The sequence below is a fragment of the Hyperoodon ampullatus genome (genome assembly GCF_949752795.1).
Source record: "Hyperoodon ampullatus genome assembly, chromosome: 9".
Lineage (NCBI taxonomy): Eukaryota > Metazoa > Chordata > Mammalia > Artiodactyla > Ziphiidae > Hyperoodon > Hyperoodon ampullatus.
The window spans coordinates 91727565-91871743 of NC_136922.1; the positions used below are offsets into that span (position 1 = coordinate 91727565).

Sequence of the window (144179 nt, forward strand, 5' to 3'; positions counted from 1 at the left end):
ATTTTATTTTCTGTTTCCTCTCTCATCTGTAGAGCTTCTATTTGCTCAGATGCTACCTCTCCTCTTTAGGGTTTCTATTTTTATTCTCTTTCCCCCCTATTTTCATCTCTTTGTCTTTCTATTTTCTGGGTGATTTCCTCAACTTTTAAAATGTTTATTCATTGAGCATTTTATTTCTGCCCTTATACATTTATTTCCTAAGAACTACTTTTTTGTTCTCTCTGAAAGTTCCATTTTTAGAGCATACTATTCATATTTTATAGATGCAGTGTCTTCTTATTATCTTTCTTAGGATATTCACAATTTTTTTGCTTTGTTCTCTCTGGATAGTCTTTGTTTCCTCCAAGTTTCTTTTTTTTTCTGTTTGTGTTTTGTCCTTCATTATAAATGCTTTCCTCAAATGTCTGGTGATCCTTGGTTGTCACTTCATGACTATGAAGAATTAAAAATTGATTGGAATACCCAAAAGAATTGAAAAGAGGGACTCAGAGGCTTGTATACCAGTGTTCACTGCAGCATTATTCATAAGAGCCAAAAAGTGGAAACAGCCTAAGTGTCCATCAACAGATTAATGGATAAACAAAATGGGGTATGTACATACAATGGAATATTATTCAGCCATAAAAGGAATGAAATTCTGATACATGCTACAACATGGATGAAACTTGAAAACATTATACTAAGGGAAATAAGCCAGAAACAAAAGGACAAATATTGTATGATTCTACTTATATGAAATATTGAGAATAGGTAAATTCATAGAGACAGAAAGTAGAATAGAGGTTACTAGGGGCTGAGGGGGAGTGGGGAGTGGGAATTATTGCTTAATGAGTACAGTGTTTCTGTCTGGGGTGATGAAAATTGTGGAAATAGATAGTGGTGGTGATTGCATAACATTGTGAATGTACATAATGCCTGTAACCTTAAAGTTTACTGAACTGTAAACTTAAAACTGGTTAAAATGGCATATTTTATGTAATATATAATTTACCACGATAAGAAAAAAAGGGGTGATTGGCAGCCGTGAGCCCATTAGTAGGGCTTATTGACTGTCAGGGTCACTGTAACGGGTTCTGGCTGGGTCAGTTCCTGGGGGAGCCTGAATTTCAGAATCCTTAGGTTGAGATTTGCCAGTGAATCCTCTTTCAAGGTCTTGCCTGAAGCACACAAACCTGGCTACTGGCATTTTGAGAGTCCAGGAAGACCGCTAGGGCTGAGAGGAGAGAGTGTCAATATTCAGTATCAGTTTGACTGAATCCACTGTTTTCAGTATTAAAACCTTCAGCCATGCCTAGTGTTCCCTGGGCCAGAGACCCACTGCCTTACTGTCTCTAGCAAATGCACATCCTTCCGGGCTGTTGGACAGGAGGAGATGGGAGGACCAGTCACTGGCTGAGCAGAGGGAAGGTACCCTGAGGGCTACATGCTCCCTAAACCCACCTTCAGTCAGTCCTCCTATTTGCAGACCTTTCTCCATCCTTGCTTCCTGGTTCCCATAATGTCTAGATCTCTGGGGAGTCCTGAAGTCAAAAATAGGCTGTTTCTCACTTTTTCCCCACTGCAGCTTAGGAATTAGATTTTGCGGATAAGTATATAATCAGTTTGTTGTTTAAATGAGACTTAACTTTCTTTAACCCATGACTTATTTATGAGCACATTAGTTTAAAATAAGTTTCAACTATCTTTTTATGCTTTTTGGACTGATTTTGGATTTAATTGCGTTATGGTCAACGATGTGGTCTCTTTATAGAGTCCCTGAAATTTTAGGGAATTTCTTTGTGATCTACCATGTGTTCACCTTTTATAAATGTTCTCTTAGGTAATAGACCCTTTGATGTAGGCAAGATGGAATTATTATCCCCTTCTTATAAGCAGGTCATCAGGGCCCAGAGAATTTTTTTTTTTTTTTTTTGCGGTACGCAGGCCTCTCACTGTTGTGGCCTCTCCCGTTGCAGAGCACAGGCCCCGGACGCGCAGGCTCAGCGGCCATGGCTCACAGGCCCAGTCGCTCCGCGGCGTGTGGGATCTTCCCGGACCAGGGCACGAACCCATGTCCCCTGCATCGGCAGGCGGACTCTCAACCACTGCGCCACCAGGGAAGCCCCCAAGGGCCCAGAGAATTTTAAAGACTTGCCCAAAGTTCCTCAGTCAGGTTGGACCAGAACTGGGGATTGTGAAGGAAGGGGAGCTTAATTGTTAAGCACATGGACTCCATTCCATTTACCTGGGTTGCATCCAGGCTCTGCTAGTCACTAGCCATCTGCCAACCGGGGATTATAATTGTTCTCGCTTCATAGGGTTCTTGGGAGGTTTACATGCATGGCACGTGGTAAACACTCAATAAAAGCTATTATTATTATTACTATTTTTACTTTTTATCTAGGGTTCATGGCGCATCTTGTACAGAAGAGTCATTCCATTAAGGATCGCATCTTTAGAAATGTTTACAGCTATTCCTCAGCGCAGCAATTTATTTTATAGTCTGGCCACTGTGCCTTAGAGATTATGGCCAGAAATACCACAATGTCAGTAGAAAAGCTTCCTGGACATTATGCACTAAGGGCACGCAAGTCCTTTTTTGAGAGCCTACTATGTGTTGGTGCTCCATTCCTAGCCGAGAGGTATTTTCTATCTTCTGGGACTTCTTTATGCCTTAATCAAGGCAGGTACTCAAAAAAGGCTTTGTAAAATGAACACCACCAACGACAGAAATGCTTAGAAGCACAGAGTTGAAAGATGGCGGGGAGAGTTGGGTGTGGGAGAGGGGCTTGGCCACCCACTTTACGGCAGATTGTCCTAAATAAGCAGAATTATCTGGGCCTCCCAGACCGTCAGGTGCTAATCCCCACGGTAATCAGGCTCGAAGCCCTCAGAGCCACAGAACCAACCAGCTGGGAGGGAGAGCGACCACAGGGCTGTTCACGTGGAAGCAGCGTCCCCTCTTTCTCTTTTGTGGACACAAACAGCTGACAGTCTTAAAATGAAGGGCGACTGGCCCGCCTCTGAGCTGGACACCTGGAAATAGGCCAGCGCTCAGCTCCCTTATTGCGGATTCTGTGTTCCACATCAGTCTCCATGAAATTAGCTTTTAAATCTGTCTTTCGCTTTGAGTCTTTCCGTTTCCTGGCTCCCTCTCTCCTCCTGTTGGGTGGAAGAACTGTGCAGTTACTCCCTTCTGCACCATCGCCCCACCCCGCCCCCCAGAGGAAACATGGTCGATGATTTAGTTCTCTATTCCCACCACTATTGCAAGGTATGGGATGTGAAGGGACATTTAGAGAAACTTTTTATTTTGAAATTGTATTAGACTTAGAGAAAAGTTGCAAAAAGAGCACAGAGCATTTCAGATATGCTTTACCCAGCTGCCCTAATGTTGACATCTTATCCAACCATAGGACAATGATCCAAACCAAGAAATTAACATTGATACAACACAAATAACATAACTATAGACTTTATTTAGATTTAACCCGTTTCTCCGTTACTGTCTTTTTCCTGTTACAGGATTCAATCCCAGATCCCATGTTGCACTGAAAGGTCCTCGAATCCTTCAACCTATGACAGTTCCTCAGTCTTTCTTTGTCTTTCATGACCTTGATGTGTTTGAAGAGTACTGGTCAGTTGTTTCACAGACAATGTGCGTTTGTCTAATGTATTTTCATGGATAGATTGTGGTTATATATTTCTGGAAAATGCTGTGGGTGGAATTGTCTCCCCACCAAATTCATATGTTGAAGCCATACCCACTGTGACTGTGTTTGGAGATAGGGCTTTTAGGAGGTAATTAAGGTTAAATGAGGTCAGAAGTGTGGGGCCCTGATCTGATGCCAGGGTGACACGACCTCAATAAATTTTATGACTAGTGCTTTTTCCTCAATCCCTGATTTAAGGTATGTCTGTCTGGTGTTTCCACTGTAAAGTTACTGTATTTCCTTTTGTAATTAATTAATGTCTTGGGGGGATACTTTTAGACTATGCAAATATTGTTTATCTTAAACTTTTGCCCAATAATTTTAGCATCCATTGGTGATTTTTTGCCTGCAGTAATTATTACTAATGGTGATTTTATATTTCCTTCTATGTTTATTAATTGGAATTTCTTTTTGTAAGAGCTATACCTTATTGCCAATTTACTTATTTGTTCAATTATTTTAAAATATGAGAATAGACTCATGTATGTTACTTTAGTCTATGGATTACAATTAACTATTGTTATTTATTTTATTGTTCAGAATGTGCCGGCTTTGGCCATTGGGAACACTTTCATGTTGGTTTCTATGCTCTTTCATCTTTTCTGAGCACATTCTTACCTTCTGGCACCACAGGAGGCTCCAGGATCATCTCGTGATTTTCTTGCCTAGACCTGGAATCAACTACTTCTTCAAGGAGCCCTGGTTCCTTTTGTTGGAGAATCGTATTTAGAAACCAAGATCTGGGTGCTGGGTATGCTTGCTGCTACTGGGGTGCCAATGATAAAGAGACATTTTTTTCTTCTAAAAATGTTTGTCTTTGTTCCCATTTGCCATAGTGCCTAGAATTCTGAGTCTTCTAGAAACCTGTGTGATTGAAAATAAGGTATCCTGCTATATTCCAGCTACCTTAGGGATGAACTGTTGAGTCTGGAAGGTTCTTCAGTCCCCAGTTAAAATGCAGACATCCCTGGATTACAGGATGGTATGATGATGTAACACTAGGTGAAAGCAGATTCCTTGTGAAGGAGGCCCAGGAGTAGCCCATGGCTGAGGGCACCTGTGACACCAGGAGCAGGAGATGGATGTTGAAGAGGAAGTATGTGTTCACCTTGGGCCATTACAGTTTATGCACTTCCGGAAGGCCAAATCTACTCTTCATCCCAGCTTTTCACATTCCCAAAACAGAGAGTAGGTCTCCTTCACTCTTTCTTGGGAACGTGCAAAGTATTTTGAGTATCTGTGGTCAGAAAGTTGCTGAGAACTAGCAAAAATATCTAGGGAACCCTTCGATAACGCTTTGAACTTATCTTTGTTCCTCTATAGATAAGGTATTTTTTTCCTCTGGCTTCTTTCAGAATTTTTTCTTTATCTTTGATTTTCTGCAATTTGAAAATGATATGCCTAGGTGCAGTTTTTTCTTTTTTCTTTTTTTTTTTTTTTTTTGCATTTATCCTGCTTGGTGTTCGTCCTCTGTGCTTCCTAAATTAGTGGTTTGATGTCTGATATTTGGGGAAATTCTCAGTCATTATTGTTTCAAATATGTCTTCTGTTCCTTTCTCTTTCTTCTTCTTCTGATATTCCCATTATGTGTGTATTACGCCTTCTGTGGTTGTCCCCTAGTCCTTGGATATTCTGTTTTTGTTTTTTTTTTTCTTTCAGTCTTTGTTTTTTTCCTTTCTGGTTTGAAGATTCTATTGATATAGGCGCTAGCGCCAAGATTATTTTCTCAGCTGTGTCCAATCTACTAACGAGCCTATCAAAGGCATTCTTCATTTCTGTTACAGTGGTTTTTTACCTCTTGCATTTCTTGTCTGGTTCTTCCTTAGGATTTCCATCTCTCTGCTTATATTGACCACCTGTTCTTTCATGCTGTCTGCTTGAACCATTAGGGCCCTTAGTGTAATAATTAGAGCTGTTTTAATTGCTAATTAAAACACTGCCTGATAATTCCAGCACTCCTGCCATATCTGGTTCTGTCACTTCAAATTGTGTTTTGTGCCTTTTGGTACGCCTTGTAATTTTTTCTTGATAGCTGGACATGATATACCAGGTAAAAGGAAGTACTGGAAATAGGCCTTCAGTAATGTGGTGGTGAGGTGTGAGGGGAGGGCAAGCATTCTCTAGTCCTATAAGTAGGTCTCCGTGTTTTAGGGAGCCTGTGCCTCTGAATTGCGAACTTCACAAGTGTTTCTCAGTTTTACCCTCTCTTCTTAGGGGGGTCATGAAGGCTAGAGTGGGCCGGAGCTGGGCATTTCTGTTCTTCCCCGTGGAAGCTAGAGCCAGCTGGAGCTGGGTATTTCCCTTCCCCAGGTCAGTTAAGCTGTGATAATAATACCCCAGCGGGTCAGGCTCTGGTTAACTGGCTTCACCTGAGGGCAGGCCTTGTTGAGACGAACAGCAGCTCTGGTCAATTTAAAAATGATTCCTTTGCCCCTCCCTCTGCAGGAAGCTCGCGGGAATTTTTCTCGTATATTTGCTGCGCGAACCTGGTTGAGGTCCTGGCGGGAAGTCTCCCCGTATGTTGTGGGCCCACCGTGACTTGGTCACCCTGAAGCTTTTAACTGTCAGAGTCGTCCACACTGAGCCTCCAGCAACTCGCTCATGACACGCTTCCTACCTGGGCACTAGTTCCTGCTGTTTCTTCTCCTGAGTCTCGCTCTGGTAAGTTGTGACTCCTGTATTCACCCGTCTGTCTCTCTAATCTTGGTTTGCCCTGTGTTCCCCGCTCTTGTACCGATTCAAGAAGTATTGTTGATTTTTTTTCAGTCTGTTCAGCGTTTTACTTGCTGTTAGGATTGCCGACTTGCAAAATATTCACAACCTAAATGTTGAGAGTTACGTTTTATTCAGCGGGAATTTTTCGGACTTCAAGCCTGGGAGGCAGCATCTCAGTAACCCTGAGAAAACTGCTCCGGGGAGGCGCCAGGTTATAGAGAAGTTTTGCAACAAAGGGCAGGTAGTCTGACCTCAAAAGATGATTGTTAATTAAGGAAAACCGGATATCTCAAGATAAGGAATTTAATGCTTTTCTGTGTATGGGAAGATGCAAGAGTCTGGGCTCACTGAAATCATACCTTTGATATGCACCTCGGCTACCTGGGGCCAGTGTCCCTGTGTTTTCACATCCTGAGTTTCCTCAGGGCTCACTGGCTCACGTTGGAGGGCAGCAATCACTGATGACCATGACATCCTTTGTTTACTGATATGGCAGGTCATATTCCGTTTCTCAGAGTGGAGTGGCGACTTCTAAGCTCCTTACATATGGACCTGGAAACTGGAAGTTCCCCTCTTTCTTCTTTGGCTTCTAATTACTTTCCAAGGTTGGATTCCCCACACTGCACCTCTCTTCCCCCCGTCCTAACCCTCTAAACATCCAGTGGATGATCAGAGGATTTGTAACCTGAGGGTACGGCCCAGGAAATAGCTATCTCGCTGTCAGAGGGGCTCATTCACATGCTTTGGAGAATGTGGGTAGAAGAGGTGGTGGAAGAGGGGCAATGGGAGGCTGACAGTTGGAACAGCAGTGATGTTCCTCTGGGCGCCTTCCCTTGCTCTGACCCTCAGAGTCACATGGTGGTCCCTGCAGGCTCTCTGGGTGTAGCATCTTGGAGGTCTGGACAACTTCCTTGCTGAGGAAAGGTCTCCCACCTGCAAAGGCTTGGGCTGTTTGAAAAGCCCACGGCACAGCTCTATCACCTGAAGATTTGTGACAGCACGTTAGTCTGCCTGACTCTGTTGGAAGGAGTTGGCACTTTGAATTATCAAGCACCACTATGAATAGGAGAGGACAGGAACTCCCCCACTTGGCATTTGTAGTGGCAAATCACGTCTTGGAAAGCTTTCAAGATTCTCAGCACTGGCAAAATCCTGGGGAAAGGGGCTCAGTCAACTCTCATTTATTTATGCTTTCAAAGGGCTCTGGAGACACAGGTGACAATGGGGTGGAAGGACAGGCCCTATCATGTATTATTAAACACGAAGTCTGGTAACAGGGAGGAAGACTCCCCTCTTGGATGGGTCATGGGGGACTAATAAGGCTCCCTGAGGCTCCAGGGTGGGGCCCTTCTAATGACTTCTTAGGCTACTGGAGAAAGAGAATAGCATTTCCCCCTCTTCAACCACTTTTGTCTGAAGAACTTTAAGGTATTTCATTAGTAATTTCTTTAAAAGGAGGCAGACACTGCTTTACTTAGGATGAACCCAGAACAGATATACCTGGAGGCTGGATTTTTAAAATGAATTAAGTAAAATATTTGTTGAAAGTTTATGAAATGCTAGACATGGTGTGAGGCATTGATTAACACAGTGGTCCCCGGCATGTTGTTCACAGCCTACCTGGGTATCCCAGGTCAAGGGCAAAGCATGTGTAAAGGCTACTAGATCAATTAATCTATGAGTACTTTTAGAGTATCTGTATGCTCAGGGGAGGTAAAGAAAATTTCATAGCCCATTTCCCCAGGTGCTTCTGAATTGCTAGGGAAAACAGAATGAAATCTACTTGGTAGAGTAAAAGGATACTTTAGTGGAATCACGGGCAGCAGGACTTTGAAGAAGGGAGAAGTCAGTGTAGATTGGAGTTTAGAAAAGGTGAGGAAGAAATAGTGGGAGATACATTTGTAAAGGGAGGATGATGTGGGAAAGGGCCTCAGGAGCCAGGCCAAAGCATCGCCCTTGATATAATGAAGCAATAGGAAGCCACTGAAGGTTTTAGAGGGAAGGGAGTTGTATTAGTCTCCTAGGGCTGCTGTCACAAAGTAGAACAAACTGGTTCACTTAACAACAGAAATTTATTGTCTCATAGCTCTGGCGGCTAGGAATCAAGGTGTCAGCAGGGCCATGCTCCCTCCGAGACTATGGGTAGAATCATTCCTCGTCCCTTCCTAGCTCCAGGTGGCGGCCATCCATCCTGGGCTTGTGGCTGCCTCACTCCAATCTCTGCCTCCATCTTCAAGTGATGTCCTCCTCTCATAGCTAAGCATCTTGTAAGGGCACCAGTCATATTGGATTAAGGTACCATCCTACTCCAGTATGACCTCATCTTAATTAATTACATCTGCAACGCTTTTGCCCAAGAAAGTCATATTTTGAGGTACTGGGGCTTAGGGCTTCAGCATTTACCTTTTTGGAGAACACAATTCAACCCATAAGAGGGATGAATTGGTAGAAGTGGGATAATGATAAAGTTAGTCTAAATGTAGTGTGTTAATTGATTGGAGAGGGAGGGCCTTTCTGCTGGGGGTTGTGACATTATCCTTCAAGGGGAGGGGGCAGGGGCACTAATGTGAATGGAGAGTTAAGCTTGGCCGTGGAGGATTTTTAGGGAAGAAATGACTACAAGAGAAGCTGAAACTAAGGGTGTGTAATCAAGCAGTTTTGATGAGGTTTTGAATCTATATGATTAAAAAATGATATTGTGATATATATTCAATTAATTGATTTTCATAAACGTATTTATCAGGAATGAAATGTTTTCTTTTTGTGGGTGGGTGGGCAGTGAGGATCATAGGTTTAGTTGTGGATGTAGGAGGTAGTTGGAGGTCAGGGCCCAGAGCCTGGGTGAGATTTCAAGAAAGATGTGGATTTGGGAGTCATTCTCCTGGTGAGGGCACTCCTGGAGCTCTTGAGTTATTGTCTGTACGCCTGAGCTGGCTTTGGGGTTGCTGTTTCTTGTTTTGATATTAAACATCTGTGTAAGGAACTCTTCTAGTTGTGTACAGCTTCTCTCTGCAACAGGGTGGAGAGTCCTGGCATAACAAATGAACGCTAGGTACCTGGGTTGATGGTGTGCCGGGCTTTTTGTGGAGGTGTCTCCTTGAGAATGAGATGAGATGTTAGGAGTTAGGATGCAGAAGGGCTCTATCAGGTTGGCCTGAAACTTATTTCCAGGGTATTCTTGTTCATGCCTCCATGCTCCTGGAACCCTCCCTGTTGGGATTGGAACCAGGATGTTTTCAGATCTCCTAAAACCTCACACAACTGCTTTCTCAGAATACATTGTCTGTCTTTAAACATCTTGAATCATTTCATAACCATCTTGTACTGCTCTCAGGGCTCTCAGTGCCGCCTTCTTGCTTGATCATCCACACGTTTGACTTCATTAGTCAATCCAGTTTAAATCTGGCGGTACTGCTCATCAGCTGTTTATGTTAGTCCTTGGAGGCCTGGGGGGTCTTTTTTTTTCTTTTTTAAATTTTTTTAAGAATTTATTTTATTTTTGGCTGCGTTGGGTCTTTGTTGCTGCCCATGGGCTTTCTCTAGTTGCGGCGAGCGGGGGCTACACTTCGTTGTGGTGCATGGGCTTCTCATTGCGGTGGCTTCTCTTGTTGCGGAGCATGGGCTCTAGGCGCATGGGCTTCAATAGTTGTGGCTCGCGGGCTCTAGAGCACAGGCTCAGTAGTTGTGGTGCATGGACTTAGTTGCTCCGCGGCATGTGGGATCTTCCCGGACCAGGGCTTGAACCCGTGTCCCCTGCATTGGCAGGAGGATTCTTAACCACTGTGCCACCAGGGAAGCCCCAGCCTGGGTGGTCTTAATGGATCCTTGTTAGACCCATTAAGCATCATCAAGGGAGGAAGCAGGACTGGGCAATGAGGACCTCTTAATTCAATTTTGGTTCGATGGATTTACTTATGGACACAAGGAACTTGGTTTGTCATTGGTGTGAGAACTGTGTCTGAGTTCCTGGTAACCACATTTCAGCTCAGCTGGGTGTGAGCTCCTGGTCAAGTTTATCTAGGATGCAAGTCATCTGTATGTTAAGTCTCAACCTGTGCAGGAAAGGACAAATCACAGTGTGAGCAAAGGAAGTGTTTCTCCACGGGGGTCTGCTTGAGTTCATCCTCAGGCAGCCCCTTATCCTATACCTGGAATCTGCTTCTCTTTGACATGTTAGCCAATAGGCTTGTGAAAGCACATTGCTTCCTTCTTAACAAGAAGGCAACAACATCAAAGCGAAAGACTGGGGCCAAAAGTATGGATGTGATTTTTGTCAAAAAAAGATTGTCAAGTTAATTCATGACATGGCAAAGCTCCAAACATAATTCTCTCCTAAAATGTCAGGAAGCACAAGGTAGTATAACTCAAATAACTGTGGCAGGAGAAAAATCATAATAAAGATATTTTCCCTTTGTTCAACACTCCACAATTTAGGAGGCATGTGAAGTCACTCTTAACAGTGAATATCTCAGAAAAAAGGAAATTTAATCAAATGAAAATGTTCTGGGCAGCAGTTTTAGATTTTTAAAAAATCCCTAATATTTAATCAGTAAGACCTTTTTATTTATATATATATATTTTATTGAAGTATAGTTAAATACTATAGTTAATTTTTAATGTTTTAGTCTCTGCTGTATAGCAAAGTGATTCAGTTATACCTACATTCTTTTTTTATATTCTTTTCCATTATGGTTGATCGTAGGATACTGAATATAGTTCTCTGTGCTATACGGTAGGACCTTGTTGTTTATTCCGTATGTAATAGCTTACAACTGCTAATGCCAACCTCCCACGCCACCCCTCCCCCAACCCCCTCCCCCTTGGCAACTACAAGTCTGTTCTCTATAAGACCTCCTTTTAAAACACACACCTTTAATCTTAAATGAGGGAGTTTAAATTTTTAAAATAGAATCCACTGGGTCACACAACCAAAATATACGCAGTTGGTTTGCTTATCCTCAGGAAGAATTCCCTTTTTTGTTCCACGTCGTCAAACCTCAGCCATACCTCCTGGGTGAGTGGTTCGGTTGTCTGTGGCAACTGGGTGGCAGATGTCCAGGTTTTAACTGGGGTTTGTGTTGATTCTTATCATCATGAAAAGAATTGCTGATAATGACATGAAACAAGATTTAAGCTCACAGCTACCGAAATGAGATGAACACAGGATTTATGAAATGGTTCATTCAAAATGAAAAGGGGGTACGAAAAAGAGGACAAGCAACTCTCTAGCGTTTTGTGCTTAGTGTGAGGAGTAGATATTAGAAAGCACATCCTCCTTGAGGTAACAAAGCCTGGGGACCTCGTTCCTCTTTTGTAAAGCAAGCCAAGCGCTGGTCGACCTCTCCCTGGACTTGGAAGCATTAGTAGCTCCCTACAGAGAGCGCTGAGCTTCCGTCTCCCGCGTGGTCCCGTTAGGGCAATCTAGTTAGAGAGCTTGGGCAGGGCCCTGCTGCTGATGCTGCTTGATCAGTGAGCACACACAGCGCAGAGAGATGGCCTTGGAGAACTGCCCTGCCTGCCCTGCAGGCAGGGTCATTAGTGGGGTGCCAGGCGATCCCCCCCCGGAGGGCCTGCTCAACATCTTGTCTGGTCTCAGTGCTGCTGCCATTCGCCACCTCCCTCCCATGTCTTAGCCTGCATCAATGTTACCCGACACAATAAACCGAAATGCGGAAAAAATCTAACCACGTGGAGCTTTACTTACCTGAGGCCAAAACATTTCCCTCGAAGGTATAAACACCTTGAATGTCAGAAACCAGTAAGACGTAGGTGAGCCAGGAGGTCCTCCAGCACCCTACGGTGTGTACCCTAGCCCATCTCGTCCATTTCCTTCCAGCACATGTCAGCATCTGTACTGGTTTTATTTAGGGAGTAGCCGTTGTCTTTTCTCTCCTCCTAGGATGTAAGCCCTATCTGGGTAGGAGTCATGTCCGTAGTGTTGACGGTTATGGCTACAGTGCCCACAACGGGGCCTGACATATATAGATCCGCAATAAGTATTTGTTGAATGAACCAATGAACTCACAATTTAGAGAACTGACTATCCTCACTACCTCCCTATTTGCCCCTGTAACCCAAGGCATTTTTAGCTTCTGGAGCCACTGTGGCTGGTTTGGGTCTTAGGAAGGCTGCTTTGAAACGATTCCACAGGTCTTGACTGAGAGAGAGAGTGCTGGGAAGTGATAAACAATTAAGGGTGAGGGACCTTTTGCTGCTGCTGCCGTTCTGGATGCAGCTCTCGTGCCCACACGCTGCTGGCCATGGTTGAGGGCCCCTTTCCCTCATGTCTGGCAGGAAGGCCAGCACTGGCTCACCTGGCAGTTAGCGTGGGAATCACAGACGAGAGTCTTAGCCCCTGTTTCATGCCTTTATTTCATGCCGTGCTGCCCCCTTTTTCCACCCCCTCCCCATACTATTTAAGCTGTTACTTTGCCATAAAGCCACTAGCTTGGCACGGGTGTTTGGCTCATACCAGCAAATCCCCATTAGCCTTTGACTCCTCCAAGAGGCAAAAGGAAAAACCTACCAGGATGCGAGAGACACTTTCTCTGTCTGGGCAGATAGAAAGGGATAAAAAGGATTCTGTAGAAACACAAGAGTTTGTTATTTATAGCACTTAACCTTTCCTAGACAGAAAGCCAAAGGTTTTTGCTTTTAACCTATTTTTCTTTTTTTCAAGAGTCTGAAAGAAAAGGAAATCCTGGGCCCTTAATTGTATTTGTTTGTATATCGCAGGTGTGTATGTTTTAAAAATTCACTTTTTAAATTAGACATGTCTTCTTGCCCCCAGGTAGTGCTCCTGATCCCTCATCAGTAGATCTCCTTCATGTACGGTGTTGTATCAGTTGTCTCTTGCTGCATAACCCCAAAACCTAGTGGCTTAAAACAACCACTGTATATTTGTCCATGATTCTGCAATTTGAGCTGGGTTCAGCTGGTGGTTCTTCGGATCTCACCTGGGGTCACTTGTGGCTGCAGTTATCTGGGGGCTCAGCTGGTGTTGGATAGTCCAAGATGGCTTCACGCACCTGTCTGGCGGGTAGCTGGGACTGTGGACTGGGACACCTCGGTTCTTCATGTGGTCTCTCCTGAGGTATAACTCCAGACTTCTTTCCATGCTGAGACCTAAGGGGGCATGCCCCAACAAGGAAGCACCTGTTCATGCTTCTGCTGGCTTCATGTTTGCTGTCCCATTTGGCCCTGGTAGGTCACATGGCCAAGCCCAAGAGTCAGTTTGGGAAGGGGTTGCACAAGGGCCTGGCTACCCAGGCATGATTCACTGGGGATCATGACTGTAACAATCTACCCTAGGTACGAAGAGAGGTGCATTATTTATAGGCTTGGCTTTTAATTTGCTTCAGTTAACAGGTTACATTCTCCCATGACTTGCTAATTGCTCTCTAATTAGGTCCTGGCCAATCCTACAGAGTTTTCCTCAACCTATCCCAACTAAACGTCTACATCAGGAGTTGGCAAGCTTTTTCTGTGAAGGGCCAGAGAGTAAATATTTTAGGCTTTGTGAGCCATGAAGTCTCTGTTGCAACTACTCACCTCTGCTAATGAAGTGTAGAAGTAGCCATAGATCATATGTAAGAGAATGGGTATAAGCTGTGTTCCAATAAAACTTTATTTATAAAAAACAGGTGGTAGGGGCTTCCCTGGTGGTGCAGTGGTTGAGAGTCTGCCTGCCGCTGCAGGGGACACGGGTTCGTGCCCCGGTCCGGGAGGATCCCACATGCCACAGAGTGGTTGGGCCCGTGAGCCATGGCCGCTGGGCCTGCGCATCTGGAGCCTGTGCTCCGCAACGGGAAAGGCCACAACAGTAAGAGGCCTGCGTACCGCAAAAAACAAAAAACAAAAAACAAAAAACAAGTGGTAGGGCAGGTTAGAGCTGTGGGCCATAGTTTGCTGATTCTTGATCTATATCATAATAATTCTAGACTGCCAAAAAAGTATATTACATTCAAGTATTTCTATTTCTCAAACTGAAAACTAAATTTCATCTCTGCAGAATTTGATTTCATCATAAGAAGTAATTGATCAAGGCATGTTACATGATATTTTTCATCTAATTGCTTAAAATCATAAACTCATAAAATTTTTGCTAAGGATCTTTTTAAGAACTTAGAAAACACTGTGTTTACTGAATAAAATGTCATAGATTGGTTCAGTGAGAGTTGGAGAGGCAATATAAGGTGCAGAAAGCACAAACTTTAGAGTCAGACTGAGTTTAAATCCAGACTACCACTAACTGGCTGTGTGACGATATGCAAGTTACCTGACTTCTCTGAGCTTTAGTTTTCTCATTTGAAAATAGATAACAATAGTCCTACCTCATAGGGTTTTTATGAAGCTTAAATGAGTCAGTTCACATGAAATACTTAGCATGATGCCCAGACCACAATAGATGATCAGTTAAAATGGTGATCTAACTCCCTTAAATAATAATTTTTGATAAGCCTGGGTATATGATAGGGTTTCCAGGTTCATAGTGTTACAGTTTAATTTCAAGAACTTAATTTGTTAGAACTAATAGGCAATTTCAGTAAAGTCAAAGGACACGAAAATCAACCTACAAAAACTAGCTGCATTTCTATACACAAACAACTATCCAAAAAAGGAAATTAAGGGGAATTCCATGGCGGTCCGGGGGTTAGGAATCTGCACTCTCACTGCTGAAGGCCCAGGTTCAATCCCAAGGCAGGGAACTAGGATCCAACAAACCACATGGGCGGCCACAAACAAACAAACCAAAAGGAAATTAAGAAAATTCCATTTACAATAGTGTAAAAAAAGAATATAATACTTAGGAATAAAATTAACCAAAATGGTGATAGACTTGTACACTAAAACCTACAAAACACTGACAAAAGAAATAAAGACAGATGGAATGATGTCCCGTGTTCATGGATAGGAAGAATTAATATTGTTAAAATGTCTGTATTTACCAAAGTGATCTATAGATTCAGTGTAATCCTTACCAAAATCCCAACGACATTTTTACAGGAATAGAAAAACAATCTTAAAAATTCATTTGGAACCATAAAAGACCCTGAATAGCCAAAACAATTCTGAGCAAGAAGAACAAAGCTGAAATGCTCCCTCATTTTAAAATGTATTACAAAGCTACTGTAATCAAAAACAGTATAGTACTAGCATAAAAACAGACTATGAAACAGAATAAAAGAGACCAGAAATAAACCCTGGCATATACGTATGGTCACCTAACATTTGACAAGGGAGCCAAGAAGACTCAATGGGGAAAAGATAGTCTCTTCAATAAATGGTGTTGGGAAAACTGGATATCCACATGTAAAAGAATAAAATTGGATTCTTATCTCACACCATATACAAAAATCAACTCAAAATGGATTAAAGACTTAAACACAAACCCTGAAACAATAAGACTCTTAGAAAACTTAGGGAAAAAGCTTCTGACATTGAACTGTCCAATGATTTCTTTGATATGGCATCAAAAGCACAGGCAACAAAAGCAAAACAAGGCAAGTGGGACTACACCAAACTAAAAAGCTTCTGCACAGCAAAAGAAACCATCAACAAAATGAAAAGGCAACCTACGCAATAGGAGAAAATATTTGCAGACCATATATCTGACAAGGGGTTAATATTCAAATATATAAGGAACACCTATAACTCAATAGCAAAAAAAGTCCCCAAATAACTTGATTAAAAGATGGGCAAAGGACCTGAATAGATGTTTCTCCAAATAAGACATACAAATGGCCAACAGATGTATGAAAAGGAGCTCAATGTCACTAATCATCAAGGAAATGCAAATCAAAAGCATGAGATACCACCTCATGCCTGTTAGGATGGCTATTATCAAAACAAAAATTCACAAAGGACAAATGTTGGCAAGGATGTGGAGAAAAGGGAACACTTGTACTTTGTGGGAATGTAAATTGGTGCAGCTACTATGGAAAACAATATAGAGGTTCCTCAAAATATTAAAAATAGAATTACCATTTGATCCAGTGATCCCTTTTCTGGGTATATAGCCAACAGAAGTGAAATCTAGATCTCAGAGATAGTTGATAGTTGAACGCACTCCCATGTTCCTTGCAGCATTATTCATGATCACCAAGGCATGGAAACAAATGTCCGTTGATATACAAATGGATAAAGAAAATGTGGTATGTACATAAGGTGTAATATTATTTAGTCTTGGAAAAAGAAGGGAATTCTGCCATTTGCAACAACATAGATGGACCTTGAGGGCATTATGCTAAGTGAAATAAGCCAGAAAAAGAAGTTATGTGTGGAACCTAGAATAGTCAAACTCATAGAAGCAGAGACAGAATGGGGATTGCCAAGGGCTGGGGGAGGGGAACAGGGAGGTGTTGGTTAAAGGTTACTGAGTTTCAGTTATGCAAAATAAGTTCTGGAGATCTATTACTAAGAGGAAAAAAAAAAGGGGGCACCAGGGCTGCAGAGCCTCTCTGAGCTTTCTGCAAGGGAGTAGGTATGAGCATTGGTTTTGGATATATAGGTGAGAACAGCTTTTACTCTTCATTTAATTTGTAGGAATGTGGGCTCTAAAATCGGACAGAACTAAATTGTACCGTTCATGAGCTGTTTACTGCAAGTTTTTTTTTTTTTTGCGGTACGCGGGCCTCTCACTGTTATGGCCTCTCCCGTTGCGGAGCACAGGCTCCGGACGCGCAGGCTCAGCGGCCATAGTTCACGGGCCCAGCCACTTCACAGCATGTGGGATCTTCCCGGACCGGGGCACGAACCCGTGTCCCCTGCATCGGCAGGCGGCCTCTCAACCACTGTGCCACCAGGGAAGCCCTACAGCAAGTTTTTTAACCTTAGTCTGTTTTTTTTTTTTTTTTTTAACATACGATTATTGTGAAAATTGAATAATGTAATGTGGTAAAAAGTTCTGAGCACAACTAGCTGTAATACAATAGCTAAAAAAATTTTAGTAGTAAAATTAATATAAATTAACTTAGATCTGAGTACTTTCAAGCCTACTGAAATTTGACTAGCAAATCACCAGCCGTGGCACATAGCTAGACTTGGTGGCCTGCCATAGGGGATGTGCATAAACACATGGGACATTACTAGATATCCGGAGAAGGATATACAGATACATTCTCAGATTTGTTAGTAAAACTTCAGTAAAACAATTTCTTAAAAAAAAAAAAAATTATCTAGTAGTATCTTCAATATCAGCATCCAGTTGCTAGGAATTGTCTATGCATTATTTTCCTTTGTGTGATAAGATGCTGTGGCTTGTCAATGTTGCCAGACATGTGACCCATCCTTCTATCCAAATGGTGTGAATAAGACTACCCTTGCTGCTGCAGCTGCTGAATGCATAGAAGTTGCTGGGGTGACCAGACAGTCCTTTGTGTTGCTACTCTATTTACAGCTGTGCTTTAGTATATGCCACAAATAGCTCAGTGACCTGCATTTGACCCCATGGTCAGCGTTTCCTCAGTGAATCTTTGTGACTGTGATATTTGTCTCTACTTCATTGATTTGGGTTTGCAATTTCAGTAGTACTTTTGAGGCTGCTTGGCCAATATTTAAGTACAGTGACACTTAGGTGTAGCCCCATGGTCCCAAAAGCCAGTAATCCTTTAGCCAGGATTTACTAAAACAAAGCTTACCTCGCAGTTGACTGTATAATGGTTTGACATTAGTTCAGGACAAATACAGTGAATGTCTGCCATGTATCAGGTGCCATTAAAGCTGCTGATAAATTTTATTTCAATGAAGTAAAATTATATTTTAATAATTATATTTCAATGAAGTAAAAGCCTTGAAGAAAGATATCCTATGGCTGATGTGTGATGACCCGGTTAGTGTCTGGGGAAGATGGTACATTTAAAACAGGAAATGGTTCGCTGGCACAAAGGTGGCTGTTTCTGAGCCCGTGGTGCACCCACTGCAGTGGAGAATCCATGGTCAAGGCACTAATGCCAGCCCAGGGAAGCAGAGGTGAAAGCAGCCACTGGTCTCCCAAAGGGCTTTCCTGCTGTAGCACTAGCTAGGCAGAAGCCGACAGGGGCACAGCTAAGTGATTAGAGCCCTGCCAGTGACCCACAATGTGCTCAGCATGAACTAAGGAGATTCATGACATTATCTCCCCAGCGTCCTTGCATGCTCCCCTCACTCCACTTTGGAACTCCAAGGACTTGGGCAAGGCTCAAGCCTCAGCCATTCAGCTATGGGGACTGTAACCCCATAGCTGGGGACTATGGAAATACTGTCCATGGCAATTGATGGGACATCCTTCAGGGAAAAATCCCTAATAATGAAGGGTCATTCTTACCAGTGTTACATTTTTGGAGCCACTGTTATATCTTAACCCGACTTCTTTTGCCCAGAACGTAGATTTGAAGCTCATCTTAAGATTTTCTTGGGTGTCCAGAGTTTTGCTGTCTCATGTGTTACAGCTTCCATTTACTCTCTAGAAAGCCACCCTTGATGACATCCTGTTTAGAAGCTTTTTGACTATTTCTTTTTCTCTTAATTGTCTCGTACAAATTTGTGTGCATCAGAATCACCTGGAGGCCTTATTACACCAAGGATTGCTGGGCCTGGCCCAGGCTGGGCATTTCTATCAAGTTCCCTGGTCATGGTTGCTCGTCTAGAGACCACATTTTGAGAATCACTGGTCTTAACAGGAAGAGGAAAAAAAAATCTTAACAGTCTGATATACCATGCTATATGAAAGTTCTGCGTTAGCTTAAATGAGCATATGAAAGGATTAAAGAGGTTTACTGTGACCCTGTTTTCTTTAACACCTATTAAGATCCTGACACTCTAGCATTTCCTAGCTACAGCTTGCTCCTAGTAACTACTCAACATTTATTACAGGCAAACAATTTGTATCAGGGAACTGCGAGAAGAGCAAAACTTCTAGATGAGATAAGTAATATCGTTTATTTCTATTGAATCTTTCCTATGTCCTATTTTCTTTCCACTTATTTTTTTCCAGAAGTGGGATAGAGGGGGAAAATTCAGATTAATTAAAAGTTTGAGTCAAAGCACCGATACAGTGGTAGAGAAGACTGGAGGAGGAAGGCAAAAGTAACGGAGTGAGGGAAACGCTGACACGTTGGCTGTAGCACAATTCAAGTTTATTCCATTTGTTCTTGCAACACAAAACTTCAACACAATATTATTTAGCATTCTGATGTACATGAACTAGGATAATATGAGAAACCCAATTGTGTCAAACGCATTACATTGTGGAAAAAATGAACTCAAATATATCAAAATGCACAAAGCACTAGTCTTCCTCCATTGCTGCTTAGAAAGATATGATTGTTTCTCCATTTACAAAATAGAATCAGGACAATTTAAATTTTTTAAAATTTGCATGCAAAACACTGCAGTTACTTATGCAGGAGGGCACTCTCACCAGCTTCTATACACAATCGAGTATACAGTATTGCATGGAAGAAAACAGCAGCTCAGTTGAAGATTTAGGAAAAAAAAATCAAATAAGTACATATAGATTTGAAATCCATTATTTGGGGGAAAGAAATCAATGAATGAAGGGCCTACTTGCTGGCAGCTTCCACTCACTGCACCCACCTACCTCTCCTTCATGCCCCACTGGGTTTAGAAGGTGAGCTGTGAACTACTGCATCGATTCTGGTGCCATAGCTCAACTGTAAGTCTACAGATACCAGTCTGAAGCTGCAAGGGGGAATCTGTTAGTATACTAATGTAGACAGGTAAACCACCTGTTTTCACTTGATACAGTGCATACAATATGACTGACTTAATACAAAACTACAGAACATGCAAGGTTTTTTCTGAGATGTTAAATATTACTTCAGTGGAGAACAAAACTTACTTAACCTTTTACTAATGCATGTAGTACCAAAAAGCAGACAAGGTTTTAGCTTCCTTTAGTCAAAATATGAACATTGTGTTGTGAATTTCTCTGCCAAGTGGTTCAGAAGTACATTATAAATAACCTAGTTAAAAAAAAGAAACTAAACCATCTTGGTCAGTCTATTCTGTTTATCTGTTATTTTCTCAAGCAACTGCTTCATAATTATGGGGTTTACAAAATGGCTGAGAAAGAAGAGGGAAGGCAAAGTAGCCTCTACTGCATTACAAGGAACATGAGGATAAACTGTACAAAGAATCACATGGTCTCTAGACCAGGTGACTGTGAAAGCAGACCAGGTTTAGGAATGACAGGACAATGCACTCTCTGCAGCAGCCAACTACAAAAAACACTTGGAGAGTAAAGGTAAAACTGCGTAGAGAGTAAAATCCAAGCCTTTTAAACAGCAGTATGCCAAGAAGTGGAAACAGAGATATCAAAACAGCTTGTCACTACGCTGACAGTTACAGTCTGATAGAGTGCCCTCCATCTTCAGTGAGGATAGCTCTGTGTTTCAGTTCAGTGATGTTATGAAGTACTGATTACTGACTTTTAATCCAACTCTAATAGGCTGCATTAAGACAGCAGAATTAGCCAAATGTATCAAAGTATTTAAACCAGCATTTTGTGATTGTTTTCTTGGATGCAGGAAAATTACAGGGTTAGGCTAGTTTTAAGTGAAAAAGCCACAGGATTAAAAAAAGGGTTCATGGGGAAAAATACACACACAAACCCACACACCAACCAACCAATCAGCAAGTGGTCAATAAGACTTGTTGGCCAGGCTGACTGTTCTTGGTACTAGTTTAACCCTGCTGCAGAATGCTACATTGCCTTTAAAAACATCATTAATTCTTTGTTATCCACAATCTGAATACAAGTCCCTCACCCACCCTCCCCCCTTTTAAAAATTTGAGGTACATTCAATTATTGCATGACATGGCTAAGGAAAAACCCTTATATTTTTAGTAAGCTTATATGGATGGCAAGTCAAAGGAATCTTAATATTTTATATGCAGGACAGCAAATTTAAGGGTATATGTTTTAATTAGCTGTACTGCTCATGAAATAAACATTAGAAAATGTATCTAAATATTTTCTGCAGATCCTAAGAACACCATTTTAGGGCACTGTATTTTAAGAACACAATACAATTTGAAGTTCTCACATTTTATGCAATGCATAATATAGAAAGAAAAAAATATATATTATGCAGGTGGGTTGGCATACATTCAGCAGAAGCCTATCAACACCTCAGGGAAACTTGGTAACACGCGTATTTTTAAGGGATGGGGTTAAATTTGTCCAAACAGTAAATCTCACCCCAGTGATAGCTTTGGTGCAATAAGTAATCAGCATCCAAGATGGGTCTGAGAGAGGCATTCCAAAGAATGTTCCTTGATTCTCCAAACATAACTGAGGCCAATCCATTCAAATAGCAAATGAAGAAAATCCATAGGTACTAAGACAACTGTTCTCTCTTTATGATACTAACAGGCTTATGGCTATGATTCTATTTTTAAATCCCCTTTTACTACCAGCAGGAGTTTGAAAGTGTTTTCAATGTTCTATAAATGTCTGAATCTAGAGGAAAAAAAAATATGCATACTGGAATGATTTCTCCTTTAGACTTCCAAAATTTTGAGATTTTATAAATAAAACTAGTCAGTTTTATCTAAAGATACATGAAATCCATGAGAAGGGGGAGAGGAAATCCAAAGCTCAGCCGCCAGCAGCTTAGGAGTGTGTCCCTCCTCGCCTTAACTGAGCTTTCACAAAAAGCTGGAAGTCACCGAGGGAAGATTTGGTCACCAACCACAGGCAGCGCTCTTAACTATGCCGGGAGATCCCCACTAGAGTGAATCTTAAGGCAGAAGGCTAGAGCTAATTGCTTATCTCAGCACCCTAAGTTACGTCACAGCAGCCAGTACTGCTCGCACAGATGGGGCTACCAAATGTATAGTTGGCCTTGGTATAGTCAGACCCTCAACGCAATCTAATTAATAAATTAGCTAGGGAGCTGAAAAGGTCAAACGTTAATGGTATATTTTGTCTTTGCTCTCCCATGGGTATAAGCTGTGTTGTTTTTTTTTTTTTTACTGGAAATGGAAAAGAGGCTGACCTGATCAGGAATCCTAGTAAAAGCCTGATCTTGTTTTTCTCCTCTCCTCCCAATCATTGTTTTTTTCTGGTAGTCTGATTTGTTACGAATTTCTCTCTCCCCTCACCCCTCTAGAAGTATTTTAGCTGAAGAAGCTGGCAGATAGAGAGTGACAGACAGACAGGCAGCAGTGTGAGGCCACAGGAGAGTCATTCTTCCAGAGCTGTTAGCCCATCCGTCCATCACTGAAGAAGGGCTTTGATTGCCTGGTTGTCAGTGGCTTCAAAGGCAGTCAGTCCATCTGGACCTTTCACAGTCTTATCAGCACCCTGGAAAAGAGGAAAGAGCCTTTATCATTAAACGAGGCCCACAACCAGGAGAAGAGAATGAAAGCCAGGTCGCTTGGCAAAGGCAAAACTCCTTTACTACCGGAGTCCATTCTATTGAAGGAAAAGCCCCGAACAGCTGGCAAGGTTAGAGATTAAGCTGTAAAAACACCAGATTATTTTTCAGGCACTAGAAATGTAAACTAGAAACACAACTTGCCAATAACGTAGGCAATGACTGACTTCTATTTATACTATCATATATTTACTCAATTAGGCTTTAAAAAAAGATCCCTATGTAGTATAAAACAGGGAGGGTTGGGAAGGAAATCACTTTTGCTAAAGAAGAAAGTATTACTGTGACAAAATTATCTTTTTTTCTTCTTTGCAACACGTTTTGGAGAGTGCATAAGTAATACACACATATTTGTAAAATCTAGAACTTACAAACCTTTTATTTTAGACAAATTCCTAAAGAACACGTACAGTATTGGTCATTATACTTACAAAAACGTAGCAGTAAATGGCTAGGATGTGGGCTAGGAAAGGAGGCTCCCTGCTGTACTCTAGGGAAATTCTCTCCAGCTTGCTCTCAATGCTTCATGCAGAGAGTGCTGTCATGGAACATTTTACTTGCAACATGGCACTTTAGTTTTTGAGAATGTGTACACATATCTTTGTGTCTATTGTTTTTATCTGTTTTCCCTTATTAGAGTAAAAACTCAATGGGAGTAGAAATCTTGTTCATATTATCTACTATTGTGTCCCAAGTATCTAAAAAAGTACCTAGTGCATGGTGGGTGAATTTGCTCCCAAACCAAGTCTGGACCTCTCTAACTTCCACTCCACCCTGGAAGGGTTCTCTGCGAGCTCCAGCCCAACCTGTATTTATTCACCAAATAACCTCTTGTGTCCTGTCCTCCTCCCACTGCCAAGTCTCACTCATTCGTCTGTTCCTGAGGCCAACGGAATTGTCTAAGCTTGGCATACATGGTCCTGTAGAGACAAACTCTAGTCAAATTCACCAGTCTCTTTTCCCATTAATCTTTCAATACTCTAATCCTCTGTAATGTCACCATTCTTCAATGTACCAGGTGCCATGACTTTACACTTGCTGGACTATGGAATGCCTTACCTCCTTTCTGCTGGCAAATCCATTCACTCATTCAACAAATATTTACTGAATGTTTGATGCATAGACACTGTGTGTAAGGGGCTGGAGAATCAAAGTAAAACAAGATAGAGCCTGCCAGTTTGGCTGGTGTGAGAGACAGACAAATCAACCAGTATGACACAGTGGGATGAGAACAATAGCATAATGCACAGTGATGAGTGGTCTGTAAACCATAATGGGATGTGGTTAGGAGAGTGTAAGCAAGTCCTTCTGGATGAGGTAATGCTTGAGCTGAGCCTTGAGTAAGTACAAGTTGATTAGGTAAACCAGGAAGGAGATGACAGACATTCTAGCAAGTGTTGAATTATCACAAAGTTCTCCTCAATATGACTACAAAAGTCTGTTTTCTCTTTTTCTAATTGAATTTACCTGCATTATGGAACACATGGAACTTGCAGTTAAGTGAGAGAGAAATCTGTGAGTGAGAACTTCAGTGTGGTGAGTACTCCAACATAGGTTAAGTGACAATAATTGGGACCATTGTATCCAAAACAAATTTTAAAATTTATTTTTTATTGAATTACAATGTTGTGTTAATTACTGCTGTACAGCAAAAGTGACTCAGCTATATATATATATACAGTATATATTCTTTTCCATATTCTTTTCCATTACGGTTTATCACAGGATATTGAATATAGTTCCCTGTGCTATACAGTAGGACCTTGTTGTTTACCCATTCTATACATAGTAGTTTACATCTGCTAATCCCACATTCCCACTCCTACCCTGTCCCACTGCCCCTCCCCCCACCCCTGCCCCAGGGCAACCACCAGTCTATTCTCTATGTCCCTGATTCTGTTTCATAGATAGGTTCATTTGTATATTTTAGATTCCACATATAAATCATATGCTACTTGTCCTTCTCTATCATACTAAGTGAAGTAAGTCAGAAAATCTCTAGGTCCATCCATGTTGCTGCAAATGGCATTATTTCGTTCTTTTTTATGGCCAAGTAGTATTTCATTGTACATAGGTACATCTTTATTCATTCATCTGTTGATGGACATTTAGGTTGTTTCCATGTCTTGGCTCTTGTGAACAGGGCTGCTATGAGCATAGGGGTGCATGTAGTTTTTGAATTATAGTTTTGTCTGGATATATGCCCAGGAGTGGGACTGCTGGATCATATGGTAATTCTATTTTTAGCAAAACAAATTATTTCTTATTCAATATTGATAACTGTTTTTATGACTAGCATTGTAAACTGTAATTCTGCATTAACAAAAAGTTAAATATCATAGTGAATATCTGTTGCTTTTTAGCTGCCAGACTTCCCTTCTTTTGATAACAGCACCCTAATCTCCTTCTGGGGAATCATTTGTCCCCATTGTGTGGACTCCTAGAACTGTAACTTAAGGTGCCATGTACTTTCCTTGCCAGGCATCAAAGCAGGACACTCACTTCTGGATTTTGAATCTTGATTAGCGAGAACAAAAGAAAGACAACAAGAAGTCAGAGCTCATTTATTTGTGTTCTCACCCAGAAGAGACAGTTGAGAAGTTCCTGCTATCTAGAGTCTTACAGCTACCATAGCTCTGGCCTCTTCTGAGCCTGGTCCCCCAGCTTTCCTATTGATTCTATGACTAGTCCAACATCTTCAAAAACTCCTTTTCTACTTGTTAGAGTCAACTTCTGCTATTTGCACCGCCCCAAATCTGATAAAAGTATTAAAAATTTTATATAAATCATTTTTTTCTAATTGTAATACAAACTAATCACAGAACTCAGAATACACACCAAAAAACTCCCTGTAAAACTCATAATTCTATAAGCCAAATACAACTAATGTTAACATTTTAGTGTTTCTATCTATATTCTCTTGTTCTAGATACGTATGTGTATGTATCTCTTTTAAAAATAAATGAGTAACCATAAGAGAAATAGAGTGTATCAGATAAAATAAACTTTAAGATAAAGAAATATTACTAGAGACAAAGAGGGACATTTCATAATAATAAAAGGCTTAATATTCAAAATTTAAAAATAAAGCCAAGAAAAGAATTCCATTGATAACAGCATCAAAAAGAATAAAATGTTAGGAATAAATTTAATGAACTCAAACCAGTTCTTCTAAAAAAGATAAACCAATTTTGTCAACATGGAAAAGGATATTAAAAGGAAATGATTTTTTGATACTTGATGCAGTTATTGGAGAACTTAAGTATATCTGGCCTCACCCCTTTCCTGAGGAAACCATTTTCAGTAGTTATTAGTTCTAGTGATTATTTCCATGGCTCTAAGTATTATACTCATGCCACTATTTGAGTTATTAACTTCAGAGATTACCTTCTGACTCCCTGCTGCATGGATGCTGCTCTAGCAGGGAGCACGTCCCTTCCCCACATCCTCCCAATGTCTTATACTTCAAATAGCAGTTTGTTTCTTTGTAAATTTTTTTGTATTTAAAACCTGTTTCTTGTTCCATCAATTTTGACAGTATCTTATTCCTCTACTTTATAAGATACTTTCTCTACCTTCCCATTACTCCCTCTACCTCTTAAATTGCCAGCTTTTCTATTTTGTCAAGATTAACTTTTATATTCGGTTCTGTAAAAACTGTTGTTTATTAGTTGACTTTTTTCCCCCTCTAGTCACCATACTGTACATTATATCCCCAGGACTTACTTATCTGATAAATGGAAGTTTCTACCTTTTGACCACCTTTACCCATTCCTCGCCCCCCTGTTTTCTGTTACCTGTGAATTTTGAGACTCTTCATATAAGTGAGATAATACAGTATTTGTCTTTCTCTGCTTTATCTCACTTAACATAATGCCCTCAAGGTCATCCATGTTGTGGCAAATGGCAGGGTTTCCTTTTTTTATTGGCTGAATAATAATCCATTGTGTGCATATATGTGTGTGTATATACACACCCACACCCCATTTTCTTTATCCATACATCTGTTGATAGACACTTAGGTTATTTTCCTGTCTTGGCTACAGTAAATAATGCTGCAATGAACACAAGGTGTAGATATCTTCTTGAGTTAGGATTTTTGTTTCCTTCAGATAAACCCCCAGAAGTAAAATTGCTGGATCACATGGCAGTCCTATTTTTAATTTCTTGAGGAACTCCATACTGTCTTCCACAGAGACTGCACCAATTTACATCCCCGCCAACAGTGCACAAGGGTTCCCTTTATTCCACATCCTTGCCAACACTTACTATTTCTTACATCTTTGATAGCAGCCATTCTAATAGGTAAGAGGTGACAATTCATTGTGGTTTTGATTTGTATTTGCCTGATGATTAGTGATGTTGAGGAACCTTTTTATGTATCTGTTGGCCATCTGTATATCTTCTTTGTATAAATAAATGTCTATTCAGATCCTCTGCCCATTTTAAAATCAGATTTTTTGTTTCTACTGAGTTTTTTATTTTCTATTGAGTTATATGAATTCATTTTATATTTTGGGTATTATCCCCTTATCAGATACATGATTTGCAAATATTTTTCTCCCACTCTATAGGTGGCCTTTTCATTTTGTTGATGGTTCCTTTGCCTTTAGTGTCAAATTCAAAAACTCATCACCAAGACGAATGTCAAAGAGCTTACTATCTATGTTTTTTTCTAGGAGTTCCATGGTTTCAGGTCTTATTTTAAAGTCTTTAATTCATTTTGAGTTGATTTTTGTGTATGGTGTAACATAGTGGTCCAGTTTCATTCTTTTGCATGTGCCTGTCCACTTTTCTCAACACTATTTCCCTATTATATATTCTTGGCTGCTTTGTGGTAAATTAATTGACTCTGTGTGTGTGTGTGTGTGTGTGTGTGTGTGTGTGTGTGTGTGTATGGGTTTATTTCTGGATTCCCTATTCTGTTCCATTGATCTATGTACCTGTTTTCATGTCAATACTATACTGTTTTGATTCCTACATATTTGTAATATCATTTGGAATCAGGAAATGTGATGCTGCTAGCTTTGTTCTCTTTTCTCAGGATTCCTTTGGCTATTCAGGATCTGCTGTGGTTCCAAAAAAATTTTAGCATTGTTTAATCTAGTTCTGTGAAAAATGCCATTGGAATTTTGACGGAAACTGCATTAAAGCTTGCTTTGGGCAGTATGGACATTTTAGCAATATTAATGTTGCCAATCCATGAGCACAGAATATCTTTCCATTTATTAGTGTCTTTAATATATTTCATCAATGTTGTACAGTTGTCAGCATAAGAGTCTTTTGCCTTCTTGGTTAAATTTCTTTCTAGGTATTTTATTCTTTTTGATGCAATTTTAAGCAGAATTAAAAAAAATTCTCTTCTAATTTGTTATTAGTATATAGAAACACAACTGATTTTTGTATATTGATTTTGTATCCTGCAAGTTTACTGAATTAGTTGAACAGTTGTAACAGTTTTTTAGTGGAGTCTTGAGGGTTTTCTATATGGAGTATCCTGTCATCTGCAAATAGAGAACACTTTACTTCTTCCCTTCCAACTTGGATGCCTTTTATTTCTTTTCTTGCCTAACTGCTCTGGCTAGGGACTTCCAGTACTATGTTAAATAAGTGGTGAAAGTGGGCAGCCTCATCTTGTTCATTATGTTAGAGGAAAAAATTTCAGTTTTTCACTGTTGATTATGATGTACAGCTTGTGGGCATAATATGGCCTTCATGATGCTGAGGCATGTTACCTCTACATCCACTTTGTTGAGTGTTCTTATTATGAATGAACATTAAATGATGTCAGATGCTTTTTCTGCATCTACTGAGATGATCATATGATTTTTATCCTTCATTTTGTTATTGTGGTGTTCACACTGATTGATCTGCAGATGCTGAATCATCCTTGTGTCCCCAGAATAAATCCCAGTTGATCATGGAGTATGATCCTTTTAATGTATTGCTGAACTTGATTTGCTAACATTTTGTTGAGGACTTTTGCATCTATATTCATCAGGGATATTGGTCTGCAATTTTCTTGTGGCATCCTTGTCTGGTTTTGGTATAGGGGTAATGCTGGCCTTGTAAAATGAGTTTGGAAGTGGTCCCATCTGTACTGATGTTTTGGGGAAGACTTTGAGAAGGAATGGTATTAATTCTTCATTAAATGTTTGGTAGAACTCACCAGTAAAGCGATCTGGTCCTGGATATTGATAGACTTTTACAGTTAAAATATATAAACAATGCTTAAATTACTTCTGGGTAAACACTGCTCACTGTGGCACCTAGCAGACAACTATGATCAGTTTTATTTCTATTGTTCCAATATCAAAACCCTGTGCAACTCTCCCAAGTGACAGAATCGGGAGATCCACACCCAAGTTTTCCCCAGTCCTGTTCATTCATTTACAAACAACAACTTTTGACCCTATTTGTTATGGTTTGACTAAACTGCTATAACAAAGAGAGGCTAAGACACAATGTATTAAACTAAGTTAATTTATTTCTCTCTCAGAAAACAGTCTACTGCTAAATGTGCTCACCTTCACATGTGCTTCCAGCCTGCTGGATGTGGGGGTGAAAGTCCCCAGCAAGTGGCTTCACATTTTAGGTGATGATCTAGAAGTGGCACACATCATTTGCGCACATCCCATCAGCCCAAACTTAGACACAAAGTCATATCCACTGCAAGGCAAACTGAGATACAAGGACTAGCTAGGCTGCGATGTATGCACCCAGTTAAAACCTGGGGTTCCCCTTCTAAAAGAAAGAGTAAAAAATGGACACGGAAGGCAATTTATAGCCTAATCTATGCTGTCAGGAAAATGCTTTAGAATATTATCTCCAAGTTCTGTCTGTCTAGCCTGCCTCTCCTTCCTGCACCCACTACTTCCACTCCACCCTCCTCCCCTTTACTTTCTCTCTGCTTTGTTTAAATGCTGGATTCTCCATGGTTCTGGTCCTTGGCACTCTTCACCACTTGCTCAATATGCTTTTTGCCTGATCTCATCCATGTTACGATTTAAGTTCCAACCTTTATACTCATTTTGAACATCTACCCTGATCTTTAAACCCATATATATATAAACATATATACACGCCACTGAGACTTATCTACTTTCAGTCCCAGAAATACCGCAAACTCTATGATTCCTAAAGTGAACCCATGATCTTTTCCTACAAACTTGTTTCTTTTTCTGGAGTATTCACTATCATGGTAAGAACCACCTTCCAGGAACTGTGGAGACACTATGTAGTTCTTCTTGTTTACTTCACATGTTATCAGTCACCAAATCTTTAGACCATAATATTCCTAACATTTTCCACCTGTCCTTGCTACCACTACTTTCTTAGTTCAAGATTTTCATATGAAAATTCTACTGCAAGCTAGCCTCATCCACTAGAGGGCAGAGAGCAGAAGCAAGAACTACAATTCTGCAGCCTGCAGAACGAAAACCACATTAACAGGAAGACAGACAAAATGAAAAGGCAGAGGACTATGTACCAGATGAAGGAACAAGATAAAACCCCAGAAAAGCAACTAAAAGAAGTGGAGATAGATAGGCAACCTTCCAGAAAAAGAATTCAGAATAATGGCAGTGACTATGCTCCAGAACCTTGGAAAAAGAATGGAGGCAAAGACTGAGAAGATGCAAGAAATGTTTAAAAAAGACCTAGAAGAATTAAAGAACAAACACCTAGAAGAATTAAAGAACAAACACCTAGAAGAACTAAAGAACAAACAGATGAACAATACAATAACTGAAATGAAAAATACACTAGAAGGAATCAATAGCAGAATAACTGAGGCAGAAGAACGGATAAGTGACCTGGAAGACAGAATGGTGGAATTCACTGCCACGGAACAGAATAAAGAAAAAAGAGTGAAAAGAAATGAAGACAGCCTAAGAGACCTCTGGGACAACATTAAATGCACCAACATTTGCATTATAGGGGTCCCAGAAGGAGAAGAAAGAGAGAAAGGACCAGAGAAGATAGCTGAAGAGATTATAGTTGAGAACTTCCCTAACATGGGAAAGGAAATAGCCACCCAAGTCCAGAAAGCACAGAGTCCCAGTCAGGATAAACCCAAGGAGAAACACACTGAGACACAGAGTAATCAAATTGACGAAAATTAAAGACAAAGAAAAATTATTAAAAGCAACAAGGGAAAAACGACAAATCACATACAAGGGAACTCCCATAAGGTTAACAGATGATTTCTCAGCAGAAACTCTACAAGCCAGAAGGGAGTGGCATGATACACTTAAAGTGATGAAAGGGAAGAACCTACAACCAAGATTACTCTACCCAGCAAGGATCTCATTCAGATCCGATGGAGAAATCAAAACCTTTACAGACAAGCAAAAGCTAAGAGAATTCGGCACCACCAAACCAGCTCTAAAACAAATGCTAAAGGAACTTCTCTAAGTGGGAAACACAAGAGAAGAGAAGGACCTACAAAAACAAACCCAAAACAATTAAGAAAATGGTAATAGCAACATACATATCAATAATTATTTTAAATGTGAATGGATTAAATGCTCCAACCAAAAGACAGGCTCACTGAATGGATACAAAATCAAGACCCATATATATGCTGTCTACAAGAGACCCACTTCAGACCTAGGGACACATACAGACTGAAAGTGAGGGGATGGAAAAAGATAGTCCATGCAAATGGAAAGCGAAAGAAAGCTGTAGTAGCAATACTCATATCAGATAAAATAGACTTTAAAATAATGTTACAAGAAACAAGGAAGGACACTACATAATGATCAAGGGATCAATCCAAGAAGAAGATATAACAACTATAAATATATATGCACCCAACATAGGAGCACCTCAATACGTAAGGCAAATGCTAACAGCTATAAAAGAGGAAATTGACAGTAACACAATAATAGTGGGGGACTTTAACACCTCACTTACACCAATGGACAGATCATCCAAACAGAAAATTAATAAGGAAACACAAGCTTTAAATAACACAATAGACCAGATTTAATTGATATTTATAGGACATTCCATTAGAAAACAGCAGAATACACTTTCTTCTCAAGTGCACATGGAACATTCTCTAGGATAGATCACATCTTGGGTCACAAATCAAGCCTCGGAAAATTTTAAAAATTGCAATCGTATCAAGCATCTTTTCTGACCACAATGCTATGAGACTGGAAAGCAATTACAGGAAAAAAAAACTGTAAAAAACACAAATACATGGATGCTAAACAGTGCGCTACTAAATAACCAAGAGATCACTGAAGAAATCAAAGAAGAAATAAAAAAATACATAGAAACAAATGACAACAAAAACACAACGACCCAAAACCTCTGGGGCGTAGCAAAAGCAGTTCTAAGAAGGAAGTTTATAGCAATACAACCTCACCTCAAGAAACAAGAAAAATCTCAAACAATCTAACGCTACACCTAAAGCAACTAGAGAAAGAAGAACAAAGAAAACCCAGTCAGTACAAGGAAAGAAATCATAAATATCAGAGCAGAAATAAATGAAATAGAAATGAAGAAAACAATAGCAAAAATCAGTAAAACTAAAAGCTGGTTCTTTGAAAGCTGGTTCTTTCTTGCCTCTGCAACCTTCTCACATTGCTGCTTCTGCTTGGAAAGGTACTCCAGTTCTCTATTAGATTCTTGGACACTAAGTTGCTAAGATTCAACTCAAGTGTCAACTGCTTTTTGAAGTTATATTTGTGGTACCTAAAGTTGTAATGACATCCTTATTTATAACACACTATGCCCTTGACTCCCAGGACCACACGTGAACTCTTCTTCCTTTAGATCTCTGCTGGTACATATAAACTCCTGTCACAGCAATCACAACACTTTGTGCACTTGTTTTACGTTTTACTAAATATGGTGTCAGCAGTAACCATGTTTATCGGTCTCTCAAATCACAAGGCCTTGCACAGTGTCAATAACAGGCTATCAAATGATATTACAAAAATTAAATGTTTTTTAAAATTGATATAGACAGGGACTGTACACATACAATAAAGGACTAGATCAGGACTAGGCTCACCTGCTTATAGTTACAGCATGATTCAGGTTGTGATAGTTTCCTGGAGGAGGAAAAGGTTGCTACAGCCAAGTTAAGTGGCCCAAGTAGAGAGACAGGCCATTTGTCATTCTAGGGAGTAAAAAGCTTTAAAGCCTCACCAGTAATTTCTTCATTTTCAAAAGTTACCGTTTTAGACAATCAAGTATTATTTGATAGTAAGTTGTAGAATATGGGGAATGTTTAAAAAAATTCATCATACTATCTCTGCCCTTGAATAGACTAGTTTACAATGTAGCTAGAAAGATAAGATATACTGGCATGAAACAAGAGTGCATCTTTATATACTTCTTACTTCAGATAGCCCAATTCTGCTTTATACCACCAGTTTTTTTGTGTGTGTGTGTGTGTGTGTTTTTAATTACCACCAATTCTTAATCTGGACAAATAGGCCAGAAAACTGGATTAGTAACATTTTAAGAATGCAACTCTTAAACTTGTACTCAGGTTATCTGACATTATCTCGACAGAAGGCTTTTGTGGCAAAGATGATGATAATTATACTAATCAATTGTTAGAACCCTATGCAACTTTGTTTCAATGCAAAATTTATCAATTAAAAAATTAGCATTTAGATACACACATGACATCTTGGTGGACATTTCTGTATATGTTGCTAGATACTGTTTCACAACCTTAGAATATAACCACTATCTCAGAAATAAAAATTTAGCAAACATGGTTTGGTATATTCAACTCACTTTTGGAAAGAAAGTGGGTTAGAATCAAGTACAAAAGGAATGCCTGAATAAATATATCTGATATTAAATGTCCCACAAGGACTCTTAAAATGTAAAGGAACAAAGCAATTCTTTGTGTTCTCCCTTTAAGTATTTGATTAACTCTTATTCAGTTGTTTCCGTGAAGCCCTTCTGGAATTTCCAGGACAGCTGGCTCCCTCTCTTCCTGTATGCCCCCTGGCACGTTGCTGATCATACTTCAAGGTGTATATTGGGTTGGTCAAAAAGTTCGTTCGGTTTTAAGTAAAAATAAAAGACACATTTTTCATTTTCACCAAGAACTTTATTGAATGGATTCATTAACCAAGTGAACTTTTTGGCCAACCCAATACTACAGCTTGGCTCATCCAAAGTCTAGCGCAACCCCCTTTTTTCTGAGCTTTCCTCTCCTATAGAGGCTGAAAAGGCACTGAATCCCCAGACTCCCTTAAAGCTACAGGTGGCCATCTGACACAAAGTTGGCGTCTCATGGATAGCTTTCCTTTTCCAATAAAGCCTCAGGGAGGAGAGTGTCCTTAACTCTTTCCCTTCTCCCTGCCCAAAACAGACACAATGCCTGGAGGTTCAGCAGTCATCTTTGCAACTGTAAGGAGTGGGGAAGACAGGGGAGAAGAGAGTGTGGGGTACTGAGGACAAGTGGAGCCAGCTACTCAGCCCTGGACTGCTTACCTTCAGGCATTTCATTAAGAGCCACTTGTTTTTTTTCTAAGCTTAGATATAATTGACATAGACCATTATATTAGTTTTAGTTGTACAACATGATGATTTGATATATGTATATATTGCAAAATTTACCACAATAAGGTTAGTTAACATCCATCACTGTAGAGTTACGAAGTTTTTTTCCTTATGATGAGAGCTTTTAAGCCTTACTGTCTTCACAGCTTTCAGATATATAATACAGTACTAAGGATAGCTACGGTGCTGTTGTTGCATCCCCAGGACTGACTTACCTGATAATTCTAAGTCTCTACCTTTTGACCCCACACACCCTCCACCCAGCCACCTGCCTCTGGCAACCATCAATCTAATCTGTTCTCTGTATCTGAGTTTGTTTTGTTTTTGTTGTAGATTCCATATATAAGTGAGATCATACGGTATTTTTCTCTGTCTGACTTATTTCATTTAGCATAATGCCTTCAAGGTCCATCCATGTTGTCACCTAGAGATTATCATACTAACTGAAGTCAAAGACAAATTTATGGTTTCACTTTTATGTGGAATCTAAAAAACAGTACAAATGAACTTATTTACAAAGCAGAAACAGACTCACAGACATAGAAAACAAAGTTATGGTTACCAAACGGGAAGGGTGAGGAGGGATAAATTGGGAGTATGGGATTAACAGATGCACCTACCATATATAAAATAGATAAATAACAAGGATGTATGTATACAACAGGGAACTATATTCAATATCTTGTAAGGGAAAAGAATTTTTTAAAGTATATAGATACACACACACATATATATGTATAACCAGATCACTTTGCTGTACACCTGAAACTAACACAATATTGTAAATCAACTATACTTCAATTTTAAAAAATTGTGAATCACTATATTGTACACCTGTAACTTATATAATATTGTACACATCAACTACACTTCAAAAAAAAGAAAAAGCAGGTGGTGTGGTTCAAGGACATACTGACCCTGGCCACCCAATTTTACCACAAATTAGCTGTGTAACTTTAGGCAAGTTCCTTAACCTCTCTGTGCTACTTTCTGCAAATAAAATGGTAAAACCTAACATGATTTCGGCAGAAACTCCTAGATCAAAAATTCTCTTAATCTTTCTTAAAAATAAGAACTAGTTATACAATGGACTATTATTCAGCCATGAAAAAGAAGAGCCACTTTCTTGTTTAAATCTCTGTAGTAGGAGTTTTTGTTAAGTTGAACCCTACTTCTCTTACAGCACTTGTCATAGTCCTTTATTATCTGTTAACCGTGCTTCACTGGCTATGAAACCATAGGACCAGGTGTTAGATCTTGCTTTTCTAACTTCAGTGCCATGCTCCTCATCTGGCACCCACCCTGCCTCTCTAAACAACGTGCTAAAACCATGCAACAGGGAATGACATGTATTCTACATTTCTCTTCATTTTACTTCTCATTTGGAGACAGTGACTACAGTTCATTTTCAGTTGCATATATAATGGTCTTAGATTTGTTCTTATGTTACCCCTTGTGAAAATATGATTTTTAACATCTCCACTGCAGTCATATCTAGCAAAAATAGAAAGATCATTTCAAGGTTTCAGAGAGAAATTCATCATGGAAATATAGGGACGGGAGAAAGTATAAATGAGCCTTCAAATTACTTCTCTCCAAAGACATTCAGATAGTGAGCCAATATATTACCTATGATGTAGTACATTGTAAGTTTTGGATGAAAAGTTTGTTTATATTTGAAACAGTCATTTTCATAAAACTTGCTTTTCAGGGAACCCTCATCCTTGCAGCAAGTCTTCCCTTTTCTGAGAAATACATCAAAGTCATCTGCATGAATCCTAACTGGTCTTAGTATTTACTGAGAATTTATGATGAGCTCAGTATTGCCGCCAATGACTTGCATACAGTATCTCTTCTAACTACTTGGCTACACTGAGAGGCAGTGTAATGTAGTGGTTACAGACACAAACTCTGGAGCCAAAGTGATGGGGTTTGAATCCTAACTCTCCTCCTGTCGAGCTGTGTGATCCTGGGAAAGCTTCCTAATGCCCTGGGCCTCAGTTTCCCCAATGGTAAAATGGGGGATAAAAATCGTACCTACTTCATAGGATTACTGTGATGATTAAGTGAACTAATATATGTAAAGCACTTAAATGACATTTCCTACGTATAAGTACTATTTTAACTATGAGCTAATTTACCTGCTCATCAACTCTATGTGATGAGTACTGGCCCCATGTTGCAGAAGAGGATGCTTAGACTGAGCTGATAAGGAATTTATTCAAAGCCCCAAAGCTATTAGGAAGGAGAATTCAGAACCAAACTTGGGGGTGTGTGATGTCACAACACACAGCTTATGTCACTAACAGAAACTATCTAAAATATTGATGCACTCCAGTCTAAAAGAGCTAAAGAGGTAAAAAAACAATGAGCTTACAATGGGCATACTTGTGGATGAGATTTGTGAGATATATCAAAACAGCATAACAACTGATTTCTTCAGTTATTTAGGGGGGTAAGTTTTCTAGCTGTATCAATTCTGCTAGTCCTTTTCTAACACAGTTTCTTAAACTAAGGCAATTCAGAAAGGCATTGCTCAGTTCTTTGCAGGTCATCTGTCCTAAAATTTTTTTGAAACCAAACCTGCCCATGTTATATGGAACAGAACCCTGGGGATTCCAAGTAATCATAAAATGTGTGCTTGAGAATGTGTGAAACTGTTTAGATTTTACTGGGAGTGGAATAGTGAGTAATTTGAGTTAAAAAATGTTTCTACCTACCAGCACACTTACTTATTTAGGCTGAAAAGGGTTGACTTCTAAGCCCTTATATCTTACGCACTTGATTCTCAATTCAAGCAGCAAAATCTGTACCATAGATACTTCTTGAGGATTTAACAATGCTGGTATTTGAGAGGGGTATTCAAATTTTATTATTAACTGGCCGCTTGATTTTTTAAAATACAGCACAGAAAATACATTGGGCAAAATCATCAATGTTATCAGATAAGGTGGTTTTCTGTATTTTCTCAACAGACTGATTTTTAGTACTTTTTATTCTCTACAGCAATTGTACGTAAGACGTTAATCATTTTGACCTTCTTTTTATAAAAGGAAGGTTGTTGAGTAAATCTTTGTTTCTCACTCATTTGTCCCACACAACGAATGTACAGAGTGGTCTGAAACAGCTGTGCGCCACTAACATCAGAGTTGCACAAGCATCAGTGGTTACATATTTCCGTTGTAAGGTTACAGCAGATATCCTAAGGAGGTAAATTCTTTGACACAGTATGAAGCAGAGAAGTGATGGAAAACAAAAAAGCAAAGTTTCTTTTGGACTTTTCTCTCCCAGATATAGCTTCGTATATCACAACAAATGAGTTTATAATAAGTATATTGTCAGTTTGTTTCTGTAATCTAAGAATAAAACAGTAATTATAATGTTTTAAAAACTTTCATTAAATTTTCAGTTTGTGAGATTTGTGATTCTCTCATACTGGGGTAATTTTTCTATTTATTTGTTTAAAAGAATTCTTGTTTTAATAGGGGGTTGATTGGTCATTTTTAATAGCAATATATAGTATATAAGGGACAGAGTATAAACCACACTAGAGTAAATGACTGAAAGCTTACCTGTCTAAATTCTAAATGATAGCAAACTTAAAGGTCAACTTGTATTATCTTTTAAAGATGTTAAGTATTTCCCTTTTCCCCACAATATCCTTTAGTGGATTATTTAGAAAGTTTTCCTTAGAAAATAAGGATACTTGACTTCTTAAAATCCTTTATTATCAAAGGGATTACATAGATTATAAAGAATTTTAATAAGTATAAATATTATAGAAATTTGGTATATATTAAATACTATATACTATACTGTTAAAGGAAATGTCTAACATGATAGTGTATTAATGCTACAGGTAAACTATTATTTCTCTTAGAGAATTGTTTAACTACACAGAAACTAGATGATGTCAAATTATATGTAACTGTGAAAAATAAATGAATTTTGGACTTATGAACATCCATTGGCTATAATATTATAGTTCAAGAGTACCACTTCAAGATTAACTCTCCTAAATAATGTGTTCATGCAACACTGCTATTATTCAGGTATTTGAGATTCTAATCAGGAAGATGAGTTCAGTAATATTTTTATACATCTTTTAAATATCTCTTTTATTCCAAAAATTTCCTGTTAAGATTTTTTTAGGGCAAAGAAGGAGGAACCTTATTCAACTGTGAATTAATTATGATTCAAAATGACAGGTGCTTACACGGTCTGTTTTTGCTTTCATAACATCAGGCTGCAGTCCGTTAGGCCTGGCCTTTTTAATGACTGCTGTGCAGCTGCCACTTCTTCTGTTTCATACTCTCACTTGGGCTTCTTACTCCCTGGGACCACTCAGTTACCCAGGATGCTTCTCGAGCCTGCATTTTTTACCTGCTTCATCAGTTTCCTTTCACCAGTTTTACTAATGTTTCTCATGTACTCTGGATTTGGTGAGAATACCAGGAGTTTTGTTCATTTCCCTTGCTTCTTTTTAAGTTATTATTTAACAGTTCTATAGTTTTAGCTTAATTAATTAATTAATTAATCTATCTATTTATTGGCTGCATTGGGTCTTCATTGCTGCACGTGGGCTTTTCTCTAGTTGCGGCGAGCGGGTGCTACTCTTTGTTGCAGTGCAAAGGCTTCTCGTTGTGGTGGTTTCTCTTGTTGCAGAGCATGGGCTTCAGTAGTTATGGCTCGCGGGCTTTAGAGCGCAGGCTCAGTAGTTGTGGCACGCGGGCTTAGTTGCTCTGTGGCATGTGGGATCCTCCCGGACCAGGGCTCGAACCCGTGTCCCTTGCATTGGCAGGCGGATTCTTAACTACTGCACCACCAGGGGAGCCTGTTTAGCTTATTTTAAATGTTCATGTTTGTTTTGTATTTCAATATTTGTTTAGATTTATTCACATACTGACTTCTTGCATACCTCCTTCAGTCTTCACCTCTGGGTCTCACTTGTTTCTTCCTGAAAGCTCATCCAACTCTTCACTCGTCTGTTCCTCAAGGGTACTGACCACTTCTGGGCTTCAAGCTGCCTTGGATCAACTCCTACCTTTCGCAACAGTCCTCTCTTGCTTGTGTTTGGGAATGTTTTCTTCTTCAGCTTCATCCCGCCTGCTTTCTGTCTCTCAAGGCTTCATTATAATTTCTTGTCTAATGAACCCTGCTGTCTTATGGTCTAAAACAGATGTTCATTCATTCATTTTAAAAACATCTTTTCTGTCGTCAGAGGGCAAAAAGGGGATACCATGGCATGTGCTCAGACCTCAGTCTTCAAGTGGAAGTCCCACAAGTGTTGATCGCTACATTTTTTTTCATTCATGAATGTATCAATTAAAAATCAGGCCAAATATCTTTTACCTGCAGAAATATACATAATCATTTCTCATAGCTATCCCTGACAGTAAGTCTGAAAGCCACTCTCAAGTAGTAGAAAGAACATGGGTTTTTGAGTCATATAACTTGGAGCAAATCTTGATTTCATTATATTCTGTTAGACTTCAGGTAGCTATTTAACCTCCTCAAGACAGATGGTCACCTCATCCATAAAATGGAGATGATTATACTTATGTATTTGGAGATTACATAAACAAAGATTATATTGAGTTTTAAAATTTATTATTTTGGCTTTTTTCCTATGCTAATGGTATACCAGTGGAATAATGTAGTCGACCCTTGAACAGTGTGGGCACGGGGGGCGGTTAAGGGCGCTGATCCTCTGCGCAGTTGAAAATTCACTTGTAACTTACAGTCGGCCTTTCATATCTGCAGTTCCTCCACATTTGTGGATTCAACCAAGCATGCATCGTGCAGTATATGCAGCATTTACTACTGAATAAAATCTGTGTGTTAAGTGGACTGGTTCAATACAAACCTTTGTTGTTCATGGATCAGTTGTATATTAGAGATGTCAACGAATCTGGAAAACTTCTAAACTACATACTTTTAAAATGAATTAATAGTAACTGATAAAGATTCTACTTTTGATAAAAGACAGAATAAACCAGATTTCATAATACAAACATTGACTGCACTTTAAAAAAAGTGCACTGGAATAGCCTTATTTTAGCAATTAAGGATTTTTTAAAGAGCACACTTTCCCCCTCAAAAATTTGGTTAACAGAACTATAGGGTACACATTAAAGGAGCTTATGCAAAAATAAAATCGAAGTAATTAATTTTGAAAAAAGAACTAAATTTTATGTTGCTTTCAAAAAGGTAAAAAAAAAAACAAAACACCTTTCATCTAAAATCAATAACAGCTCTACATGGTTACAAATGATCTGCCATCAATACAGCCATCTCTGAATGTCACTTGTTTAGCTACAAAAATTAAGGATCAGACACAAATGAAAGAATGTTATGGGTACAAGTAAAATTAAAAAACTACTTAAAAGTCAGGAAACTCAACTTATAACCAGTAATTCATCAACACAGCACATATTTATAAAGACCCTTCTGGGATAACGTATCAGGGGCCTAATGTACATTCAAATCAAGCCAGCTTTTCAGGAACTTATTTAATGAAGAAGATTCTTTAACAGTGGAATCTTATAGCCACAAGGTCTCGGTCACCTAGAACATCATGTTTTGGGAATAAGAAATATGGAACAATGGTTTTGGCTCTCTCTATCGTAAGAATAATTACATCTGGTTCTGTTTGTCCTAGGAGGAAAGAGAGGCTTATCAGAAAGAAATACAGTTCTGATCTACAGTTTGAGATCTGGCTAGGAGGGAGGAGCTTGCTTAGGGGCATTTCACTTAGTAAATGACCAGAGCCCTAAGCTAAAAAGGATCCCATGGAGTTTTTTATTTTCAGAGAAGAAAACCCTTGGCTAGATAGAAAAGGTCAGGGAAAGAGGGAGAAAGAAGGGGAAGGAAGGAACCATTCATTTCTTGTTTGTTTTTATTCTGACTTATGAATTTATTAATTTGTAATTGAGATATAGCTGACATATAATACTATTAGTTTAAGGTATACAACATAATGATTTGATATGTTTATATACTGTGAAATGATTACCACAATAAGTTTAATTAATATCACCTCACATAGTTTAAAAAATTTTTTCCTTTGATGAGAACTTTAAAGATCTACCCTATTAGCAACTTTCAAATATATCAATAATACAGTATTAACTGTTTCTTTTGCTCTACACTTAGCAGATAGATTGAGGCCAGGGGAATTAAATCAACACTGAGGAAGAGAGCTGAGAAATATCCAAAAAGCAGTCAGATGCTGGTCACTTGGCTTATGCCCATGGACAAGCTGTGCCTCGACCGTAGACCTATGTGAGTCAACACGATCTCTGTAATGCTTAAGCCTGTCTAAGCTGGGTTTAGTTACTTGCAATACAGAGTCCTAACCAATAAAATACTGAAATTATAAAAATCTTTCATGAAATGTAAATTAATATCTGTAGCCTGCGACAACCAGTTTTTAACATAATATGCAAAAATATTCCCCCAGGGATGAAATTATCCAGTAGTTTTCAAAGGTACTTTTTAATCTTTTCATGGGTGTTGTGGACGAATAGACAGTAAGGAGAAAGACAGTGGCTGGAAATCTTTGTGAGTACATCCTACCACAGATTCGGATCCATTACAGTGGCAAAGAATAATATCCCCCTTTATTTTGGCTTTTCATATCAGTACGGTGTATAATATGGAAAAACTCTTGTTGCCATATGCCAAAACCTCCCAACCCCTCCCCCGCCCCAAACTTTCAAAAACCACCACCACCACACATTTAAAGGAATCCAGTAGTTGTGTTTAACATGAAGGTATGGGTAAACCCCCTAGTTTTAGAGGACCTGAATTAACTGCTTTCAGACAGTATCTTTGAAAAGTTGTCAATAAAGTGTTGAGACAAATGTGCTACTTCCTCAATGTTCTCCAAATCTTACTGACGTTCAATCTATGAAGCATAAAATCCTCTTTAGTTTTAGAGGTAATAAAAGCTACTATTTATTGAGTACTTATTATGTGTCAGATACTGTGGCAAAACGCTTCATATACATTTACTCATTTAATTTCTAATTCTTTCTTGCTTCTTTTAGCAGGGCTTATTTTAAAATTCCAAATGAAATGTTATGAACAGCACTTTCCAGAGTATGGCCATGAAATGATAACCTTGGGATTGATACTGGTGCCTTATTTTATGAAGATTTCTTATCTTCCAAGATTTGCAGGTCCCATCTCATACACCTAGAATGGTTGCAACTGACTGGTTAATTTCTGAGGCTGGACACTGAACTTCATCTAACAGCTTGTAATAGCAAAGGTAAAACACTGGAAAACTCCAAATTTACCATGATCTCAATCACATCAAGAAACCAGATGACTTGGAAAGCCCTTCCTCTAATAATCTTGCTCAGTACGTACTACAGAAAATGAAGTTTATACAAATTTCAAACCAGCGTTACTCAAAGCACGGTATGTGAACATGGTACCAGTCTGCAAACTGTTACTAGCATGGGACAACATTTTCTATATTACTAATTATTAACTACAATGCCTAGTTTGGCTAACTTTTTTAAAATAGCAAGATATTCTTTTTTTTTTTTTTTTTTTTTTTTTGCTGTACGCGGGCCTCTCACTGCTGTGGCCTCTCCCATTGCAGAGCACAGGCTCCGGATGCGCAGGCTCAGCGGCCATGGCTCACGGGCCCAGCTGCTCCGCGGCATGTGGGACCTTCCCGAACCGGAGCACGAACCCGTGTCCCCTGCATCGGCAGACGGACTCTCAACCACTGCACCACCAGGGAAGCCCACAAGATATTCTTGATGAAGGAGACTGTTGACTTATTTTCTAGCCCAACCTCTTTACCCACCATGAACTGGTAACAAACAGCTTGTGGACCAGCTGTTCTGAGCAACATTGCTCTAGACCTCAATTTTGGATATTACCTCTAATTGTTCTGTCCCTGATGCCACACAAAATTTAAGTAAATTAACAACCAAATACTTAGCTTAAACAGTTACACAGTAATGGAAAAAGCAATAAAAATCAGCAATTGACCTCACCTTTGACAGAAGCAATTTCACACAGGAAACATGACCTTCATAGACGGCAGACAGAAGAGGTGTAATATGATGTTTATCTGGAGCCTATGAAATAATAGAGATATACATCACCTCATCCATTTTTCATTTATTCCTTCTTTCTAGATCTAATTAGGGAATGCTCATAAATATTTCAAAATCAATGTTTACCCATTTTTAGCCTCTTAGGAGCTGCTAGAGGCCCAAGCCCACAAGCGGTTTCTCCTTGGGAGTCAGCCTAGTGAAACAGATGGCGCAGGGCTCTGACCCCACCTCAAATCTGGGCTCTGCCACTTACTGCATGACTAATTACTTAACCTCTCTGAGCCTCAACTCCACATTACTGTAGATGTGCCAATGAGGTGCAGGAAGGGAATCTCGAGAGGGGGGGAACATAGCCAATGAAGAGGTAAAGGAGTGCCACCGTTGGGCCACGGGACATGGTAACCCCTGAGATGTGAAAAGTTCATCTCACTTGCTGTCATGGTTACTTAAACATTTTTCTAAAACTCTGAAATGCAGTAGCTACAAAAGGGAAGAGTTAAGAGATGACTGCTGTCTGACTTTTGTCCAAAAATCCAGTTTAGATTTCTCATATGACTGCAGAGTCCTATGCTCCATTGGGTGATAGCTATTTGCCACCTACAGATAGTGCTAACTCTCACATTGCTTTAGAACTTGAAAAGGAAACATCTACCCCCCAGTTTTATCAGTTTAAAAAAAAAATCAATTTGTTCTGCTTATTTAAAAAAAAAATCACAACTATGTATTTCTAAGTTACAGAAATTTGGTATAATTTCAGACTATATTCTTACTTCATATGAGGTTTCCACCAGTAACTATTTTATAAATCTACAGAAAACAATTACCCAAAAGCATACAACAAGAATTTTTTCTAGAATGACAATGTTCTTTACATACATTAATATCTGCTCCTTTCAGCAGCAGAAATTCCAGGATTTCAAGCTGCCCACAATCTGCTGCATAATGAAGAGGCTTCCTTCCACCTTCTAGTGTCCGGTTGACGTCTTCTCCCTTATAAAAGAAGCCAAATGAAAACAATATTCATAAGGATGGTAGACTAAGAAGGGAAATGAGGCACCTGCTATTTTTACTTTCTTAAAGCTGCAAGGGTTTCATGAAAGAATTACATTTCTTGCAAAGTGAAATAAGTAGCCAAGAACTTTAATTTCTGTACAAATAGAACACAGTATGACAGCAATTGAAATCATGATTAGTCAAGCTGAAAACAATAAAAAAAATGCTAAATGTAATGAAATCTATTATTGTGCTCTATTTCTAAGGAGTTCAATCAGCACGATGTCAAGATGTGGCCACCAAAGACTGATGAGTTCAAATACTTAGATTTTACACAGGTCATATGACATGTATTTTAATACTCCAGAGAAAGCATCACTACTTTGATGGAGGCAGACATCATCATCACAAGGTAATGAGTATGAGCTATTAAGAATTCATTTCATTCATTCAGCATTTAAGTGCTATTGTATGGCCGGCTCTGTGCACAGAGGGGACAAGAGTGAGCAAAATCAGAAATGGCTGCTGACTGCATGGAGCTTACCATCCAGTGTGGGAGGCAGATTTTAATCAAATAATCACATGACTAAACATAATGGAGATAACAATACCTACATCTAATGGAGTTGTGGTGAGGGTTAAACTAGATGATCCATGTAGAGCACTTAAGATATTATAGCTAATATTAATAGAAATATGATTAGCTATTAGTATTAAGTTATCTATGTACATATGAGATATACTCAAATTCTGAATGAAATCCATTACTCAGTCTTTTCTTTTTAATGTTAAGGGTCACTATAAAGATAATGCATCAGCTTTTCAAACAACGAAGTTATTAAATTCAAACAATTTGAAATCTTTAAATATTTAGAGGGTTTTTTTTTTTTTTCCATTAAGGAAAAAGTTTAACTCCAGGGTTTTACATCCTCTAGTAAGTATCAGAATGAGCTATATCATCTTACTTATTATTCAAGGGCTGGTACTTAAAAAAAAAAAAAGCATTCCAAGAGGTGAGATCCCGTGCCTGTTACAACAATCAGTGGAGGCATCAGAGCTTTAAGTCAGGAAATGAAATTACACAGTGTTCCCGAGTTCCAGGCCAGATGTATATTTCAAATATATTGTCTCTGTGGAGGAGCAAGAATTTCATCAAAAATAATTGTCCTCTTTTGAATTACTCAATGATAAAACAACCCTTTTCTGTTCAGAGTACTTGAGTGATTCACAGCAGTAACTTCTAATGGGTTGTTTATTCAAGTCAACATGTGATATTTACAGTAAAATAGGGCCTCTTATAAAGTATATGAATATAGAAGGAAGGTGTATAACATGCTTAAGATCAACGAAGGCTGGGTTAGAGCTCCAATTCTACCAGTCAGTTGTAGGACCTTAGACTAGTTACTTTCTAAATCTTTGTTTTCTTATCTGTAAAATGGGACTAAAAATAAACCTCACTGGGTTTTAGTGTATCGTCAAATGAGATAATCCATGTAAAGTATCTAACACACTACCTCACAGGGTAATATGTTTAATAGAGGTTAAGTATTATTGCTGTGGATTCCTAATGTTGGTTTATATTGGTTCTAAAAGATTATCCAAAATTAGGTTAATGCAGGTTTCTGCATAATGGTTGAAATACAAAGATATGATTTATTATAATATACTTTATATTCAGAAACAAATTTAAACGTAAGGGCGACTTGGTGTACCACCTTAGTCTTTATTCACAACTGCAGAAATGTGAGGCTTTGAGGCAAAGAGATACTCCTTCAAATGATTTGGATGAAACTCGTTTTCCTTTCATTATTATTTCCTTTCCATTATTTACATTAACTGGAGAGGATTAACTGGATAGGTCTTTTCAGTGAAACAAAGTAAAGAAATAACTGCAGTAAGTATTCAATAAGATAGCTCTGTCAAGAAGATATTTTCCTGAGTCAAAATATGCAATATCTTCCTTCCTTACTTAGTACAAGCATGCAAAATGCATATGAAAAGGAACTGTTGTGAGTTTAAACTTTCTCCTTTATCCCTGCAGACGCTGCCTAACAATTCTTGTTTTAGCAGACAAAAACGACAATACTGGAAAGGCTTTGTGTGAATGACAGGAAAGAAAGGATTTTCTTCTGCAGGCCTTTGCAAAAGCAGTACTTACTGAGAAATTTATAGTACTAAATGCCTGTATTGGAAAAGTAGAAAGGCCTCAAATCAGCGATCTTTGTACTTCTACCTTAAGAAACTAGGGGGAGAAATGACATATGGAAATCTCTGTACCTTGCTCAGTTTGCTGTGAGCCTAAAAAATGCTCTAAAAAATAAAGTCTATTAAAAAATTCAAAATAAGCAGAAATCAATGAAATGAAAACAGGAAAATAATAGAAATCAAAAGCTGATTCTCTGAGATCAATACAACTGATAAATCTCTAGCCAGAATGATCAGGGGAAAAAAAAAAAAATGAAGACAGGAAGTGCTAATATCAGACTTTACAGACTATCTTCCCACAAAGAAACTCCCATGCCCCAGATGGCTACACTGGTAAATTTTTACCAAACATTTAAGGAAAAAAGAGTAATACCAATTCTACATACTCTTCCAGAAAATAGAAAGCACCCAAACTTATTCTATGGGGTGAGCATTACTCTGATTCTAAAACGAGACAAAGACTTACAAGAAAAGAACACCACAGGCTAATGTCCCTCACGAACACAAATTCTAAACAAAATTTGAGCAAACTGAATCCAACAATATATAGAAAGTATAATAGACCGTGACCAAGTAGTGTTTACCCCAGGAATACAAGGTTGGTTGAATATTTGAAAAAGTCAGTCAACATAAGTCACTATTTTAACATCTAAACAAAGAAGAATCATATAATCATCTCAAAAAGTATCTGACAAAATCCAACATCCTTTACTGATAAAAACTCAGTAAACTAGGAAAAGGAGGACACTTCCCTGGCCTAATAAGGGGTTTCTACAAAAAAAGTACAATTAACATCATACTTAATTTGTGACAGATAGAATGCTTTTCTCCTAAAATCAGGAACAAGACAAGACGTCAGTTTCTACCTTCTATTCCACACTGTGCTGGAGGTTCTAACCAGTGCAACTAGGGAACAAACAAACAAACCCCATCTCAAGGAAGCAGTATAACTGTCTTTATTTGCAGATGGTGTGATTGTCTCTGTAGAAAGTCCAATGGAATTTACCAAAGAGCTACTAGAACTAATAAGTAATTTTAGCAATGCTGAAGGACAAAAGATCAATATACCAAATCAACTGCATTTTTATATAGCACTAGCAATTAATAATTGCAAATCAAAACTAAAACCAATATTATTTACAATAGCATACAAATTTATGAAATACTTAGTAAGTCTAACAAAAAATGTACAATATCTATATACTGAAAACTACCAAACACTGTTGAGAGAAATCAGAGGATCTAAATAAATAAATGGAGAGATACACAGTATGTTCATGGATTGGGAGACTCAATACTGTAAAGATGTCAATTTTCCACAGATTGATGTATAGATTCAATGCAATACCAGTTAAAACCTTAGCAGGCTTTTTTTGTGTGTGTGTGTGTGTGTGTGTGTGTGGTATGTGGGCCTCGCGCTGTTGTGGCCTCTCCCGTTGCGGAGCACAGGCTCCGGACGCGCAGGCTCAGCAGCCATGGCTCACGGGCCCAGCCGCTCCGCGGCATGTGGGATCTTCCCGGACCGGGGCACGAACCCATGTCCCCTGCATTGGCAGGCGGACTCTCGACCACTGCACCACCAGGGAAGCCCTTTAGCAGGCTTTTTAAAAAGAAATTGACAGGACTTCCCTGGTGGCGCAGGGGTTAAGAATCCACCTGCCAATGCAGGGGACAAGGGTTCGAGCCCTGGTCCAGGAAGATCCCACATGCCGCGGAGCAACTAAGCCCATGTGACACAACTACTGAGCCTGTGCTCTAGAGCCTGTGAGCCACAACTACTGAGCCCGCGCGCCTAGAGCCCGTGCTTTGCAACAAGAGAAGCCACGGCAGTGAGAAGCCCGCGCACTGCAACGAAGAGTAGCCCCGCTCTCCGCAACTAGAGAAAGCCTGTGCACAGCAACAAAGACCCAACACAACCAAAAATAATAAAATAAAAAACTTAAAAAGAAATTGACAAACTGACCCTAAATTTCATATGGAAATACAAACAATCTATAACAGCCAACTTTGAAAAGAAAGAACAATTTGGAGGGCCAACACTACCTGATTTCAAGAATTATTAAAAACTGCAGTAATCAAGAAAGCATGGTATTGGCATAAAATTATAAAATATTCAAACATATATACTGATAGAAAGCAGATTAGTGGTTGCTTATTTGAGGGTAACAGAAGGGAGGGACTACAAAGGGGCACTTGAGGGTAATGAAATCTACCAGTCATTATCTGGACTATGGTGATGGTTTCATGATTGTATATGTGTCAAAACTTATCAAATTGCACTCTTTAAATATCTGCAGTTTCTTGCATTTCAATTACACCTCAGTAACACAGATTTTACTAAATCAAATCTCTGTGGCTCTAATGCTTGTAAAATGAGATGCTAACAAATCAATATTTGAAGTAGAATAGGTGTAGGAATGACTAACAGTACCTTCATGGGAGACTTTAAAGAGCAAAAGCTATTTGAGGTCAAGTTCCTTCATTGTTAGTGCTGAATGAAAAGCTCCTGACCTCTGTAGCCAACAAACTACATGGAACAAGAAGTTTTAAAGTGGGATAAGAGTGGATCAATACTACTAGCTGGGTGGGCTTTAGAGATCAAAACAATTGTCTGGATTGCTGAAAAAAACCTCTTACTCGGCACCCCCAACTTCCAGCTCCATTATGCCTACCCCATCCTTTACTCTGCAGCTACAGGGATCTTGCTAAACACAAAATGTGGTCACATTATTCCCCTTTTAAAAGTACTCTGATGACCACCCATTGCTCCTAGAGAATAGGTCTGAACAACTAAACACGGTTTACAAGACTTGGAGTGATCTATATCCAGTGATTACCTTTCCAGCTTTAATTCTCACAGCATTCCTCCCCACTGTCCTTTGTTCAGTTAATTCCTACTAATTCTTTAGAATCAAGCTTTAATCGAACTTCCTCTGGAAAGTCATCTTTTAACTACTGCAACTTTGAGCCATACCACCTTCACAGGGGTGCCCAAAGCACCTTGTATTTCCCTGTCACATTCTACTTAACCTGCCTCTGTCTGAATCCTCTGTGAACACAGGTCAGGTATCATGTCACTATTATTTACTTTGGCAGCTCCAGTGCCTAGTATATTCTGACACATACTAAATTTTACATAATAGAAGCTTTTAGACTGAACAAATGGTGAAACTGCTCAAGCAACAGACTTGGAAGTAAGTCATCTTCTATTTCAAGCAAATACTGATAATACATTAGTTATCCAGTAACAGCAGCAGTTACTTGAGATCAGTGGTATGTTTACTGATGTGGGGGTTTAAATGACAATTTCACCAGCTTTCCAGCAGTCTGGATGGGTGGTAACTTCAGTAGTGGTGGTGAAATAGGGAAGGAAGGTAGTGCTCTATCTAGTTCCTTTCTCCTCACCCTTGGCATTAGTGAGTTACATCAGAAGAGAGGATGTTAGACACCTCTTCTGTAATCTTCATTCTAACTTCATGAAACATTACCAGCTACAGAGAAAAATTTAACCCTAATTTTGTCTCCCAGATTCTGCGGATAGAAGAGAGAGATGCACAATTTCAACAGGTCCCTTAGCATTACATGACAATCTTACCATGTTGCTTTTTATCTTGCTTTTCTACCTTCCACAGCGGCTATTTTAAATCTCTTTCATTTTTTATAAGCCTCCTGCTTCCTTTTTATTCTCAGCAGATAACCTCATATCCTTCTTCTAACAGGAAACTGTCTTCGGACATGAACTTCCTCCCGAGCTTCTCTCTACCACGCCTTCCTGCAACTGACAAATCCTTTCCTATCTAAAGCCAATCCCTCACCTAAGTTTTGGATATCACCCTTTCTTGTTTTCTTAAACTTGTTTCTTTATTTATCCCTTTTCTTGCCTGTGTTTTCAGCCTCTCCTGCCGTACTGGCTCCTTCTCATCAGAATATGCCATTCGCAACTCTTCGGCTAAAAGCGCCAACAGCAACACAAAAAACTATCCTTAGACCTGATATTCACCTTTTAGTTACTATTCTCTTTCCTCCCTTTCATGGCTGAACTTGCCAAAAGCATTGTCTATATCTGCTATCTCCAGTTTCTCACTTCTTGTTCTAATCTGGCTTCCACCCTCAATACTATACCATAGCCATTTTTGCTGAGGTCAAAGACCTCCACGATGCGAAATGCAAAGGTTATCTCTTAGTCCTCACCTTAACTGACCTCCCAACAGTGACAAAGTTATTCACTCCTTCCTTTTTAAACACTCTCTCTTCCCTTGACTTCAGGGACACCACATTATTGTAGTTTTCCTCCTGCTCTCTGACTATTCCTTCGTTGTTTCCCTCTTCTGACTTGTCCACTTCTACTAGATGTTTAAAACAAAATTTTGAAATCCTGGTTATGAATTCAGATTATCATCATATATTTATAATTCAAACAGTTGCTAAAAATTGGTTAGCCTTATAGTCTTGTAATAGTATCTTTATAGGAATACCTTGATTACAGAATTTGGGGGGGTGTCCTTAGTGACAAAGTTTATGTGTTTTTAAAGACTTCATCATGCAGTAATATCACGTATCACAGAGTTGGGCAGGAATAAATTCTCACCATGATATGGGTGTAAATAACCAGGCAGGTGACAAATAACTCTGCACACAGCTTCTATTTGCCATATACAGTTCAAGTAAAGCAGGCTGACAAATCTAACTTGTCATCACATCCAGGCTTGTCTAGCTTCACCTTTCCCTTTTTAGCAAGAATAATTTAACCAGTTTCATTTTAATCTCCTTCCTGTCATTGCAATATGAAGCCTGCTGGTTGTTAAATATGCAAAAGATTTTTAGTACATTAAAATTGTACTTTTTACCATATTTTTCTTGTACCAAGGAAGTTGTTTTGACGCTATTTTTATTTTTTTCTAAATATGATATATTCCAGATATGTTATATATGTATATATATGTAATATTGGAGATATGAAATAATACTGTTTCATGATATTTTCTGGTGAGTAGTGTAAATTAATATACTCTATCCAGAACCACTACGGTGGCCATGAATGAATGAATGCTTTAGGATGTGTTGATTCCTGATGTGCCTCAATAATGACATTATTGGCATTGGAGAAAGCTGGTCATGTTTTTTTACTTCTCAAGTACCAGTGCTCTAAATAACCATAAGCCTCAGCTATACTGATAAATTCTCTTGTCTGACTAGAAATGTATTGGTACAGTGATCTAGTTCTATCTTTAATATCAATAAATCAACTAGCATTTACTGAGAAACCATGTTCCTAGCCTTGTGCTAGGCATGCTAAGGGTACAAGAAAGTGGAATTGTGGGTCTCTGCCCACAAGAACTTTACTCTTCACTATTAACTAATCTGACAAAATATGTATGAATTCCTATCTATTATCTATCTATCTATCTAATACACTCACAAAAATATAAAATAACCTACCCTAACTCTCTACCCAGTACTTCTCAAACTTTTTCACTGAAGTACTCCAAATAGCAAAGGATAGAAAATATATGCTTCTCTGAGTCTGAAAGTAGAATCCTAAACAAATTAAAAATTCATTCAAATACATCTGCACAAATATGCATGTATCATATATACATATGTATGTTTTGTTTGTTTTAATATAAAAGCCACAGCTCAAAACCCATAGTTACTGCTATGGGTTTTGCCCAAGGATGCTTCAGGAATTGGGCCATGTGTACTCTATGGCTTAGAGTAACTCCTTGGAGACCATAAGCTGACCATTGAAGAGCACAGTACAATTTAATTCAGTCTCATCTATTTCTGATGCCATGAATATAGTATGCTAATTTGTGTACCTTTCCTCTTGAGATCTACAGACCACCAGGCAATCAGTGAACAGACTTTCAAAAAGCTTACTAATTCTTTGTGTGTGCATAAAATTTTCTAGGTAAAGAGTCCATGCCACTTTTCATCAGATTCTCAAAGGGGGCCATGACCCCTGAGAGGTTAGGAACCCCTTCCTCTAACGTTCACTGCCTAGTTTTCTACTTTATGAAGAGAAGTAGTATTAAACGGTGGAAAGAACACCAGACAGAAGCCCTCGGCTCTAAGTTACCTCTGCTACTGCCCACAATGGGGAAGGAAGAAGCTTGGAAGACCTTAGTTTCCTCACTGAAAAATCTGTGGCTGGAGGAGATGACCTCTAAAGTTTTTTACAGTTAGCTTACTTTTACGGTTAAATGCATCTGGGACCAATTGTTCCCCCCCGCCCCCTCTTATATTCTAGACCAGAGAAATAGGTGTTTCTGTACTTCTGGCCATGAAAACAAAGTAGTTCAAGAGACTGGATGCTGAAAATGGCTGCTACAGTAGGTACATTTAACTTTCCACAAAAGTTGGATCAAGCAAGAAGATTTAATACAACAACATAAACAATGTAAAAAATATATACATATATTTCAAAGTTAAAAAATTTTTTCTTTCAAATCTATTATTACTTTGAGTTGTTTTTTACTAACAAAAGTAGGCATGGATCTAAAAAAGATGAAATACGGTATTTGAAAAAGATACACTATTTACAATTAATTTAATTCAACAAATACTTACTGAGCCTACCATAAGTTAGGCACTTTGCTACTTGCTTGGGATAAAATAGAAAGGCCCAGCTCTGACTCAAAGAATTTGCTGCCTTCTTGGGAAGCTAGCATGCAAATAAATGAATGCCATTTAGTTGAGTACTACAAAATACAGAAGAGCCTTAATGAACAGAATGTTCAATAACTTAGTGTGTGGGCAATTCATCTTTTACTGCCATTTCTTTTTTCATGTATTTATATCTTGTGTTGTTAATTAGATTTTAAAGGTCCTTAGGGGTCAGAAACTACATCTTACACTTTTTCATTTCTACCATAATTCCAAATATGGTTATTTTTAAACCTCAATAAAAATTTGTTTTGATTGCTGATTATAATAGCATAGTATAAAATGCTAAATTAAGAAATAACAGTATTCAACAGGGTGTCTACTGATTTGGAGAGTGTGGAGGTATGCATATGCGAGAATGGTGCCTGGAGAAATTAATTGAAATATTATGGTGTATGGAATTCTCATAGGCCAACTGGAAATCCAAGAGGTGCTCATTTGGAAAGCATCTACTATACAGTGCTGTTTTGAGGTTTCAATGAAATAACATAATGTACCTGTACAGTAAGCACTCAATAAATGTCAACCAATATTATTATTAGAGGCCTCAATAGTTCTCATTTGAATAGTTTTCCACTCAATTTTTCCACCTTCGACAATTCAACAAATGTACATCAAGTAAATTAAAGTTCCTAAAGAGTAACACTGATCACACCTCTCCCTCATGCAAAAAAATTTCAACTGCTCCCTTTTGTTAAATAGAAAATCCTCACCATGATACTCATCTTCAATTCAACACCAACTTACTACTCTGGCTTTTTTATTCTGAAGCACTGCGCTCCCAACACACCAGTGCTTTCCCACATCTGGAAAACTTCATGATGTCGCTTTTCTTTGGCATGGTCACCCCACTTCCACTCATGTCTTGGTGTACTGAAATTCCACTTACCCTTCAAGATCGACTTTCTCTCTAAAACTTTCACCTGATACTCTCCCTGCCCCCTGCCCACTATACTCTTGATATATAATTCCCTCCTTTTAATCCTCATAGTTCTTATTTATATGTCTCTTACTACATTTACATTTATTTAATTAGGTATTTCAATGATATAACTCCGTTAAAGAAAGGACAATGCCTTATTTATATATATTGTCTACAATGTCTGTGGGTGACTTGTGCATAAAAGTCCAATTTAAAGAACTAGTGTAATCATTTATACCATCTTTGTCATACTATGTAACCTGTTGTACACCAAAACATATAGGTATACAAAACAAATATAAAGAGGTATTTAAAAAACATTGTTAAGAGTGTCTGAAAGCCACATAATCTCATTGCTGGAAAGGATTCTGTCATCTAATTCAACCACCCATACTGCGTTTGAATCCCTGCCTGTGTATGCCCAACACATAACTGAATCTCTCTAATGAAAGGCAATTCAAGACCTTACAAATCAGTCTATTCCTTATTTCAATGCTGGAAAATTCACTGTTTACAGGTTCTGATCCTATCCTCTGGGGACACATGGAACAAGGAGTTCCTATTTTCATGTTAGATTATTAATTGTTTAGCAGTCAGATGACATAGTAACTAAAATGAAGAAATCTTTTCCATATGACTTGCTGTTATCCTGAACTTGGATTACTGACTTTTTGAGTATACATGGAGGGCCATTACATTAACTGCTACTAAATTGCATCTTAAAATGGTCATCTTGGGCTTCCCTGGTGGCTCAGTGGTTGAGAGTCCGCCTGCCGATGCAGGGGACACGGGTTGGTGCCCCGGCCCGGGAAGATCCCATGTGCCGCGGAGAGGCTGGGCCCGTGAGCCGTGGCTGCTGAGCCTGCACATCCAGAGCCTGTGCTCCGCAACGGGAGAGGCCACAACAGTGAGAGGCCCACGTACCGCAAAAAAAAAAAAAAAATGGTCATCTTATTTTTCCAGGCTGCCAAGTTCTTTCTAGAGTCTTATTAAAAGGAATTTGTTAGTCCTCATCTGCCCTTCCCTCCAGCTGCATCTCACCTATCTTCACTATGGTCACCCAAAGACATTAAAATTAAATAAGAAAAGACTAGGGAGTGAGCCCCACCAGTGTCAGGAAACTTCCTTCAGTTTGCTACATAAAAAGGTAGTGTATTTGGGTACTACTGTTCAAACAGTCTTAAATCTAGTTCATCACACTCTCATCTAACTATCCTTTCCCATATGCCCCCAAGCATACCATTAAAACATCCAAATTTCAATGAAATGCTTGAGAGTTCCTTTATCTAACAGTCTAGGAACTGCAAAAATGGAAATTAGTATGGCAGGACTTAGGTCTAGGTGATCTCTTTGTAAGTGTTACAAACAACCCTACTGCTAACATACACACACACTTAAAAAGTAACATGATCGGGCCTCCCTGGTGGCGCAGTGGTTGAGAGTCCGCCTGCCGATGCAGGGGATACGGGTTCGTGCCCCGGTCTGGGAGGATCCCATATGCCGCGGAGCGGCTGGGCCCGTGAGCCATGGCTGCTGAGCCTGCGCATCCGGAGCCTGTGCTCCGCAACGGGAGAGGCCACAACAGTGAGAGGCCCGCATACCACAAAAAGAAAAAAAAAAAAAAAAAAAAAAAAAGTAACATGATCAATAAATAAAATTTGAAAAGTAAGAGATGTTTCTTCTAGTGAATCCTGCAATCCAAAATATGACCATTATTACTACCTTGCTGTACTTCTGTTTAATTTTTTTCTATGAAAGTAGTTGCTTGAAAAAGTTATAATCACACTATTTATTATTTAATATATGAAATATCTTGCAATCATTCTTGAAAGCCACATAATATTCTGTCAAATAGATGTGCCAGTTTACTTAAATATTCTCCTAATTCTGGACATGTAGGTTAATACCAAATACCCTATAATATTAAAGTTCTTATTTTACAGAACATAACAATATCATATTTCATCCATTCCAAAGCACACATTTTCCTGTATTTTTAACATGTCTGAAATCAGGTCACAAAATAGAAAAGTCTTACTACTTTGCCTTGGTGAGTGGGGAAAGGGGTTATGGGTTGATTATAAGCTTTGTAAAAACACTAACAGTCATTGCCTATGCCTGGCTTTGCAATGGAAACTAATAAATGACTGGATCAAGATGCTAAAATGTGAAGTACAGAATTAAATTATGCTGAATGTGGAGAACATAAAATGGTGAAATTCATGGAAAGTAGGACCTGTTGATATTATTCTTAGGAAATTTGGGTGAGTGTGCCATCAACTAACTTTAGTTCAAAAATTAAATAGAATTTTCATACTTTAAATGTAATTTTATATGATTTTTATATAATGAAATATTAAATAAGTTAAACCCAATAGGAACACATTAAACCCTAATGCTAATACTAAATGTTTGGAAGTTCTGACATCATCTGAATTTTATGTTCATAGACTTAAAAGGAAAGCAAACTGAACTCTAGTATAAGTAATATATTCTCAGGGAAACATTCCCTGATATGCCTGTCCTAACTTCTGTGAAAACAGACAGAAAAAGACTACCCTAAAAAGCTCAGGAAACCAAGCGTATTGGTCAACTACTTGCATATTCATTCTTAGCTGCAGGGTCTGCTCCTGTCGGAGGGAAAAAAAGTGACCCACTATTTCTCCACCCACAAAGGATCATCTTAAGCAGAGACAGAGTCAGAGAGACATAGGCACATTCCTGCCTTAAGACAGAATTTTTTACATAGTGTATTAGAAGCAGGCAATACAGAGTATAAAAGATCTCACATCAGGCCAACAAAGGCACCCCAAACTAGAATTCTTCTAGCACATACGCAGGTGATAAGCGTGGTCAGAAGCAATCCTCACATCCTATCTGTTCACAACCCTGAATCTGGATAGCTTTCCCTCTTTAATAGGTAACTGGGACTTCCCTGGCAGTCCAGTGGTTAATACTCTGCACTTCCACTGCGGTGGGGGCAAGGGTTCAATCCCTGGTCGAGGAACTACGATTCCACACGCTGCATGGCGTGGCCAAAAAAAAAAAAGTAAGTATCAGAAGAAAAACAATATGGGGATGTAAGAAAACTAATCATATAGCAAAAGAAAAGGAGTATCATACTGAAAACTCAAGAAACAATTTTAGAAAGCACTTACAGAGTTACCAAAATGGAATCCAAAAGACATGGTTTCTATGAAAAAGGTATTTTAAGAAGAAAACAGGCAAACATACAAAGTGAACAACTGAGATGCCAGCTGATAGGAAAAGGAAGCTGGCTGAGAAAGTAAAATATAGTAAGGAAACTGAAATTGCAATTGCAAAATTAAAATCTGCACCAAAGTCAGTAGAGTTGGGCAGCACTACTCAAATTAAGAAAATTTAATTAAATAAAGAATTGAGAACAAGCTTAAGAAAATTTCCCATAATACGGAGCTGATAAAGAAAAAGAAATTTTAAAAAGAAGATGATTGGTATAACTAAAGTTCAAACCTATAAATAATACAGAACCAGAACAAAGGGAACCGAACTAGTTATAAAAGTAAATTTTTTTTGAGCTCAAGAAAGACCTGAGCCTACAGATCATAAAAGCTCATTAGATTACAGACAAAATTGAATAGATCCCCTCCATTAATATAGCTTTACAATTTGTTTTATAAGAATAAAATAAAAATAAAAAGTAAAAAATACATTAACAGGAAAGGAAATTAAATTAGCCTGATCTCTTATTTTTGACCTCCCTACAACACTGAATTCTAAAGAGGAGGGAGAAACTATCTACAATAATGATATCTGGAGGAGGCTTGGGTATCAGGTATAATCCCCTGAGGAGAGTTACTGACACTTATACTAATGAGAAATGTGTGAGGTGTTGGACGTAGGCAGAAGGTTGAGAATTTCTGATTTGCAGTTTGGAAAGAATAAATTATGCAAATCAATATTCATGTGTAAAGGCAGTCTTGGGTATCAGCAAATCAGCAGGTATGTCACCCGTGCTCCCTTGAGAGAGGGAGGCAAACGTGAGGCAAACCTTAGACTTCTAGTGCAGTAATTCTCCAACATTTTAGTCTCAGGATCCCAGGGTTTTCTTTTTTTTAAAATATGGGTTATATCTATAAGTATTGATCCAATTTGAAATTAGAAAGCCTTTTAAGTGTTTATCAATTCGTTTAGAAATAACAAAAGACATTAAATGTTAACAAATGAAATTTTAATAAAAAATAACTATACTCCCCCCCACCCCAAAATTGAGGGGGATGGCACTGTATTATATTGGGTTGGCCAAAAAGTTCGTTTGGTTAGCAAACACATTGTTCAATAAAGTTCTTTGAGAAAATGAAAAATGTTTTTTATTTTTACTTAAAACTGAATGAATTTTTTGACCGACCCAATTTTTTTTGTAAATTTTTAAAATGTTTGCTTCAATAGAAGACAACTGAATTCTCGTATCTGCTTCCACATTCAATTTGTTTTGACATACTGTTTTGGCTGAAATATATGAAGAAAATTTGGCCTCCCGCAGATACGTAGTTGAACAGGTAAAAAAAATTTTAAGTCTGGGGCTTCCCTGGTGGTGCAGTGGTTGGGAGTCCGCCTGCCGAGGCAGGGGACACGGGTTCGTGCCCCGGTCCGGGAGGATCCCACGTGCCACGGAGCGGCTGGGCCTGTGAGCCATGGCCGCTGGGCCTGCGTGTCCGGAGCCTGTGCTCCGCGACGGGAGAGGCCACAACAGTGAGAGGCCCGTGTATGGCAAAAAAAAAAAAATTTTTTTAAAAAGTCTTTTAGGTCAATTATAGATATTCTTTGACACTATATTAAAAACTCAACAAGTGGCAGTTTGTTAAAGGTTATTTACAATGTGGAATCTGAAATTGTATCAACAAACTTCATACTCTGTTACATTAAAATGTAACATATTCTGTATTTATTTATTTAATGTATTTATTCATACTCATAAATACATTAAATGTATTTAATGTAACATACTCTGTTACATTAAAATCCATCCATCTACTTACACTTTGAATAGCTCTTTTATCCATGCAGCATGATTCTGTAATCTCATGCCTTGGTAATTTAGAATATATTGGTTTACTGAGCTATGCAGATCTTCCAAATGTTGACAAATTTCTTTATACAATATCAAAACATCACATTCAATGATATCATTTCAGATCTCACTGGAAAAGCCTTTAAATACTGGGAAGCTGTCAAACTCAAAATGGCAGATATAAATGTTCCAAATTTGAATTTTCTCTTAAAGCTTGAATTTTGTCTTTGGCAATGAAAATTATCAGCTGTTTTCCTTGAACTGACAGTCTCACTAAATTCATTTTCAGGACAATATCTGCCAAATACCCAAGTCTGAATAACTGAATTTATAATTTGTCAGTTGATTTTTTTAATGGTGTTTCATAAAAAAAGCAGCTAGTGCACGCAAGCTGCAACCCCAACGAATGTAGAAGTACTTTATGAACACTTTCCATTTCTTCACACAGAATACTAAAGAAGTGTACTCCACAATCAAGATTTAGTAGAAGTGAATTATTATTAATCTTCATCAAGGGGATATTTTTTAACTACACATGTGTGTAGGTAAAGTTCACAATGACTAGCAGTTACACAGTTTGGTGCCACTGCTTTGATTCACACAGCAGTTTTACTCGCCTTTGCTTTTGCACCATCAGTAAAATTATGATCACAATCAAAAGAGAAAATAAAGTCTTAATAGTATTATGAAAAGAGTTTTGATCTCATGGATCTCTTGAAAAGGTCTCTGGGGCCCCTGGAGATCTACAATACTTTGAGAACTGCTGCTCCAGTGAAACAAAAGAGAGGAATTCAAAATTAGAACACAAGAATGGGGAGTTCTGGCATAAAAGAATTAATAATGAAAAGTAAAATTAAATGAGCCTTTACTTAAGCATATATGATTAAAAAATAAGTCTTGAGAGAGTAGATATACAATTTAACAAGTATAAACAATCACACATATAGAGTAGAAAGTAGGTGAGGAAATAAAAAGCCTACTAGATTGTCAGACACAAGGTCTTATTAAGTGACACACTGACAACTAAATGCTGTACATGGGAGGCTTTTAAATAAATGATGGCATAACCTCCATGAAATACTATGTGGAATTATTCAAAATGAAAATGAAGAGTGGCTTATACTCCTTGAATGCTTATCATGTGCCAGGCACTGTTACAAGTACTTTTCAGGTATTAATTCACTTAATTATCACAAAAGCCTTAGGAAGCTAGTACTACTGTTCTTGTACAAGGAAACTAAGGCACAGAGAAGGTAACTCATACAAGTTCTGTATTGTTGAAATGCGAGATGACCATGCTATTGAGTCAGTAAAGCAGGTACAATCCTGTTTATTTCAAAACTTAGAAAAATATGCTTATACATAATCATAAAATTTCAGAGAATACATACAACAAATTTATCAGTAGTTACCTTTAGAGAAGAGGGTTATGAGGATATTCATACTTTCTTATTTTAGTAGTATTACATTTTTTTAAAATGAGCATGCATTACTTTTTTAATAGATTAAAGCAAGATAGATATTATTGTTTTGAAAAACTAAAATCAAAGGCTACCGCTTAGCAAAATCTAGACCTAAACATTTTTTTTTTCCGATAAATTTAAGTTCTAGTAACTTTTTGGAAGAAAAAGAAGAAAATAAATTCCGATAGCTAAAAAATGCAAAATGAAAGCAAGTTTAAACAAAGTGAATTCAAAGTCTAAAAAGCAGAAAGTTTAAATTGATCAGTTATATCAATAAATGTGAATAGGTTTATCTATCAAAGATAAAGAATGAAACTTGAATTTTGTTAAAATGACAACAAAAAGAAAAGCAAACAAAAATCCAACTAGAAGCTGTTATTGAGCAACACACCTAAGAAACAAAGTAATATGAGAAAATGTGAAAAATATAAAAGAATGGGCAAAAATATATCAGGCACATATATCTAAAAAACTAAGAAGAGGGGCTTCCCTGGTGGCGCAGTGGTTGAGAGTCAGCCGGCCAGTGCAGGGGACACGGGTTTGTGCCCCGGTCCGGGAATATCCCACATGCCGCAGAGCGGCTGGGCCTGTGAGCCATGGCCGCTGAGCCTGTGCTCCGCAACGGGAGAGGCCACAACAGTGAGGCCCGCATACCGCAAAAAACAACAACAACAACAAAAACCCTAAGAAGAGTAATATTAATATATGACAAAGTAGAATTAAAGGCAAAGAAAATTAAAGGGGAAAAAGATGTTCATTTTACATTTTTAAAAATGTAGACGTTAGTCATGAATTTTTATCTGAAGAATATCAAGAAAACGACTGACAAAAATAGTGTTGTACACAACTCAACATTAAAAAAAACCAAAACAAAGAAAAACCCCAACCCAATTAAAAAAGGGGCAGAAGAACCAAACAGACATTTTTCCGAAGAGGAAATGCAGACGGCCAACAGGCACATGAAAAGATGCTAAACATCACTAATCATCAGGGAGATGCAAATCAAAACCACTATGAGAGCACCTCACACCTGTCAGAATGGCTATCATCAAAAAGAATGTAAATAACAAATGCTGGTGAGGATGTGGAAAAAAGGGAACCCTCGTACACTGTTGGTGGGAATGTAAACTGGTGTAGCCACCATGGAAAACAGTATGGAGGTTTCTCAATAAAAACAGAACTACCATATGACCCAGCAATTCCATTCCCGGGTATATATCCAAAAAAACCCAAGTACACTAATTTGAAAAGACACATGTACCCCAATGTTCATAGCAGCACTATTTACAATAGCCAAGACATGTAAACAACCTAAATGTCCATTGACAGATGAATGGATAAAGAAGATGTGGGGTGTATGTATGTGTGTATACACACACACACACACACACACACACACACACACACAACAGAATACTACACAGCCATAAAAAAGACTGAAATTTTGCCATCTGCAGCAACATGGATATACTTGGAGGGCATTATGCTAAGTAAAATAAGTCAGACAGAAAAAGACAAATACTCTATGATATCACGTATATGTGGAATCTAAAAAATACAACAAACTAGTGAATATAACAAAAGAGAAGCACACTTACAGACAAGCACACTTACAGACATAGAGAACAAACTAATGGTTACCAGTGGGAAGAGGGAAGGGGGGAGGGGCAATACAGGGGGAGGGAATTAAGAGGTACAAACTATTATGTGTAAAATAAGCTATAAGGATAACTGTGCAACATGCGGAATATAGCCAATATGTTATAATAACTATACATAGAGTATAACCTTTAAAATTGTGACTCGCTATATTGTACATCTGTAACTTACATAACATTGTACAGCAACTATACTTCAAAAAAAAAAGTCTATCAATCTCCTATAACCATTGCTGAGGAAAGAGAAAGAAAGAATCAACAAAATGAAGTATACATTAAAAAAACAGCATTAGAGTGAGGGACTATCATAATAATCTCAGTCTTTGGCAGGTAAGAATATAGCCAGGCTTGATTAATAATTAAGGAGATTGAATTAATATATATCAAACTCTCGACTCTATGGAAACTACAATTCTATTTCCACTGAATATTAACAAAACTCATTTATAATAGACCAAAGAAAACCTCAATACATTCCCAAGTTTAGGAGCTTATAGAATCCATTCTCTAATCCCAATGCAATAAAACTAAAAATTAGTACCAAAAGCTTTAGCACAAACACAAAACAGAACAAAAAAAACCAAGGGAACAAACAACAAAAATAACACACAAAACAACACACAAGCACACACACACAACCAAACCAACACTTAATGTCCTAAATTACTGATGGAGTAAACAGGAACGCAATACTAGAATTACAGACTATTTTGAAAATAAGGTAAAAATGTTAATTACATTAAAGAATATTACTTATAGACAGAACCAAAACTGTGAAAAACCAAGTGAGCTTTTGTGAGATGGTTAGTTAAATTAAAAGTATGGATTTTTAAAGTCTGCCACAATTCTTTTACTTCACATTAGATTTTGAAAACATTTATAATTCTGCTTAAGTCTTGAAACAACAACAAAAATTTTAAGTACACTAATTGTGATAACTTTTCATATTAGCTGAAAGGTAATGACAATCTTTACAAATCTAAAAGTCCATAAAAAAGTCTGTAATAGAAACACCATTCAATCCATCTTGCTTCCTAAGAAAATTAACCTCAGAACATCTGATTTCAAAGATCTATCCTTCTAGTTTTGTAAAAATCAATGTTAATAAGAGTTCATTAGGGCTTCCCTGGTGGCGCAGTGGTTGAGAGTCCGCCTGCCGATGCAGGGGACACGGGTTCGTGCCCCGGTCCGGGAAGATCCCACATGCCACGGAGCGGCTGGGCCCGTGAGCCATGGCCGCTGGGCCTGCGCATCCAGAGCCTGTGCTCCGCAATGGGAGAGGCCATAACAGTGAGAGGCCCGTGTAATGCAAAAAAAAAAAAAAAAAAAGAGTTCATTAGAGTTCCTAATGCTTGAGAAACCCCCAATATTTATATATATTTATAAATATATATATACGCATACATATATAATATATATCCATCAATATTTCCTTTAGAATAATTGTTCCCAAACCTGACACTGTTCAAAATATATATATCCTTATAAAAATGAACATTCAGAACAGAAGAAAAGAATTAAGAACAATATACAGCAATTTCAGCACTAACTGCAGAAAATCTCCAAGCTAATTAAAAAAAGTCTTAATATTTTGAATCAAAGTCTAGGAGTCAAAGTACTTGCTCAATTCACTTTTCATTTTAAACAAAACTGGCAAACTAATACCTGGCTTTGGTGGTCTTGTGTAGCAATGTGACTGTTTCCTCTTGAATAACAAATTAGGGGGAAAAAATGAGCAACGTTCTGTGCCAAAGGTAAAGAAGTCTTACAAGGACTTAAATTATTATTTAATTATGAAGCTTGAAATGCTGAACCGCTTTTTTACATGATTAAGTCAAATCGGCCTGGCTTCTTTATTTGATCTCCTCGTCCTTTGTCTTACTTACACCTTAGAAGTAGTTAAAAGTATCAAGCAACACAGAACCCCCTAATGCACTGGGTGGCAAGAGTTAAATCCTATAAGGATGTTACTCCCCCCGCCCCTCCCCATTCAGACACCCTATCTGCCACTTTGCTAACGTCAAGAAGGCGGTGAATTGGTTCACTTGGACTCTGCTAATGCCCTCTTTCCTATTCAGACTTTGGATGCTCTTCTTCTCCTGTCATTTAGACTCTAAATTTTACCAATGACTTTCACCTTGACCTGATACTCCTTAATCTGATCTTGATTTTGCCTTCTGGACAGAGAATAGCTTCAAGCTCTTTCTACATAAACTCCTCTTACCCTGGTATACACAGCTCTAGATCTTTCATAAGACCTTGAACCTTTAAAGAGTTTTTCATTTGCTAGTCATTTATTTAGTCATTCCTTCATTCATTCAACAAATATTTATGAGCTCCCACTATGAGCTATACATTATTCTAAGTGGTAGAAATACAGAAGTGAACAAAAAAGGCAAAGTTCATCAGGTCAAGTAATGGCCTGTAAGCTGGTCAGCAAGAGCTGGACTATGGTCACTGTTCTAAGGTTCTAAGTTTCTCTTTTGACAATAGTTTGTGCTAAGTCAAACAAAACTTCAAACTCCATTCCTCCTCTCCCTCCTTAATAAAAAAAAATAATAATACTCATGTTCCTGTAATGGAACAAGAGTGCTCTCTGGAATCTAATAGATCCAGAAATAAATTCTGGCTCTGCCATTTACTAGCTTGGTTACCCTGGGCAAGTTACTTGAATTTCTTCAAGTCTCATTTACCTCATCTGCAAAAACAGTCTTTTATGGTCTTTTTTAAAACAAAATTTTCTGACAAACAAAAAAATGTAGACCAAGCACTCAGTAAACAACCTCACATTAAACAGTGGCCACTGGGATATTGTGATTATTGTTATTTCATAGCACAGTGCAAAAATTAGGACTCTAGTCATAGAAAACAAACTTATGGTTACCAAAGGGGAAGGGGGGTTAGGGATAAATTAGGAGTACGGGATTAACATATTCACACTACCATATATAAAATAAACAACAAGGATTTACTGTATAGCACAAGGAACTATATTCAATATCTTATAATAACCTATAATGGAAAAGAATTGAAAAAAATTTATATATATATATATATATATATATATATATATATATAAACCAAATCGCTTTGCTGTACACCTGAAACTAAAACAACATTGTAAATCAACTATACTTCAATAAAAAAGAAAAAAAAATTAGGTCTCTGGTTTGCTTTATCCGTGTTCTAGGGATATTACTAGTCTAATCACTTATATGGTCCAGAGAGTAAACTTTCTTCTGGTAGGCTGCTGTTACTACTTCATTGCAAGTGCAGCTACTAGAAGTTTAAGGCAAACAAAGGGTAATAGGTTAGGTACACCAGTAAAGAAATTTCAAGGGGCTTTATGATAGGAAGTGTTCTATCTCTGACACCCACAATCCAAATACAGAGTAAATCTGGAAGAGTCTAGTTTACTTAGTATTTCTATATTTTTAGATGTCTAACTCTTCCTTTCACTAGATTTCCCCTAGTTTTTCTCAATCTTTGCCTTCCCCACTCTCCTACATGGCTTTAATATGGAATAAAAACATTTTTAATAGTTTCAGATTTCCTATCCTTAATAGCAACATTTTTAAAATGCATCTCAAAAGTATAGTTTGGTGGAGATAGTTACTATAGATCCAGTACTTCTTACAGGCCTCTACTACACAGGATGAGGTTCATTTGAATAATAAACATTCAGATGGGATAGTGTTCTTTAAAATATTTCTAAATGAAATGGTTATCTGGCTCCTGCAGAGAACTACTATTTTAGGCTTTTCCTACTTTTTTAGGCTTTTCTTCAGGTGAAAAGAAACGAATAATTCTCTTCCTTTGGTCTCTAAAATATGTAGACGTTGCTGCAACTGAGCTCTAAGGCATAAGTACATACTCTACTGTCACAAGAAACCAGTGTCCTCAAAAGCTACTTAGCAAAGAGTAGATTAAATTAGCATATGTGTAACCATTTTGTAGTGCAGCACATAAATTAATACTGGACACCTGATTGTAGAATGTAGCAAAACTATTAAATTTAACAAATTCTATACAATTGAGTCAATGTCCCCAGTAATTCAGTTACAGCTAAGTATTACCTGTCCCCACTTAGAATTCAAAGACTGTAAGACTTGGGTGTTTAGTATTTTTATGATGACAGATCCTTTTGGGAACTGGATGAATGCTATGGACCTTCCTTTCTTACGACCCTCCCTCTGTCCTCCTCCCTCCCCTGCCACTCAAGGTTAAAAGTCCTTACCTTAGGATATTACTTTGCCAAGAAAAATATTACTGCATTGGTGACATTACTGGGTAAAACCAGTACCAGACTTATAAATACCAGTACCAGAGTTGCAGATATTATATGTAACTTTATGATACAGAATATAGATAGATGGCACAACAGAAAGGTAGAAAGTCTGAGTATAAAATAAAATCAGCTTGCTCTTAGTCTACATAGTTTCTACAAAGTTAACAGTAAAGTTCTGTCACACCAAATGCATCGAACTCTCAATGTTATAAATATGAACTCATTTCAAAGTAATGAATAATGATACCCATAACAAATAATCATTTAATGAGCATCTCTTTAATAAATGTAATATATGAAGATAGAGTTTCATAAAGCACTTTAAATGTTTTAAACAATAGGTTCTTATTACTAGTTAAAAATCCATACTAGGCTGATCCTGACCAAAGTGATCACTTTCTAATATCCAACAGATCAGTCACCTCAGGTATGTTCCCAACTGAGGGTTATTTTCACTGACAAAATTACTATGAGTGGTAGTAATTTTGACACACTTCAATGGTTGTGATGGCTGAGAATCTGGCCAAAAAGAAAAAAAATGTTTGCAGTAAAAAACAAACAAAACACATATACCTTGTTTAAGGATGAGAACTACAAAATAAAACAAAGTCCTGTGTTTTTAACATCATTTTACAAATAATTATGTATCTCTGTCTCTGGGACTCTTAACCTAGGACTATTCAAGGTTCTGAAAGTATGTATTCAAATTATAGGTTCATTTTCATTAATTTACTTATTAGCAGCATCATACAGAACTAACAGAAGGCAAAGATATAAAATGCGCACCAGAAAACATATTAAGTGCAAATGTGTAAGTCGTTATAAGTATTTTTAATCCATAGAAGTGTTAAGCATCTATCTTTCTAACAAAAAAAGTTTTAAAATGGAAGCCTGCAATAATTAAAGTCCCAACTCTTATGGTATGTTACCATATATACCATCTATACATCTATCTGGAACTTTCAAGTTTTTCTTCTTTCAAAATGACTACTTCAGGCATTTAAATTAGTTTTATATAGTTGACTTACTTATTAAAAGCACACTTTTCTTCTTTGAAAGGTTTAAAAGCAATTTGACATTTTCTAATTGAAAATAGTGAAGTATTAAAATTTTTACTGGTGGTATAAAATTACAATTTTAACAAAATATATATTTCTATACGAAGAAAGACTACCAAAATTAAGAAAATCCATCCAAAACATTATAGCAGTATCTCAATGTGGAAAAAGATTAATATGATCAAAAAGTAGCTTCATTTTCAACAAACTAATTCATGGCTCCATAATTGGAATAAATTCCTAAAAATATTATGTAGCCTGGGAAATCCCTTGTACTCTGTTCCAATGGTTTATATTCTTAAAGGCTGTATCTGTAAATAATCCCATGATAAGAAGAGAGAGGGAGAAAGGGAGGAAAGGACGGGGCCAGAGAGAAGAAAGGGAAGAGAAAGAAAAATTCAGTCCCTAAAATTTTAGGCATGATCTCTGTAGAAATCTGCTCAGTGGGAAGGGGCTTATATATTTTCTTAAGATTGTTTTTTTTGTCGCCATCATACGTGAATGACAACTTAAATATATTTCTTCATATCTTTTATTCCTGACAGAACTGCTTATTTCACTGTTTTCCAGTACCATCATAGAAAATAATCTAAAGGTAAGATGATTTTTTTTAACCCCTTGGAAATTAATGTTATTATTTTGCCCAGAAGCTTACAGACTAAAAAAAAAAAAATTCATAGTTAATCATTTTAGCCAGCATGTATCTTGCTCTTCATTTGGGTTTATTAATTTTGAATAGAAGTGTAGGGACCGTCTGTTTCCAATCTGGGGTCTTTTTTCTGAAAACTTGTATTTCTATTTATCAGTTCAAACTTGTATGTTCTTCCCTATCTTCTGCTGGTTTGATCTCAATGTTTTATCTTCTGTAATACTTAATCTTGATTTTTTTTCCATCTAGTATTTCACATGTAGTTCTGAAACATTTCATTGCAAATGATGTGGAAAGAATACTCTTCTAGAACGAATCAGATCAAATCCAATCCTTCCACTCATTAGTTGTAGGATTGCAGGCAAGTTACTTAATTTCCATTTCCCTAACTATAAAATGGAGATAAGGCCTACCTGGGTAGATGTAAGGATTAAATTTCATACATATCTGTACGTATATTTATTTATTACGTGGGACCATACCTGGCATAGAGTGAGTACTCAAAGGGAAGGCATTCTGTTCTCGTTATCTTCCATTTTGAATGTGATGTTCTATAGCGTTCATTCTCCTCTATATTGCAACCAAATATGACTTCTTGGCTCTTACAGCAGTCTATTCTTTTTATACAGTTGTATGTTTTCTTTTTTTTTTGGAAGTAAAAAGAAATCATTTTAATATACATATTTTCACTGTTAATTCAACATGATTTCTACTAGGCATGCATACCCATTTAGTTTGATTTGCTTCATAGTTATTTATTTTTCAAAATGCAGCAACCCTCCCAATGAGACAGTTGAGTTGAACTCTTTATTCTTGAAAAGTACAATGTACCTTGTCCTCAAAGAGTTTTATCAACTTTAACATTTTCAGAGAGCCCTATGAGGCTGCTCGATATGGTGGTTTTTTGCTGAAACTTATTTGGAAGATGGCAAAACAGACTAGGATCTTCCCAAGTCTACTGGTTGCTTGTACTCATATCACAGCTCAGGTGGGTAAGAGGTAGAGATTGAATAATAAGCAGATCACCTCCAAATGCAGCTGGGTGAGAAAGCTTCACTTTTAGAAAGGAAACCAAATCATGAAAACCTTCGTAATGGTGTGATTTGTTTCAGGGTTCTTTTGATACTGAAGAAGGGAATTAATCCTGGTGCACACTACTCTTCTTTACAGCCTTCTAGAGTTTTCTTCTCCAGACATCGTTCTTTAGCCAGGTGATTTATTGTATTTGCTGCAGAACTGAAAGCATGAAGACTGTCTACTTTCATAATCAGAGGTGGTGATAGCCTTTTCATTTCCTGCCAGATGGATCCGACCACACTTTTAACCCTGGTGGCTGCACGTCTTCTTGGACAATACCAGCTCGATTTATGGCTTGTTCCTTCTGGTATTCCTCCAGCCGCATTAGGGGCCAGAAGTAGATGGGGTAGAAGACGGCGCCGATCAGGGAGATGAAGCCGCCGAAAATGAGCGCGGTGTGCAGGTTCGAGGTCATGGCTCCAGCTGGTGGCCACCCTGACCCGCCGAGCAGCCCTCACTCTCGGAAACCCGGATCCCGCCGGCGGTATCGTGACCCCGCTCGGAAGAGTCAGTTATATGTTTTCTTAACACGTTTGTATAGTTGTTGCTTTCTAAGTTCTTTTCATATGTCACGTATTAAATAGGGAAGTAATTTATTGAGAACCCATACAACTATCTATCTTATTTGTTGTTTGTCCTGTACACCCTTTTATCTGAAACTACCAAAGAAAACTCATCCTCAGAAGAGTTATTGAATACACTGGCCAGCACTGTAGGTCTCAAATGATATTTGATGAATGAACTGTGAATGAACCAGTGAGAACTGTGCTAACTAGCCTTCGCTTTCACTCCTAGAGTTAGAAATCAAGCCAGGTCACGCAACTGGCACTAGGGCTGGAAAGAGAAGAATTCTGGCATGTTTTTGGTGATGGATGACCTTTGATAGCTGAGAAGATTTTGTAAAATTCCCTTTCACAGGTTAAAGATCTAGTTTCTCTGTGCATGTTTATAAGTAATGATTCCTAATTTTCAGAATAATTTTAGGCCTCTTGCCTAAAGGTTCAAATTTACTGTAGAAACACTATACTTTTTCTTTTAAAGAATTTCATTCAGCCTGTCTTCTCTCTTCCCCCTATCTGTACATGGCTTTCCGTGCCTTGCTTTTCCTTACAGTTCAATACCTTTAAACCATAAAGATCATATTTTTGGAGAGGCTGATCCCCAAAATAAGTTTTATATTTGATCATATATTTTAATTATTTTAGATTTCAAAAACTCAAGGGGAAAGAAATGAAACTTAGTTTATCGGACAACCTGGTTTTTGCAACTTCAATGTTATGCAGGAGTGAGCAAACTATGACCAGTGGGGCCAAACCTCATCTGCTGCCTATTTTTGAAAATAAAGTTTTACTGGAACACAGACATGCTCATTTGTTTACATAACATCTATGGCTGCTTTTTAACAACAGCAGAGATGAACAGTTGTGATAGAGACTGTATGGCTTACAAAGTCCAAGCCGTAAGAGAGCCTTGATGTCTCTAAGCCTCCTCTTAGGAAAGGGTCTAAATAAAAACAACACAAATAGCAAATATTTACTACACAGTTACAATATCTTAGGCACTGCTTTGTTAAATTTTACTCTTTTAAATCTCTTTTAAAAATTGGGTAAAATTTTTGCATAAAATTTATGGCTAAAACATGTGCATTCGGTACTACTGTAATCCCTATTTTCAGATGAGAAAGCTGAGGGTTTTTTTTTTTAATTTATTTATTTTTGGCTGCATTGGGTCTTCATTGCTGTGCGCGGGCTTTCTCTAGTTGCGGCGAGCGGGGGCTCCTCTTCGTTGCAGGGCATGGGCTTCTCATTGTGGTGGCTTCTCCTGTCGTGGAGCACAGGCTCTAGGCACGCGGGCTTCAGTAGTTGTGGCACACAGGCTCAGTAGCTGTGGCTCACAGGCTCTAGAGTGCAGGCTCAGCAGTTGTGGCTCGCAGGCTCTAGAGTGCAGGCTCAGTAGTTGTGCACACGGGCTTAGTTGCTCTGCAGCATATGGGATCTTCCCAGATCAGGGATCAAACCCATGTCCCCTGCATTGGCAGGTGGATTCTTAACTACTGCATCACCAGGGAAGTCTTCTTTTTTTTTTTTTTTAACAATTTAAGTTATATTGGGATTAAATGACAATTTAAGGCAATTATTAATATATAGTAAATAAAATGGAAACATTTACATTTAAGACATTTATAGATTTTAGTATTTTCCTCAGTGAGTAACAGTATTTTCACATGTCTTTATTCAAAGCACTTTTCATATATGTAATCTTATTTTTTTTTAATTGAAGTATAAATGACCTACAACACTATGTTAATTCCAGGTGCACATCACAGTGATTTGATATTTCTATACATTTCAAAATGATCACCATAATAGTTACCATGTGTCACCATACAAAGTTATTACAATATTATTAACTATATTTCCCACACTGTACATTTCATTCCTGTGACTCATTTATTTTGTAACTGGAAGTTTGTAACTCTTAATGTCCTATTTCACTCACCCCTCCCATTCTCCTCCCCTCTGGCAACCACCTGTTCATTCTCTGTATCTATGCATCCATTTCTGTTTTGTTATGTTTGTTCACTTATTTTGGTTTTTAGATTCCACATATACGTGAAAATCATACAGTATTTGTCTTTCTCTGACTTACTTCATTTATCATAATACCCTTGATGGCCATCCATGTAGCAAATGACAAGATTTCATTCTTTTTTATGGATGAGTAATATTCCACTGTATATACATATACCACATCTTTATCCATTCATCTACTGATGGACATTTAGGTTGCTTCCATATCTTGGCTACTGTAAATACTGCTGCAATGAAATAAAGAATTTAAAAATTCTTAACTGAAATTCTAAAATGATGGCCACAAGTGGGAGTTTGTGTTATATTTATACAACTGCTATTGCTATTACTGTATTTTACAACTATTACAGTAGTGTGGAAAAAGTGAACAGAGTAAGTTTGAAAACTGAGCTATTTTTAAGTGAGGAAATGCAGGAATATCATTTACATTAAGAACATCTGTTTTAAAGAGGTATGTGGTAAAACAACTTTGAAAACAACAAAGCAAGGAAGGGTTAATTCCTAGAGATATGGCTTCAACTCAAATTTAACTAAACTATATAGGTGGATAAGAGACAATGTGATAAAGATTGGGAATACAAAGATACCTTATAAAAAATTCATAGCTCAACAGGGGACAGGCAGGTAAAAATTAATATGGGGTTCTTAACTGCAAGCAACAGAAACCAATTCATACTGATCAACAGAAATGTAATGCATTAAACAGGTATTAAAAGTAGCTCTCAGAATTGCTGGGAAATTTGAAGAACCACACTCAGTAAATGGGCAGGAACTAGCGAGAAGGCTTAAAGGCAAGAAATAAAAATCAAAATCTGTGACATGAACCACCTGAGTACAGAAGAGATGTCATGATGGGCACATCACTACTTCTCCTTTTGGAAACTGGGTGCTTTATTGCTGCCACTACATCTTTTACTGTGCCCACACAGGCTCCAGATAAAAGCATCCAATTAGCCATGTTTGGGTTATGGGCCAATTTTCTAAAGTTTGGGAACGAGAAAGCAATTTATTTGTCCTTTTTTGCTTTTGTGTAGTGGGAGCCAGGGCTTGCACTTCACCAAGATTCATACTATATAGCAGGGAACTCCTCAAACACAGGAAGGGGCTTCAAAGGCTGGGAAGCCCCACCCCCAAGAAAACAACCCCCCCTCTACAAACACTGTATCTTAAATCAAGATTTGCAGAAATATTTTGAGGGGGAGTCTCTGTGTGCTCAAATACCTATTCAAATACTTAAATAATAACAAGTGATATACTCCTATACATTCGCCTTTGTTTTTTTAACCAGTCATTAAGACAAAACTCTTTTTGAACATTCAAAACTTAAAGACATATTTCACAGAGCAAGATTTGAGTTTCTTAAGCCACTCAGTTTTTCAAACTCAAGTCCAGGGACTTGTCAGTCAAGTCAGGAGCCCATAGCTCTCAAGTTTAAGAAACTCTACACTAAAACATAATATAATAAGAAAGCTCTATATTAGATACCATGTTGGCATAAACGAGGGATTAACTACAGTCAGGGAATGCTATGCAGAACAAAAACTTTAAAATAACCAGAAATTTACCAAGCAAATGGGGTGGGGCAAAAAAAGAATACTCCAATAGAGGTAACAGCTAGTATAAAGCACTTCATTAGAAAACACTGTAGTGTAGTGAAAAAGGCACCTGTTCAGGTCAGGAAAAGTGAATTAAACTCCTAATCCTAATTAGCAGTATAGTATAATCTGGGTCAAGCCCTTTAACATCTAATTTTTCCTCATCTACAAAATAAGGGAGATGGACTAGATGATCTTTAAGTAGTTTTGTTTCTAAACAAATTTCTGGTTATTATTATTAATCACAATGGTTAACATTTATTGGCACTCATCATATGGCAGGGAAAATAGTATACAGTTTACATATATTAGGTAGGTATCATTATCCCCATTTTCCCCAATTGAGGAAACTCAAGTTCTGAGCAGTTAGCTAACTCATTCAAAGTGATCCAGTTAGTAAGAGAGCCACAGCTGGAGGATTTAATTGCAAAGCCAATACATTCAATCATAGTTAAACCAATCACAAAACTCCAAATTCCCTAAGGACAGGGAATTTGCTACTATGGCTTTTATTATGCTATGGGTAATATGTTTATTATCTACCTTTTTCTGATATCTAAATTTTTCAGAGAGCCAAGAATTTAGACCCAAGTATCAAAATATTCATTACTTTATATGGTCAAATAGAAATCTTTCCAAAATATATCATACACATCTCTGTTTAAATAAGAGAAAAGTAGATCAAATTTTAACTTTTCTTGAAGCTCAAGGTTACATTTATACATATTATTGTATGGGTCTGTGGAACTTTAAGGTAATTTCATTTTCTTGGGTCAGCTTATGTTTTTGTTTCTTCTCTCACTGCTTTCATTAATCACAGGTCCTCTATACCCTTATAATGGTTTCTGGACTAAAAAAATAAATCAAGTTGCAAAAAAATTACTTTCAGCCGTACTTCCCATTACAAGATGGCTTTTGACATAGTACCATAAAGTAATTCTTAATTATCAATTCAGCTGTGATTTGATGACCTAAGCACAACTTTACTGTTTCAAATACTGTGACACAGAATATTGCCATACTGTACCATATACTCCTATCTTAAGATACTTCATAAAGAATTAAAATCTAAAGCATCATGTCTTCACATGCTGCCAGCGAGCCAGAAAAAAAAACAAAAAAGTTTAATGTTTATGAAGTCATATGGGTTAAATGTGAGGTAGGTTCCAAAAATGCTCCTTGTTTCCCTGAAATGATAGAAAAAAGGAAAAATCCTTATAGGAACCCTCCTGCAAAAATTCTAAAGAGAATATAAGAGAGAAAGTGGCACTATCCCATACTAAAACATATTATGAAATTACCGTTAAAACATTTTATTAGTATGGATAGAAAAAGAGCAAGAAATCCAAACACATGTTGGAATTTTCTTTATGATAAATAGTTCAGATTAGTAGGTAAAGAGGAATTACAATAAATGTAGAAACTGTTTAAAAAATACACAAACTATATTCTTATTTCATGCCTTACTTCAAAATAAGTAACAGAACGATCAAATGCCTAAAATGCAAAAAAATGAAAAACAGAAGTTCTGGAAGAAAAACCAAATTTATTCATAATCTGATAGAGGAGAATAAACAGGTCTCTTTAAATAGGACACAAAATCCAAGTCACAAAAGGGGGAAAAAGGGATATATTTAACCACATAAAGACTGTCGTAAAACAACAACCAAAAAAATGAAGCCAAGAAACAAACTGGAAAAAATATTTGCAAAATATATGATAAAAAAACTAACTGTCTGGACTTCCCCGGTGGCACAGTGGTTAAGAATCTGCCTGCCAATGCAGTGGATACAGATTTGAGCTCTGGTCAGGGAAGATACCACATGCCATGGAGCAACTAAGCCTGTGCACCACAACTACTGAGCCTGAACTCTAGAGCCTGCGAGCCAAACTACTGAGCCTACATGCCGCAACTACTGAAGCCCGTGCTCCTAGAGCCCATGCTCCGCAAGAAGAGAACCCACCACAATGAGAAGCATGCACACCGCAATGAAGAGTAGCCCCCGCTTCCCGCAACTAGAGAAAGCCCACACACAGCAACAAAGACCCAACGCAGCCATAAATAAATAAACAAACAAACCCAAAAAACTAACTTCCTTAATTTATAAAGGGCTCATACAAATCAATAAAAAACAGACCAATTACCTACTAGAAAAATGAACAAAAGATATAAACAAGGAATCTGAGGAAATGAATACAAACGCTAATAAAGTTCTGATGTTTGATTTCCTCATTAAAGAAAGGCAAATCACCTATTCAAATGGCAAAAATGCAATGTCTTAGGGAATGATCAGTCTCAAGTGCTACTGATGTGTGTCTAAGTTGATAAAATTCATCAGGAGGGTCATCCAGATATGGCCTGAGAAGCTGTCAAGGATATGTACAAAGGTAATCATGATAACATACGCTGGAAAAAGATGTTTATCATGGAGCATTAGTTAAATAAATTATGGTATATCCATTAAATGGAGGTATGCACCATTTAAAAAGGCAGGGGGATGAATAAAATTTCAATGTAGAATCTAAAATAAACTATTAAGGAATTTAAAAAAGCAAAGTGCAGAAGTATGTATAGAATTTTTTTTAAGTGGGGAAATGGATGAGTAAGCAGGTTTTCCGATGTTTCTCTGGAATTAATTATGTGAACCTGTTAAGAATGGCTAACTTTGTTCACAGGGACTGGGGCAGAGAGCCACAGGTCTTGCATTTCCTAATCTGTTCCCGAGTTAATGTCACTTTTTAAAGTTAATAGGAATTATCTACAGAGTAGAATTGTGGGCCAATTTTTGCCTTTTTAAAATAATTTTCTGTCTTAAAAATACCTAATAAAATCTATATTTTAAATTAAAAAAACCACCTGGGTAGGGATAATGGGCAATGGGACCCTTTGTTGCACTTTATCAAAACAGCTTTATCTCTTAAATAATAAGGATATATCATTTTAAAATTTAAATCAGCTTTAATTTATTACACTTTAAATTGTTTGCCCTAGTTTGATAATGTTTAAAATCTCAAAGCAAAACATTACATATGGACATCTGAGTGAAAACTTGTCTTCCAATGTTAAAAAGATCTTGCATTATTTTAAATTCAAAGTAAAAGACTAATAGTAAAGTATCTATACTAAACTTTCTGTATCTACTGAGGGCACCTTCTTATACAAGCTGACCTATTGGCTTTCTGACTGGGTCACAAGCCCTGCTGCAGAAAGGGCATAAGACAGTGGCAAATTTTTATAAAAAAGAACCTGATAATTTAAAAAAGAAGCAAACAAACAAAAAGAAACAACAAAAAAGGAAAATGCATAAAACTGATGCATGCAAGATAGTGTGAATCAGGACCTCTTTTCAATTGCTTATTTTATTAGGAAAGTGAAAAGTGATCCCAATAAGTCATGCAATTTCTAAAGATTAGAGCTGATACTTTTCTCTCAGGTTCAAGAGATCACTTTCTCTCACAAGGTGAACAATTGTTGCTTTTCAAACGTACCAGAGTGTCAAAGGCAGGTGTAATTAGATTGGGGGCTGGAGAGGGAAAGGAAACCACAGAGAAAGGGAAGTTAGAGGCCTGATGTATAGTATTTCACAGTAAGTGAAACAGAAGCACATGTAAACAAGAGAGTATATATATCAGACCTACTGTAGATTCTAAGGTACTACTTATCAATATAACTCACAAGCATTCACCTCTAAGAGAGTTGGATCCTCAAAACTAATCACAAAGCTCACCTCTAAGTAGTCTCAATAGATAATTACCATCCCGCTGTGATTATTTTTAATACTTACTCAGTAATACAGTACTCCCTGAGTTACCTAGCATTATTGAGAAATGAAAGTCAATGGTATGCTGACATAAATAGCAAGGAGCTTTGAAGTCAGAGAGACTAAGTTCAAATCTCAGCTTCATTACTCAAGAGCTTTATGACCTTGGGCAAGTTATTTAATCTTTGCCTCTATTTCTTCATCTCTAAAATCTCTAAAATTGGGTTAACAATATTAACTATGTTCATGGGTGGATGTGATAAATAAATGAAATTATACCTGTACATGGCATCACAGTACTCAAATATATAAAATTTTAAGAACATACCTTTTGAAAAAAGTGCCATTTGTTTAATTTAAACCATTCTGAATAGAAGCCTCAATACTTCAGTTAACTTTTGTTTCTTCTTAAGGCAAACAGACACAATTTAACTTTTCCTGTACTGTACAGGATCGTAATTATTAATACAAATTATAAGATTACGCATGCCTACACTTACAAAAAAGTTTCCACAAGCTTTCAATCAATTAATCAGTTTCATTACAGACACTTTGAGAAAGACAGCACCTGACAAGACTTAAAGTTTATAGAGATGTCTCCATGCTAATTATTTCCAAATGTAACAATTTTACAATTAAACAGTTAAAAAATTTAAAAACTAGCCCTTTTACTATGTCCTTATTCACAGAGATAACTTGTGTTGCCTCTTGCAAGTCCCTTTCTCATTTTCTTAATGTGCTCATACTAAGCAACTGTGAGCTAAGAAGCCAGATAACCATTTCAAGGCAGACTGATCTGGTGAAAAATATATGGGCTGTAGATTCAGACAGCTCTGGGTTTAAATCCCAGTTGTGCTACTTATTTTGTGACCTTGTTAAATTACTTAACTTCTCTAAGCTTCAATTTCCTCATCTTCAAAATGGGAATACTATTACCTATTTTGAAAGGCTGTGGTAAAAGGCAAATGAAAATTTACGTAAAAATCTTACAGAATGCTTTCTAGTACCTGGCAATATAAGTCATCCTGTCAATGGTAATTATTATTATATAACTAATGCAAGATGTTGAAACTATAGTGAAGTTAAGAATAAAAAGAATTTCTTACTTGGAACATATGCTTTTAATGTGTGAAATTCCTTGGCACTATATTGGAGACACAAAGATGAAAAAGGATATAGCATCTATCCTCCAGAGGCTCACAGCCTTTAATTAAAGACAGACATATAAACAAAATCACAGCAATTTGATAAGTGAAACAGTAAAAGCAGCAGCACTCCATTTGAAGTCAAAATGCTTCTCTGGAAGAGATGATATTTAAGCTAAGAGGAAAAATAGCTCACCAGGTTGGGAGTTAGGGACTGAGGTGAGCTGACTTGGTCAAGGAGGATGCAAGAGCACATGTGAAGATACACAAATAAGAAAAAGCCTAGCAAGGTCTGGAGCAGAGAGCGTGTAGAGAGAGTTTAAAAAGGCAAGCACAGGCCAGATTTTCACGATCTAGTACGCCAAACCAAGGAGGAGTTGGCCCTTTTTAAAAATAAATAATGGGGAATCACAGAAGTATAAGGGCAGTGAAGAAGATTGGCTGAAAAAGATAAGATGCTCAGATTCGTATTAGAGAGAGATCCCTCCAGCTGAGATGTTTAAGTTGACCAGGAAAGAGGGGGAAACTACAGTCAAGGAAAATACAGTCCAGAAGGTTAAGCAGCAGCAACTAATCTAAAGTGATGATAAGAATGTAGAGTAAGGAATGGATGAGAGAGGCTAAGAAAGGGAGTCTTGATAACACTCAGAAATTTGGGAAAATTCCCCAATTTCTAGTTTGGGCAAATGATTGGGTCATGATGTCATTAGTCAAAATGGGGACAAGAGAAATAGAAACAATTTTTGAGAAGAAAATGTGAGCTCAATTTGGAATTTATCTGAATGGCACTATCCATTAGGCAGTCCGGAGCTCAAGTGAGGGCCGAATTAACTCCAATGGGAGAAATTAACATAAAGGCAGAAATGGAAGGCAAAAATAAGGCACCAAGAGGAATCATACAGATTGAAAATGGGTGAATATCTACTATTACTGCTCATGAATATCTTACTTTGTGTCTTTCTCTTGTTTTCCAATTGGACAAACTGCTTATGAAAGTGAGATGTTACTTTTACTTTGCATGCTACTTTAAAAGCATGAACGCTTTTCCACATAGGTCTGCTGAATATAAACATTTGAGTTTTCTGAGCATTGCGTCCAAATTCTTCACTATTATGCCAGGCTTAGCAAAGTGCTGGGGGCCTGAAAGGTGCCCAAGAAAAATGGATGAATTAAGTAAATATGGTCTTTTGGTCGGTCAAGAAACCAATTTGTTTCAGATATTGTTTTAATGATACAGATGAACATTTAATATGGAGTAATCTAAGTTTTTCTTTATATGCTTCTTTTTCCATTTAGGAACATACAATTTTCAATGGTTTTGGAACTCTGAACTTATTTTTCAGAATTCAAGAAGTTACCCCAAACCAACAATTTATGCCTATCCATACTCCAGATTTCTGTATAGAAGTCAGAAGCAGATAGGAAAATACGACTATTGTTTTTTAAAATATTAATTTTAAAAAAGGGAAATACTAAAATGCTTCACCCACAGGTCCATTCTTAAATGTTAGCAATGTGAGAGATATTCACAGGAGTACTCAGAAGAGTATTTTAAAGATTCTCACCCCTTAGAAGGAAAACTAGACAAGCCCAAATGTTTCTTTACGTACTTTCTTTGTACACACTCAGATAAATGCACATTACATAAACTTAGAGAATAATAATGTGTGCATAAATTGCTGGATGAAAAAGGTAAATCAGTGAATAAGCAGGGAAGATAGAGGCTGAGCAGAAGAAACCATGTTAGGAGGAGGTGAAATGTGAAAAGGCACAATAAGGGAGCTCAGTCAGAAAAAAATGGAGTGCTAGTTTTTGGTTGTTTTGTTTTTTATTATTTTTCATTAACAAGGCAAAAGATATTTGAAGAGACTCAAGTTACCCAATAAAAACTAAGAAAGGAAAAAGCTCAATGGTCTGTTCAAAGAATTACTTTAGAGTCAAACCTTTTTGGATAAACCAGTTCTTAATACTTTCTTTTACTTTGCTTTGACTGTCTATCCTTCCCTCTCATGCACATCTTTTTTGTTAAAGAGAGTAAGCAGTATGGTAGTAATAGGGAAAAAATCAAAATCAAACTGAATAAAATGACCCAATTTAAAAACTAACTGAAAATAAATTAATCCATTGGTATTGGCACATATTTTTACAAAAATGTTTTAGTGTGATTGAAAACTATGCATAATCTGCCTGGATGTGGACCTTGGGAATGTCCTGCTAGAAATCTTGATATCATAAATTTTCACAATTACAGTTTAGATTGTGAGAGACTGCATGGAGAAGTTAAGGAGTCTAAGTTTGGGAGTCAGCAGTTTAGTTCTGCCTTCGTTTGTTCTCTCTATAACTTTGGATTTTTTTTTCTCTTAAGTACCCTGCATCTCAGTAATCTTATCTGTAAAATGGGACTAATAAAAGGACTTACTTTACAAGACTCACAAGGATGATACTAAATAATATAACAGGAAGACACTACATAAACTTATTTTTATAGCTGCAAGCTCAGTACTTAAGAACTTTTCATATCTCAAGAATATCAAATAACCTAGGTTCCACCATTAACAGAAAAACAAAAGCCCACTCACTTCCAGAGTACTTCAGTGTCCCACCACTGGAACCATACCATGGATTGAAGTGTTCCAAGTAATTTCCTTCCTTTAATCTTAAGGGAAACATCCGAAAAGTCCGATTTCAGACTACGCGAAAAGTCTAAATTGTAATGGTACTAAACAGAGTAAAAACTATCAGTAGCTTGCCTTGCACAATCCTGTAAGTTTTAAGAAACTCTGCTTCTGGTTACTTGTTTCTAACAGAACTCTGAAGCAAAAACATAGCAACATACCAGTGGTCATATCCTTTGAAGAACTAAAATCTGGATTGGCTTCTTACACTTTTAGAAGGTGAGCAAGATGCCCTCCCTGATCATGTCATAAAGCTATACTTTTTAGAAGCAAGATGTGCTCCATGCTTAGGTAATAAAGTCATACTTTTGTTTTGGAAGATTTCTTTTTAGATCATCACCATATTAAAATCACATGTAAGTTCTCTCCTAATTACACAAGGCACAATTTCAGGGTCCAAAGGCAGGCCAGCTTGGAATTTTAAGTTTACCACTTGATCACAACGTGGATTCACATCTGGGTTTAGGTTTGAGATTAGCTTTCTTCATCATGATTTTACCCCCAAGAGTACTGTGACTAAACTGCCTTACTATTTATTACACATGTAAGCATTTCTGATGGAATCAAGGGAAAAGAGTAACCAAAGTTCACACGCTTGTTTGAAAACTGCTCAGATAACTTAAAGCCGCCCAGATGCTAAATGACAACCTCACCACTGGAAGCAAAGAAGTTATTTGTTTTAGCGGGGCAGAGGGAAAAGGCCACACCCAAAGCTAAGACTTCACAGTGAAGTGATACCAAGTTTCAGAATTTTAACTATTGCTATTTTCGGTACTCTTTTTCACGGTCAATGAATACTTTAAATTCATAACAGGCCCAAAGTTAAAGAAAACATTCCTCTGATCCTAATCACTTGTTACTTCATTCAGTAGTGGGCAGGTCCAAGATGGAGAATTACCTCGTCCAGAAAAAGATTTAAGTGTAACTCTGGCGTACAAGAGGGCCGAACTCAAATCATCAGGGCCCATAAGTGACTCTAAAAGAGCGAGTCACCACTCTCCCCTCCCCCAAGAGGTCGGGAAGGCAAGAGCCTGTGTCACCACGGCAGTTACCTGACACACAACGCGACCGCGTTGTGTGGACCCATCTTTCAGTTTGGACGCTCCCTGCCTCCCGGCTCTCTCGGTGCCGCCTCCATCCGGGAGGTCTCCCCCACCCCCGCCCCCGCCCCCGCCAGCCCAGCTCCCAGCAGCTTCCTCAGCCTCCCCTCCATCCCACCTCCGTGCTCTCGCGACTCCACTCATCCCCACGTACCTTGGCCACATAGTCTTTCACCTCATCCAGGTCTCCGTTTTTCAGGGCCCACATGAACTCCTTGTCGCACATCACTGCAGCGGGGCGGGCCGGCTAGCCGGGTAGAAAACGAGGAGGCGGTGGCAGCAGCAAGCGGATACCGCCGGGCGAGCGGGAGACAGGGCCGCGCGGAGCCGGAGCGAAGAGAAGGCGGGGTAGGCTGGCAGGCGAGCGAGGGAGTTGGCCGCGGCGACCGTTGGGGCGGGAGAAAGAAAGTTTTTGCGGCCACCGGGCCCAGCAGAGAAGGTTCCGCCTGACCGAAGAGAAGCTGGAGCGCTTGCACTTCCGGTTCACTCCCCGCTAGGGCCCTCCCCCAACTTCCTCTTCCTCTTCCCCTCGGCGGAACGCCCCGCTCGGGACCCGCCCCGACGGCCCGCGGCCGAGCGCCCCGCGTGCGCAGGCGCAGTGGCTGGGACGGCTGGCGAAGATTGGTGGGGGAGGAGTGGGCGGGTCAGGGAGGCCAAACTAGGGGGTCGGAGGTCAGGAAGGGCAGAAAGCGTGTGGCGGGAGATTTAGGGTATTCCAGAGGGGATCAGGACGTTTCTGCGCCCCATAAACGGGAAAAACTTAAAAGAAACCCACAGCCTTGGAGGGCATGTTGCTCACCTTCATAGTGTTCAGTAGGAATGTTTGATTTGAATTCCTTGCCTTCTCTTTTCTTTCCCTCCTTTTCTTTCTCTTTCCCTCGCTTCCTTGCTCCTTCCCTTCCTTCTTCTACTGTCAAGCATCCTTTAGGCTCCTACTGCATGTCAGACTCTACTAGGCACAGAGGCTATAGTGAAAAAGATGGCATAAACCAATTCTTACCCTCAAGGAACGCTTCCATACTTACGACAACAATGTGAATTCAGTGTGCCAATACTACGTGTAATGTTCTGTGGAGGGAAAAACTCTACTCATCTCCCCGACCAGCAAATGATGTCCAGAGACTAGGAATTCAGTTTGATGCCGTAGGGCAGAGCAAACTTAACTGACCGGTACAATTTGTGTTTTAAAAATTTTTTTTGTTCGTTTGTTTTTAATGCTTTGAAGCTTCAGGACCGTTCTAGTGAAACCGGTTCTACTCTTCCTAGAGTTTGGCTGTAATACCCTGGGGCACAGCCACCAAGTGAATTGTGCCTCAACCCAAATGACCCAGGCGTGCACACATGAACATAGAGAGAGCCAATAAAAATGCTTATTGGAACTATTATATGTATAGTCCATTATTTATGACCCACTAAACGGATAAATGATAAACCAAACTACTTTACTAGGCTTGCCATATAGAATAGGGGTTCAGAACACAGACTGGAACCAGAATGCTTAGTTTTGAATACAACCTTTATTAATTCTGTGTCACCTCAAGCAAGTTATTTAACCCTGCCCTGTTCAGTTTTCCATATTTGTTAAGGGGATATGACAGTAGTGTTCAATAAACATATATATATATATATATATATATATATATATATATATATATATATATATATATATATATATATATATGCCTGTGATTTAGAACTAGCAAATAGAGATAGGATTCAAATCAAAAGAAAAATCTCCAAATATTTAATAGCTACCTTGATTGTTATTCTGTTAATTTTACTTTCTGACAGAAATACAACTTCACGTACCTAATGATGATACATTTCTGGGAACAAATCTCAAGGATGAATTTGATAGGTATATCCTGGAGTTCCTATCTCTTTTCTAATTCCCACCTGTGTGATCTTTGAGTTACATCCTGCTGACAGCTCTTGGTTTATGTTTCTATCCCAGACTTCTCTTATGTGATCCATTCTGATATTTAACTTCTTACCCATTTGAATGTCTCAACCGTAACATGTCCAAAATAGGATTTGGTCTCTTCTAGATTCTAAACCTAGTTGTCCCCTGGACCACGCCTTCTCTGTGAATGACATCACCAACCACCCTGTCACTAAAACCAAACTCTAGCCAGGCCTCTGTGAGCCCTCTTGACTAGGCCTCAACCTTTGTCTATAAATACTTGAACAAACATGAACATAGGCCCTATCAGCTCAAGGCCACATCCTAAAATAATGCCAGTCCCCCTTAAAGTGCCTGCATGAGAAAATTCAAGGCTGCCAAGGCCCCTGTTTGTTCCAGTCAACACCTGATGATGGGACTTCTCTCTCCCAGTCTGTGTAGGAGGGTAGAACCCTAACTTCAATGATTGCCACTAGCAGACACAGCTGGCCTAATTGCATTTACACTGACTAATCTTTTGTAATTTTTTACTTCCCTGACTCTACAGAGCCCCCACTTCACCACCCCTCCCTCATTCTCCCTTAAAACACCTATTCATCTCTATACAAATGGAAGTTTTGTTCAGTTCACATTGGACTCTTTTTCCCTATAGCAATATTTCTTACTGATAAAAACCTGTCCTTACCACTTTAACTAGTGTCCTGCTTTGTTCATCCTTGACAATGGGAGTCATATATAACCCCTGCCACTCCCAACCTTTCTCTTATTCCATCCATCAGTAATTCCTTCAAAATATATCTTAAATTGTTCACTTCTCACCATCTTCCCGGCTTGCTGGCCCCCCAAGGCCCTTCCCAGCCCTGTCATCTCTGCACTGATACAGTCGCCTCCAGCTGGTCCCCCCATTTTCACTCTCACCCTTTTCCAATTAATTCACCACATAGCCAGTTACCTTTTTTTTTTTTTTTTTTTTTTTTTTGCGGCACGCGGGCCTCTCACTGTTGTGGCCTCTCCCGTTGCGGAGCACAGGCTCCGGACGCGCAGGCTCAGCGGCCATGGCTCACGGGCCTAGCCGCTCCGCGGCATGTGGGATCTCCCCGGACTGGGGCACGAACCCGCGTCCCCTGCATCGACAGGCGGACTCTCAACCACTGCGCCACCAGGGAAGCCCCAAACATGCATTTCTTATCTTTAGACCTTTCAATGGCTTCCTATTGCATTTTAGGATGAACTTCTAAATTATTTGCTATGGCCTTCAGGGCCCTCTGTGATCTGACCCCGATGGTCTCTCCCATTTCATGACACCTCCCTCCCACCCCACAGCTTCTTTGTTTCCCATAGATCTCATCTTCTGTCCGTTTCAGAAAAAACCAAGCTTATTCCACCCTAGGGCTGTTATGCTTGTTGCTTCTTGTCTGGAATGTTCTTTTAATTCTTGCTCACTCCTGAGGTCTCAGTGCAGATGTTACCTCTTCAGAGAGGCCTCTCAGACCATCCACTTTAAACAGGTCCCTCAATCATGTCTACCATATAGTCCACTTTTTTTGTTTTTAACCTCTTTAAGTTCACTTATCATAAATATTTTCACTATTGTTTTTTGTTGTTGTTACCTATTTTGGCAGGTATCCAACAAATATTTCCCTTTGTCTGCCATCCTAGGCATAAGAGAGAATTGCTCTTCCTGGCTTCCTTGTGGTTGGATAATGTCATGTAACTAATTCTGGCCTATTAGTTATGAGCAGAAGTAACATGAGTCACTTCCAGGCTTGCCAATGCAAGACGCTTCAGAGTGCTTTATTCCCTGTCCCACAGCAGCCAGCAATATTCAATACAGTGGCTGCAGTCAGCCTGGGTTCCTGAGCAACTTACAATGAGCAGAACTCCTCTTCCATCCCATAGTGGATATCCAGTAAAATAATAATTAAACTTTTGTTGTTTCAAGCCACTGAGATTGTGGTGTTTATTACTGCAGCAACACTGAGTCAATCTTGACTGACACAGAAATTATTGTCAGAAGTGAGCTGTTACTCGAACAAAAACCTTAAATACATGGCATTGGTTTAGGGCCTAGGTAGTACGCAACAAAGGAAGTGATATTGGAAACCATATGGATAGTGAGTCATTTTCACAGGAGTGAAACATTTGGCAAAACAATCTCTTGTGATAGCATGGTGATGCATGGAAGACAGATCATGTACCCTGTAAACTTGTAGCTTTAGTGGAAGAGGCTGGGAAATGGAAAGCTGGTGGCATGTGTTGGGAGCTATTTTTGTGTGTTGCCTGGGGTGGAGGGGAAGGGGAGGGGGAGGGTGGGCATGTTTTTATTTACTTTCTTTCCAGTTTTACTGTGATATAATTGACATATAACATTGTATAAGTGTAAGATATACCACATGGTGACTTGATATGTGTATGTATTGCAAAATTATTACCTCAACAAGGATAGTTATCACATGCATCACCTCATAGTTACTTTTTTTTTCTTTTGGTGAGAACTTTTAAGATTTACTCTTTTAGCATCTTTCAAGTATACAATGCAGTATTGTTAAGTATAGTCACCATGCTGTACATTAGATTCCCCAGAACTTATTCATCTTGTAAATGGAATTTTGTACCCTTTGACCACCTTCACCCATTTCCCCCACCTTGCAGCCCCTAGTAACCACCTATCTACTCTCTGTTTCTGTGAGTTTGGGTTTTTTTAGATTCCACATGTAAATGAGATCATACAGTGTTTGTCTTTATCTGACTTATTTCACTTAGAATAATGCCCTCAAGATTCATCCATGTTATCACAAATGACAGGATTTCCTTCTTTCTTTTATGGCCCACTGTATACGTATATCACATTTTCTTAATCCATTCATCTGTCAGTGGACACTTAGGTTGATTCTATGTCTTGGCTATTGTAAATAATGCTGCAATGAACATGGGAATGCAGACATCTCTAATATCCTGTTTGAATTTTATCATGAAAGAATGTTAAATTTTTTCAAATGCTTCATCTGTGTCTATTGAGATGATCATATGATTTTTATCTTTCATTCTATTAATGTGATTTTTCACATTTATTGATTTGTGTATGTTGAGCCATCTTTGCATCCCAGGGATAAATACCACTTGACTATAGTGTATGATCCTTTTAATGTGTTGTTGAATCAGTGTTGTTGAATCAGTTTGCTAATATTTTGTTGAGAATTTTTGCATCTATATTCATCGGGGATATTGGCCTGTAGTTCTCTTTTCTTGTAGTGCCCTTATCTGGCTTTGGTATCTGGGTAATGCTGGCCTTGTAAAATGAGTTTGGGAGTGTTCCCTCTTCTTTTTTTAATTTTCTTTTTGGGGTGTGTGTATGTGATGGCATATTTGTGGGGTCTGTGATGGGAGGTCTCTAGAGTCAGTGATGGGGGAATCCGTAGGGTGAATGATGGGGAAATTTGGAGTGATGGGAGGGCCTGTAGGGTGTGTGATGGGCGGCGGGTCTCTGGAGTCAGTATTGGATGAGAGTGAGTGTTGGGAGGTTTATGAGGTCTGTGACAGGGTGGTGCTGTTGAATGATGGGGATCTGTGGGAAAAACAAATGTTCTTTCCCATTTTTCTTGGCTACAGCATGGCCATTTTACGAGCTGGCATTTATGCATTTTTAGCCTGATGATTTTGTGAACTTTCTATTTTTTTTTGAATTTTTGAATTTTATTTTATTTTTTTATACAGCAGGTTCTTATTAGTTATCCATTTTATACATATTAGTGTATATATGTCAATCCCAATCTCCCAATTCATCACACCACCCCCCACCAATACTTTCCCCCGTTGTGTTCCCTCTTTTTCAATTTTTGGTAAGACTTTGAAAGGATTGGTATTAATTCTTCTTTAAGTGTTGGTGGAATTTGCCATTGAAACCATCTGGTCCTAGACTTTTCTTTGTTGGGAGATTTTTGATTACTGATTCAATTTCCTTACTTCCTTACTTGTTATTGGTCTGCTTAGGTTTTTTATTTCTTCATGATTTGGTCTTGGTAGGTTGCATGTTTCTAGGAACATATCTATTTCTTTTAGGTTGTCTAGAACAACCTAGGCATATAATTGCTCATAGCAGTCTCTTATGATCCTTTATATTTCCATGGCATCTACTGTAATGTCTCCTCATTCATTTCTATTTTATTTCAGTCCTCTCTCTTTTTTTTCTTGTTGAGTCTAGCAAAAGTTTGTCAATATTGTTTATCTTTTCAAATATCCAACTCGTATTTTGTTAATCTTTTCTATTGTTTTCCTATTCTCTAAGTTTATTTCTGCTCTAATCTTTATTATTTCTTTCCTTCTGCTAACTTTGGGCTTATTTTGTTCTTTTCTAGTTCCTTGAGGTATAATGCTAGTTTGTTTGAGATCTCCTTTTTTCATGATGTATGGGTCTATATCTGTAAACATTCCCACTATAACTGCTTTTGATATATCCCATAAGTTGTAGTATGTTGTGTTCCAATTTCATTTGTCTCAAGATATTTTAAAATTTCCCTTTTGATTTCTTCTTTGACCCATTGGTTGTTCACAATTGTTTTGTTTAATTTCCACATATTTGTGAATTTTCCAGCTTTCCTCCTGTTACTAGTTTCATGCCACTGTGGTTGGAAAAGATACTTGATATAATTTATATCTTCATGAATTTGTTGAGGCTTGTTTTATTGCCTAACATATGATCTATCCTAAAAAATGTTCCATGCATGCTTGAGAAGAATGCATATTCTGCTGCTATTGAATGGAAAGTTCTGTATATGTCTGTTAGGTACATATGGATGTTGGTAATTATTGATTACATAAGCTATTATAGGAAAAGATGAATCAGAAAATAGTTGTTGAGCTTGCAACTAGAAATGGAGGAGATTACAGAGTCCAGAGATTTGGAGACTTGCACTGTTGGAAGATACAAATGATTCTCATCTTTAATTGAGATGAGCAACAAAGGCTGATTAGAACTCATCCATGTGTCAAGGATCAAATCAAGGATATGACTGTCATACTCATGACTAAAACCTCTGAATGGATTAAATTGGTTCCCAGTAAGTTGATTTTTCTTTTTTAAATTTTTTCATTTTATTTTATTTATCTTTTTAAACAGCAGGTTCTTAATAGTCATCAATTTTATACACATCCGTGTACAGATGTCAATTCCAATCGCCCAATTCATCACACCACCACCCCTACCCCCCCGTGGCTTTCCACCCTTGGTGTCCATACGTTTGTTCTCTACATCTGTGTCTCAACTTCTGCCCTGCAAACCAGTTCATCTGTGCCATTTTTCTAGGTTCCACATACATGAGTTAATATACAATATTTGTTTTTCTCTTTCTGACTTACTTCACCCTGTATGACAGTCTCTAGATCCATCCACATCTCAACAAATGACCCAATTTCGTTCCTTTTTATGGCTGAGTAACATTCCGTTGTATATACGTACCACATCTTCTTTACCATTCGTCTGTCGATGGGCATTTAGGTTGCTTCCATGACCTGGCTATTGTAAATAGTGCTGCAGTGAACATTGTGGTGAATGTGTCTTTTTGAATTATGCTTTTCTCTGGGTATACGCTCAGAAGCGGGATTGCTGGATCATATGGTAGTTCTGTTTTTAGTTTTTTAAGGAACCTCCATACTGTTCTCCATAATGGCTGTATCAATTTACATTCCCACCAACAGGGCAAGATGCTTCCCTTTTCTCCACACCCTCTCCAGCATTTGTTGTTTAAAGATTTTCTGATGATGTCCATTCTAACTGGTGTGAGGTGATACCTCATTGTAGTTTTGATTTGCATTTCTCTAATAATTAGTGATGTTGAGCAGCTTTTAAAGTGCTTCTTGGCCATCTGTATGTCTTCTTTGGAGAAATGTCTATTTAGGTCTTCTGCGCATTTTTGGATTGGGTTGTTTATTTTTTTAAATATTGACCTGCATGAGCCGTTTATATATTTTGGAGATTAATCCTTTGTCCGTTGATTTGTTTGCAAATATTTTCTCCCATTCTGAGGGTTATCTTTTCATCTTGTTTATGGTTTCCTTTGCTGTGCAAAAGCTTTGAAGTTTCATTAGGTTCCATTTGTTTATTTTTGTCTTTATTTCCATTACTCTAGCAGGTGGATCAAAAAAGATCTTGCTGTGATTTCTGTCAAAGAGTGTTATTCCTATGTTTTCCTCTAAGAGTTTTATAGTGTCTGGTCTTACATTTAGGTCTCTAATCCATTTTGAGTTTATTTTTGTGTATGGTGTTAGGGAGCATTCTAATTTCATTCTTTTACATGTAGCTGTCCAGTTTTCCCAGCACCACTTATCGAAGAGGCTGTCTTTTCTCCATCATATATCATTGCCTCCTTTTTCATAGATTAGTTGACCATAGGTGCGTGGGTTTATCTCTGGGCTTTCTATCTTGTTCCATTGATCTATGTTTCCGATTTTGTGCCAGTACCATATTGTCTTGATTACTGTAGCTTTGTAATATAGTCTGAAGTCAGGAAGTCTGATTCCTCCAGCTCCGTTTTTTTCCCTCGAGACTGCTTTGCTTTTTGGGGTCTTTTGTGTCTCCATACAAATTTTAAGATTTTTTGTTCTAGTTCTGTAAAAAATGCCATTGGTAATTTGATAGGGATTGCATTGAATCTGTAGATTTCTTTGGGTAGTATAGTCATTTTCGCAATATTGATTCTTCCAATCCAAGAACATGGTATATCTCTCCATCTGTTTGTATAATCTTTAATTTCTTTCATCAGTGTCTTATAGTTTTCTGCATTCAGGTCTTTTCTCTCCCTAGGTAGCTTTATTCCTAGGTATTTTATTCTTTTTGTTGCAATGGTAAATGGGAGTGTTTCCTTAATTTCTCTTTCAGATTTTTCAGCATTAGTGTATAGGAATGCAAGAGATTTCTGTGCATTAATTTTGTATCCTGCAACTTTACCAAATTCATTGATTAGCTCTAGTAGTTTTCTGGTGGCATCTTTAGGATTCTCTATGTATAGTATCATGTCATCTGCAAACAGTGACAGTTTTACTTCTTCTTTTCCTATTTGTATTCCTTTTATTTCTTTTCCTTCTCTGATTGCCGTGGCTAGGACTTCCAAAATTGTGTTGAATAATAGTGGTGACAGTGGACATACTTGTTTTTTCCTGATGTTAGAGGAAATGCTTTCTGTTTTTCACCATTTAGAATGATGTTTGCTGTGGGTTTGTCGTATATGGCCCTTATTATGTTGAGATAGGTTCCCTCTATGCCCACTTTCTGGAGAGGTTTTATCATAAATAGGTGTTGAATTTTGTCAGTAGCTTTTTCTGCATCTATTGAGATGATCATATGGTTTTTCTTCTTCAGTTTGTTAATATGGTGTATCACATTGATTGATTTGCAAACATTGAAGAATCCTTGCATTCCTGGGATAAACCCAACTTGTTCATGATGTATGATCCTTTTAATGTGCTGTTGGATTCTGTTTGCTAGTATTTTGTTGAGGATTTTTGTATCTATATTCGTCAGTGATATTGATCTGTAATTTTCTTTTTTTGTAGTATCTTTGTCTGGTTTTGGTATCAGGGTGATCATGGCCTCATAGAATGAGTTTGGGAGTGTTGCTTCCTCTGCAATTTTTTGGAAGAGTTTGAGAAGGATGGGTGTTAGCTCTTCTCTAAATGTTTGATAGAATTCACCTGTGAAGCCATCTGGTCCTGAACTTTTGTTGTTGGAAGATTCTTAATCACAGCTTCAATTTAATTACTTTTGATTGGTCTGTTAATATTTTCTGTTTCTTCCTGGTTCAGTCTTGGAATATTATACCTTTCTAAGAATTTGTCCATTTCTTCGTGGTTGTCCATTTTATTGGCATAGAGTTGCTTGTAGCAGTCTCTTAGGATGCTTTGTATTTCTGCGGTGTCTGTTATTACTTCTCCTTTTTCATTTCTAATTTTATTGATTTGAGTCCTCTCCCTCTTTTTCTTGATGAGTCTGGCTAATGGTTTATCAATTTTGTTTATCTTTTCAAAGAACCAGCTTTTAGTTTTATTGAACTTTGCTATTGTTTTCTTTGTTTCTATTTCATTTATTTCTGCTCTGATCTTTATGATTTCTTTCCTTCTACTAACTTTGGGTTCTGATTGTTCTTCTTTCTCTAGTTCCTTTAGGTGTAAGGTTAGATTGTTTATTTGAGATTTTTCTTGTTTCTTGAGGTAGGCTTGTACAGCTATAAACTTCCCTCTTAGAACTGCTTTTGCTGCATCCCATAGGTTTTGGATTGTCGTGTTTTCGTTGTCATTTGTCTCTAGGTATTTTTTGATTTCCTCTTTGATTTCTTCAGTGATTTCTTGGTTATTTAGTAATGTATTGTTTAGCCTCCATATGTTTGTGATTTTAATGTTTTTTTCCCCTGTAATTCATTTCTAATCTCATAGCATTGTGGTCAGAAAAGATGCTTGATATGATTTCAATTTTCTTAAATTTATTGAGGCTTGATTTGTGACCCAAGATGTGATCTGTCCTGGAGAATGTTCTGTGCGCACTTGAGAAGAAAGTGTAATATGCTGTTTTCGGATGGAATGTCCTATAAATATCAATTAAATCTATCTGGTCTATTGTGTCATTTAAAGCTTCTGTTTCCTTATTTATTTTCATTTTGGATGATCTGTCCATTGGTGTAAGTGAGGTGTAAAGTCCCCCACTATTATTGTGTTACTGTTGATTTCCTCTTTTGTAGCTGTTAGCAGTTGCATCATGTATTGAGGTGCTCCTATGTTGGGTGCATATATATTTAAAATTGTTTTATCTTCTTCTTGGATTGATCCCTTGATCATTATGTAGTGTCCTTCCTTGTCTCTTGTAACATTTTTTATTTTAAAGTCTATTTTATCTGATATGAGTATTGCTACTCCAGCTTTCTTTCGCTTTCCATTTGCATGGAGTATCTTTTTCCGTCCCCTCACTTTCAGTCTGTATGTGTCCCTAGGTCTGAAGTGGGTCTCTTGTAGACAGCCTATATATGGGTCTTGTTTTTGTATCCATTCAGCAAGCCTGTGCCTTTTGGTTGGAGCATTTAATCCATTCACGTTTAAGGTAATTATCGATTTGTATGTTGCTATTACCATTTTCTTGTTTTGGGTTTGTTTTTGTAGGTCCTTCTCTTCTCTTGTGTTTCCCACTCAGAGAAGTTCCTTTAGCATTTGTTTTAGAGCTGGTTTGGTGGTGCTGAATTCTCTTAGCTTTTGCTTGTCTGTAAAGCTTCTGATTTCTCCATCGAATCTGAATGAGATCCTTGCCAGGTACAGTAATCTTGGTTGTAGGTTCTTCCCTTTCATCACTTTAAGTATATCATGCCACTCCCTTCTGACTTGTAGAGTTTCTGCTGAGAAATCAGCTGTTAACCTTATGGGAGTTCCCTTGTATGTTACTTGTCTTTTTTCCCTTGCTGCTTTCAATAATTTTTCTTTGTCTTTAATTTTTGCTAATTTGATTACTATGTGTCTTGGTGTGTTTCTCCTTGGGTTTATCCTGTATGGGACTTGCTGCGCTTCCTGAACTTGGGTGGCTATTTCCTTTCCCACGTTAGGGAAGTTTTCAACTATAATCTCTTCAAATATTTTCTCGGGTTCTTTCTCTCTGTCTTCTCCTGCTGGGACCCCTATAATGTGAATGTTGTTTTTAATGTTGTCCCAGAGGTGTCTTAGGCTGTCTTCATTTGTTTTCATTCTTTTTTCTTTATTCTGTTCCACAGCAGTGAATTCCACCATTCTATCTTTCAGGTCACTTATCCATTCTTCTGCCTCAGTTATTCTGCTATTGATTCCTTCTAGTGCAGTTTTCATTTCAATTATTGTATTGTTCATCTCTGTTTGTTCTTTAATTCTTCTAGGTCTTTGTTAAACATTTCTTGCATCTCCTCCGTCTTTGCCTCCATTCTTTTTCCGAGGTCCTGGATCATCTTCATTGTCATTATTCTGCATTCTTTTTCTGGAAGGTTGCCTATCTCCACTTCACTTAGTTGTTTTTCTGGGGTTTTATCTTGTTCCTTCATCTGGTATATAGCCCTCTGCATTTTCATCTTGTCTATCTTTCTGTGAATGTGGTTTTTGTTCCATAGGCCGCAGGATTGTAGCTCTTGCTTCTGCTGTCTGCCCTCTGGTGGATGAGGCTATCTAAGAGGCTTGTGCAAGTTTCCTGATGGGAGGGACCGGTGGTGGGTAGAGCTGACTGTTGCTCTCGTGGGCAGAGCTCAGTAAAACTTTAATCCTCTTGACTGCTGATGTGTGGGGCTGGGTTCCCTCCCTGTTGGTTGTTTGGCCTGAGGCAACCCAACTGGAGCCTACCTGGGTTCTTTGGTGGGGCTAATGACAGACTCTGGGAGGGCTCACACAAAGGAGTGCTTCCCAGAACTTCTGCTGCCAGTGTCCTTGTCCCCATGGTGAGCCGCAGCCACCCCCTGCCTCTGCAGGAGACCCCCCAACACTAGCAATTGGTCTGGTTCAGTCTCCCCTGGGGTCACTGCTCCTTCCCCTGGGTCCTGATGCACACACTACTTTGTGTGTGCCTTCCAAGAGTGGAGTCTCTATTTCCCCCAGTCCTGTCAAAGTCCTGCAATCAAATCCCACTAGGTTTCAAAGTCTGATTCTCTAGGAATTCCTCCTCCCGTTGCTAGACCCCCAGGTTGGGAAGCCTGACGTGGGGCTCAGAACCTTCACTCCAGTGGGTGGACTTCTGTGGTATAAGTGTTCTCCACTCTGTGAGTCACCCACACAGCAGTCATGGGATTTTATTTTACTGTGATTGCACCCCTCCTACCTTCTCATTGTGGCTTCTGCTTTTTCTTTGGAAGGGGGTTATCTTTTTTGGTGAGTACCAGTGTCTTCCTGTCGATGATTGTCCAACAGCTAGTTGTGATTCTGGTGTTCTCACAAGAGGGAGTGAGAGGATGTCCTTCTACTCCGCCATCTTGGTTCAGGGCCGGTTCCCAGTAAGTTGGATAAAATTGTCCAGGTCTTCCCATTAACAAAGCCTGATGGGCTCAAGTTACCCACAGAGAGAAATAAAAGAAAAAATTTGTGTCTCAGAAAATATAATGGCTGTGACTATGGCACATGGGACTGACTTGAATCAAATATAGAAGATGACTAAATTTTTCGGGTAGTGCCAAAATATCTACCAGTAAGTGCTAAAGGCAACTGTGAATGAGACTTAACATGACCCTTGGGCCTCAGCTTTCTGTGGTCAGGAAGTAGTCTGAGAAAGCTGCTCAAAATCTAAGGAGGACTTATTCTTCCTGCTCACTTAATATAAGGGCAAGGGGAGATGATTGAAAAGAACTTCCCTAGAAGGTGGAAGGTCAGCCTAAGGATCAGAGAAAAACAATGCAAGGGGGGAGGGGAGCCTACCATGGATCAGGACTGGGGCCTAATCAAGGAACATTCCCCACACTAGTGGAGAGGATCATTGCAATGTCTGCCTGGTAGGATTCCACAATTGCCATAGACTAGTGATTGCTATCTCTATCCCATTCTTCACCATTTCAAATGGGAGCATTTATGTCAGTTATCCTGTTCCTACTCTGCCATTATCTATTAGGTATGGGGTATGGCACAGATTTTTTTTTACCTCATATGTCTCCAGATCAAGAGACTATACAACTAGGCCTGACTACTGTGAGATCCTGGACTTTGAGCTTGATACTGTTATAGGATAAAACTTTTTGTGTTATTTCTCTAGAAGCGAGTATGCATATATTTTGCACGTGGGAAGAAAAGTAACCCTAATATCTGATGATCAGGGCAGACTGTTGTGGTCACTAGTCTTGCCTGCTCATGCTCCCTCTTTTGAAGCACTTTCTGGCCCCCTAGTGATTGGGTAGGGCTATGTGACTAGTTCTGGCAAATGAGTCATGAACATAAGTGATATATCACTTCTGCGCCAGAACATTTTTTTTGTTTTTTTTTTCACCGTGCAGTGCAGTGTGGCTTGTGGGATCTTAGTTCCCCGACCAGGGATTGAACCCAGGCAACAGTAGGGAAAGTGTGCTGAGTCCTAACCACTGGACAGCCAGGGAATTCCCAAGAACATTTAAACATTTAATTGGCATTGTGAGTTCCTCCAATATACTTTTTCAATAGGGTGGCAACCCTCAGCCTGAGTTCCTGAGTAACTATGAGAAGCAGATTCCCCTGCCAACCTGTGATAGACATGTAGTATCAATGAGAAATAAGTCTTTTGTTTTAAGTCACTACAATTTTGCTGGTTGTATATTACTGCAGAATAATCTAGCCTATCCTGAATAATACTTATTTATTGTCTGCCATTTGCATTATAAAGTAGGCCTAATAAGGACAAGAATCTTGTCTATCTTGCTATAAGTTATATACCAGATATTTATCACTACACTGGCTCATAGTAGGTGCTCAATAAATATTTCTTGAATTAATACATGGGTGAATTCTCTTAGCATAATTAGGGACCTTAATTTTAATTAACCAAGATTCGTGCCTGAAGAGTCACCTCACTTTTGCATGATCATGAGCCAAGATAATGCCAGCAAACAGGGCCTAAAGAGTTTTCAAAACGAATTTTGAGGTTGCTTCAAAATACACACAGTAAGAATAATCTTAAGCAGGGCCATGACAATTTTACCTAAGGCCATGTTCTTTAATTTTCATTTAAAAAGTACTACATGAATGCATGTTTATTTTTTAAATTTTAAGAAAACATCACTGTACATAGAGTAAAAAAGCAAAAATACCCTTTCTTGCAGTCTCTGATCTCCCTCTTACATCATTCCACTTACTTTCCCATAGGTAAGCACTGACAGAGTTCAGCAGAACTGGTGAACTATGGTATACACTTTAAATTTGAGATAGTAAAGCATATAAAAATGGATTTATAAGATTATTGTGATACTGTGATTTATAATTAGAAATATATATTTGGTCTTTGTCTTTGACACAGAGCTCCTGAAACCTTTGGAATATCCTGAGTGGTGAGAGGTATAAAGGTGAATTATATTATGTTAATGAGATGCCTTTGGGATCCCACCTAAGGATGGGGGCTGGTTGCCAGGAGAACCAACCATGTGATGAGAGGGTTGGAACTTTCATCCCCACTCCTTGACCTCAGAGGAGGAAAGTGGGAGCTGGGGGTTGAATCAATTGCCAATGGCCAATGATCTAATCAATCATGACTCTGTAATGAAGCCTCCATAAGAACCAAAAGGATTAGGTTCAGAGAGCTTCTGGGCTGGTAAATGTGTGGAGGTACTGGGAGAGTAACCTACCTGGAGTGGGCTTGGAAGCTCCATGCCCTTTCCCTATGCCTTGCCATATGCATATCTTCCATCTGGCTGTTCCTGGGTTATATCTTTTTATAATAACCTGGTAATCAGGTAAGTAAAATGTTTCTCTGAGCTCTGTGAGCTGCTCTAGCAAAGTAACTGAATCTACAGAGAGGGTCAAGTCACCCCTGATTTATAGCCAGTCAGTCAGAAGCACATATAACAACCTGGGCTTTCGACTGGCTTCTGAAACTGAGGGGGCGGGGCAGTCCTGTAGGACTGCACCCTTAACCTCTGGAACGTGATGCTCTCTCCTGGTAGATAGCGTCATAATTAGGTTGAACTGTAGGACACCCAGCCAGTGTCTGAATATTCCTTGTTGGTGTGGAGAACCCCTCTCTCCCCCTCCCCCTGCCTCCTCCCCGTATACAATGGAATTGGATACAGAACCCTTAACTGTGTGTGTGTTAATTATGCCATTCTCTGAGTTATGGGAGTTTGGTTGATTTCTTCCCTATACTTTCCTGTATTTTCTAAGTTTTCTATCAGCAAATATTAATTTAAGAATCAGAAAAATAAAATTACTTTTATTAAGTCATATATCTAGGTAGAGCAGAACTTATGTCCAATTCGATTAAATGAGTTGCAGTCATTGTGATAAAACAAAAGTGTATAAAGTGAGGTGACAAGAAAGAGTAATGAGGTGGACATAACTTTATCAGATATTCAAACATAATATGAATTTACAACAAATAATTAATTCAATAAATATGCCTGACACTGTTTGGAGAATTGAGAAGAAAACGGTGACTAAAACAGATAAGATACCTGTTCTCAGGGAGATAAGTAGTCTAGTGGAGGATAATAAACAAGTAAATTAGTAAGATAATTTAGGTATTATTTAGTGCTATGAAGAAACTAGAGAAAGGTGTTATAATAGTGAATGCTGTTGGAGGGGATGACATTAGCTAGATAAGGTGGTGAAAGGTAGTTTCTTTGAGAGCAGAATATTTGAGCTGAGACTTGGGTGAGAAGGAGTGAACCACTCAAGCTTCTGCAGGGAGAGATTTCTAGGCAGAAGGAACAGCAATTGCAAAGGCCAAGACAGGTGTAGGCTTGGCAGAATCAGGGATTGGGTGTGCTCAGCTAGTAGGTATGTGTAAGTGAACAGTCAGGGCAAGTCCTAACAGTAATGTGGACTTACTGTATGTGTTGTAGGGATTTTCTTGGAGGAGAAGAAAGTCTGACCTACAGAATATTACTGACAAACTTTTCCACTGTGGTAAGGACAGTGCAGTGCTAAAATGCCACTAACATCACCTAGAAAGTCTAATGAGTATAAAATTCAGTTTCCTATTTCTCTTGCTTCCCTCAAGTTCTTATTTAGGTTATATGCCTCAGGTAGATTCCACGTCATGAAGAGTTAAGATCCTTATAGTTAAACAGTTTCAAGATGAGGTTTCAAGGAGCCCTGTTCTTCACCATGCCCTGATTAAGTGCTCTAAGATTAACACATGGTATCAGCACTGAGTTCCAGGCAGCAGGTGCTGATGACTGATAGTCCAAGACCAAAGCTGGGCCGGGGGGCAGCATACTGACCATGTTGTGTGTGCTTATGTGTGGGCGAACGGGGATGGCCACGAATCTGGGAGGTTGTAACATTTGGGCTGGGCACACAACTTGAGTTATCAGTATGGTGCTAGAGCCATCTAAGTGCCTCCACTTCAAAGGATCTAGATTCATTTTTAGAATGGGAGTCATCTGAACTTGAACAGCCTCAACCATTTTAGGAAGATGGTGAATTAACTTGACCAAACAGAGATGTTTAGTTTAGAGACAAGGGAAGATTCTAACTTACTGCAGATGTTTATTTGTGAGAATTTACTGAGATATTTAAAATTTTTCTTTGTTCTGAATTATGTTTCACTTTATATTTAATTATTAAAGGATAATTTATTGTTACTGCCTTGGTTTATAGAAACAAATCTATTGTTATAAACAAAATACAATCAGTTGGAAAGGATGCTGTTTTTCCTTTTATTAATCCATGCCTATGTGGATCCTCGTGCCAGGCACTACTACTCGCCTTTGGCAGTACTTGAATTTTCAGGCACATCCCTGGGTTGAGAAGAATAGTCTCTGAGGTGTTAATTTTGCAATCCTGAACCTAAGATAGAAAAGGCAAATGTCATGCTGCCACAAGTGACAGCAATTGCTGAAATGTACCCTTAGGGAACTAAACGAGACAGGATGGATTAAGAAACAGAGATTTAGCTTGCAAAGTCTGCCACACTGAGTTGAGTTCATGACACAACTAATGACCTCTTAAAGGAAGAGCTGAAATCTCACTGGACTATTAAACAACAATCTGCCTTCAAGAGCAGCATCAGTAAATGTCCAGTGCTGATTTTGATAACAATATGGAGACACAGTATAAAGTCTGATCATATGCATCAAGAATAATTTCCAGAAACAGGCTTGTAGCTGCAGGGAAGTGAATTTTCCATTCAAGACACGCACATCAAAATATCTGCATTTATAACATTCCTGACTAAATAATCCTGAAATGTCTTCTTCGTATATACTTACTAAAGAATACATATAGGGGAGAAGGAATCAAATTTTATAAAATTGAAAGTTGGTTTACTAGGAGATAGAGACAAATAGATACTAATATGTGTAACTGGATGGTTGACCCCCATGATTCACTTTGTTGTGAAAAGACTCACTCATTCTGTAGTCTCTGGAGTAGTGTTTCATGCTGCTGTCTCTGGGCAGTAACTCAGGGAGCAACATGATGAGGGGAGAGGATGGGTCTCCATGACCTGCTGCTCAAAAGGCTCTGTCATCAACAGTCGACTCATTAATACCTTCCAATGTTTACAGCCAAAGGACTGGGATTGTCCTTTATGGCACTCATTTCTTTATAGCTCTCCTTATGTGGCTGGTTTTCCCTTCCAATAGTGGAGGACAGAGGCAATGGGGAACTCAAGTTCTTTGGGAAAGCTTCAAATGCTTAGATACTGCAGTGACTCAAGGCCCTCCAAGGTAAATGGATTATTTCTGCTAAGTTTAGAGAAACTTACTAAGGGAAAAGGAAGACAGTAATTCAAACTTTCATGAGCTGTGTTTTCATAACAAACTATCCAAGTCATCAATAAAAAAGTTTTATAAACGTTAAGACTAACACAAGTATTACACATCAATCTGAATGACACATTTATGTTTATTTTCTATTGGTTGGAGTAAATCTCTGTTTCAGAGGTTATAGAATTTTGTTTATTATTTGTTCTTTCTTAGATTTATTTGATGCCATTTTTCCCCCCAAACCACAAATCATGATTGTTCCTAAGAGAAAATATAGTATTTTGTGGTGATTCATTTTATTTTCTATCCCTAGGTATCTTATAGTAAAAATCCTGAACCATCTATAATTTTTTTTTCTATTAGGTTTGGGGAGGGTCCAATTGCAGTGTCATCCATTCTCTGCTCTTCAAAACATAACTACGTAGATTCACTGCCGATATGGGTAGGAACAAGGGTAACAAAAAAGCATGTTACAGATATGCTGATTTTGTCGCTAAAAGCAAATGTTTAACTGGCATGCTGTGTGACATCCTTATCAAGGAGGCCTACCCAGATTAACCACAGGGGAGTAGGGTATGGAAAAGAGTTGGCAAGGAAAAGAATAATAATGGCAAAAACATTCTACTGTTTCATAGATTATTAAATGCTTTTACTTTATTTTATCTGAGCATCAAACTACCTTGGGAAGTTACTTTTATTATATTATCTTGCAGGTGTGGAAATGAAGTAGGGAGAGCTTGTATGACTTTCCAAGGCCACCTGAGCTTTAAGTGGAGAAGCAGGATGCCCAGAGAGGACTATACTGTTCAGAGAAACAGGGGGGCAGCTGTGCACCTTTGGTGAGAACAGGAGTTAAGTGTGTTAAATCTCAGGTTCAAATACACATAACTGAGTGTTTCAGAAAAGGCTCAAAACCAAGGAGTATTTACTGAGGTAAATTTGTTCAAAGAATTTTCAGAATGGAAGAGCAGGGTGTAGCATCATTTACTACAGTTCAAGCTTGAGGATGAGCTCTGGGCTGACCACTCAGAAAGAATCTTGCTTCTTCAAAGACCTGAGAGCCAGAAGAGATCTCTAGCCAGGAAGAGAAAGGACTAGGGAGTGAAGAAGGAAAACTGGAAGTGCCTATGAAAGTCACTGTGTTCACATTAGGATTTCTCAACCTGGGTGTTATTGACATCTTGGGTGGAATGAGTTTTTGTCTGTCGCAGGGAGCTGTCTTGTTCATTGTAGGGTGTTAAGCAACATCCCCGGTCCCTACCCACTAGATGTCAGTAGCATTGCCCCTCCCTGTCCCCAGCTGTGACAAACAGAATATCTCCAGACATTACCAAATGTCCCCCAAGGGACAAAGTCGCCCTGGTTGAGCCATTATTTAAGATGAGTCAAGCTGGGACTTCCCTGGTGGCACAGTGGTTAAGAATCCGCCTGTCAATGAAGGGGACACGGGTTCGAGCCGTGGTCTGGGAGGATCCCACATGCCACGGAGCAACTAAGCTCATGCACCACAGCTACTGAGCCTGCGCTCTACAGCCTGCAAGCCACAGCTACTGAGCCCGCGTGCCACAACTACTCAAGCCCGTGCACCTAGAGCCCATGCTCTGCAACAAGAGAAGCCACCGCAATGAGAAGCCCGCGCACTGCAACAAAGAGTAGCCCCTGCTTGCCGCAACTAGAGAAAGCCCGCGAGCAGCAACGAAGACCCAACAGAGCCAAAAATATAAATAAATAAATAAATAGATTTATTAAAAAAAAAAGATGAGTCAAGCTGAATTAGATAATGAAGATTTAAACTTCAATTTTACCAACCTGCACATGAATCGTATCTCAGCATTTTTTCACACTATTGTAAAGTGGTTTTTTTTTTTTTTAATCTATTTATTTAATTATTTATTTTTGGCTGCATTGGGTCTTTGTTGCTGTGCGCGGGCTTTCTCTAGTTGCGGTGAGTGGGGGCTACTCTTTGTTGTGGTGCACAGGTTTCTCATTGCGGTGGCTTCTCTTGTTGCGGAGCACGGGCTCTAGGTGCATGGGCTTCAGTAGTTGTGGTGCGTGGGCTACAGTAGTTGTGGCGTGCAGGCTCAGTAGTTGTGGCCCATCGTCTCTAGAGTGCAAGCTCAGTAGTTGTGGCGCATGGGCTTAGCTGCTCCGTGGCATGTGGGATCTTCCAGGACCAGACGTTGAACCCGGGTCCCCTGCATTGGCAGACAGATTCCCAACTACTGTGTCACCAGGGCAGTCCCTAGATGTACTGTTGATAGAACTTGATGGATTAGATGGAGGAGGGCATGAGAAAGGGTCAAGGACTTTATCTGCAAGTTTGATTTGAATAAAAGGTTGGATGGTGGTAAAGATAGGGAAGATGGGGAAGAAGAGGTTTGGAGGGCAAAGATGAATGTCTCTCCTCTGGTCACATTAAATTTGAGATGCCTGTTGAACACCCAAGTAGTGAGGTAGAGTGGACCCTTTGTTTGATATGCATCTGGAGCTCTGGGAGGTCAGAGCTGACTATATAAACTGGAGTCACTGCCATATCAATGCTACAGAAAGCCACGGAATTGAAGGAGATTACGAGGGAAAGCATGGATGTAGGACTGAACCCTCAGGGCACACCACCATTTGAAGAGAAGGAAGAAAACAGAAGAACATTATGTATATCACACTGTCCAGCTCTCCTTTTCCCTTCTTTATTCCATAAGGAACTGGATTAGTAGTAACAAGATTAATTCCTAAAATGGAGATCGACTAGACTTTTGTGTAACAATACCTAGCTGTTATTTAGAGAACAAAACTGGGGCCTAGAAGTGGTAGTAGGTGGGGAAGAAATTAACTTACAAGAAAGAGCCAAACCATTTCTCATGTAGGTCTAGAAGGTCTACTCTTCAGTCTCATTTTGTGCCACACCACCTGTGGCTCACCAAGCTCTAGCTGCTGTGGTCTTTCAGACCCTCAAACTTGCTAATCTTTCCCACCTCTGGGATATTTGCTCCTTCCTCCTTCCTCTGGCTACCTCTGGTTTCTTGACCACTCTACCTATAGTAAGGTCCCTATGTTTTTCTATCTCACCAATAGTACTTATTAGAATTGACATTATTGTACTTTTTAATTGCCTCTCCTGATAGAATATCATCTTCACAAATGAAGAGACCAATTTATGTCTTTTTCTTTTTACCTTTGTATCCTCAGTGCTTGGGGATAAATATTTGTATGAACGAATTTAGTTATTGAATGTTAGACCCTAAAAGTTGTTTAAGAGGTAAAGCTGCTCAGGTCTACGGTGTAGATATTTTTATTCTTGTTTTACAGATGAGACTACAAACGCTGAGAAAAGCTGAGTAACTTGGTAAAACTCACACAGTAACAAATGGTAGAGGCAGCAGTTGAAGCCAGATCCAGGTATCCTAAAATGTGTGCAGTAGAAGATTGCAGGAAGTTGGGCAACGTGGAGCAGTATGCAAACAGTGAGGCCGCACTGCCTTCTGAGTGGCAGAACCCAGGAGGGCTGCTGGTTTAAATAGAGCCAGGGCCTGAGCTGAGTTTCAAAGCGGTGGCTCTGAGACGGAGGAAGCATGAGATATGGGTTCGGCTGCTGAATAGGGCCACAACAAGATGGGGAAGAGTAGGAACCAGGCCTTTTCTTGGAAATAAGGCACAAAGGAATCAGATAAGCAAGTCATTACTAGTTCACTAGTCAGTAAACAAGCAGACTCCTTCCTGTCACCTGGAAAAAATAGAGGCACTGCAGGTATTAAGAACTGTGGTAAATAGACTCATGATTTTTAGGGGGGCAGTCATCCCTCATGCACGTATATCATGTTTATTATTATATATTTGTGAGATTATTTGATTTGTGTTTGTCTCTCTGTGGGTTCCATGAGGGCTGTTTCTTGTTTGCTTTGCTCAGGGTTGTATTATAATGCCTAGAGTAACAGTACTAGCAGAGACCAGTAAATATTTAATGAGTGAATAAAAACAAAAAATGATAGTAATACTAATAGGAACACATTGGGCATATGCTATGCACCAGGCACTCTTCAAGTATTTCACGCATATTAACTCAATTACATCTTGCAACAACTCTATGAGATAGGTACAGTTATTTCCCACATTTTATAGGTGAGGAAACTGAGGCACAGAGAGCTTAAGTCACCCAAGGTCACAGCTAATAAGTGGCAGAGTTGGGAATGGAAGTTGTTCTAGAGATGGTGCTTTTGCCACTTGGTTACATCATCGCTAAAGGAATGAACTTATGCACAAATGATTGTTCTAAGGACCACCTGGCATCCCTACTTTTGGGCAGGGAGCATGTTAAGGCTATTTTTGAAGTCGGATTTTTCTTTTGAGGATGAAGATATCCTGTCTACCTGGTCTTTCATTAGTTCCATGAAGGGAGCAGTTTGGCCTGCAAATAACTAGATGTACAAAGCAAACAGCTGGATGCAGCTAGAATAGGATAGGGCCTGGTAGGGGGGGCATACTTCAAATAACAGCAGACGTTGAGTAAGGAAATTCTGAGAATTTAGTTCAGGAATAGTGTAAAGTCAGAGGAAATGGGGGTGGGTCACCCAAACATGTGGGTCAGAAGGACCCTACAGGTATACATTGAACAGCATTTCCTAAATATGATTTTTTTTAAAGCATGAAGATAAGATACAGGATGAAAGAAATTATAAGTTAGCATCAAGATGAACACATATACATTTATTTCTTGGTTATAAAAAAGAGAACCTTGGATTAAAATCTACACTTAAAAATGTTATAATAACAGAGTACAACTAACTGTAGGTAGGAATATTATATAATCACTGTGTGGTCTTCTTGTGGTTTATGGAATAATGGTAGAGCTTAAGATCCAATGCTTTTAAAGTTTATTTTTCTTTTTTCTATGACTATGCTTCTATTTCCTAATCTATTAGTGATCCTGAAAGTTTTACCTGGCAAACAACCATTTAAAATAATATAATTTAGTCTTCCACATTACTCTGAAACCAAATAAAATGAAAACAATTATGTCTTAAAAAGCAATTGCGTATTTCTGTGCTTATTACTTGCTCCACATATATTATAAAAGTTGAGTGCTTTATGTTAGAGAAGTTAATCCGAAATCATTCTTAGCTAAATTCATTGTTCTCTGTACTTGTTACAACACATAAAATAAAATGGTAGGAACATTAAAGTTAGAGCATTTTTTTTGTATGCGTGACAAACTATGAAAATTAACATTTGAAAATTACTTCACTATGTTGACATTTTTTTATTGTTTAGCCATAATAAAGGTGGAAATACGAAAATATTCCAGATGGTTATAGCTTATGAATAAAGGAGAAAATCATATAAACACAAAGCATAATAATAATAATGTTCATGTAGGATTTTGAGAAATATTTTTCACATATATTATTCTTATTGAATACTTATAACAAGTCTAGAAAGTTGATAACATTATTATTTTCATTTTAGGTTTGAGGGAATAGATTCCAAGGAATAACTTACCCACAGTAGTAGATGGGGAAGGTGGAATTAGAATGCAGTTTTCTTTTTCTTTTTCTTTTTCTTTTGCAGTACGCGGGCCTCTCACTGTCGTGGCCTCTCCCGTTGCAGAGCACAGGCCCCGGACACGCAGGCTCAGCGGCCATGGCTCACGGGCCCAGCCGCTCCATGGCATGTGGGATCTTCCCGGACCGGGGCACGAACCCGTGTCCCCTGCATCGGCAGGCAGACTCTCAACCACTGCGCCACCAGGGAAGCCCAGAATGCAGTCTTCTGACTTCCAATTCTGTATAATTTTCATTCCGTAAAGCTGCCTCTGTGTGGAAGAGCAAACAGATTTGGATCTCAACAATGAGTTTAAGGTGATTTTAGGATTTTCAAAACTAAGTGTTTTGTAAGCGGGTATAGATATTTGGTTTGCTGTCTAGGGAAACTGTCAAAAGTGGAAGTGAGTCCTTCCCAGCCCAGGTACTTTTTACTCTTTCCAGGTAGAAGACACAGAGCCACAGCCAGATGCTCTCTTCCTTAATGAGAAGCATACTTTGTGAAGTGTGGTACTTTGCATAAACTCTGGAGGCAGACCTGGGATCCAATTCTCAGTTCTGTCACCTCCTAGCTAAGCGACCTTGGACAAGTGAATTCACTCTTCTAGAACTCAGTTTTCTCATCTGCAGAATGTGGATGAATAAAGTACCTATATGAAAATATTTTTTATGAAGGAAAAATGAAATAGTTTAAGTAAGGGACCCAACAAATCACATTAGGTATATTATTAGCTACTATCTTAATGTCCCACGTTTGGGGGTTAAAATGCTCCCAAAGAAAGTAAATTGAGTGCATGCAATATTTTGATAGTTTACCCATTAAGACATGATCTCAGCAAATTGAACAAGTCCAAGTCCAAATGTGGATGAGCATTGGTCGTGTGACTTCCAAATTTTCTGAGGATACTAATTCAAATATTTTGTCCCATTGTTCCCATAAGTCAACTTTTTTTTGACTCAGTGGATATGGTCACTATAAGTCTCTGAAAGGAAACTCTCCCCTGACACACAGACAAGAAGGTGAACACGCGGCTGGCTTCTGGCTGAAAAGGTGCAGAGAACAAAACATGTAAGTAGTTGGGGGCTGGTGTGAAATTTGAGCAACTTCCAATATTGGGTTTCTGGCCTTAAGCTGGGACTATTTTGAGTAACTTCTGATTTGCTCAAAGTATCATCAGGAGTTTCAGCAAGATTGAGGACAATGGATTTGTTTTTACTGTGGTTAATTAGCTAAAACAAGTTTTAGGAACTGGATATTATTTGGAAAATGTTGCAATGGGTATATTTTACTCATTGATTTGCATATATGTATCAATATATTATTTATTAATAGAAGCAATTTGCACTGTTGACTCCTTGGTGGTTTTTTTTTTTTTAGTGTGCTTATTATTTGAATCAAAAGACCCCCTTACAGTTATATCCCTAGATACTGGAGAATATGTGCTTCAGGACAATGAAATGTCCCCAGAAGAGCACTGAATCTCTAGCACTCATTGACCCATTTGGACACAGTTAACCTTGAGCTCAGGTCCTGGGATTTTGGGGTGGAGAGAGCGGCGTTTGGAATTTCTGGGTTGATTTGTATTGCTATCATATTGATGAAATGTCTTGATTTTTCTTTTCCAAATAAACTCATTCTTTAGATTGGAGAGCTGGCTAAACTGAAAAAAGCCTTCCATAGATTGAAATGGTATGAAAGGCAGTTTTTCTTTTAGTTGTTCGGAGTGATTGTTCTTTATTCTCTCATCTATAGATAAAATGTTTTCTGGGAAATGGACATATTTTGTATCTGCATATATCCCACTCACTGCTTTGTACTCATTGCTTGTCAGATTCATCTGAAATAACTTCACATTAGACACCACATTTTAGGATCTGGGTGGGATTGGAGGAGAAACTATGACATATGGAAAATGGCTGAAAAATTGAGGGTGTTTAACTTGGAAAAGAGAACTGAAGTTATGATCGTTGTTCTTAAATAATTGCAGTGCAACCCTTTATACAGAAGCAGAAAACAAAACTAGAAACAATGAGAAGTTGTCTTTGGGCCCAATGTGTGATTTTATATGATGGGAATTCTCAGGCTGGAGTGGGTCCCTTTGAGGGGTGGAATCTGGACAGTTAGCATTCTGTCACTGCTTAAATGATGTCTTTTCAGAGGCGCTCCTGAACTGGCTTTCGCTTTGGGCAGGACGGATTGGTTTTAAGATGTGTTTTAACTCGTAGAATCTCTGATTTCACAATCTTTAAGAACTAATCTTGAAAAAAGATGCCCTGAGAACTCACTGTGTGACGTGGACAAGTCCTGACTCCTCGCTGGCCTCTAGATCCCTAATCTGCAAAATGAGATGGTTGGACACAGGATCAAGGTACATTCCGTGGCCCTGAAGCTGTGCCCAGCCTGAAATGTTAAGTAGAAAGATTAGAAGCTGACACCACATTTTACCCTTCACATATGTTCTCATGTTAATGTTTTACTGGTTCATAAAACAGTACCAATCTTCTCATTCACATGTAAAAATTTATTAAAGTGGATAACCCAAGTTGTAGGAATGGTTTCCTCCCATAAGAAGCAATGATGTCATTATCATTTGGAAGGAAGACAAAAATGTAATATCAAAAATCTTGATTTTTCTTGATTTGATCCTTGTATAAAACCATTTGACGACCGTTGTACTAGATGATGTTTATGATCTCTGCATCTTAAATATTGTTTCTAATTCCCTCACTGCTCTTAGAATAATAGATTCTAAGACTAGAAATTTGAAATTGTTGGCACAGGAAGCTTCTACCTCTAGGTCAGTCATTTCCTCTCAGAATCCAGCATTGGCTGGATCTCAGGGGAGGCTATCGAAGGAACGGAGGCAATTTCTCTCCTAGTTGCAGGAGGGAATACATCTCTCAGAGTACAGAGGAGACGAAATCACATTGAATGTGTACTCCAAGTCTTTTCAAAGTACTTACTTTCTCAGCAACCAGAATCATTCCCTCCCCAAATGAATGTCCTAGTAATAAAAGCTTTTACATAGGAAACAGTGATTATTTCCAGTAGAGGTAGCTAAAAATTAGAAATCAGATTCTAAGTTCCCTGAGAACAAAGGCTTCCCTACTCTATTCCTGGAAAGTAACACAATTTGGCAGTTAGTAGGAGCTCAATGATATTTTGGTGAATGAGCAAATGAATGAATGAATGAACAACGGAGTGAATAATTTTAAATAACGTTTCCCATCTATACTTCTAATGATGAGAGAGCCCCCTGCTGGAAGAATGGATATTCTATACACTATCTATAGCTCTGTGCAGTGTACTGAAAATATTTCAGTTAATCAGTCCTGTTTCTAGACCAGGTCACAGAGAAAGGGTGGCACCTTATCAGACAGAATATTGTAAAAAGCTCTGTGAAGAATCACTGGATAGGATAGGACTCAGTTTGCACTAACTGGATATGTTGTAGGTCAAACAACGGATTTCAAAACTGAACCTCAGGGCTTCCCTGGTGGCACAGTGGTTGAGAGTCCTCCTGCCGATGCAGGGGACGCCGGTTCGTGCCCCGGTCTGGGAGGATCCCACATGCCACGGAGCGGCTGGGCCTGTGAGCCATGGCCGCTGAGCCTGCGCGTCCGGAGCCTGTGCTCCGCAACGGGAGAGGCCACAACAGTGAGAGGCCCGCATACGGCAAAAAAAAAACAAACAAAAAAAACTGAACCTCATATACCAAAACTTTTGATATGATGTTACAAACCTATAACCTGTAATATGCATAATACAAGGAGCTGTAAGCATCATTGTCAAATGAAATTTACAATCTGATATATACACATATTTATGCAGCACAAAATTATATATATATATATAAAATATTCATGCTGCATAATGATTACGCAAATAATAAACAATTCATGAAAATCACTTGGTATTACTTTTTATGGAATCAAGACGAGATGTTACAGTTTTTCTTCCCATTAGTTATTCAAAATGAAAACTGCTAGTACTTTTTACACATGCAGTTTAAAACACACACACACGCACACACGCTCCATCTGGAACCAACCTCTCGATTCTTTTGGGGGCTTAGGCAGCCGTCTTTTTCCTGTGTTTCATTCCATGCCCTCACTTCCACCCTCTGAGTGTTTCTGGTGCTGCTCTGCTCTGGGCGTCTTGGATGTTGGAAGCCTAAAACAGAGACTGTGCCGAGGAAGTGGGAATGACCTTTCCAGAAAGCAAAGCACTGTCGCCACACTTTGGGAGGGGGCTAGGATGGGGTAGAAGAGATTTAGGCAGCAGCTTCTATCATGAAGCAGGGGGAGAGCTCAGTGAGATGGTGGACTGGATCCTGGCAGCTTGGAGGCTCGGGTCCAAAGGAGGACACAGAAGCCCTTGGAGACAGTGACGAGGACAGGGTGCCGTTCACCCGAGAATGGAGGAAAAGTATCTGGAAGTAGGTGGCAGCCAACTGGGAGAGCTGCAGATCCCTTAGCCTATTGGGAACACGTCTTTAATCAAAAACCCACAGGAAGAGGCCTTCACTAATCACCAAGTACCTACACCATGGGTTTTCAAACTTGGCTGCATATTGGAGTCACCTGAGGAACATTAAAGAATCCTGATGTTTCCCATGTTCAGAGATTCTGATTTAATTGGCATAGGGTGTGAACTGGTTATTGGGAGGTTTTAAAACTTCTTAGGTGATTGTAATGTGTAGCGAAGTCTGAGAATCACTGGTTTGTCCTCTGGTGAAACAAGGAGTTTCTAACTTCAGATGCATGGAGTTAACAGACACATTGTTATCTCTATTGTTAATTTATCTTTCTCTTGCTCTATTTTATTCTTTCCCCCTTCATCACTATGGTAGGCAATCTAATTGCACCTTCCCGCTCAAAGATGTCCATGCCCTAATCCTTGGAACCAGAGAATATGTTACCTTATATGGCAAAAGGGATTTTGCAGATGTGATTAAAGGTTTTGAGATGAAGAGGTTATCCTGGATTATCCAGGTAGCCCCAAGTGTAATCTCGAGGGTCCTTATAAATGAAAGGAGGAGGGAGGAGAGTCAGAATCAGAGAAGGGGATGTGATGACAGAAGCAGAGGTCAGGGGTAATGAAACTCCTGGCTTTGGAGATGGAAGGTGAACATGAGCCAAGGAACGCTGACGGATTCTAGAAGCAGGAAAAGACAATGAACGACTTCTCCCTAGAACCTCCAGAAAGAACACAGCCTGGCCAACACCTGGATTTCAGCCAAGAGACCCATTTTGGCCTTCTGACCTCCAGAACTAGAAGAAAATAAACTTGTGCTGTTTTAAGCTACTAAATTTTTGTTAATTTGTTGCAGCAGCAATAGGAAACGAATACAGTCACCAATCCCATTTCTCTGTACTTACTTCTTCCACCACCTTAAGCAATCACTGTAAGGAATTTACGATATATGCTTGGATACGCATGTGTCCTTAAAGAACGTATACATTTTACCTAAAGGGAACGACCTAGTGTGACTATGGTGGGTTTCCCTAAGCTTCCCAAAGCCCTTACTAGGAAACAAAGACCTTCTCTTCTTTATTTTTATAAAAGTTTAAATGACAAATGCTTGCAATGAGCCTTGGATCATTTTTACTAGTACATACCAGACAGGTGTGAGTGAATGATGCTGAGTGACTTCTGGTTTGAGGCGGAGGGAGTGGGATGGAGGAAGCATGAAGGGCTGTGAGGCAGGGAGTAAGAAAAGGAATAAGAAAAGGGGGCCAGGGAACCCTCAAACAAACTTCCACTGCTTCACAGTTAACTATCTTCAGTTGGATGCTGAAGATAAAGATGCAGTTCCATAATCAGAAGTTGTGTCCAAAAGTCTTCCCCCGAGCACACTTGCACATGCACAGAATTTAGCAGGAATATTGGTTTGTACAGCATAATTACCCTCCTATTCAACATTTCATTTTTCTTTGGTCTGCCTGTTTCACTAAATATAAGATCATTTCAATAAAAATTTTTTGTGCACTTAATGGAGTGGGAAAGTGTTGACTATCTGTGGTAAAAGGGAGTTTAGATTTAGTGCAAAGGACAAGAATTGTTTAAATATAATACTAGCGGGCTTCCCTGGTGGTGCAGTGGTTGAGAGTCCGTCTGCTAATGCAGGGGACACGGGTTCGTGCCCCGGTCTGGGAAGATCCCACGTGCCGTGGAGCGGCTGGGCCCGTGAGCCATGGCTGCTGAGCCTGTGCATCCGGAGCCTGTGCTCCGCAACGGGAGAGGCCACAACAGTGAGAGGCCCGCGTACTGCAAAAAAAAAAAAAAAAAAAAAAAAAAATCATAAATATAATACTAGCTATAAATCAATAAGTGACAACAGATTGGGTAAAATAGAGGACTCCTTTAAAATGTCATTTTTTTACATTGAAAAAATTGTATATATAAACACCAGAATCAGAAGAAAATTACTGATTTAGAAATTAAAAGTTAGGGACTTCTCTGGTGGCGCAGTAGTTAAGAATCCGCTTGCCAACGCAGGGGACACAGGTTCGAGCCCTGGTCTGGGAAGATCACACATGCAGCAGAGCAACTAAGCCCGTGCGCCACAACTACTGAACCTGCACCCTAGAGTCTATGAGCCACAACTACTGAGCCTACACACCACAACTACTGAAGCCCATGTGCCTAGAGCCCATGCTCCGCAACAAGAGAAGCCACCGCAATGAGAAGCCCACGTACTGCAACGAAGAGTAGCCCCTGCTCGCCACAACTAGAGCAAGCACACACACAGCAACGAAGACCCAACACAGCCAAAACTAAAATAAATAAATAAAATTTTAAAAAACGAAATTAAAAGTTAATCAGATCCCTGTCCCTCTCTGCCCTTTCTTTTTTTTAATAAATGTAAATACAATAGCCATCTGAAAAAGTTTTGGTGTAAAGAGTTATATAATCTTGGAACCCTCTCTCATTGAAATTTTTATTGACATTACTGTAGATTCACAGGCAGTTGTAATAAATAATATAGACATTCCTTGCTCACTTCACCCATTTCCCCCCAATGGTAACATTTTGAAAGCCTACAGTATGACACTACAACCAGGATATTGATACTCATACAATCCATCAATCTTAATCAGATTTCCGCAGTTTTGCTTACATTTGTGTGTGTGTGTGTGTGTGTGCTTATTTTTAAATGACTAGTCAATTGACTCAACACCCTGGTTCTTCTTTTACTGAGGGATTTGCAATGTCCTTTCATCAGACAATAAATTCCTTTGTATATTTTGAACTCTGTTTTCCCTCCACTGACCTGTTTTTCCCAGTATTTTGTGATACATTTTAATAGCTGGTATATTAGAACTCTGCTCATTACATTCTTCTTTAAGAAATTTACTGACTGTTTATTCTTCTGGATTAGCTTTAAAATAATTTTGTCAAGTTCCATTTTGAATGAGACTACTTAGAACTTAGAGGAAAAATTGGGAAGAATTTATATTTCTCCAGTGTTGTCTTCCTACCAAATATCTAAGTATGTCTCTTTATTTATTTAATGTTACATTTCTACATGTGTTGTTTTTATATGTTACTACTTAGAATCAATTTTTTAAATATAGATTCTTATGTTTATTTTCCATATTTATTTTGTAATTTTACTAAACCCTCATTTTAAAAAATAGACTTTACTTTTTAGAGCAGTTTTAGGTTCACAGCAAAACTGAGTGGAAGGTACAGATTTTCTATTTACTTCCCTGCTCCCACCATAGTCTCCCCCATTATCAACATCCCCACCAGAATGGTACATTTGTTACAACTGATGAACCTACATTGACACATCACTGTCAGCCAAAGTTCATACTTTACATTAGGATTCACTCTTGGTGTTGTACATTCTATGAGTTTTGACAAATGTAAATAGTTTTACTGCCCTAAAATTCCCCCATGCTCTATTCACTATCCCCTCTCCCCTAACTCCCAGAAACCATGGAATTTTTATTCTCTCCATAGTTTCATCTTTTCTGGAATGTCATATAGTAGGGATCTTATAGCATGTAGCCTTTTCAAATTGGCTTTTCCAAGTTAGTAATATGCATTTAGGTTTCTTCCATGTTGTTTCATGGCTTAATCATCTCTTTTTAGCAGTGAATAATATTTCATTGTCTGGATGTGCTATAATTTATTTATCCATTCACCTACTGAAGGACATCTTGATTGCTTCCAAGGTTTGGCAATTATGAATAAAGCTGCTATAAACATCTATGTGCAGAGTTTTGCATGGACATAAATTTTCACCTCATTTGGATAAATACCAAGGAGTGCAATGGCTGGATTGTAAGGTAAGAGTATGTTTAGTTTTGTAAGGAAATGCCAAACTGTCTTCCAAAGTGGCTGCAGCATTTTGCATTCCCACCAGCAGTGAATGAGAGTTCCTGTTGCTCCACATCGTTGCCAGCATTTCATGTTGTCCGTGTTCTGGATTTTGGCTGTTCTAATAGGTGTGTAGTGGTATCTCATTGTTGTTTCAATTTGCATTTCCCTAATGACCTGTGACGTAGAGCATCTTTTCATATGCTTATTTGTCATCAGTATATCTTCTTTAGTGAGGTGTCTGTTCAGGTCTCTGGCCCATTTTTAAATGGGGTTGTTCATTTTCTTATTGGAGAGTTTTGAGTTTGCTGTATATTTCGGATAACAGTCCTTTATCAGATGTGTCTTTTGCATATATTGTCTCCCAGTCTGTGGCTTGTCTTCTCATTCTCTTGACAATGTCTTTTGCTGAACAGTTTTAAATTTTAATGAAGTCTAGCTTATCAATTATTTCTTTCATACATCATGCTTTTGGAGTCATCACCAAACCCAATGTCATCTAAATTTTCTCCTATATTATTTTCTAGGAGTTTTACAGTTTTGTATTTTGCAATATGGTCTACAATCCATTTTGAGTTAACTTTTGTGAAGGGTGTAATGTCTGTATTTAAATTCTTTTTTTCCTCACATATGAATGTCCAGTTATTACAGTACCATTTGTTGAGAAAACTGTCTTTTCTCCATTGTATTGCCCTGGATCCTTTGTCAAAGATCAGTTGACTATTTTGTATTCGTCTATTTCCAGGCTCTTTATTCTGTTCCAATGATCTATTTACCTAATCATTCACTCTTACCACATTGCCATGTTTACTGTATCTTTATAGTAAGTCTTGAAGCTGGGTTTAGTGTCAGTTCTCCAACTAAATTCCCATTTCTAAAAAGCTTTTAATCTCATTTTTGGGGGCTCTGTAAGTATACAATCATATCATTTGCAAATATTTTTCCCTTACTTTTCTAAATTTATAGCTCTTATTTAATGTTTTTAGTTATTGTAGCTCTGTGATATGTTTTAACATCTAATAAAGCTGTTTTCTTTCAATTACTCTAGTTTCAAAATTATCTTAGCTGTTCTAACTCATTACCACCCTTTCACACCCACCATTCCTTTGGGATTTCTACAGAAACTAGAGGTGAGTTATTATTATTATTTTCAGTATTCCACAGCAAGATAATTGTCTTGTATTTTTAAAAAATTTTACTGCATGAAAATATTTTAAAGACCTTTTTATATATTAAGGTAATGAGACTTCTGTGTGTTCCAAATGGTTTTTTCAGTTTCTTTTGACTTATAAAAATTTTTAGATTTTATATTGGACCATAGTTGATTTACAATGTTGTATAAGTTTCAGATGTACAGCAAAGTGATTTAGTTATACATATACATATATCTATTCTTTTTCAGATTCCTTTCCCATATAGGTTGTTACAGAGTATTGAGTAGAGTTCCCTGTGCTATACAGTAGGACCTTGTTGATTTTATAGCAGTTTTTTCATGTAAATGGGGGATGGAAAGGGGCAGGGAGGATATCTTAGTCCAAGGGAGCAACAAAGGCAAAGGCCTCAGGGCCAGAGAACTGGAAACCTGTGATGGAAAAAAGAGTCTGGTGTGAGTTGAGGTTTGATGAGTGAGTGGGAGTCCTACCAGGGAGGGATTTGTTGGCTGTGGTGAAGAGAAGGGCTTAGACTTTATGCTACTTTCAAAAGGAAGCCATTGGAGGACTTTAAGTAGAGGAGTGACAAGACGTGGTTAATGCTTAAAATAATCATTCTGGCCGCTGAGTGGAGAATGGGCTGTGGGGTGGGGGATACAAGTAGAGTGAAAGCAGGGAGGCCTGCCAGGAGGCACCTACAATGGTCCAGGTTAGAAATGATGGTGGCTTGCACTAGGACAGTGGGAGTAGAGATAGGAAGGAACAAATTTCAAAGAAATTTTGGGGGTACAATCAAAAGGACTATATGAGAGAAAGGGAAGAAGCAAGAATAATTCAGCTTTTGACTTAAACAACTGAGTGGGTTGTTGTTGGTATTTACTGAGACAAAGAGTGTGAGGTGAGTAACAGGTTTGGGGGCAGAGAGAATAAAGAGTTCTATTTTGGACATGGTAGTTTTGAGATGCCTATTTGACAAGCAAGTGGAGATGTCATTAAGGTAGTTGGATATGAGGAAGGAGCTTGGGAAAGAGGACCAGGTTGGCTCTTTTAATTTAGGATTTTTTAGATGGACCAGATGAGTTTACATGAACAAGGGTTTAGATAAAGAGAAACTCTGAGGCATCTCCAATTTGTAGATGTCAGATTAAAGAGGTATAAACAGCAAAGGACCATAGTGAAGGAGAGGCAGGAGTGTATGGTAGTATTAGAAGCCCCGGGAAAAAAGTGGAAAGAGAGATAAACTGCATTGACTGCATTTAATAAGTTCAGTAAAATGAGAATATAGAAGTGTTAAGTTTATTTCATGTAACTAAAAAATTACAGTTTGTGTGTGTTGTATCAACCAATGCTGGCCTAACTCCTAATGATGAAAAGTATTTCAAGTAAAAATAAAAAAGGAGACAATGATGAAACCTCACCATTATTATTTAATTTTTTTCTGAAAGAATTAGCCGATAAAATTATGCAAACGGAAAAAAATTGCAATTACACGAGGTTAAAAGCCTTTCCGGTATTTTTACTTGGATATTACTAAATTTATAGACTAATCTAAATGGAATTGAAATCTTTACAAGTTTAAGCTTTTTATCCCAAGAACAAGGTATGTGATTTATTTAAATCTTCTTTCATGGATCTCAGTAGAGATATAACATTTTCTTCAGGAAGGTTCTGCTTATTTCTAGTTAAATTTATTCCGAGGTATTTTTAAAATTTTTATTTTGTATTGGAGTAGAGTTGTGTTAGTTTCAGGTGTACAGCAAAGTGATTCACTTATACATATGCATGTATCCGTTCTCTTTCAAATTCTTTTCCCATTTAGGTTAGTACAGAGTATTGAGCAGAGTTCCTGTGCTATACAGTAGGTCCTTGTTTGTTATCTATTTTAAATATAGCAGTGTGTACATGTCAATCCCAAAGTATTTAAAAACAACTTCTGTTGCTACTGTTACCATATCTGTATTTATATATTTATCGATATCTATATTGATATCGATATACAGATGATCTTTAAAATATATAATATATATTTAAAAGATTATGCACAAAAAGGCTAAACTAGAAATGAGCAGAATCTTCCTGAAGAAAGCACATGCTCTCTCTCTCCACATGTACATATAAGGTATAATTATCCATATACATGTATATAGATACATGGATTATGGTATATATATGCATATACATACTATATATGTGCATATATATATCTATACACACACACACACACACACACACACACAGCGTCTCTGGGCAATATTTAAACCTATCTCTGGGTGAGTTTTTTTTCTCTGTCTGGTACTAGAATCTTTGTCTTTTTCCCTTTCCTAACTGTAACATGTTATATCTTAATTTCTTGAGATGCCCACACTCTTAAAGAAGGGGTGAAGACAGTCTTCTCTCATAGTCTCTCCAAATGAAGGGCCTGAGCAGGAGGGAAGCTTGCGATGGGTCGCCGAGGGGAGAAGACTGTGGTCATCAGAATACTCCTATCATATTTTCAGTCATGACTAAAACTTGAGCTGAAGTCTTAAGAATCCTATGAACTGAGACATTAAATTACATTTTAATTTTAACTCAAATTTCCTTTGAAATTCCATTTCTTCAGTAACATCTTGTTTTCTCCTCTCTCTTTAATAAAACCTCATTTCCAGAACAACTAAACTGCTATAGCCCTTCAAATGATTCCCTTCAAAAGCCTTGTGGGGAATGTTTTTAATAAATACTAAAAAGTATTGTTCTATTTTTAAGCTTTTACCTCAAGCGTCTGAACAGTTCCTATGAGCTTTCTACTGCTCTGTTTAGTCGAATTCAATACAAAACAGGAAATCAATTATATAAACCCTTTCTTTAAAAAGTGTAAAACAGATGCTTGATTTAAAGTACAGGTAAACATTAACATATTTGATAATATTTGGATAATTTATTAAATAGTCAACATATTAAAATAACATTTGACATATACATTTTGATAGTGTTATATATTAATATAGTTGGCTGCTTCTTTTCTGTACAAAACCAATTACTGCATGTATTTTGAGTTACAAACAGTGGTGGGATTAAATATTGTCCTCTTCTGGAAATTTGACTTAATAAGTTAATTCTCTGAAAGAATAAACACATAGATAGGAGGCAGGGTGAACACAGTATGCCAAAACAAGATCAATAGTGAGATTTGATGTCTTCAGAATATTGCTATAAGCCAGTTCGTTAAACTACAGGATTAAAATTATATTGAGAAACTCAATAGCAAATAAATTTATGAATTATGCTTGTTGGAAGACTTAAAAGTTCAAATGATTTATGGAATAACAAATGAGAGAAGAACCCAACTTAACTTGACTAGAGATGCAGTCATTAGGGCTTAATTTCCAAGTGATCACATGCTTGTCAAGAGTTCCCTAAAGGAAGAGGGAGAAGTAGAAATGGGACTAGAGGTTGTAGATTTGATAAACTTCAATGAGGGAGAGCAAAATGAATGTGTCCAGAGACTTTATCCTTCACCTTTGTACTACTTGGTTTGGTTCTTGTGTCTGATATAATTCTCATTAAGTTTCTTAGGCAAATTCAATGTTGGTGTCATAAAGGGGGACTGGGACTGCTTGATTCCATAAGGAAACTCAAGGGAATATTTTCAGTCCTCGAGTAAGGATGGAGTATTTTAGAATATTCCCTTCCTATATTCCAGGTGAATCTTAAATTTTGATAATGTCAGATTTTGCACAAGTAGTTTAAGGCTAAGAAAAATTCTATACCAAGGGATTCTCCCATCAACCTCTAGGAGAACCAAGTGAGAAAGTGTGACTCAGTACAACTCATGACTGCAGAGGGAAAGTCAGCCCAAAGTACATTTTCTAATATTGAGGAGTGAGTAATGTCCTCCTCATTCAGGCTTCCTCATACCCAAATGTTCGGGATGCTACTTAGGTAATAGTCACTGTAGTACTACAGAAACTTATTTTTACCAGGATGCACCCTCTTAGGTAGCTCTTTCCATGGGAAAACAAAAATGTGCTAGTCACAGCTCATACAACTCAATAACAACAAAAAAACAACCCAATCAAAAAATGGGCAGAAGACCTAGACACGCATTTCTACAAAGAAGACATACAGATGGCCAACAGGCACGCGAAAAGCTGCTCAGCATCGCTAATTATTAGAGAAATGCAAATCAAAACTACAATGAGGGGCTTCCCTGGTGGCACAGTGGTTGAGAGTCCACCTGCCGATGCAGGGGATACGGGTTCGTGCCCCAGTCCGGGAAGATCCCACATGCCGCGGAGCGGCTAGGCCAGTGAGCCATGGCTGCTGAATCTGCGCATCCGGAGCCTGTGTTCCGCAACGGGAGAGGCCACAACAGTGAGAGGCCCGTGTACCGCAAAAAAAAAAACCAAAAAAAACTACAATGAGGTACCACCTCACTCAGGTCAGAATGCTCATCATTAAAAAGTCTACAGGGCCTCCCTGGTGGCGCAGTGGTTGAGAGTCCGCCTGCTGATGCAGGGGATACGGGTTCGTGCCCCGGTCTGGGAGGATCCCATATGCCGCGGAGCGGCTGGGCCCGTGAGCCATGGCCGCTGAGCCTGCGCATCCAGAGCCTGTGCTCCGCAACGGGAGAGGCCACAACAGTGAGAGGCCCGCGTACCGCAAAAAAAAAAAAAAAAAAAGTCTACAAATAACAAACGCTGGAGAGGGTATGGAGAAAAGGGAACCCTCCTACAATGTTGGTGGGAATGTAGATTGGTACAGCCACTATGGAAAACAGTATGCAGGTTCCTCAAAAAACTAAACACAGTGTTGCCATATGATCCAGCAATCCCACTCCTCGGCATATATTCAGACAAAACTACAATTCAAAAAGATACATGCACCCCTATGTTCATAGCAGCACTATTCACAGTAGCCAAGACATGGAAGCAACCTAAATGTCCACTGACAGTTGAATGAATAAAGATGTGGTATATGTATATATATGTATGTACACATATACATACAATGCAATACTACTCAGCCATAAAAAGGAATGAAAAAATGCCATTTGTAGCAACATGGATGGGCCTAGAGATTATCATACTAAGTGAAGTAAGTCAGAGAAAGACAAATACCATATGATATCAGTTGTATGTGGAATCTAAACTATGACACAAGTGAACTTATGAAACAGAAAGAGACACACAGACATAAAGAACAGACTTGTGGTTGCCAAGGGGGAGGGGGTGTGGGGAGGGGTGTGTTGGGAAAGTGGGATTAGCAGATGCAAGCTAGTATATATAGAATGGATAAACAATGAGGTTGTTTGTATATATAGAATGGATATATACAGAATGGATAAACAACAAGGTCCTACTGTATAGCACAGGGAACTATATTCAATAACCTGTGATAAACCATAATGGAAAAGAATATGAAAAATAATATATATATGTATAATTGAATCACTTTGCTATACACCAGAAACTAACACAACATTGTAAATCAACTATACTTCAATAAAAAATACATTTTAAAAAATGTGCTTGTCAAAGTCTTGGAGTTACTGACCTGAGCCTGAGCAGAGCCCAGAACTCACAAACATAACACTGTCTTCCAACCTCAAGTGTGACTTAAATCATTTTGCTAAAATATTGATTAAATAGAGGCATACCTCAGAAATATTTCAGGTTTGGTTCCAGACTACTGCAATAAAGCGAATATCACAATAGAGTCACATGAATTTGGGGGTTTCCCAGTGCATATAAAGGTTATGTCTACACTATACTGTAGTCTATTAAGTGTGCAATAGCATTACGTCTAAAAAATGTATATACCTTATTAAAAAACACTTTATTACTATGTTATCATCTGAGACTTCAGTGAGTGTAACCTTTTTGCTGGTGGGGCCTCTTGCCTCCATGTTTATGGCTACTGACTGGTGAGGGCGGTGGTCACTGAAGGTTGGGGTTAGCTGCAGGAATTTCTTAAAATAAGACATGTTTAACTTTGAAATTGACACCTCACCATCAAGATGGGAAAACTTTAGCAAATTTGGCCAAGAAAATTCCTCTAATTTTATCAGTCGAGTTTCTTGGGCCAACCTGCCTACTTATATGGGCACAATTTGCAATGACCCCAATCAATTACAGTAGTAACATCAAAGATCACTGATCACAGATCACTGTAAGAAATACAATAATAATGAAAATGTTGGAATTTTGAGAATTCCAAAATGTGACACAGAGACATGAAGTGAGCAAATGCTGTTGGAAAAATGGTGCTGATAGACTCTGTCAACACAGGGTTGTCACAAACCTTTAATTTGTAAACAAAACAAAACAAAAAAATGCAGTATCTGCAAAGCACAATAAAATGAGGTATGCCCATATGAATAAATCTAGAACCAGATAGCAACACTTTATGCTTATTGCTCTTATATAACTATAATAAAAATCAAATTTACAAACTAGTTATATACAACCTATAAGACCAATAGAACCCAAATCTACAACACTGATTTAATGATCGTTTGTTAAATACTAAATTACCTTTCATTATGTGAATGGGTACTTTGTAGCTCTCACCTTTTATTGAAGATAGGTCCTTTCATGATCACTATCTGTCTTGCAGTAGGGCTCAAAAATAATCTCACAATAATAATCTCACAATGCTAGCCAGAATGAACAGGGAATAGGTCTTATTAGGGGTAACTTCCAAGGCAAGAATGTGAGAAGAAAGACATATGCTTGTCCATGGAGGAAAAGGTGTCAGAGTTAGCAAGCCTTGCTGGACACGCTGTGGATGTATGTTTGAGTGAAGGTTCTTTGCCCCCTACTGCTTTACCTTTTTATAAATACAACAAAGTAGCCATGTTAGAAGTGAGACAAATAGACTACTCAACCCCTTGGGATATCTGAATTTTGGATTCCAGTGTTAAAAAAGTTGTCTGGGAAAACCAGCTACTTGGAGGCATTAGGGTCCCACGTGGAGTTGGGTTTGGGTACAGACTTTCCTGCTGGGGGAAGGTAGCCACCTGTCTTGTAATTCAGGTGACCCAGAGTGAGTTCTTAGGCTCATTTTCAGAAAATTCTGCTCATTGTGTCTTAGTGCTAGATGCTATGATACAGGCTCATTTGAATTCGGTATATTTAAATCATCATAAGTCAAGTGATGATTCAATTCTCCCACCATTTTTTCCATTTGAACTATTGTAAAATTTTATTTCCTATATTGTGTCATGACATCACTTAATATTCACATGGAAAAGAGCCTCCTTTGTGTATTTGCTTAGATGGTATTAACTTCATGGCAAATCTGAAAGCAGGCCCTAAAATTTTGGAGCAGTATTCATTTATAAAGTGATAAGATGACATGCTATATCATTCTGGGCATGGTTTCTTTTAGATTATCAGAAAAACAGAACCACAGAACTAGAAAAACAAACTACTGTACAGAGGATTCCAACCCCCATGAATTTGGGAAACACTGGAAAGATCACGGATGTTGGGGCTTGGCAACCTTGGACTTGAGTCTTAGCTCTAGCACTTTAGCATGTGGCCTTGGGGAAGTCATCAGTCCTCTCTGGACCTCAAGTTCTATATTTGTAAAGTGGATGACCTTCACTCATTCAACATATAGTAACTAAGCTGGCACTGTCCTAAGTGCTAAGGAAGTAGCTGTGAGCAAACTAAGTACCTGCTCATAGTGCAGTCAGGGTGGAGAGTGGAGGGAGAAAAAAATACACATAAAGTAATTTCATGTAGTGATAAGTGGTGTGAAGAATACAGGGCAATGGGATAGAAAGGGACTGTGGGTGAAAGGCAGAGTTGGTACTTTAGCCAGGGAAGACTCTCAGATGATAATGTGGCATTTGAGCAGACACCCAAATCATGAGAAGAAATTAGGCATGTGATGAGCCAGCAGATGTGGGAGTGAGCTCGTTGTATCTGAGGGACTCAGAAAACTGGTGTGATTGGAGCACAGAGAGGAAGGAAATGATGGAGTCTATTCTGCAGGTTCTTTAAGGATTACATGAGCTAAAGACAAAAAGTGCCCAGCACAGAGTATCAAACCAACAAATGGCGAGTATTATTTGTACTATAGATTATAAATTCATACTTTACGATGTGAAGAGTTAATCTGCTCTAAATGGAAAAGTTTTGTGGATCTCACTTAAGTTCATTTCCATTAGAAATCAAGAGAGAAGCTAGCAGGAAGACTATTTTAGTAAGCTGCTTTGTTTACATGCATCCGTTGCAAAGTTTTTCTCAGTGATGTCTACAGTATGTTCTCAACAATCTCAGGATATACATTATTCATACAGTCATAGAATCTTTACTTATTTATTAAAGCTGGTGATACTTAAGAGATCATCCTGCTTCACTCATTTTTCTGGTAAGCAAGGTACAGCCCAAGGAAATGATGCAATTTAAGTAAACAGAATTAGTGGCAGAGCTTGTACAAGATCCAGGTCCCTGGACTCTTCATTGTCTCTTCTTTTTATTATCCTAACTTATTCCCTTCTTCTACTCTCCCTTCCTAGTCGTACCTCGGCTTTTTGTTGCTATTATGGTTAGCAAAATGATACTTTAGGGATGGCTGATGTTGAACACAAGCCAGTGATATGACTAGTAATTTAAAGCCTTTTAGACAGATCACATCACAGATGATTAGGGCATTTTTGTGGACTGAATGCTTATGTCCTCTGAAAATTCCTATGTTAAAGCCCTAACCCCCCATGTGATGGTATCTGGAGGTAGGGACTTTGGGAAGTGATTAGGTTTAGATGATGTCATGAGGGTATATCCTTCCTGATGGAATTAATGCCCTATAAGAAGAGACCAAAGAGCTTGCATGCTCTCTCTCTGCCATGTGAGGACACGGCAAGAAGGTAGCCATCTGTAAGCCAAGAAGAGAGCTCTCACCAGAACCTGACCATGCCAGCACCTGATCTTAGACTTCCCAATGTCCGTTGTTTCAGCTACCCAGTCTATAGTATTTTGTTATAGCAGCCCGAGCAGACTAAGGCACGCCTTTATATTGCAACATTTAGGATATGCTATATTGTTGGACATTTACTAGGGTGGGTGAGAATAAAGCAGTAGGCTGGTTGCCCCAGGAAACTTGACTGGTAAAATTAGAGGAATTTTCTTGGCCAAATTTGCTAAAGTTTTCCCACCTTGATGGTGAAGTGTCAGAGTTACACATGCCTTGAAAAATCTGCTTTAAAACTGGTCACTGTTGATTTTATGATGTGAAGGCAAAAGCTGAAGATCTAAAAGAAAAATACAACCTAATAATATCATATTAGGGGAACTTGCAAGGTCTTCTAATGACTTGTCCTGTACTGATGAAATACATCAATGTCAGAGAACAGTTGTTGAACTAGATGGGCTTGATATATGCTAAAACGTAGGGCTCTTTTGTGCTTGTAATTGAGAATTGGATCTTTGCTAGTAATTTTGTTAGTGATATATGAGCCAGAGGAGAACACAACTCTCTTCTAAAGCTATTTTAAAGATATAGTGCTCACATTAGGAAAAAAGGCTTTGTCAGTAAATAAATACAATACAGACACAAGTAATTGATGTGTATGGTAATAACTGTACTCTATTACTTTCATAAAGTCCTCTGGCCTACAGATGCTTAAGAAAATATACTACTGAATAGCCCCTTAAAAGGGATGAATTAGTTGAGATATTGCTTCTCAAAATTTAGACTCAGGTGCTCTCTTCAGAATAGAAGATGCCTGAGTGCTTAGGACCAAATATCTAACAAATGAAAAAATAAAGGCAATTTCAGTGTATGCATCAGTTGGCAATTGCTCGTATTGTTTTTGTATCCTATTATTCTTGTGAATTTGTTTGCAGAATATTTGTAGTAATTCTTCAATATTGGGGTAATGGGAAGAACATATGGAGCTGAAGACTCCTACATGCTCCTCTAAGAGTTGATTTTTTAAATCTTCAAAATAGGAGGAGTAATAACACCTACATCTCAGGGTTGTCCTAAGAGTTAAATGAGATAATGTATGTGAAATATGGCCTAAAAAACCACTAAACAAGCGTTATATACACATAAAATTATTTCACTTCCAAATCAGAAAATTCAAGCACAAAGGAAATGAAAAATTTCCTTTAAATTTTATTTTTAATAAAAAATAAAAAAGGTTTTATCACCAATAATAAATGAAGAATGGGTGGCTTATAAATGATGGGCTTGTGAGTAGAAGAAAAAGAATCCAGTGACTAAGCTCGTTGAAGGAAGCTGGCTTAAGAGGTCTCATCATCCAGAGCCAGGGCAGGATAGCTTAACCAGCAGAGAAGTTAGTTACCTTCCTGGAAGCCAGTTTGGAAGGAGAGCTGGGGACTCTGGACAAGGATGTGGGAAGCAGTGGAATCTTCTTTTCACCTGATTTGTAAGTGAGGGCAGCCTGAAACACCACCATGCACGGGTCAGGCCTGCAGTAGCTGAGACCATTCAGGTCTAAGCAGAAGGAGGTATTCTCTGTGGGGAGGTTGGCTGGTACAGTGAGGGTGGGAATCAGCATTCCCAGTCCCAGCTCCATGTGCAGAGATCTTAGGAAGAAGCTAGCTTGCTCTGCACAAAGCCTTAAGGCAAGTCTCCGTTCCATCCAGAGCGCCTGTAAGCCCTTCCTATTTAGAACTTCCGGAGCTGTCATTCTTTTCTGCCCTGTTTTAGAAGACAAATGTCTAACTCTCTTTATATTTATTTAGAGTTTATCTTTTTCACCAGACAGTAAGCTCCATGGGACGTGCCTCCTGTCAGTTTTCTTTCCCACTGAGTCCTCAAAGCCCGGCCAAGTGCCTGGCACATAACAGGTACTCATTAAATAGATAAAGAATGAACACTTAACACAATGTAAATAGGAGGAATAAGTAAATTAAAAAGGGAGAGGGGCTTGGAGAAGTAACATTTACTGTCTCGTCTGCATTACTTTACTTACAATAACATGTTTGATTCTTTGAACTACCCTGTAGATGGATGTGAATGATGTTTAGTAAATGAGGAAATGGAGACTCGGAGAATTTAGAAAACTTACTTCTGGTTTCACACCTGGTAAGCGATATAGAATTTGGACGAGATTTGACCAATGCCCAAATCCACAATCCTCCAACTGCCGAGGTTCCCCTAGCACAGCAGGGATGATGCCTTAAGGACGGGCAGATCTAGGTTCTATTCTAAAGGTGCCCCAAGGCAACTTAGAAGCTAGTTGCAGTTCTAGGGAAGAGTAGAACTGAATTTTCTGTTTGTTATTAAACAAAGTGTTTGTTTGAACTGATTGCAATGTTCCCAGTGAATTAGTACCATAGATAAACATACTTAGCAGGACGGGAGATGTGGTAGGGGCATGATAAATGTTTGTAGCACAAATAAATGAAAATATAAATGAAAGAAAGAAAAGGATAAATCAACCAGAAGGTGGCCAGTTTTAACCTAAAAGCCACACAGATGAGCATGACTAGCAGCAGGGAAATGGAAACATCAAAGGGGAAGAAACCAGAAAGATGGGGAATAGAGCAAACCCTGAGCCTGAAAGTAACAGAAGGAAATGAAAAACAAGGCAAACACATTTAAAGCCTGCACATAAAGGTTTCTGTGTCTTCTATTTAGTTCTCTAAACAATAATAATGTATTTCTTCAGTTCATTAGATAATCTATTAAAAAAAGAAAAATCACAGCCTTTGCACCATCTTTGGAAAGTCATTGAGGCTTTCCAGGGTGGGGAAGGAAATCTTATGAACCCTCTGGTGCCCTGAATGAGTTACCATTCTTGGACCGCAAATGTTCCTTGTGCTGTAATTATAACATTAATTGCAAACTTTATTGACTCACTTTTACTCGCTAGGCAAGCTGTTTGCTATTGGCTGTGGCTAGAATAAGGCCCTCCTCACCCAACCCTGGCAGGTCAGGATGAGGAAGCATCACAGTTTCCTGATAAAGGATATAGGCCCCTAGATGATATTAATGTTCCTAAAAAAGGCTGTTGTGCTTGGGTTGTCCTCTGACACTTTGAGGTGAATGACCTCTTGCTGTCCCACACTCCACCCCTTGGTACCATTCCCAGAGGCAGAATCCTTACGTGAAAGGGGAAGGAGCCTTTTCACACTCATCTGCTCTGTCTCCCTTCCTGTGAAAGTGATGGTGAGGGTGGTGCTGTCCTGCTTTGGCCACCTGGACCAGAAGAGGTAAGGAAAGAGCTGAGCGCCTCACAAAACCTTAACTGCAAGTTATTTTCCACTTATTATTATTGTCATTTGAAATGGTTACACGAATTTTAGATGAGAGAACTAAGTACATGTGACTTGTGATTTATCCAACTTGGTACCAGGACTGATATTTACATATACCATAGCTGCTTAGGAGCTCTGTCCACATTTCTCAGAAAAACAGCAATAATTCAGTTAATTGAATAATATCAAGATAGATTGATTCTTATTATTAATTAATCTTATCTTAATGACTTTTGCTGGCTACTATACAATTAATTAGGAAACATTTTGATACACTGATTAAGTTGGATAGGCTGGCCTCAAATCCCAGCTTATTATCTAGCTCAGTGGTCTTTGGGAAATTAATTAATCTTATAACCTCAGTTTCCTCATTTGTAAAATGGGCATAAGAGCTGTAGCTTCCTAGATTGTTGTGCAGATTAAATGAATTAAACCATGTGAAGCACTTACTTAAAAAGGTCTATCATGTATTAAGTCTCAATAAAGAATACTAGATATTTGCTTGATAGCAAGACGTACATTTTCCACATTTTGACATTTCTGAAATTGGGACGTGTCTTAAAACCTTTCCAAAGAGACTCTCCAGTTCCTGACAAGTTACCATTGCTGGCCTGTGTTCATGTACCAACTTTACCAGATCCGGAAGGTAGGTGTTGGCCTCAGTTGAGTTAGAAACATTGGTAGTCCCACAGGTGCTATATCATTTAAATCAAATTTAGAAGTGTAATTTTAAGACTCAACAAAAATATTTTTAAACAAGCTTGTACCATAGTGCAGCATAGAAACAAAAAGGTATTGTCTCAATAGAAGACTGCCTTTTACATGTCAGGCAATGCAATTAAAGGCATCAGAGAAGGCCAAGTTTTTCAGAATACATCATGGAATTTTCAAAGCTAGGAAAAAGGTGTGTATAACCAATTTTGTGAAGGTCTATCACTCAAGCTCAGAACATCAGATAAAAGCTTTTAGCTGACTTTCAAGGAAAGCAGTTTAAATTCCAGTGACATGTAAGTCCATTAAAAAATCCTATAAGGGGACTTCCCTGGTGGTCCAGGGGTTAAGACTCCATGCTTCCCATACAGGGGGCCCAGGTTCAATCCCTCTTGGGGAGCTAAGATCCCACATGCCGCGTGGCCAAAAAAAAAAAATTCCTATAAGTATAATCAAAGCAGAAATGTTGACAAAATTCCAGATTCTTCGATATGCTTTTAAATTATATTACCAATCCAAAAACTGTTACAGCTGTCAAGACAATGGACCTGGGTAATGAAAATTAGAATATCTTTATGACCCCAAAGTGACTCAGAATTATTTTTATATTTTGTAAGTGAAGCTTAGAGTCAAATCAGTATGATGGTCATACTGATTCTGGAGAAGAAAGTGGAATGTGATGATATGAACAAATACAAACTTTTATAGACTCTTAAAATATATATATGTGTATATATATTTAATATGGTGTTTGATTTTTCTGGAAAAGTTGTCAGTAATTGATGCTTTTAACAATGGCTGATGTCTTAGAATCAAGGGACTATAATATAATCAAGGTGACTAAAAGCTTCATGTTGGATATGGTAATATCTTTTTAGAGTGTGTGCCCAGCTCACAGCAATTCCCTGGCAGCTGTTTTACACAGGGAACATCATTCCTCTGGCCTCGGTTGATCAGACGAGGCATGAACCCCTGGTTCAAGTTGAGCCAGCATCCCTTCCCCAGGAATCTGGAATTGGGACATAGAACAGGAGTCTCTGAACTTGGGAGGGATGACAGCATGCCCTACACTGTTGGTGGGAATGTAAATTGGTGCAGCCACTATGGAAAACAGTATGAAGTTTCCTTAAAAAACTAAAAATAGAGTTACCATGTGATCCAGCAATCCCACTCCTGGGCATATACATGGAGAAAACTCTAATTCAAAGAGATACATGCACCCCAACGTTCACAGCAGCATTATTTACAATAGCCAAGACATGGAAGTAACCTAAATGGCCACTGACAGATAAATGTGTAAAGAAGATGTGGTAAATATATACAATGGAATACTACTCAGCCGTAAAAAAGAATGAAATAATGCTATTTGTGGCAACATGGATGGACCTAGAGATTATCATACTAAATGAAGTAAGCCAGACAGAGAAAGACAAATATCATATGATATCACTTATATGTGGAACCTAAAAAAATGATACAAATGAACTAATTTACAAAACAGAAATAGACCCACAGACATAGAAAAAAAACAACTTATGGTTACCAAAGGGGAAAGTGGGGGAAGGAGGGATAAATTAGGAGTTTGGGATTAACATATACACACTACTATATATAAAGTAGATAAACAACAAGGACCTAATGTATAGCACAGGGAACAATATTCAATATCTTGTAATAACCTATAACCCATAATGGCAAAGAATCTAAAAAAGAATATATATATATATACATGTATATATACACGAATCATTTGCTGTACACCTGAAACATTGTAAATCAACTATGCTCTAATAAATATGAACAATTCAACAGATGCAGAAAAAAAGCATTCAATAAAATCAACACTCATTAATGATAACAAACAGCAAACTAGGGAAAAAAAGCACTTAAAAAAAAGCAGTGGTAAAATTTTAGTTAAGGAAATAATTGGATACTTTTAAGTAGTAAAGCTAACAGAAGAATATCTGTTAATGTGGTGTTTTAGGGGCCTCTCAAGTCTGAGATGGTTAAAATCAAACTTACGGAGCTGGCCCCATGAAACAATATTTTTATATTGCCACAAAATTTCCCTTATATTATCTTTCGGCTGCTGGTGGCTTATTTCATTAAAAAAAAAACGTTTTCCTTGGAATTTCTTGTGGAACTAACAAAAATCTCTGCTCTTTGATTTTTGCAATTGCTCAGCTTCTTTTTTCCCAATGAATATGGAGAGGAAATAGAAGCTTATTAATTGCTATGACATTCTTTCTAACGTATTTCAAGCCCAGGTGTTGAAGTGAGCATGTGTCAGGTTTTAATCGTTGGTACTTGTTTCTTCATAGGGCATATTTCTATTTTGTTCCTCTGGGTATCAGATCTTCCTCTTCTTTCTCAGTTCTCTGTTTTTTAAAATTATTAATTCTTTGACTTTATGAAGTATGATATTCACCCTAGGTGCAAGGATCTTCCTGGACACTTCAATTCCTGAAGAAAATTCTCTTCAATGATTTTTAGGGAAAAGCAGAACTTACCCTAAGTTTATTCAATAACAGGAGTTCTTAATTCTATTATGAGCCCCTGATTCTTTTGAGCATCTAATCAAAGTTGTGTAATCATTGCATAGAAAAATGCATCTACATGCCTAGACGTATGTTTTGGATGCATTTATGAATTAATGAACTAGCTGAAGCCCATTCATGACCCCTAAGCTAAAAACCACTGTTTGCCATACTCTTATACAGACCCTGGGAAGTTCCTTTAGTTTCCATCTATAAATCTGACAAATCAAGCATTTTTGAGGGCAAAGACACATTTAAGGCCAGAGCATGGGGGGTTCAATTTCTCTCACCCCTCAAAGTAAGAGTTAGGGGTCTTCCTTCATCCTGAGATTAATCCTCTAGTCTTGAGAGTTACATTATACAACATCTACCATTACTGGGGCACTCTCTGAGTGCCAAGAACTGATAGAGCATTTCAAAGTATTTCATTTTTATAATACACTTTGAGATACATAAAACCATTCTTAGAGGAATAAACAAAATAGCAGAACAAAATTCCAGAACCAGAAGAGAATGGGATTAGGCTAGCAGACAGAAGTGCTTCTGCTCTGGGTAGTTCATTTTCCTATTAGTTCATTCAACAAATATTTCCTAAGAGTGTTCAATGGAATTTGTGCTATGCTGGAGTATTTGGCTATCATCAAAAAAATCAGACATAGTTCAGCCTTCAAAGAACTCATGGTGCCATTAGGAAGATAAGTCAAAACAGTTTATTAGTCTAGGCACTGGGATCCTTGCTCTGGATCATACCAAAACAAGTAAGACCTATTTTTGTGCTCAAAACACCTATGATCTTCTTAGAGGATATTGCAAGTAAACACATGGCATTGACACAGAGGCAAATAACGTAGGTGTTGGAAGAGTGGAATAAACCCAACAAGATATGCTTGATGGGAAAGTGAGAGATGGAGGGTGGCAGACTGGACCTCTAAGCTCACTCTCTGTTAAGTTCCCTGGGGAAACTCTGGGGACCATGCTGGTAGAAGACATAATGTCTGTAACAGTCCACTGTCCCTGAGATCCTTGAATATAGGGCCTGAGCCTTATCTGTTTTTTAAAACATGTTTTCAGGTCTTAGCACAGTATTGCCAAAGAGAATGTGCTCAGTAAATGTTGGTTGCATGGAGTTGGAAATGAAACATAAAAAAACAGCACCCCTAAGACAAAACTCCTGCTACCACCAAGATAAAAACATAAAAGCCAATTTACATGCTTTTGTCCTAAATGCTAACCAAGGAAGTACTTTGGTCCTTGACCACTAGAACTTGACAGCCTAGTATAGACACACTAAGGTAGGCATTGGAAACGCTTTGTATATATTATGGGCCTCCTTACTCTCTGAAGGAATAATCCAACTCATTGGAGGAAACAGTGTAAAAATGAGGACCTCTAATTAATTATTTCTATTTATGTGGCTATGTTTTGTTCTGTGTTTTTCTTCTTTGGTACATGATGATTTGGCTGATCATCATCTAAAAAATGTTGATTTGCTTGCTAGCTGTTATAAACTACTTTATACCCAGATCATCTTTTATTATAATAGGGAGATACAACACTTCGTTAGATATTGCTGCTTTTATTTGTCCTTTGTCATAATTTCTAGTAATTTTTTAAATTATTGGGAATGCTTACATAATCACATACTAACACCTACAGGAGTGAATCACAGTTCATCTTGCAGATTTATTGCATACCTACCGAAAAAGTGCCTTAGGATGCAAACATTAAAGTTTTAAGTTATCTCCTGAAAGTCCCACAGACAGGCCATGCGGTTTAGAGGTCAAAATTAAACAGAAATCCATTTAAACTCTTTTTCTTCTTCATTTAAATAATGAGACAAGTTAAAGAACGATTGGGAAATGCTCTTAGCAAGCAGATAAGTCATTTATTCACAGCACAGTTGAAATAGAAAGCTTCCATGCGTGGGAGGATTCACGAATACTTGCAGCAAGCAAACTCTCTCTTCCCTCTAAACTTTGACTAGCAGAAGAACAAGGTCTGCAGGTCTGCGTAGATTCCAGGTAGTTTTTCAAAGCAGCCACTTTGCTTCTTAGCCGTTTCCATGTACCCTTGTACCTGGTTTGCTGTCTAGTTTTCTTCCATTGATAGCTATCTTCAAAATTCAGCAAGAACTTAGCAAATATTTTTGTAGGAGTCAGGGGGCTATGTAGTTATCTTTATGACTTAATTTTTCTTTTCTTCCTTTTTTTTCCTCTTCATGGCTTCTCCTCCCTTTTCTGGTTTCTCTTTCTGTGTCTTTATTCCTATCTCTCTCCTTCTCTCTCCTGACTCTGTATGTGTGTGTGTCTCTCTCTGTCTCCTGTCTCTCTTCTTTCTTCCATCTGCCTCTCTTCACATATTTATTAAATGTTACCACATACCAGGCACTGGTTTAGGGGTGGGAGATTATAAAGATTATAAAGAAGGCAGTTTATGCTTTCCAGAATTCTCAGTCTAACAGGGTAGGGGTTGAGAGGAGGGGAATAGCACGGACGGAGTAATGATAGCAATTTATAAAGATAGAAACGAGATGTTTTCGCAGCACAAAGAAGTGTTTAACTCTGTCTGAAAAGGTCAGGATGAAGTGAAATTTGAATTAAGTCTTGAAGCATAGGCAGGAGTTTTTAAAGTGGGGGGCGGGTAGGAGAGAGGCCATTCCAGACGGGATAGCATGTGCAAAGGTGTGCAGGTGAGACAATATCAAACATCGTGGAAATGGCAAACGGGGCATACACTTAGTCCACTCGGAACCAGAAACTGAGGGCAGATCACAGAGCAATGACACCTACAGTCCAATAGCAATCCTTACCTGCATACCTACGTAAGTCCTGTGCAACCAGTGCTTTCGGTTTGTTTTTGGTTTTCTCCCAACAATCGCTCTGAGACATATGTAATGAGCCATAGTGGGAAGCTGTTGTAACCCACAGTCTGAATCAGTGGTGTCGGGCTGAGGGGAGCTCTCTATGGCTCTGACCAGAGGGGTTTATGCTCTTTCCTAAACTGAAAGTAGAAGCCAAATGTTGGAGATTTGAAGGCAGCCAAGACACTATTCCACTTTCCTTTCTATGGAATTTTGAGCCGACTGAGAACTAGAGAAAGAATATGCCAGATGGAATTCCAAGTATCCCCTTTGTTAGTAATAATGGCTAGTTTGGAGAATGTGGCTTAAACCTCTGGCAATACTGAGCTTCTTGGCTTCTTACCCCAGAATTAGGGAGGTTCACCTACTCAGTTGTAAACCATGGGCTTCCTTGCCACCCTGAGGAGATGGAGGATCAGACCGGAATTCTTTGCAGGCAGGCAGAGGAATGGGAAAATGAGGCTGAAGACCTCAACAGTCCCAGAAATCATTCCACCCACCGTGGCATAAAATGAGTGAGTGTGTGGGGAGAGGTCATGAGCTACACTGATGTTCTACGGAAACCTGAAGCCCGGTAATAGAAGATGGTCCCTACCAAGTCCAAGTCTGATATTTGTCATTCCACTTCCTCATCATAAGAAATTGACACGGGTGAGAAGTGTATGTGAAAGGTGGTCCTGTGACTATTTTTGTTTGAATCCTTATCATGAACTGGTGTGGCAAGCAGAGATATCTTTTGTAAACAATGTTTGTAGCTGCCTTCTTCTTTAGAGTAGAGGGGTAACATGTTGACCTCCCAGGAATCTCCTAGATCAGGGACTCTAGACTTTTGTGTTCTATTAAAATCAGTGGATTTGAGAAACACTAGCATTAAGGTTGAAAAAGTGTGAGAGGGTTTCCCTGGTGGCGCAGTGGTTGAGAGTCCGCCTGCCGATGCAGGGGACACAGGTTCGTTCCCCGGTCTGGGAAGATCCCACATGCCGCGGAGCGGCTGGGCCTGTGAGCCATGACCACTGAGCCTGCGCGTCCAGAGCCTGTGCTCCGCAACGGGAGAGGCCACAACAGTGAGAGGCCCGTGTACCGAAGGGAAAAAAAAAAAGTGTGAGAGACCCAGGTCTTTAGAAGAAATCTAGAATTGAGCACAAGATTGAGGGTGTGTGGCAGTGCGACCTTTTGAGTAGGCTAGAAATATGGAAAGAAGATTCTCAGGTTGTTGCCAAGACTTCAAGGGCCTGTGCAGGACGTTTTGTCCTAGTAACGTTTAACTGAACTCTATCAAGCTAACAAACAACTCCCCTCTCCAGCTCTCAAGGACTCATTGCCTTCCCTCTGATGTAGATTTTGTTGGGGTGCTGTGTTCTTTCAAGATTAAGACAGTGACTCTATGTTAGATTCAAGATGCCTGCATGTTAGTGTCCTTCGGTTTTTTAGACAGTTGAAACAAGATTTACAATTTAATTGGTAAGGAGCTGTAATCTGTTAGTGCACCATGCCTTTAATAGCTGCAGAGGCATGCCTGGAGGGGAAGGCAGACTGTGGTTTTCCAAAGACATGCTGCTGGGATCCAGAAAATGTATTGAGACCCTAACTTTACCTTTCTGGATCTCTGACGTTGACTCCTGTGACCCTGCTTTTGCTGCTGGATTTGCCCACAGTCTCTGCTTTACATCCTTGCTCCTACCCAGAGTAGGCATTTTTGGCTTATTGACTCCAATTTTCCCTGATCCCACTTTCCCTTGAAGTCAGTAAATCTCTAGTGTTAGTGAACATACCAGTCACTTGGTGCTTGTTCAGAGTGCAGAACTCCTGGGCTGTACCTTAGAGATTCTGATGTGTTAGGTCTGTGATGTGCCCCAGGAATCTCCCCTTGAACTAGCATCCCCAGATATCCTGGGAAAGGAGGTCCACAGGCCTTACCTTGGAACACCCTGCCAAGTATGACGCTCCGTGCCCTGCTTATGCTTATTCCAGTATGCGGCCTCGGTCCACCTCCAATTTCTGTCCTCACAGCTCTCATTCAGCTGCTGAAATCCTGAAGGGACTGGGCTTCTCTAGCTTGAGATGAGGTGCATTCCATGATGTACCTTGAGGAAGAGAATGAAGTTGGTGAAGTGTTTTGAGATTAAAGGGGTAGACTAAGTATGTCATTGACATGCACTTTCCCTAAGGCTAGTAGTTTACGGAATGGGTCAGCTCTGTCCAGTTCAGCTGAGAGCTCCTCTCAGACTCTGTGCTTCATGATGGGGTCCCCACTCTGAGAACTTAGAATTTTAGAGGGGACTCTGTGAGAGCCTTGTTATTCCTCTCTAGGCAGTCTGCCAAGAAGTTGGTTGGCTTCTGTGGTTGTGTTGTTCATGATGTGATTTTTTTTTTTTTTTTTTTGCAGTACGCGGGCCTCTTACTGTTGTGGCCTCTCCCGTTGCGGAGCATAGGCTCCAGACGCGCAGGCTCCACGGCATGTGGGATCTTCCCAGACCAGGGCACAAACCCGCGTCCCCTGCATCGTCAGGCGGACTCTCAACCACTGCGCCACCAGGGAAGCCCCATGATGTGATTTTTTTTGGTTTGATTAGTAGTTGGAAATGTGATCTACAGACCTTACTTTGAGACACTCTCTAGACCACCTGCATCTATTTAGGGATATTTTCCCAGAGGTATCAGGCCTCATGAAACTGCAGCAGTGACTTGCAGTTCAGGGAAAACTACCATTAGTCATCTAATGGTAGTCAAGGGACCCTATTTACTTCTCAATAGGGTATTAATCACAGGACTTCTCAATTTCTAGAAATGTTTGTCATTTTATTTTCTTGTTTTCTGATATTCTTTTAATTGATATTTATTTTTTAACTATTCTTATGCTACTTACATCTTCTAGAATACTTTTACCTAACATTGTTGTTTTTAAAACAATTTACCATTTTATCTTTTTAATACATCTATCTATTTAATCATGCCTCATTTATACCATTCTTTCTTATTCACTTTTTAAGTTTTAATTTTATCTGTTCAATTTGATCATTTCATAACTATGACTTTTTTTTTGCTATGACTTTTTGTAAACAGTGAAATTGAATTTGGGGTGAATTCTTTGCATTTTTGTTTAGTATAGGAAATTAATTTGAAGTTAGACAGATTTGTACCAGTTTTTATGACTTGCTTTGTCATCATCTCAGTTCCCTATTTATACTTTCTTTATAAGAAGCGTGTTTCACTCAATAGTTGTTTGAAATTCAAACTGTTCAACGTGTGCTGCCCTCAGGGCAATTTTATGAGAAGCTAGTCCTTTTAGCAGGTGTTGGCATGGTGCCAGCATGTCAGCTATTTTCAGTATAGACTGGACTGCAAGGTGGTGTGACCAGAGGCCAGTAACTTAAAATTCCTGAAATTGTCATTTTTATTTAAAAAACTTGTGTGCCTCAGTAAAAGGCATGCTGTACGTAGTATTAAAAATTATTATTGTTATTGTTTATTGTGGGTGAGGAATGTTTATTAACTTCCTCACTATCCTCTGGAGGAAGCTGTATAGCAAGCTTCATTATGCAACACTGTGTCACAGACTGAAATGGCCTGGATTAATTTTTAAGGTTGTTTTCCTTAGAACAATTTGGGGCCGTGTCCAAAGACCTAGAAAAAAAATCTGTTTCCACGATCCCTAAAATGTTGACACCGACTTCCGGGTAAGATGGCGGAAGAGTAAGACGCGGAGATCACCTTCCTCCTCACGGATACACCAGAAATACAGCTACACGTGGAACAACTCCTACAGAACACCTACTGAACGCTGGCAGAAGACCCCAGACCTCCCAAAAGGCAAGAAACTCCCCACATACCTGGGTAGGGCAAAGCGGAGAGATTCCCGCACAGAGGATCGGTGCCGAGCGGCACTCACCAGCCCGAGAGGCTTGTCTGCTCGCCCGCCGGGGCGGGCGGCGCTGGAAGCTGAGGCTCGGGCTTCGGTCAGAGCGCAGGGAGAGGACTGGGGCTGGCGGCGAGAACTCAGCCTGAAGGGGGCTAGTGTGCCACAGCTGGCCGGGAGGGAGTCCGGGAGAACTCTGGAGCTGCCGAAGAGGCAAGAGACTTGTTCTTCCCTCTTGGTTTCCTGCTGCGCGAGGAGAGGGGATTAAGAGCGCTGCTTAAAGGGGCTCCACAGACGGGCGCGAGTCGCGACTGAAAGCGCGGAGCCCAGTGACGGGCGTGGGACGCTGGGGCTGCTGCTGCCGCCGCCAAGAAGCCCGTGTGCGAGCGCAGGTCACTGTCCACACCGCCCTTCCGGGAGCCTGAGCAGCCCACCACTGCCGGGGTCCCGGGATCCAGGGGCGGCTTCCCTGGGAGAACGCACGGCGCGCCTCGGGCTGGTGCAACGTCACGCCGACCTCTGCCGCTGCAGGCTCGCCCCGCACTCCGTGCCCCTCCCTCCCGCCCGGCCTGAGTGAGCCAGAGTTCCCGAAGAGGCTGCTCCTTTAACCCTTTCCTGTCTGAGCGAAGAACAGACGCCCTCCGGCGACCTACACGCAGAGGCGGGGCCAAATCCAAAGCTGAGACCCGGGAGCTGTGAGAACAAAGAAGAGAAAGGGAAACCTCTCCCAGCAGCCTCAGAAGCAGCGGATTAAAGCTCCACAATCAACTTGATGTACCCTGCATCTGTGGAATACATGAATAGACAACAAATCATCCCAAATTGAGGAGCCAGGAGTCAGTACTGTGCCTCTGAGGTGGGAGAGCCAACTTCAGGACACTGGTCCACAAGAGACCTCCCAGCTCCACATAATATCAAACGGCGAAAATCTTCCAGAGATCTCCATCTCAACACCAGCACCCAGCTTCACTCAACGACCAGCAAGCTACAGTGCTGGACACCCTATGCCAAACAACTAGCAAGACAGGAACACAACGCCACCCATTAGCAGAGAGGTGGCCTAAAATCATAAAAAGTCTGCAGACACCCCAAAACACACCACCAGACGTGGACCTGCCCACCAGAAAGACAAGATCCAGCCTCATCCACCAGAACACAGGCACTAGTCCCCTCGACCAGGAAACCTACACAACCCACTAAACCAACCTTAGCCACTGGGGACAGACACCAAAAACAACAGGAACTACGAACCTGCAGCCGGCAAAAAGGAGACCCCAAACACAGTAACATAAGCAAAATGAGAAGACAGAAAAACACACAGCAGGAGAAGGAGCAAGATAAAAACCCACCAGACCTAACAAATGAAGAGGTAATAGGCAGTCTATCTGAAAAAGAATTCAGAATAATGATAGTAAAGATGATCCAAAATCTTGGAAATAGAATAGACAAAATGCAAGAAACAGTTAACAAGGACCTAGTAGAACTAAAGATGAATCAAGCATCGATTAAAAACACAATAAATGAAATGAAAAATACTCTAGATGGGATCAATAGCAGAATAACTGAGGCAGAAGAACGGATAAGTGAGGTGGAAGATAAAATAGTGGAAATAACTAATGCAGAGCAAAATAAAGAGAAAAGAATGAAAAGAACAGAGGACAATATCAGAGACCTCTGGGACAACATTAAACGCACCAACATTCGAATTATAGGGGTTCCAGAAGAAGAAGAGAAAAAGAAAGGGACTGAGAAAATATTTGAAGAGATTATAGTTGAAAACTTCCCTAATATGGGAAAGGAAATAGTTAATCAAGTCCAAGAAGCACAGAGAGTCCCATACAGAATAAATCCAAGGAGAAATACGCCAAGACACATATTAATCAAACTGTCAAAAATTAAACACAAAGAAATCATATTAAAAGCAGCAAGGCAAAAACAACAAATAACACACAAGGGAATCCCCATCAGGATAACAGCTGATCTCTCAGCAGAAACTCTACAAGCCAGAAGGGAGTGGCAGGACATAATTAAAGTGATGAAGGAGAGAAACCTGCAACCAAGATTACTCTACCCAGCAAGGATCTCATTCAGATTTGATGGAGAAATTAAAACCTTTACAGACAAGCAAAAGCTGAGAGAGTTCAGCACCACCAAACCAGCTTTACAACAAATGCTAAAGGAACTTCTCTAGGCAAGAAACACAACAGAAGGAAAAGACCTACAATAACGAACCCAAAACAATTAAGAAAATGGGAATAGGAACATACATATCGATAATTACCTTAAATGTAAATGGACTAAACGCTCCCACCAAAAGACACAGATTGGCTGAATGGATACAAAAACAAGACCCATATATATGCTGTCTACAAGAGACCCACTTCAGACCTAGAGACACATACAGACTGAAAGTAAGGGGATGGAAAAAGATATTCCATGCAAATGGAAACCAAAAGAAAGCTGGAGTAGCAATTCTCATATCAGACAAAATAGACTTTAAAATAAAGACTACTAGAAGAGACAAAGAAGGACACTACATAATGATCAAGGGATCGATCCAAGAAGAAGATATAACAATTGTAAATATTTATGCACCCAACATAGGAGCACCTCAATACATAAGGCAAACACTAACAGCCATAAAAGGAGAAATCGACAGTAACACAATCATAGTAGGGGACTTTAACACCCCACTTTCACCAATGGACAGATCATCCAAAATGAAAATAAATAAGGAAACACAAGCTTTAAATGATACATTAAACAAGATGGACTTAATTGATATTTATAGGACATTCCATCCAAAAACAACAGAATACACATTTTTCTCAAGTGCTCATGGAACATTCTCCAGGATAGATCATATCTTGGGTCACAAATCAAGCCTTGGTAAATTTAAGAAAATTGAAATTGTATCAAGTATCTTTTCCGACCACAATGCTATGAGACTAGATATCAATTACAGGAAAAGAGCTATAAAAAATACAAACACATGGAGGCTAAACAATACATTACTTAATAACGAAGTGATCACTGAAGAAATCAAAGAGGAAATAAAAAAATACCTAGAAACAAATGACAATGGAGACACGACGACCCAAAACCTATGGGATGCAGCAAAAGCAGTTCTAAGAGGGAAGTTTATAGCAATACAATCCCACCTTAAGAAACAGGAAATATCTCGACTAAACAACCTAACCTTGCACCTAAAGCAATTAGAGAAAGAAGAACAAAAACATCCCAAAGTTAGCAGAAGGAAAGAAATCATAAAAATCAGATCAGAAATAAATGAAAAAGAAATGAAGGAAACAATAGCAAAGATCAATAAAACTAAAAGCTGGTTCTTTGAGAAGATAAACAAAATTGATAAACCATTAGCCAGACTCATCAAGAAAAAAAGGGAGAAGACTCAAATCAATAGAATTAGAAATGAAAAAGGAGAAGTAACAACTGACACTGCAGAAATACAAAAGATCGTGAGAGATTACTATAAGCAACTCTATGCCAATAAAATGGACAACCTGGAAGAAATGGACAAATTCTTAGAAATGCACAACCTGCCAAGACTGAATCAGGAAGAAATAGAACATATGAACAGACCAATCACAAGCACTGAAATTGAAACTGTGATAAAAAATCTTCCAACAAACAAAAGCCCAGGACCAGATGGCTTCACAGGCGAATTCTATCAAGCATTTAGAGAAGAGCTAACGCCTATCCTTCTCAAACTCTTCCAAAATATAGCAGAGGGAGGAACACTCCCAAACTCATTCTACGAGGCCACCATCACCTTGATACCAAAACCAGACAAGGATGTCACAAAGAAAGAAAACTACAGGCCAATATCACTGATGAACATAGATGCAAAAATCCTCAACAAAATACTAGCAAACAGAATCCAACAGCACATTAAAAGGATCATACACCATGATCAAGTGGGGTTTATCCCAGGAATGCAAGGATTCTTCAATATACGCAAATCAATCAACGTGATACACCATATTAACAAATTGAAGGAGAAAAACCATATGATCATCTCAATAGATGCAGAGAAAGCTTTCGACAAAATTCAACACCCATTCATGATAAAAACCCTGCAGAAAGTAGGCATAGAGGGAACTTTCCTCAACATAATAAAGGCCATATATGACAAACCCACAGCCAGCATCGTCCTCAATGGTGAAAAACTGAAACCATTTCCACTAAGATCAGGAACAAGACAAGGTTGCCCACTCTCACCACTCTTATTCAACATAGTTTTGGAAGTTTTAGCCACAGCAATCAGAGAAGAAAAGCAAATAAAAGGAATCCAAATCGGAAAAGAAGAAGTAAAGCTGTCACTGTTTGCAGATGACATGATACTATACGTAGAGAATCCTAAAGATGCTACCAGAAAACTACTAGAGCTAATCAATGAATTTGGTAAAGCAGAGGATACAAAATTAATGCACAGAAATCTCTGGCATTCCTATATACTAATGATGAAAAATCTGAAAGTGAAATCAAGGAAACACTCCCATTTACCATTGCAACAAAAAGAATAAAATATCTAGGAATAAACCTACCTAAGGAGACAAAAGACCTGTATGCAGAAAATTATAAGACACTGATGAAAGAAATTAAAGATGATACAAATAGATGGAGAGATGTACCATGTTCTTGGATTGGAAGAATCAACATTGTGAAAATGACTCTACTACCCAAAGCAATCTACAGATTCAATGCAATCCCTATCAAAATACCACTGGCATTTTTCACAGAACTAGAACAAAAAATTTCACAATTTGTATGGAAACACAAAAGACCCCGAATAGCCAAAGCAATCTTGAGAACGAAAAATGGAGCTGGAGGAATCAGGCTCCCTGACTTCAGACTATACTACAAAGCTGCAGTAATCAAGACAGTATGGTACTGGCACAGAAACAGAAAGATAGATCAATGGAACAGGATAGAAAGCCCAGAGATAAACCCACGGACATATGGTCACCTTATCTTTGATAAAGGAGGCAGGAATGTACAGTGGAGAAAGGACAGTCTCTTCAATAAGTGGTGTTGGGAAAACTGGACAGGGACATGTAAAAGTATGAGATTCGATCACTCCCTAACACCATACACAAAAATAAGCTCAAAATGGATTAAAGACCTAAATGTAAGGCCAGACACTATCAAACTCTTAGAGGACAACATAGGCAGAACACTCTATGACATAAATCACAGCAAGATCCTTTTTGACCCACCTCCTAGAGAAATGGAAATAAAGACAAAAATAAACACATGGGACCTAATGAAACTTAAAAGCTTTTGCACAGCAAAGGAAACCATAAACAAGACCAAAAGACAACCCTCAGAATGGGAGAAAATATTTGCAAATGAAGCAACTGACAAAGGATTAATCTCCAAAATTTATAAGCAGCTCATGCAGCTCAATAACAAAAAAACAAACAACCCAATCCAAAAATGGGCAGAAGACCTAAATAGACATTTCTCCACAGAAGATATACAGACTGCCAACAAACACATGAAAGGATGCTCAACATCATTAATCATTAGAGAAATGCAAATCAAAACTACAATGAGATATCATCTCACACCAGTCAGAATGGCCATCATCAAAAAATCTAGAAACAATAAATGCTGGAGAGGGTGTGGAAAAAAGGGAACACTCTTGCACTGCTGGTGGGAATGTGAATTGGTACAGCCACTATGGAGAACGGTATGGAGGTTCCTTAAAAAACTACAAATAGAACTACCATATGACCCTGCAATCCCACTACTGGGCATATACCCTGAGAAAACCATAATTCAAAAAGAGACATGTACCAAAATGTTCATAGCAGCCCTATTTACAATAGCCCGGAGATGGAAACAACCTAAGTGTCCATCATTGGATGAATGGGTAAAGAAGATGTGGCACATACATACAATGGAATATTACTCAGCCATAAAAAGAAATGAAATTGAACTATTTGTAATGAGGTGGATGGACCTAGAGTCTGTCATACAGAGTGAAGTAAGTCAGAAAGAGAAAGACAAATACTGTATGCTGACACATATATATGGAATTTAAGAAAAAAAAAGGTCATGAAGAACATAGGGGTAAGACAGGAATAAAGACACAGACCTACTAGAGAATGGACTTGAGGATATGGGGAGGGGGAAGGGTAAGCTGTGACAAAGTGAAAGAGCGGCATGGACATATATACACTACCAAACGTAAGGTAGATAGCTAGTGGGAAGCAGCCGCATAGCACAGGGAGATCAGCTCGGTGCTTTGTGACCGCCTGGAGGGGTGGGATAGGGAGGGTGGGAGGGAGACGCAAAAGGGAGGGGATATGGGAACATATGTATACATATAACTGATTAAATTTGTGATAAAGCAAAAAATAATAAAAAAAAAAAAATGT

The 144179-nt window shown here is 38.7% G+C and overlaps 2 protein-coding genes across 2 annotated transcripts; both read right to left on the minus strand.

Moving 5' to 3' along the window:
* Window positions 1-22367: 22367 nt before the first annotated feature.
* Window positions 22368-82710, minus strand: MTPN (myotrophin). The gene is made up of 4 exons (XM_079711672.1): window positions 82461-82710; window positions 44287-44400; window positions 43348-43431; window positions 22368-22716 (listed from the first exon to the last, which is right to left on the minus strand). The coding sequence occupies exons 1-4, from the start codon at window positions 82530-82532 to the stop codon at window positions 22630-22632; spliced, it is 357 nt and encodes a 118-aa protein (XP_079567798.1). The 5' UTR covers window positions 82533-82710; the 3' UTR covers window positions 22368-22629.
* Window positions 69651-69854, minus strand: LOC307057743 (small integral membrane protein 20-like; the record flags this gene model as incomplete). The annotated part of the gene is made up of 1 exon (XM_079710985.1): window positions 69651-69854. One exon carries the CDS (start codon window positions 69852-69854, stop codon window positions 69651-69653), a length of 204 nt encoding a protein of 67 aa, XP_079567111.1.
* Window positions 82711-144179: the final 61469 nt, after the last annotated feature.

Coding starts and splice junctions, on each gene's coding strand:
- MTPN (XM_079711672.1), bottom strand. CDS start 82,532: ATGTGCGACAAGGAGTTCATGTGGGCCCTGAAAAACGGAGACCTGGAT. Junction 43,432..44,286: donor TGAAAGGAGCAGATATTAAT/GTATGTAAAGAA, acceptor ATTATTTCATAG/GCTCCAGATAAACATCATAT. Junction 22,717..43,347: donor TGAAATTGCTTCTGTCAAAG/GTGAGGTCAATT, acceptor CCTCTTTTCCAG/GGTGCTGATAAGACTGTGAA.